The sequence below is a fragment of the Pinus tabuliformis genome, chromosome 8 (assembly GCF_031772625.1).
Source record: "Pinus tabuliformis cultivar Carrire ecotype Pingquan chromosome 8, CPIR1, whole genome shotgun sequence".
Lineage (NCBI taxonomy): Eukaryota > Viridiplantae > Streptophyta > Pinopsida > Pinales > Pinaceae > Pinus > Pinus tabuliformis.
This window is the reverse complement of record NC_142294.1, coordinates 1,515,915,985-1,516,060,163: the sequence shown is the minus strand read 5'-3', so window position 1 is coordinate 1,516,060,163 and position 144,179 is coordinate 1,515,915,985.

Sequence of the window (144,179 nt, the reverse complement as noted above, 5' to 3'; positions counted from 1 at the left end):
GAGTGCTAAAAATAACATTCTTATTTTATAAATTCGAGATGGATTCCTATTTTTAGTCAGTCCCTAGACTAAAACAGGAAGTAAAATTCGAATTTGATATTAACAGTAGTTTGTAAATTAATTAATTAATTCATATTGAGTTAATTAGTTAAGGAAAAATAAACTTGAAGTCTATGTGAGGACATGAAACATTTTATCTATTAATTGAGGAATTTATCCATCAGTTAAAGAGATAAGGAGGAGTTCTAATTTGAGTAGTAATTAGTTGGCTCGGTTAACTAAGTCAAGTCTAGTTAGATTGATTTAAACAATTTGTTTAAATTAATGTGAGTTCAGTTAGTTAATGCTTGCATGCATGTAACTGCTGCACTTCAGATAACTGAATATTCTCTCATAAATAACTCATGCATGTTAGTTCAGAGAAAGACCCAGTTGAGATCATAGGAGGGACAGTGTACTATCAATTGGATTTTCCTATAAAGGAAAATAGTCCAAGCAGAAGGATCAAGGTTCCTTGAGGATTGTGCAGTTTTACAGGGTGTGAGATCAGTGTGAGAGATCAGTGCTACGCTTGGTAACAGGAAGATCACCCAGGAAAAACTGTGCAAGGGAATAGGAAGCCTGGAGGGTAGAGGAGAAGTCTTGATTTCCTGTGAGCATCTAGGAGGATTTCACTGAGAGCTGGCTAGCTCTGAGAGCTAAGGCTTTGTGTAATCATGATTTATTTCCACCTTCATCTGTGAGGATTGTACTAAGAGTTGGCTAGTTGTGTGAGAACTAAGGCTTTGTATAAATCCTATGTATAATAATACAGAGAGTGGGGTTTTAGGCTGAGGCTTTCCCCAGGTTATATCTTCTGTGTTATGTGTGATTGATTCCTTCATATCAGTTATATGTGTTCTTATTGATGTTGCCTATGTTCGATTAAGCTTCCGCTAAATTATTTGTAGAGGTAGATCAAGTGTTTTGCTTTAGTACATTGCATTACCAGGTGATCTACAGTGGGAATTTCTACATGGTATCAGAGCTAGCGGATTTGTAGAAAAATTCTACCCGGTATCAGAGCAAAGGTGATCAAAGGAGAGAATAGTATACTGAGAGGAGATTTCAAAGTTTTGAGTTTTGGGCTGAGTGTGTGAAGATAAGATTTGAAAATTTCTATACAAAATTTTCAGAAAAAAAATAGAAGATTTGAATTCCTTGTGGAAAAATACGCAAATTCAAAAAAAATCGGCTGAATTGGAGTTCGGATGAGGGAGATATCGCTGATTTAAAATCAGCTCTTTTTCTAGAAAATTTCGTGACGGGGGGGGGGATATCAAACGGATTGGTGTGCTATCCAAGAACCTGTATGCACTTGAAGTACAAGATGCATGCAAATCCTTGAGGAGCAAGGCAAAAGTTAGATACTTGGTGGTTCAGAGGGAGAGTAAATTACCTCTCAACATGTAGCGCCAGAAGAAGTCTCAGACAATTGTGGAGGAGCCACGATTGGAGAAGCAACATCAGGAGATTGTGGAGCAGCCACAACAGGGGAAGCTGAGTGGAGATTGAGTAGAGACATTTGCTCATGCAGAGACCTCTAATAGGGGGAAACTTTGAGCCAGGTGGGTAGAGGGATCACATCCAGCCATACCTCCAAGTAGGAGGTGGGGCGATGTGGAGTGATCGTTCCAAGGAGGAGGGGCAGGATCCTTGAAGTACCCAACCTCTTTGATTTGACTTTGCTACAGGACCCCCAATGAGGAGTAGCAGGACTAATTGATTGGGTAGAGACAGATGTGGATGGAGCGGCAGAGAGAGCTACAGTGCAGGAATCCCAAGACAGTGCAGAGCTAGCAGGCTGTAGCAATGCGAGAGGCACAAGTGTGTTGCACTAGTGCAGGATGGCACATAGAGGTGTGCAACAGTGTGAGATGCATGGAGATGTTGCAGTAGCACAGAGGTCAGAGAGGGAGAACTTGTCAACAATAGGTATAGCTTCAGCATCAGAGTATGTTTCTAGCCTAACAGAGAGGTCAGTTGGGAGTTTCTTTTGTTTCGAGAGTTGCTGGAGCAACCACACTTGGTAGAAGTGTTGCATGTAGAACATTCCGAAGGTATAGGATCAAGTTCAAGAGGAAGCCTTTCTTATTGAGAGAGAGTGTTGAAAATGGAAACAAGAAATGTTAAAAATAGAAGTGCTAAAACTAGCACTACTATAAATAGCAGTTTGAGTACCAGCGCTAGATTGGGCAAGAGGGAATGAAAAATGGAAGTGCTAAAAATAACATTCTATTTTTAGCAGTTCAAGATGGATTCCTATTTTTAGTCAGTCCCTAGACTAAAATAGGAAGTAAAATTCGAATTTGATATTAACAGCAGTTTGTAATTAATTAATTAATTCATCTTAAGTTAATTAGTGAAGGAAAAACAAACTTGAAGTCTATGTGAGGACATGCAATAGTTTATCTATTAATTGAGGAATTTATCCATCAGTTAAAGAGATAAGGATGAGTTCTAATTTGAGTAGTAATTAGTTGGCTCAGTTAACTGAGTCAAGTCCAGTTAGATTGATTTAAACAATTTGTTTAAATTAATGTGAGTTCAGTTAGTTAATGCTTGCATGCATGTAACTATTGCACTTTAGATAACTGAATATTCTCTCATAAATGACTCATGCATGTTAGTTCAGAGAAAGACCCAGTTGAGATCAGAGGAGGGACAATGTACTACCAGTTGGATGGATTTTTCCTATAAAGGCAAATCATCCAAGCAAAAGGATCAAGGTTCCTTGAGGATTGTGGAGTTTTACAAGGTGTGAGATCAGTGTGAGAGATTAGTATTACACTTGGTAACAGGAGGATCACCCAGGAAAAATTGCTCAAGGAAATAGGAGGCTTGGAGGGTAGAGGAGAAGGCTTAGGAGAAGTCTTGATTCCTTGTGAGCATCCACGAGGATTGCACTGAGAGCTGGCTAGCTGTGAGAGCTAAGGCTTTTTGTAATCCTGATGTATTTCCACTTTCATCTATGAGGATTGTACTAAGAGCTGGCTAGCTATGTGAGAGCTAAGGCTTTGTATAAATCCTATGTATGATAACACAAAGAGTGGGGTTTTAGGCTAAGGCTTTCCCCATATTATATCTTCTGTGTTATGTGTGATTGATTCCTTCATATCAGTTATATGTGTTCTTATTGATGTTTCTCATGTTTGATTAAGCTTCCTATAAATTGTTTGTAGAAGTAGATCAAGTGTTTTGCTTTAGTACATTGCATTACCAGGTGATCTACACTGGGAATTTCTACATGGTATCGGAGCTAGCTGATTTGTAGAGAAATTCTACAGCTAGAATTAGGCGAACAGGGTGAACCATCATAGGGTCAAGACTTTTCTCATGAGATAGAACATGCACTTCAACAGTTGGATGCGAACATGGAGTAGCAAGAGTTGGAAGAGGATACCAACCTCATGCCTCACCACAAAGAGGCTGACTCACCTACTTCAATGCATTTGAAAGAGGAGCAAGTCTCGAATGACCACGGAGGCACCGAGATCCTTCATGATCAACCGGAAGAAGAGATGCACAACATTGCGTTTGATGAATCACAACATAGAGTTGTGCAGTCTCGCAGAGTGTCTACTTTGGAGAATCAAACATCCCCTGCGCAAGTTGGAGAACAAGTGATCGTGACTAATGTGTGCAAACGTCCAGCTGCCTTGGCTGATGCAACCAGAGTGTATGCCAAAGCCACTAGCTCAAGTGTTCACTTCCTAATAGTTGAGAATGAGTGAATGGCAAAGGAACTATAAGCCACCAAGAAAGGAGGAGACTTGGTGACAATGTCTGCCCGAGCTGAACTGAAGAAGGAAATACTAGATGAAGTATTGTCCCTTCACATAGTTATGCGAGCATTGTACTCCAAGTTTGGTACCGTGCACAAGGCAGTCGTCCATCTCAATGGATGGCAGTAGTGATGTGTTAGAAGAGCACACATTTTGATGAATGTGCATGTTGTTGTTGATGGCATGCAAACATTGACGGTGAAGTACAAGGGAGCCCCACTTCACTTGCCTAAGATGATGAGGGTCAATGTGGCCAAGTTGAAGGCACATGTCCAGAGTCAGATCCAGAATTATGAAGAGCTCCCACAGTTCATCACTAGCATATAGGCCTCTCATGCACAAGTATTCAAGATTATGGATGTTGTGGTGCATGTGCATGTGATCCCATCAATCGAGACTCTCACTCAGGTGAGGACAAAGAAGCATGTCTGACTAGAGCTTGACTCATACTTCGACGAGTTGATGCGCATCGCCACCAGCCCAAACTTGCCTATCAGTGCAGACATCATGCAGAAGTATATTGTTGGTCTAGCCACATTAAAGAAAATGATGCACATGCTTTTAGACAAGTTGGACAGAGGAGCCAGAGTAGTGTATCGGGATGCTTTGGAGGCAAAGGTCAGGTTTCAGATGGATGTCACTGCAGAACACATGGACACTATCAGGGACTACGGAGCTTGGCATCAATATGTTATTATTGATCAGCATGAGGATATTGAGCAGTTGGACTTCTATAGTTGTCTAAGTCAGAGTGATGTATAGTTTGGCTTTCTCAAGCCACTGTGTTCACATGGGTACATGTGAATTATAATGTTGAGTCATGTCAAGTGTAAGTCAAGTGTCAATAGTGGATGTAAGAGTCATAGAGTAGGTGAAGAGTCATGAGGGTAGTTGAAAAGTCACAAAGGGAAATGTCAAGGGCCACCCCACCCTTTGCTATAAATATTCCCTCATAACTCATTGCATAGGCTTTTGGTCAGCTAAGCTTCTGATAAGTCTATCTTGGAGAAAGTTTGGATAGTATTGTAATGCACCTTGGCTTCTCTACTACACGAAGCTAGTTCATCTCTTTGGAGGAGCAGGCGGATGTGGCTGTAACATTCCACTGTTGGGGCTTACACTTATTTATATAATAAGAGCCAACAAATTTTCATGCATATGTTGTTATTATAGTTGGATTGTTCTGGTTTTCTTAGCAATGTATGATGTTTAACTTACATATTTTTGTATGAACTGTTTCGTATGCAATTATATGAATCTTGTTGCAGATGTGCTATTGGTTTAACCATCACTTTGGGTTTCCAGCTGACCTACTTTCTAGCTTGTGATGCATTTTCACTTGTGTGTTCCCTTCCCAACTGAGTACTACTATAGGTTGCCAAGGGGCACACTCATCTCACCCCCTATGTGTTAGAACCTTTCATTCACCTTCCTTGACTCAATGTAGTGGCCACACCCTTGTTATTGATAGAGTTATCTTACTAGCCTTTGTGCGACATCGCGGTCAAGGCATTACCTTATGACCCACTGCTGGGAATCCTACAACAAACAATCTAAGGTCTAATTCGAACTTCTTACCGAGGAGATCCCCTTGACATGTTGGCAAGTTCAGCATTGTGAACATATTATAACTAGGAAGAGTAACCGAAAGGCCACAATAGACACAACTTCAGTACTACGAAATTTGGCTACAAAAAATAAAGCTACTACCTAAATATTATCCGTAGACATGGATAAATTGAGTCAAATGGTGAATTTGTTGCAATAATAGTTGAAAAACTAGAGGCAACAAATGGAAATCAAACAACATATAGAATTTTCATATTCTTTGAGAGCCCAACAAGAACAAAAGGTAGCATGACTAAAGGAGTCTCACATCAATGAGTTGAATGCCTTGGAAGAAATTCATCAAAAAGATATCAACATGAAGATGGATCAAGCCTAGAAGACCCATATTGACCTTCATGTATTAAGAACACAAGCCATTAAATTCAGTAATGATTTTCAAAATGCACAAAACTCTTTTGTGGAGAAATTAAAATAGATCCAATGCTACTTTGTGCAATTATAATATATAGCTCACAAAAGTGAGGGCTTCATTGGTTGCTTCTGTGTCTTCATCTTGGTGTCCTTAGAATGATGGTTGACTTCAGCAAAATGAAAAAGATGAGCTTTTCAATGGACAAAAAAGTTACTAATTTCTTATCTATGGTACAAAATGGTATAATCAAGGGGAAAACACCTATGATAGAGTAGTTTAAGGCTTAGGGGCCTAAAAAGAAGGTATTATTCACGGAGGTTCCCTCACTGGAGGTCTTAAATAGATAGGAAGTTAGCTAAATAGGGGATCCACACAAATTTTAATTTGGGAGGGTGGGGGGTTGTTGGAAACTACAAAACCAACACTTCTACAACTTTTAAATGGATATGATGTCTACTCAAAATGTTACAGGGACTCTTGATTTGTGGCTTATTATAACTCTAGTTTGAATAAACACTACTCAACATATAATGTTATCAAGAGCACACTTACACTGTGATAAGCCATGATTTCAAATGACATAGGTCCTTGTTTATATTTGTACTCATCATCCACATAGCATCCCCAATATATTAACATCCACCCAACAATTATTCCTTCACTCCAAATTCTCCAAGCCATTGAGTTGAATCTTATCATTACATGCCTCAATGAAACTAGCATTCAAGGTGATTAAATTTAACAAAATCCTTCAAATAAATGTGATCAACATAGAAGCCTTTGATTATTTCTAATATTCATGAGGATTTGTTATAACTTGGGAAAAAATTCTAATTCCTTTAATAATGTATACTTTATATGTGTATTAAATATGTAAAATCTCATATCAAAATCATGAAAGAGATCAAATAATAATCATCTAATGTATCATGAATTTTTTTAGGGATCCTTGAGTCACAAGCTTGACCAACTTTACCACAAGTTTATTGAAGCTATGCAATTTTCACTCATGGTGATTAAGGTTAACCAGGTTCTTCCAAGAAATGTGATCAACTTAGAAACCTCTTATTATTGTTGTTATTCACAAGGATTAGTTACAACTCACATAAATTTTTTAACACCTTAGTAATGGAAACCTTATATGTATACTTTTACAAATATGTAAGAATCCTATATGTAAAAAATAAAGGATATCAATAATTAACCATGTGATACTTAGTGAGATTAAATTTATTAATTTTGTTCTAACAATGTGTTGGCGATGTTGGATACTGCCAACATACAAAGCGGTCTCCTTGACGTGAAGTCCCAATTAGACCTCACACCGTTAGGAGTAGGATTCATGTCCAAACTATCGACCTCGCCACCATAACTTAATATTTTCCTTGGATTAAATGAATAACATAAGAGAGTATGCACATAACCTTTGAAATCAGCAAGCAAGTTGACACTGTGAAACACCAATTGCAATGTGTAAAGGGAGGCCTTCACAAGAGGGGAGACAAGAGTGGGTCTCTAGAAGGAAACTAATAGTGTTATCCAAAAAGAGGCACATGAGAGAAGGAAAGTATTTTTTATTGATCTAGCTAAGTAGTTCACATAGACATGATGATCATTAAAGAAAATACAACATACATTTAACAAGATAAGCACCAAATCCAATGAGGTAGTTCAATTTTCTTACTACATATGAACATAACATATACCGCAAACATATAAATAATAATATTACAATATTCATGATACATGAATGAAATTGTGTTGGCTCATTGAGCTTATGATTATTAACTGGAAGATCCAAGTACACAGTTACAATGGTGATACACTAACTCCAATAGTGGAGCATTAAGTCACTTCTTTCTTCTCTAAGGAATGATCCTCTCTCCTATGCCAAGCTAGAGAAGCCAAGGCTAGCTCTCAAAAGTCTAAGACTCCAAAATCCCTTTGATTGAGTTATGTGGTTTCTTTTGTACCAAGACGAATGACCTTTCATATCCCCTATGACTCTTGGACTCCTAAGTGACCTTTGAACTTCGATAAGACTCTTTGGTCCACATGTGAATTTTCATACTCTACTTGTGACTATTGGACTTTCACACTTTTTCATTTTCTTGAAAATATATAATTACATTCCACGTCATGTGGCCAAACCCATTGGCACATATGGCATTGTGATGAAACGTGTACAAGCCATGACTCGGAAATGACGACATGGGACTTCTTGATGATGTGGAAATGCCAAGATTCTCTCCTTGCTACGTTGTCTTGCGTTCTTTGTTGGGTGTGTGTTATATTCTTTCCACACGTCATGGGGTCCGAGGTAGCACACCAAATAATATATATACATATATATGATGCAGACCTAATAATAGTTAGGTGGACCCAAGGATGTGGGCGGACACAAAGATGGTGGGAGGACCTACCCGTGGTTTTACGCATGGTTTTCATGCATGGTTTTTTGGGCACTGTGGTTTTTTCCCATGGTATTTGTAGATCCGTTCAAGGGAACTATGGTTGTGTTCTAATTTAAGGTTAGCGTATTGCAGTTTATGAATTCTTCGACATGTATATATATGTAGTGTAACATTTAAAGGAATACAATGAAAAATAAATATGTTATTCTCGGTTTCGGGATCCAGGGGAAAATATCTATGTATATTTATTTTATGTGCTCGTCATTGTATGTTTTTCTGTTTTAAGAATTTGTTTGCAGGTGATTTTTTTACAGGGTTAAAACCTACATTTCATATCAGAGCGATAGGTCTTAAGTTTGAAACTCACCTGGGTCACACTGGGGGGGACATTGTTGAACATTAGTTTCAATGCTCCATGTGTGTTTCATGACATGGACTAACCACCTCTCCTGGATCCTAACTATGGTGATTGTAGCGGAGAGTAACGCTTTCAAGTTTTGGTCTAATGGAAATTGTGATTCCAACAAGTGGTATCATAGTTGTTTCGGCTTCAATGGGACGCCTTTGCTACTGAGGGATTTTACTCGGGCTTGTGGTAGACCCTGTTACAGTGGGAGATCTATGGGATCAATTCTTGTAGTAAAAGAAGATGATGAACAATGGAAAGATAGATATTGAGAAATTCAATGGACAAATTTTTGAGTTTTGGAAGCTCAATATGGGGTATCTTTTGGTGGATAGAGACTAGTGGATCATTGTAGACCGAGGTATGACACTAACAAGAATGTCAGCAAAAGACTAGGAAAAGTTAGATCAGAAGGCAAAGAGCACAATATGATTGTGTCTCTCAGATTCAGTAGTATTGAATGTATCAGGGGAAGCTACAACAAAGGATTTGTGGGACAAGTTAGGCACCTTGTGTTAATATAAGTCTCCAACGAAAAAAATGTTCCTGCAAAAAAAATTGTATAACTTGAGGATGAAAGATAGAGAATCGGTGACAGAGCATCTAAACACCTTCAATGTTATGGTAAGTCAATTATTATCTATTAATATTAAAACTTCAGATGAGGATAAGTGCATCAATTTATTGTGTTATCTACTAGACTCGTGAGATATTTTGGTTGTTGCAATAGGTAGAAATACAACTCCTTGAAGTTTGATGAAACAATCTCATCCTTATTGTTGGAGGAGATGAAATGGAAAAATATGGAAATCCACAATGGAGATGCCTTGTCTATAAGAGGATGGTCCTAGATTAGAAAAAAATATAATTCCTCAAGTGGGAGATCTGAATATAAAGGAAGATATAAATATCCAAGAAAATATGTAAAGGTATGCTAGAAATGCAGAAAATATGGACACTAAAAAAATGATTGTAGATTGAAAACTCTTGATAAAGTAAAATGATCTTTTGATTCTCCTTCTGCATAAGTGAAAACCACCTCAGATGAAGGTGGGGATGTGTACTTGGCTTCTTCTTCAAGTACTCATGTAGATCATGAGGCATGGTTGATTTACTCAAGTGCATCATTTCACTGCACTCTCGATAGGGATTGGTTCTACGAGTACAAGAAATATGGTGGTGGTGATGCCTTCCTAGCAAATGACAGAAAGGTTAGAAGCATATGACATGGAAAAGTCAAGTTGAAGTTGCAATGTGGAAGGATCAAAACACTTCCTGGTGTTCATCACTTCTTGCATTGGCAAAAAATCTTATTTATGAAGTAATATGGATGATGTAGGTGTAAAAATAGTGTTCGATAAAGGTACCTACAATATGGTTCAAGGAGCACTGGTATTGATGCGAGGAGTTCAAATTGGAACTTTGTACAAGATTTTGGGTAGCATTGTTATTGATGGGTGCAATAATTATGTGGTTCCTGAAGGTGGAGCAAAACCTGTAGTGGTCTATGGAGAAAAGACTATGTTATGGCATCATATACTGGGACACATTGGAGAGAATGGTGTTTAAATACTGCATGGTAATGGTATGGTAAAATTTATGTCTAATTGTTATATGGGTTTCAATTTCTGTGAACATCGTGTATGTGGGAAGAAGAATCGGGTGAGCTTCCCCTCTGGTGTTAAGAGGGCGAAAGGGATATTAGAGCTTGTGCAAATTGATGTGTTTGGAATTGAGTCGATTCCATCACTAGGTGGTCCGGATTTAAACAAGAACACAACAAATTACAGAGATAACCATATACACAAAGATGCAGCGGAAATAATACTTCATTTCATTAGTGGAAAATACTGAAATATGCTTACAACCAGAAATGGAAATAAACCAGCTAGGGCGACGGTAGCTTATCTCTAAGAAGAGATGTGGTGGCTACATGCCTCTAAATTATTCTGAACTGTCTTACAATGAGGCTCGAAGGCCTATTTATTATTGAGAAACAATGGAAAACCTGTAACATTCCAAAACCTAACCCTAGAAGATGAAACGCCAAACTATGGGCCCCGTTTGGGTAAATTGGTACATCAATTTCCCGGGGTCGTAACTTTGGCATATGATCTCCATTTGACGCGTACGATAGCTCGTTAGAAAGATCTATCCGAGAAATACCACTTTGGGAGGCAACATCCATCCAAGGACCCATGTTGCCCCAGATTTCCCAAAAAACATCGTTTAGGGCCTCAAAACGGCTCCGGAATTTCAGGACCCGAAAAACTGCTAAAAATAGTAAATTGTGCTACAATTTAGGAAACTGAAAAAGCTGAAAGAGACAGTTGTGGGGGTCCAAGTGGGATAGGTAGGTGGCCACCAACATCCACCTGGATCATTCCTCCCCCGTTAGGAAGCAATGGTCCCCATTGCATTGAGTTCCTCCTTGAGATGAGGAAGCTTTTGCTGATCTGGGTCTCTGGTGAGCTGTTCTGCAATCTCTGATGTGTCCAGAAATGGTGGGAAACATGGTTGACAGTGTTCCGCATTGAACACTCGGTGCAAGAAAAGGAATGGCGGAATGTTGTGCTTCAAGTCATTTTTTCTCGTAGCCTTGGTACTGGTGTAAGGACCATGTCGAAGTGGTATGAGTTTCTGATGGCTTCTGGTAAGGCGTTCTCTTTGCAGATGTAACCAAACTTTGTCACCCACCTAAAACTTGTCTGGTACCCCTGTGGGTGAGGAGACGTTGTTCCTGTGTTCTGTCATGACCATATTCCTTTGTTGCTGCTGCTGTGTAGAATAAACCTTTGCAGGGGTCATGGATGTAGCAACGATCTTCCCATTACTTTGGGAGTGAACCAGACAGATGAATTTCCTGGTCTGTGATATGAGCTTGCTCCCTTTCTTAGTAGTGATCAAAGATGTGGCGGTAGGTGGGGCTACCTCTGGTATCCTGTACAATGAATTACTCAAAGAAATAATGACAACACGAGGCCTTAACTCATACACAGCATGTCGCCTCCACAAGTATGGCTGGCCTAATAATACATCGCAAACATCCAGAGGTGTAACATCACACAATACCTCCTATGTGAAGGGTTTGATGCTGTAGGGAAGGCAGCACTGCTGGTGAAATTTGAGATCTCGTCCTTCGTGAAGCCACCTAATATTGTATGGCTGCGGGTGTGGTGTAGTCGGTAGGCCCAACTGCTTCACGACCTCTGCTGAGACGAGGTTCTTTTGGATGCCATTTTTGACAATGAATCGCAGTGGCGAACCTTTCACCCACATTTGTGAGTGGAAAAGGCGCTCCCCCTCCTCTGGTTCTTTAGGCTCATTCTTTTGGATCTTGGCGGTGGCAACAGTGGCACTGGGATCCGCATCAATGATCTGCTTCCCTTTGCCATTCCCCTTATCAGGTTCTGGTTCAGGGTCGGAACATGCATTTGATTCGGAAGCCTTCAACTCGGCCACCAGCGACTGCTTGGTCTGGCACTCACTTGTGTTATGAGCAGCACTCTTATGGAACTCACACCACTTTCCTGTGTCCTTCTTCGTCTTTGTGGTGTTGTTCTTTTATTGTGGCTTCGACGGGTTGTCTTGGGTCACACTACCTTGGCTTTGTCCTTTGGGCTTCGGATTTGAAGATCCAAAGTCTCACTTCTTCTGTTTGAACTTTTGCTCGATTTTGACAGCATATCAGTATGCTGTGCCAAGTGAGGAGATGTTCACGAACTCCATCTCTTCCTGGATGTATCTGTGTAGGAAACTGCGGTATTTGATTACTAGATGCAGCTCAGAATCTTTGATACCCAACTGTGTGTGAAGGGTATGAAAAATGTTTGTGAACTCCGGCATATCTTGGTCTCGTCCTTGCCGCAATGTAGTCCATTTGATGTATTTGTCCTCATAGCTTTTGACAGGGTAGTACTGCTCCTTGACGGCATCCCGGAAGTCATTCCAAGTGGGTGCGACTGAAAATAGTGAGCCTGTACTTTCATCCTTCTACTCGCAGTAGGTTTCCCACCAGTCCTTGACGTGGGGGGCTGCTTTGAGAAGAGTGAAAACAATCTTTTCTCGACTCGAAAACTCATGAACAGAAAAATAACCCTCTAGTAGATTTAACCATTTATCTATGGCATCTGCATCTATTTCACCCTCGAATATGGGGATTTCAAAATTAACTTGTACCTTAAAGGGCGTGGCATTTCCAGAGTTGCTGCTGGAAGCCGATGCGTTGCTTTTGGGTAGCCACTGAAGGATCTGGGCAAAGCTGTCCATCATCGCATTCTGTTGTCGCTCGAGGGCTTCTTCGAGCAAGATTTTGATAGGATCTCCTGCTCCCTCGTCTTTCTTCTCATCCGCAATGGGAGTCCGTCGAGATTTGCGAGGCTGGTCTTGCAATGGTTCGACCAGTTCAAGCCCTAACTCCTTATATCCCGACCTCGTTGGGGACATGCAAAGAAAAACAGAGAAAAAGCAAACTGCTCTGATACCACTGATCCAGATTTAAACAGGAACGCAACAAATTATAGAGATAACCATATACACAAAGATGCAGCGGAAATAATACTTCATTTCATTAATGGAAAATACTGAAATATGCTTACAACCAGAAATGGAAATAAACCAGCTAGGGCGATGGTAGCTTATCTCTAAGAAGAGATGTGGTGGCTACATGCCTCTGAACTGTTCTGAACGGTCTTACAAATGAGGCTTGAAGGCCTATTTATTATTGAGAAACAATGGAAAACCCTTAACATTCCAAAACCTAACCCTAGAAGATCAAACGCCAAACTATGGGCCCCGTTTGGGTAAATTGGTACATCAATTTCTCGGGGTCGTAACTTTGGCATACGATCTCTGTTTGATGCGTACGATAGCTCGTTAGAAAGATCTATCCGAGAACTACCACTTTGGGAGGCAACATCGGTCCATGGACGCATGTTGCCCCAGATTTCCCAAAAAACATCGTTTAGAGCCTCAAAACGGCTCCGGAAGTTCAGGACCCGAAAAACTGCTAAAAATAGTAAACTGTGCTACAATTTAGGAAACTGAAAAAGATGAAAGAGACAGTTGTGGGGGTCCAAGTGGGATAGGTGGGTGGCCACCAAAATCCACTTGGATCACTAGGTAACTCATTGTATTATGTCTCCTTTATAGATGAATTATCAATGGATACATGGATATATTTCCTCAAGAATAAATATAAAGTCTTTGACAAGTTTAAATAATTTAAGTTTGTGGTGGAAAATCAAATAGAGAAGAAGATCAAGGTGTTGAGGACAGATAATCATGGAGAGTTCTACAAGAAGGAATTTGAAGATTTATGTGATAAGTGTGGCATAGCATGACAAAATACTACTCCATACATACATCAACAAAATGGATTTGGGAAAAGAATGAATAGGACGTTGATGGAAAAGGCAAGAAGCATGCTCAGTGGCAGTCGATTAGGGAAGGAATTTTGGGCAGAGGCAATGCATACTACATGTTAATTTTTTAATAAATCACCTTCATCAGCTGATGACCCTCATCATTGGGTAACTATATGGACCTTAATCCACATCCTAGATTAGTTAAATCAACTCTTGTCACAATTTATTACATATTTTGATTGTATTTTGTTTAATGAGATGATTCAAAGTGAGATATTATACCTAATGGACTAATGTGCATTAATTGCAGGTTTTTAAGAGAACATCATGGAAATTTTGGCTAATTAAAGGCTGAAACTTGAATGAGAAAAGGAGGAGAGATTGTAGGAGGTAAATCCTTCTCATTTACTTCTCACTCATTCAAATATTCCTCCATCAATCACACTAGCTTGGAGTACAAGCAGCCAAGTCATGGAGATCAAAAGGCAGCTGAGCAAGTGACAGTTAAAGAGCTAGTTTATCTCAAGTTTGGGAGATGAGCCTCCCTAGATTTAAGGAAGTCATTGGAGACTTTAGTTGTATAAATAAAGAGGCCTAGAGCCTCATTATGATTCGAATTTTTGTTGTAAAAACACTATTCATTATCGAGTTCAAGACTTATGGAAGACATTGTTATGTAATTTTCTGATTTGATAATGAGAATGAGAATTTCCTTGATCCAACACTAATTTGACTTAGAGGGATGAAGCTATTGGGTTAGGGCCCAACCCTAGCAGCAAAGGCTGCCCTTTTTGTAGTTGTATGTTTAGTTGATTTCATAGTTGAATTGTGTTTAGAATTATTTTTTTGCAAGTAGTTTTAGATTTGATTAGTTTTCTTCCATTTGTGCTTTACTTTAGCAATAGTTTAGAAGAGATAAAGGAACATAAAAAATCTGTCAGTAGGTGGTTTTGGCCTCACTCCTTCCTTCAGGGATCATGGTTTGAGGAAAGAACTCCTATGCAGCCCCAAAAAGACAAAATTCTACTTTCTCATGGAATTTAGGGTTTTCTGTACTTAGGCCAACATTTGATCAATTTGCAAGAGTAGGATTTAGTTATCATTTCTTCTATCTTCAGTATTACATTAGATCTCATCAATGTTTCATCTCATTCTGCAATTTTTCCTCATGCATGAAGTAGGCAGCTAGCTCATGAAATTATGTTTTCCCTAGTTAATTGAAATCCTTCTTGTTTACATGATTTTTGGGTAAATGTCAATGTTTGATGCAATGCAGGTGTTTCAGAAGTACATAGAGATTTCATGATCAAAAACCTCATTCCAAATTCATCCACCCATGATCATTCCTTTCCTTCACTAAAACCCTCACCAATTTCATCATTTCACAAGAATACTTCTCCAAGATTGTTGAGCAAATCCATCCATCTCACACTCTGGTTTTGAATTCTGAAGTGGTCCTAGGCATTCCCTTTTTCTCATTCCATCCACCAACCACCTTCCCTAATCCTTCCATCACCTTCAACATCCCTTATTTTTCTCTCAAATATATCCTATAGAAAGACAAGGGACCTTGTAGGTTTTAAGGACATCCTATAGAATTCATTAGGACATCCTGTGGGTTTACCTGTATTGGCTTGTTTTGAGGATGAATTGAGGAAAAAGCTTCTAGGAAGCTAGAAAAGGACACCAACTATATCTCAAGCCTTCTGACCACTCAACATCATCCCTAAGCCACCTACCACATCACCAAAAGAGATTAGCTTTCACATAAAAAAGGACAAAAAGAAAAACATATTTATTTTATTCATTTACTTGCACAGTAGTATAATGTTTGTTGTTTTGAATTTGCATGCTTAGGATAGTAGGATTGCATACATGTTAGCTTAGGATTATTTTGAAGCATATCCTCTTAGCCATTAGTTAGAAAATGGTGTGTTTAATCATTTGATTTCATTATTTTTCCTTACCATAGTAGACAAGATTTATCTTAGTGTAGATTTCTCTTTTCCTCATTGGTAATCAAGCTTCTTCTGAATCCATAGAAGTCTAGTTTGAAAAAACTTAGTGGTCTATCGCCATCTTATCAGTGACAAAGAACAGACCTATCACATTTACTTGTGTATACAACACTGTCACCTCCAAGTTTGTACAAACCCCAGGTTGATAAAGTAAATTTGGTAGCCCTAGGAGTTGCATCATTATTGTTGCAATACTAGTGCTCATCACTTTTTGGCGCCATTTCTGAGGAGGTGTCTGAGTAATATGTGATTACTACTTTCTGTCTTAAATTTCTTATCTTCGACATTTTGTTATTAGTTTCATTTCTGCAAAAGTAATTTAGCTTGCTTTCCTTTCCATTCTGCATTCTTTTCTTTCTTTCACATTCTGCAAGTTAGTTTTCATTCAAGCAGTTAGTTTTCATTGATTTCTGCAAAATTAATTTAGATTGCTTTCTTTTCCATTCAACATTCTTTGCTTTTGTTTCCATTCTACAAGTTAGTTTTCATTCAAGAAGTTAGTTTTCATTCAGTCTACAATTTCAATTCTGTAATTATTTTCAAAGCTTGAAAGAAAAACACAAAACAAAACCAAAAACATTTTTTTTCATGCCTCGTAGGAATAGGGATAACTTAGGGAAATTTTTACCAAATACCCCCACTGCTTCAAATAGCCAACCTTCCCTCTTCTTCGGTGGTTGTTAATTGGAGGAACCGTTAGGTGAACAACCAGAGATATTTGAAGAACCTACAGGGGGGGAAGAAGAAGAAGAAGAACTCGTTCCAACTGACCCAGTGGCTGAAAATAGAAATGACAGAGGAAATAGAGAAAGAGTTGAGAGTGTCTTTCCCATCAGAGAAACTAATGGGGATACCAATATTAAGAATATAAGCCCCTCTACCCTTCCTCATTTCCATGGCCTGACCTCAGAATATCTAGACAATTTCTTGTTTGAGTTTGTTGTCATATGCAGAACCTATGATTACACCAATGATGAGAAGAAGTTGAAACTATTCCCATCCACTCTCAAAGATTCATCTTTGCACTGGTTCATGGGTTTACTTGGGGATAGGATCACAACTTGGGCTCAGATGCAGCAAGCCTTCAACAACAAGTATCGAGACTACTACAGGTCTAAAGACACTAAGGAAGAAATTTTTAGGATGACCTTAGGGCATGATGAATCCCTAGAGAATTATGAAGAAAGATTACAACTTAGCTACAAAAAGGCCAAGTGCACACTTGACCCTGAGTCACTGAAGCTAGTCTTGCTTAGAGGGATAAGGGAAGATCTTTTGGATACCCTAAACCTGTTAGCAGGAGGGGACATCTACCAGCTACCCTATGAAGATATCAAGACTGTCTTTAGAAACCATTCTAGGGAAACTAGGAAAAAGGGTAGGGGTAGTATACCAATGTCTAGTCCATCCTCTTCCACTACATCCATCAAGGGTGAAATTGGAAACATCCTGGAAGATTTCAAGAGTGAGATGTTGCAAACCCTTTCCCTACAAATGGACAATATGCACATTAAGAGAAAACAGGAGGAAGTAGAGAGATCCTTATCCATCTTTTACACTAGATGTCCAAGGAGGCACCCAAGGAATGAATGTCCATTGAACTTGATTGAGGTTTAATCAATCTATGAGGAAAACCACTCCATATACAAGTGCCCTTCTCTACCTAGACTAAAAGTTGTGTATCAGGGTGCTGAAGGAGTGACTGAACATCTCTGCTACATAAATCAAAGGAGACCTCATGGACCTCAGCCATACTATCAGGGCATGCAAGGGTCATCCCATGTCTATTACAACCCAAACTAGACCACATCCATTCCCTCTTGGGGATGCCTTGCTCATCCTTCCTGGTCTACACCTCCTCCTCGGTCCTTTGCACCTCAGTATCATTCCCATCCAACCAGCCAATCATTTCAACCATATGCTCTGCCACAGCCTCAGCGGAATGCAACGCCCCAGGGGTGGAGGCCCCCATACAATAATGCTCTAGCTTTATTGGCTTCACCACCTACTCAACCACGGACTTTACACCCTGCTCCACCTAAACAACCCCAGATTCTTGCCCAACCAAATCTGAATTGGAACAACAGACAAGCACAACAAGTATATAGTGGAGAGACATCTTATCCTGCTTATGGTGTGGAGATTCAAGAAATCAACCTAATATCTAGGAGAGTACTCCAAAACAGCCAACATATACCTCCACCTAGGGAGAGTGAGGAAGAAATAAAGGAAAGAATGCCTAAAGTAAATCCACCACCCTTTCCTGAGAGATTAACTCATGCAACCTAGTCTACCCCAAAAGAGACTAAACTTCTGGGAGAATTGAAAAATCTATGTGTCAAAACTCCAGTTCCCTGAGCTATAAAAGATGTACCTATCTAGAACAAGTTGATTAAGGAGAAGTGCTTAAAACATCCATGGAGGTGAAAAAGAGACACCCCTACCATTAATGTCATTGGGCAGCTGTCTGACTTGATGTTGGGCCAGGTAATTTGCCCAAAGTATTTGGACACTGGAAGCCCTGTAGTAGATGTGCACATCAATGGAACCGTTGTCCCACACACTTTGATTGATCTTGGGGCTTTCATTAATGTGATGACCAAGGACACCATGCTCAAGCTCAACCTCCAGGGTTCATTGAGAAAGACCACCACAGTCCTGCAACTTGCAGATCGCTCCACAGTGACCCCTGAGGGGATTGTGGAGGATGTGATGGTCTCCATTGACTCTTGGGAGTACCCTACAGATTTCCTAGTTCTCCAGCCTAAGGCCAAGCTTACTGGTTACCCTTTCATCCTTGGGAGGCATTAGTTGCAGGGCTGGAAATATGACTATAAAAAATGGGAATATGTCCAAGCAGTTAGTCATGTACCCTCCTGCTCAACCATGTCTAGAACATGACTTACCTTTATGGCTGGAAGAGTAGGAAGAATATGAATTTTATTCACACCAACTCTATACCTTAGAAATAACTATGTTAGGAGGACAACCAGATGAAGATGATTTGATGGAACACATACTCCAAAGTCCAACTCCCAGCACATTGTCTTTAGAGGAAGTAGTAAAGGAAACCCAGAACAACCGTCATATTGATCTATTCTTAGCTGATTCAAACCATACCCATGTGAAAACCATAGAATTCGGCCCTGAGCAAACCTTGAAAATCAACCCATCTCTTACTGAACAACAAGAAGAAAAGTTGTGCAACCTGTAAAAGGAAAATTTGGATGCCTTTGCTTGGAGTTACAAGGAAATGAAGCGAGTGCACCCTTCGGTGTGTACTCATCACATTTATATCAAAGAAGGTTGCAAACCAGTTTGACAACCCAAAGGAGAAAAATCCAGCTCTCAAGGATATAGTCAAAGAAGAACTGCAAAAGCTTCTAGATGCAAGATTCATTCACCCTATCTCAGACAGTGAGTGGGTCTATCCTTTGGTGTTGGTTCCAAAGAAAAATGGCAAGTGGAGGATTTATGTCAATTATAGAGAGTTAAAAAAATCAACAAAGAAGGACCATTTCCCTCTACCTTTCATTGAACAAGTGCTATATGGTCTGGCAGGGATTTTTTTTTTCTCTTTCCTATATGGGTTCAACGGGTACAATCAAATCCAGATTAGCCTGGAAGACTAGGATAAAACCACCTTCACTTGTCCTTGGGGTAATTTCGCCTATAGGGTCCTTCCCTTTGGCCTATGTAATTCCCCTACCACTTTCTAGAGAGCAGCCCTGAGTATCTTTGTTGAGCTGGTCCATGATGCAGTAGAGATTTATATGGACGATTTTACACCCTATGGGTGTGATTTCCAAGAGGCTCTATCCAACTTAGGTAAGGTGCTGAAAAAATGCATTGAAATGAACCTATCCCTTAGTCCCAAAAAATGTGAGTTCTTAATGACTACAGGGACTATTCTAGGTCATTTAATATCGCAACAAGGACTACAGGTGGACCCAAACAAAATAGCCATCATCCAAAGGGTCCCACCTCTACAAAAATAGAGAGATGTTAGAATTTTTCTAGGTTTAGCTAGATACTATCAGAGGTTTATAAAAGACTTCAGCAAGTTAGCTTCTCCTTTATTTGGGTTGTTGGCCAAAGACTCTGAATTTGTATGGTCAAAAAGCTGTCAAGAGGCCTTGGACACCCTGAAGGACAAGTTGACCACTGCACCTATTCTCCGAGGCCCAAATTGGGCCCTTCCTTTTCATATACATGTTGATGCCTCACACAAAGCCATAGGAGTAGCTCTAGGCCAGATAGATGACAAATTGCCTTATGCCATTTACTTTATCAGTAAGAATCTGTCAAAGGCCAAACTAAACTACACAGTGACCAAAAAGGAGCTCCTAGAAGTTGTGCATTCATTGAACAAATTTAGGTATTACGTTATAGGTTATCAAACATTTGTACATACTGACCATGCTGCAATTAAATATTTAATGAATAAACCTAATGTGAATGTCGGGATTATTAGATGGTTACTTTTATTACAACAGTTTGATCTAACTATTGTTGATAAGCCTAGAAAGGAAAATGTTGTTGCAGATTTTTTGTCCAGATTAACTTTTCTTGTAGGGGAGGAAGGAATGGTTGATGATCAGTTACTGGATGAACACTTATTCACCATTTTAGTTCTCTCTCCATGGTTTTCCAACATAGAAAACTACTTGATGTTTGCACATTTCCCACCAAATTTGTCCTCCAAAGAGAAAAGAAAGATTGTGAGGAAGAGTGCCCCATTCACTTGGATTAGAGGTAAGCTCTTCAAGCTAGGATCGGATCAAATTCTGAGAAGATGCCTCAGGGATGAGGAATTCTTTGACATCCTTCTGACCTATCATGATGGGCCTTGTGGAGGTCATTTTGCAGCCAAGAGGATAGGAATCAAGGTGTTACAAGCTGGTTATTATTGGCCCACTTCATCAGAATGTGAGAAGGTATACTAGTTAGTGTGACTAGTATCAAAGGATGGGAAAGCCTAATCCAAGGGATGAAATGCCTCTGCAACCTCAAGTGACTTTCGAGCCATTTCACAAGTGGGGCATGGATTTCATTAGACCGGTTGACCCTCCATCCAAGAAAAAGTAGTACATCATTGTGTGCACTGACTATTTGACCAAGTGGTTTGAAACCAAGGCAATCAAGGCAGCAACAGAGGAGAAGGTGGCTGAGTTCTTAAGGTAAAATGTATTTTACAAGTTTGGGTACCCTAGAGAAATAGTCACTAATCAAGGCAACTAGTTTACATCCAACATGAATGAAGACTTGTTAAGCCAACACAAGATCAAGCATAGAACATCCACTCCTTATCACCCACAAGCTAATGGGCAAGTGGAGGTGACCAATAGAGCACTGGAGGGCATTCTAACTAAAGTGGTTAGCAGCAACAAAAAATATTGAGTAGATAGATTAGTTGAGGCAACTTTGGCCTACGCTACCACCTAGAAGACCACCACTGGATTCACCCCCTATGAGTTGGTCTATGAGAAGAAGGCCCCGTTGTCCATTGAATTTGAGTACAATACATTGAGGATGGACGCCCAACTAGATTTATATCTTAGTAGTGCATAAAAAGATAGATTTCTCTAGCTGAATGGGTTATATGAGTTTATAATGTAGTCCCTCCTAGAGGTGAGTCAAATTCAGAGGAAGATCTAGCATGACAAGAACATCAAGTACAAACAATTTTGAGAGGGTGATTGGGCTTTGTTATATGATTCTAGATATAAAGACTTTAAGCACAGGTTAAGGACTATATGGTTAGGGCCTTATGTCATAGAGAAATGTCATGATAATGGTTCAGTGCAAATTAGAACCATTGATGCAGAGGCCATCCCTTTACTTGTTAATGGGCATAGATTGAAGGTTTACAAGAAGCCATTATCAAAGCAAGAGTTCATTGATGGTATCAGAAAAACAATAATGGTGGTGGAGAAAGTATCAACTTATACCTCATCAAGTCACTGAAAAAGAAAAATGGAAAAAAAAAGAAAAAAGGAAAAAGAGAAAAGAGAAAAATAAGGAGACTCAGGTGAAAACCTCCATGAGGCACTTGAGTCCAACTATTGGGTTGAAACCTCTTGAGGTGGCCCAATGGTGTCAAAAAAAAAAAGAGAAATAAAAAGATCTCTGGGCGAAAACCTCTTTTGAGGTGCCCAGGGCAAGCAGCGAGGATGAACACCTCTTGGAGGCAGATTAGTTGCTTTCAAAAAGAAAAAGAAAAAGAAAAAGAAAGGAGAAAAGAAAACTTTGAAAATATTGTTTGCAGGTCAGCAGGAGGAGGATCAGAGCAACAAGAGAATCAAAAGGGACCTATCCAGCTCATGTTTTTATTTCTCCATTCATTTTCCTTCATCATTCCATCATTCCCTCCATTTTTCCACTCATTTACCTCAGTTTGAAAGCATTCTATGTTTTCTACAAGATTCCATGTAAACTTATAGGATTCCCTGAAAACCTACAGGATGATCCTGTAAGAATTACAGTGGCTTGGGAATCCTAAAGGAAGTAACCCTAGAGCAAGGGAATGACCTACCCATGTCAAAAAAATAAATTTCTACTTCACCATCTCATCACCATACCTCTCTCCACCATGATCACCCCTGCATTCATCCAAAAAAAAATGAGTTTCAGTAAAATTCAAATTACAGTTTTCAAAGAAAAAAACATAGAAAAGAGGATGAAGATAGAGAACAAGGGGACAACACCTATAGGCTATTTTCCTCATTCACAAATTCATAGACCCCTTCTTTGTGCATGCCAACCATCCTCATGCTCCAAAAGTGGAAAATGATTAAAACTTTTGAGGGAGAAGCAACGATAGCACGTTCTATAGGAAATCCTGTAGTAGCCTATCCCACAAAACAAAAAATCACAGGTTGCAGTTAGCTTCAAGCATGGAGATCCAGAGGTCAAAGAAGCTCCTCCAGAGCCTAGCAGTGGCATGAAGATCATCAGCATCAACATCCAAGTACCTTCACATCAAAGAAAATCATCAGAGGACAATAAAAAAGGAAAAGGAGAAAAGCACATGCAGCAAACACACAACAAAGATTTCATTCTTCAACAAACATCATCAAGTCGTCAATACCAAAGGTAAGTATCTTTCTTCCACTCTATCATTAGCATAATATGATCAAACATGTAAAAGTTGTGAAAGAGTTGTTTTATAAGAAAAAGGTGGTTAGTTAACTTGGCCACCTTCGTTCAGACAATAAGGAGAAAGTAGTTAGTCCTTACACACGTGGCAATAGTCAAGTCAAGGAAACGAAGAGATGAGGTTGAAATTGGTTAAGCTACGGATGCCCGAAGTGGGAGTTGATTACGAGGTGAGGAGAATGATGATGTGGTAGTGGGACCAATGTTCCAAAAATGGATACTCATACCTCAGCTTCCAGCACACTGAGGTATAGGCATTCACATTCTTGAGGCTACACACTAGAAAACTTTCTCTTGGCCCTCAAGTAGTCTACAAGAAAGGTAGATTTTTTTTTTTTTTCTAGCGCATGACCACCTACAGGATCCTACAGGAAATCCTACAGGATCCTACAAGAGATCCTACAGGATACAGTCTAGCACCAACAATATTGGCAGTGAGCAGTTTTAAAAAGAAAAAAAATAGAGTTTGGCTTCATCAAGCAGTGATAAGGAGGTAGGCCCTATACTTCCCCACATTTTCCAAGTGAAAAGAATATAGAAACGCCTTCTAGTTTATTGAAAAAGATTGCAGTCTAGGGGAATTACATACACAAAATTTTCATTTAAAATTCCTCATTCATTAAATTTTGTGTCAGACGTATACACCCCTCCATCCATCAGAGAAAAATGATAGGGGGATTTAATAAGAAGGAGCCCATCAACATAGTGAGGATTCATTAGCACCCTCCTGTACTAGAGATATTCACAAGGCATAATTGGATGGGTTTATTTGAGAAATTGAGGGGGCATGATGATGAAGTAGCCAGATATTTTTCTCCCTCCATCATTCCAATGACTAGGACCCATGCCACTGTTGTGGTGAAAGGACTCTCTATAGAACTCACCCCTGAAATCATAAGCAGAATTACCACACTTCCTCTAGGAGTGCCTTGGAGAAAGGAGGATAAGGGAAATAGCCAAACTGCAAAGAAGAAATTCCTTTTAGAAGGAGAGGAGGCAATGGAAGATAAAAATGGAGTTAGAAGAGAAAGCCTACCCTATCCTTGGAATGAAATTAGCTACCACCTTATAAAGTATATCTCATGTGAAGGTAGGTACAGTGTGGTATATGGATACCATTTTAGGCTTCTCCAAGAATTGAGGTTTGGAGTAGACACACCTCCTCAAAACAGACTCAGCATACCCTACTTCCTTCTTCAATCAGTGATAGATATGAGCATGAAGGTGCAAGAAGGAAACCATCAACAACTAGCCCATCATGGGTTAATTAGACTTATCATAGAAGATGCCCTCCAAAACCTCAGAATCCCTATCACATGGGAAACTTTCAGAGACATGCAGACAGAGGAAGATATAAAAGCCCTTGAATATGACAAGAGCCCCACTACTAGTGAAAGGGATGAAGAATAAACTAAAAAGGAGGAAGAAGAAATAGAGAGGGATGAAGATGAAATAAATGAGGAAGAAGAGGAAGAAAAAGATAAGGAAAGTTGTGAAGAGATAGAATATGATGCAAAGGAGGAAAATGATGAACAGAGTGATAAACTAGAGGGAGAAGAAGAGGAGAAAGACAAGAGTGAAAAGGAAAATGTAAAAGGGGAGGCAGAAAAAAAGGAGGAATCACTCGGTGTATCTCCAAAAACCACTGAGAAAGAGGCATCAATTGCCCTCACTTCCCTTAGTACGCCTATCAATCAAAAAGGAAGGAGACATAGAAAAAATCCATTATCCTTTAGGACAAAAGAAAGTACAAGAATAAGGCAGGGAAAACCTCAAAATCCCACAAAAGTTCCTATTTTCATTGAAGACTCACCAAAACAGCAAGAGAAGATGGATCCTCTTATGAAAACTCAAGGAGAAGTATCATTAGGACAAGCCTCTCCTAAGTCTCCTATCACTTATGTTAGGAGGCCTGTCACTAGATCTGCATCATCCAAAGGAAAAGACCTCCTATAGGATACACAAAAGGACCTATAGGAAGCAGAGGAAATCCTACAGGAAACTCTGCTAAACCTAAAGGAAACTCAGAAATTGGACAAAGAAGGGAGCGTGCAACAAGAAACAAAGGACGAGGATCTAGAGCTAAGGGAACCTATTCCTCAACCTAATCTTGACTCCTACTACAGGTTTATTGAAGTGGGTAAGGTCATTCCACAAAAATTTTCCATCCCCTTATTCTTTGAGCTTGAGAAAGAAAGGGAAAGAACACATAGATGGATGCAAATTGCCAAATCGAAGGGAGTGGAGAACATAGGTCACATGGAGGAAAAATTTAAAGAGATGGGCAGAGAACTGAGCAGCCTGAGGGACAGAGAGGCAATGATGAAAGCTCAGTTGGAGGCAGAAAATGCATGGTTAAGAGGACAACTACAAGAAAGAGAGAATCAATTGGCATCCATGGCCAGTCTATCCTTAAAGTAAATCTAGTGCAGGATGCCAGCTAAGTCCTATGCATTATACCTTAAGGAACAATGGATGCAGTTCCAAATCAAGACCCTAGCACAGAGAGGCACTATGTTATTCCCGGATTATAGATAGTTCATTAATCTTTTTTATCAAATCACATTGGAGGATAGGGCTAAACTATCTGAGTTCTACCTACATAACTTAGCCTTGACAGATCTGAATGTATGGGACCCTAATTCAAAACTAGGGGACTTACAGTTGATGGCTTTGGCATCATGGATGAACCATGAGGAAGCAAGGGCTACAAAAATAAAGAAAATTATGGAAAGGGAAGAAACAGAACATCTGATGATAAGATTTGAGCAGTCAAATCCAATGGCTGTCATCAACACCCGTAAATTGATTTCAAATCACCATCAACTTGCACCTAGGTACCTTTCTTCCCAAGAGAAAGAAATCACACACTTTGAGGACATGTTCAGATTGTTAGGGGATGACAGCATGCAAGCTTGCCAAAGGAGATGGACTACTTTTCCCTATAGTTTGAAAATCATAGAGTACCATTCTCTTGAAAGAATGAGAGAAGCAATGAACATGACACCCATGTACAAGAAAGCTCTCCAAAGACTCAAAGTCAATTGGATTGGGTTGAGACTCAGTCCACCACTGCTCTTAGGAATGTTGGAAGAAAGGAAGGAAGAAGAAGAAAGAAAGCAGTGGGAAGAGATAGAAAGGAAGGAAAGATTTTATGCACAAGAAGAGGAAACTACAACAGAAGCATGGGATGTCAGGGAGGCCACTAGAGCAATGAAATACATGGATATTGATTGAGTTGCTTAGAGGATGAGCAACACTTTCAGTAGGGGGTGATGATGAGCCTCATCAATGGGTAACTATATGGACCTTAATCCACCTCCTAGCTTAGTTAAATCAACTCTTCTCATAATTTATTACATATTTTGATTGTATTTTGTTTAATGAGATGAGTCAAAGTGAGATATTATGCCTAGTGGACTAATGTGCATTAATTGCAGGTTTTTTAGAGAAAATCATGGAAATTTTGGCTAATTAAAGGCTGAAACTCGAATGAGACAAGGAGGAGAGATTTTAGGAGGTAAATCCTCCTCATTTACTCCTAACTCATTCAAATATTCCTCCATAAATCACACTAGCTTGGAGTACAAGAAGCCAAGTTATGGAGATCAAAAGGTAGTTTATCAAGTGATAGTTAAAGAGCTATTTTATCTCGAGTTTGGGAGCTGAGCCTCCCTAGATTTAAGGACATCATTGGAGACTTCAGTCCTAGAGCCTCATTAGGATTCAAAATTTTGCTGTAAAAACACTAGTCATTATCAAGTTCAAGACTTGTGGAAGACATTATTATGTAAATTTTTTTATTTGATAATGAGAATGAGAATTTCCATGATCCAAAACTAATTTGACTCAGAGGGTTGAATCTCTTGAGTTAGGGCCCAACCCTAGCAACAAAGGTTCCTCTTCTTGTATCTATATTTTTAGTTGATTTTATAGTTGAATTGTCTTTAGAATTATTTCATTGCAAGTAATTGTAGATTTGATTAGTTTGCTTCCATTTGTGATTTACTTCAGCAGTAGCTTAGAAGAGATAAAGGAACATCAAAAGTTTTCAGTAGGTTGTTTTGGCCTCACTCCTTCCTTCAAGGATCATGGTTTGAGGAAAGAACTCCTATGCAGCCCCAAAAAGACAAAATTCTACTTTCTCATGGAATTTAGGGTTTTCTATATTTAGGACAGCATTTGATCAGTTTGCAAGACTAGGATTTAGTTATCATTTCTTCTATCTTCAATATTACATTGGTTCTCATCAATTTTTCATCTCATTCTACAATTTTTCCTCGTGCATGAAGTAGGCAGCTAGCTCATGAAATTCTATTTTCCCTAGTTAATTGAAACCCTTCTTGTTTACATGATTTTTGGGTAAATGTCAATGTTTGATACAGTGCAAGTGTTTTATAAGTAAACGGAGATTTAGTGATCAACAACCTCATTCTAACTTCATCCACCCATGATCATTCCTTTCCTTCACTAAAACCCTCACCAATTTCATCATTTCACAAAAATACTTCTCCAAGCTTGTTGAGCAAATCCATCCATCTCACACTCTGGTTTTGAATTCTGAAGTGGTCCTAGGAATTCCCTTGCCTCATTCCATCCACCAACCACCTTCCCTAAGCCTTCCATCACCTTCAATATCCTTCCTTTTTCTCTCAGTTGTATCCTATAGAAATACAAGGGATCTTGTACGTTTTCAGGACATCCTGTAGAATGCATAAGGACATCCTATAGGTTTACCTGTACTGGCTTGATTTTAGGTTGAATTGAGGAAAAAGCCTCTAGGAAGCTAGAAAAGGACACCAACTATATCCCAAGCCTTCTGACCATTCACCATCATCCCTAAGCCACCTTCCATATCACCAAAAGAGATTAGCTTTCACACTTTCACATAAAAAAGAACAAAAAGAAAAACATATTTATTTTATTCATTTACATGCACAACAGTAGAATGTTTGATGTTTCGAATTTGCATGCGTAGGATAGTAGGATTACATACATGTTAACTTAACATCCTTTTGAAGCATAGCCTCTCAACAGTTAGTTAGAAAATAGTGTGTTTAAGAATTTCATTTCAATCTTTTTCCTTACTATAGTAGACAAGCTTTCTCTTAGTGTAGATTTCTCTTTCCTCATTGGTAATCAAGCTTCTTCTAAATCTATAGAAGTCTAGTTTGAAAAACCTTAGTGATCTATCACCAGCTTAGTAGTGACAAAGATCAGACCCATCACATTTACTTTTGTATACAACATTGTCACCTCCAAGTTTGTACGAACCTCGGGTTGATAAAGAAAAGTTGGTAGCCCCAGGAGTTCCAACATTATTGCTGCAATATTGGTGCTCGTCATTAGAGTTGGAGGATAAGACTCCATATGAGGTATGGACTGGTAATAAACCCTCTCTTTCACATCTGAGGTTGTTTAGTTGTGATGCATATGTACATGTTCCAAAGGAGAAAAGAACCAAGTTTGATAGCAAATCTGAAATGTGCATCTTTATTGGGTATAAGGATGGTTTAAAATTTTATAAGATTTGCAACCCAAAAACAAGGAAGATTGTGTACATCTAAGATGTGGTGTTTAGAGAGGTGAAATTTTTTATTAAACATGAATTCCTACCAAAGGAATGTGAGAAGATATATTTTTAATTGAAGGAGGAAGAATCAGATTCTACAGTAAAACATGTATCAGAAGAGGAAGAGCCACAAACTCTAGTTTTGAGAAGATCGGTTTAAGAGAGAAGGCGACCAAAGAGGTATAGTCCATCTACTTTCTATTCAAATTTTTATTTATATATTACTATGATGATCCTAGAACTGTCAAGGAGGCAGTGGATTCAAAATATGGAAAACTCTAGAAGGAGGCCATGGTTGATGAAATGGCATCTTTGGAGAAAAATGAGGTTTGGGATCTGGTGGAGTTATTGGCTGGTAGGAAACCCATTTGCATCAAATGGGTGTTTAAGAAGAAGATGAATGTAGAATGAAAGATGGAGAAATAAAAATCTAGGTTGGTAGAAAAATGTTATTCCCAGGTGTTGGGAATTGATTTTAGTGCTATTTTTTCTCCTGTTGCCAAGTTAGCTTCTATTATATTACTTTTATTTGTTTTTGCTTCTTTTTATTTTGAGGTAGAACAAATGGATGTGAAGACAACATTTCTTCATGGGGATCTAGAAGAAGAGATCTACATGAAGCAACCAAAATGATTTGTAGTGAAGGGTAAGAAAGAACTTGTATGCAAGTTAAAAATGTCTTTGTATGGGTTAAAGTAGTCACCAAGGATGTGGTATCAAAAATTTCATACATGGCTTCATAAGGAGAAAAGAATGTCATTGTGTGTATTTTAAATTAATTGGTGACCATGTTATTTATTTGGTCTTGCATGTGGGTAATATGTTGTTTATTGGAAATGACAAAGAAATTATCTAGGATTTGAAGAATGAGTTGTCCTATAAATTTGACATGAAGGATATTGGTGCAACAAAGTGTATTTTGGTAATGGAAATTAAATAAGATAAGGAAAAAAGGAATATTTAGTTAAAACAGAGGAACTATGTTGAGATAATATGGAAAAGGTTTAATATGCAAGATAGGAAACCAGTGAGGTTCCTTTCATGTAGGTGTAAATTTATATGCTGAACAATGTCCCAAGAAATAGGAAGAATAAAAGGACACGTCTCGTGTTCCATATGTGAGTGTAGTTGGTAGCTTGGTGTATGCAATGTTCTTTGCCAGACCATACATTGCACATGGAGTGGGAGTATTGACCAGTTTTATGTCAAAACCAGGGAAGGAGCATTGGACAAAAGTGAAGTGGGTTTTCAAGTATTTTTTTGGAATTAGTGATTATGGTTTGTGTTGCCAAGGAAGACAAATATTGGATAAAGTTTTGGACATACATGTCTTTGTTGATGTAGACTGGGTTGGAGAGTTGGATAAGAGAATATCTATAAGTGGGTATGTATTTAACCTATTTGGAGGAGTCATTAGTTGGATGAGAAAGAGACAGTTTATTGTGGAACTTTCAACTATAGAGGTTGAATACATGGCAGCCACTCATACAAGCAAGGAAGCAGTTTGGTTGCAGAGATTGTGCTTAAGTATGTGGTTGGTACAATGAGCTATAATGATATATTATGAAAGCCAAAGTGAAATTTTCTTAGCAAAGGGACCTATTTGTCATTCAAAGACAAAGACATTGCTTTTCAGTATCAATTTGTGAGGGATATGTTTTAAGTTAAAAAGGTGTTGTTGGTAAAGGTGGACACTTTGAAGAGTGTTTCGGATGCATTGACAAAGTCTGTGAGAACTGAGAAGTTTTCTTGGTGTAGAGAAATGATGTATATTGTATCCCTGAACCAATGACTAAGCTATCATGTGACCCCTGGTGTGGAAATAAAATAAAAAGTGGGATAATGTCGGGTGTGCATTATATTCTTTCCATGCATCATGGTGTTTGGGGAAACACCTTGAAAAAAATATTATTTTATGTCGACCCAATAATAGTTGGGTTGATCCAAAGATGGGGGGTGGACCCAAACATGCTAGGTGGAGCTGCCCATGGTTTTGCGCATGTTTTTCATGGATGGTTTTTTGGGAACTGTGCTTTTTTCCCATCATATTTGTAGATTCGGTCAAGGGAACTATGATTGTGTTCTAATCCAGGGTTAGTCGATTGGGCTTTATGAATACTTTGACATGTATACATATGTATTATAAAATTTAAAGGAATATAATGAAAAATCAATTTGGTATTCCTAGTTTTTGGATCTAGGGGAAAATCTGTGTATATTTGTTTTATGTTCTCATCGTCGTATATGTTTCTATTTTAAGAATTTGTTTATAGGTAATTTTTGTACAGGTTTAAAACCTACATTCTTAATGATAGGTATAGTTTGTACTTCATCTCCACCCTCTAAAGGGTCTTGGATCAATGTTGGAACATTCTGAGTCATCGTGAAATGTCACCATGCTATGATAGTTAAGGATCTCTTCATGCCTTTATGATGGTTCTTCTTTGTGCTTTTTCTCTACAAGTGGCTCTTTTTTTCTTCTCCTTGACATATTCCTTGAGCATCACCTTGTCTTGTTGAGGAGGTACACCTTCCAATAAATTTCTCTCATGACTAGGCAATATCAGTTTGAAAGACATCTATCCTACCCTTACTTTTCTCATGTAAGAAGTTGATTGTGATGGGCCTTTTGAGGAGATGAGAGAGAGAGTCTTGACGGGGATAGTGTAGTTGAGCTTAGAAATGGATAGGCAAGGAATAATTACTCAATTAAACTATTCAATGCACCTTAAGGAGGGGCTCTTAAGCATCCAACACAGTGACCAAGTTCAATAGGCAATGTGATGAGCCTGCTGACTGAAACTGCGTAGTGCTCTCAGCTCAAGGGAGAAAGAGACATTGATAGCATAGTTGAGCTTCATAATGACTGTGGGATGGTCTCACTATGGAATAGAAATTTTCACTACACAGTGTAGGAGAGATAAAACAAGTTCTTGTGAAATGGGGGGTCTAGTGGACAAGGGTTTATGGCCTACTGAATGAGACTATGCAATATGTTGTGAAGGAAGGGTAGGCTTATTGTATTGGGTATTTTTCTTCAGCGGTGATCCAAAAGAGATTACACTTTCCACTACAACTGTGAAATGCATTATGGAGGCAAGAATAAAAATTCATTTTGTAATAAGGGTTTCTAGTCAGCAGAGAAGGCAAGACTAGACACTACAACTACAACATTCATAGTGCTTAAGGGGTAGTGTTGTGGGGGAAAGTATCCAACTCGGAATGACCCTAACCCACTCTAAGGGTGACAGTTCCTTAGCAACAGCTGAAAGCAAAGCTATCTAAAGTTTCTTCTTTATGACATGTAAGAGATAGAAGGAAGAGATCCACTTACCGATGTCTTGCGCAAATGGTCGATCCAATCTCCTTCGTTTGCCGCTTGCTCCCAGATCCAAGTCTTTTCACGGGCCCAGCTACACGAGATCCTGCGAATAAGACAAGAAAAGGAAACTACAAGAGGCATGCATTCATAATCGATTCAAGGATTAGCATACATCAAAGACGCAAGTAAGACAATACGCCATTGAAATACATGCGAATAGAAGAACCTCAAATGCTTTATTAATATATGGAAGTAAGGTTCAGGCGGCGATACAACCATGAGAGGTCCAATCCAGCATCACCTTCCCGACGGAGAGAAATCTCTTCTTCACCTCCCTCAAGCAATCACCCAATGCTCACAACTGTAAACCAACAGCAATTCTTTGCACAAAATTCCGCCTCCCAGATCCCATGGGATGAGATCCTTATATAGAGTTTTGGAGTGAAGATAAGTCAGCTTGATGTGTGACTTGTTGTCCTCTTCAACTCCAGTTGTTCTTCAGTTCTTCACTCGGAATTTTTGTCTTCCACTTGGAGTTTTAGAAGCTCTTAACTCATCATTAGGCGAATCTTATCATCAAGTGTCTTTTTAGAAGCTTCCTAGGCACTGGCACTTTGAGAGAAAGATTCCTCCACATGTCCAAGTACGCCCAACGCAGGTAGCCTTTGTTCTACTTGCTATGCAACGCAGGTAGCCTTTGTTGTACCTGCTATGCAGCGCAGATGCCTAGTGGAGCAGCTGCAATGATCCAAAACTGACCTGTTTTTGAGTGTTTTTCAGTGGAGAACTGATTTGCAGTGCTGTGGTTTGCTGACCTTGTTCCTCTAAGGGTAAGAACAACTTGTTTAGGGACTTTGGATCCCTTAGATTATTGACATTTCGTGCTCTATGCTGTAAGGCACAAAAATGTCTATAACAGGTAGGCTCTTATGCTAGCAAAATTAAGGACTGCGGTGGCTTATAGATGGACTAAATTTCCACTGGAAATGTGTAACGTACTCAAGGAGGGTCATTGGAAGAGAATATTGCAAATATGGTTGATGCTAGCAGCAAAAGGTCACTTCACGTTTCCAGGAGGGTTCTCACTGCACTATGAAGGAAGGAGGACCTTTGCATTGTGTAGATTTATTTTGCAAGGGGGTGAAGGAGGTCCTTTTTATCAGCTAGAAGTTCTCCATGCACTATCCAAGGTATAAGTGATCAAATCTCAGTGCAGTGAGTCGATACAAGAAACAAGGGTTAGCTGACTATGATTTGAAGGTTCTTAATGCGTAATCAGAGGAGATGACCTTAAGGAAGAATTAGTGCACAAGTCGAGGAGAAATAGATTTCATGAATGAGGCTCATGGATAGGAAATTCTCATCAACTGTGAGTGGGATAATGAATTCACCAATTTTCACTAGGGAGGAAGACCAAGAAGAGCTCCATAATGGCTAAGTGTGGGACCAATAGGGTAAGAGAAGGAAAAGCATAAAAACGAGACTCAAACATAGATCACACACATCAATTCCATAAATACAATATAGGGGAATGTAAAATACTTGTGATAAGTAATAACACCTTGAAAATACAACAAAGTGACACTTATTTCTATGTGAGATAGTTGAAACATAGCATTGTGACACTAAGAACACAAGTTGTGACACAAGTGTCGATTATGACCAAAAAGTGTGCAAAGTTGTAGGAATGGGTCTAGCACATATTATTATGATATCTAGTACCATATAATCAAGAAGAGTGTGCTAGAACTACCTCTAGTGATGTGCCAAGGTGCGACACATACAAGGGTGAAAATAGTTAAGAGCGACAATTGTGCCAGTAAAAAGAATTGAAAACGACACTTGCAAAAGCTAAAAAAAGTGAAAGTAACATATGCTAGAGCAAAGATAATATAAAAATGACAATTATTAAAGTGAAATCAAGAAAAATTGACAATTGCGAAAGTGAAAGAGACACTTATGAAATAAAAGGTGTGTAAAAGTGATAGTTGAGAAAAATCATTGAAATAGAAGTACAATTGCAACCAACGTGAGAGGGAGAATGTGAAACAATGTTGCACAGTGAGTGTAATTGAATTATAAGGAGAATCAACAATATCAAATGATGTAGGATAGCTATCATTAGATGTACTAATGGGAAAATGATTCATGAAATCAAAGTTGTTAGACCCAAGTGTGAGGATCAGGCTAGAGGCTTAACCTAAAAGATTGTTGATTCTCGACAAGTTCCATTTGTGTCCAATTCCATACTATACTAGTAATATGAAATCTTTTAGAATTAAAATCAATTATTGGCCTTGTAAAAACAGGAAATAAATTAAAAGAACATGCTGACAAAAGGTTAGAAAGATATGTCAAATCAAATCTAGTATCCACATCAACATGGGGGTTTTGACCCGTTGAATGATTCAAGAACTGAATTCTACTCAAAATGGTTGATTGGGATGGGACAAAATTGATCTGATTCACAACATTCATGATAAATATTAGGATTTTATTGTCCACAAAATCACTTAACATATATCAATTTTTCGGCCACTTACGGTCTTTAAAATGACTAGCTTCGTAGCTTTATGTGTCCATGAAAAATATACATTTCAAACCAAAGTTAGATACAAGAGGTCTACATTAATATAGATTAACTACAACAAATTCCTCTATCTCATTGGAAACCCAATCTTGAGAAATAGAAAAATTGTGTCGAAAATTCCCAAAATCCATCAAGTATGAGTTTGCATCCAGTGAAATAATACGAAGGATGTTGGGTGTGGAGCCTGATTATCTTCTTTATTCAGAGGTATCAACGCATTGGATCCTAGTTAATAATGGGGTGGAAACACCACCTATTTTTTTCCTCCACAGGGGGGAACGGTAATTCTAGAACCCCCCCCCGACGAGGGTTCGGGAGCAGCAACCACGAAGCTAAAAATAGATGTAAAATTTCCTTGTAAAATATTGTAATTTCGTAGTCAATCTAAGTCATTCATTAGGTGGATGATCTGATGGTAGAATTTATGTTTAATTTACGTTTTTTTTGCCCTACAAGGCAACCCCTCACTATATATGAGGGAATTGTATTGCGGCTATGAATATGTGTATTCTAAGCGAGAATGAGAGAGGAGATTATGTGAGAGCGAAGAGGAAATTATAGTGAAATTGACGTAGGTTGTATCTCTTCATTTTGATGGATAATATAAAAGTAAGGATTGGTTGTTTATCCATGGATGTAGCCCAAATTGGGTGAAACACGTATATCTGTGTCTCTCTTGTTTTATGCATTTTCTGTGTTTGTGTTTCTGCAATATTTTATGTGTTCCATTTCTTTGTAATATATAATTTTCTAACAAAGGAACTACTTTTGTGAGGAAATCCAAATATGACATGGTTCAAGTATCACATCAGGATTGTGATAAATAAACAAAGCCATCAACAAAATTTTAAGTGCCTCGACTATGTGACAAGTTCCAGAACTTTGAAAAGTTGGATAACTACATTTTGAGAATTGAGTCAGATCACAAATTGTGTGTGGACAACTACTAATTATTAAATTAACAGGATCACTATTACCTAGGTGTAATCCATCTACATCATTGGTTTGTTCATATTTTAAAACCCCAGCAAACAGATTAACCAAGTCATAAGATACTTCTGATTGAAAATCGAGAGATGTATAAATCAGAGAAATATTATGAGTAACTTAAACTAAATAATTTTCTTCATACAAGACTTGAAATGATAAGGAATGAAATGGATACTTGATGACCACATTTCCTTTTTCTTCATCATGGATAACCTCACTATCTTGTGTCAATCCAAAATCCTCCTCATTAGATGATGAACTTGAAGAGTTTGGAGTATCCTCATCATAGGTTAATGTATTGCAAACAATAGGGCACAAAGGATACTGAGCTGAGGAGGAAGTTTCTATAAGAAAATCTTATTTGACCGAACCCTATTTAAGATCTAAATCTTTTGATTCATGATATTCTTGAGAAACAAAAATATTATTTGATGCACTTAGGCATGCATCATCATATACATTATTGGAATCATCATCATAATAGTTATGGTTGCACAAGGCTTTAGATTTATTAGGAAAATTGATCTCATTTGATTTACTGTCGAGATTACTAGGTTGAAAATCGGCTAAGGATGGAGAGACAACATCTTAACATGGAGGGTATTGAAAAAGAGAAGATATATTGAAATAATCTTCACCTTTTTGCTCCTCTGGTAGAGAGATGTGACTACCTTGCACCTAATCCTACTTGGATTAGAAAGAGACTGATCAAGAAGATCAAGGGGCAAGGGATAATGAGAAAGAGATGATAGAGGATAATATTTATCCAAATCAAATGCAAGACTGGATTTATGAGTGTTAATATCATCTTCCAGAATCAAGGTATTAGTCTTCACCCTAGGCTCCATGAACCATTCCAAGATTTTCACCATCAAATCAAGATCACGGAAAGTAGATGAAGGTGGAATAGACAGATCAACAATTTTATTTTCAGATTTCCCAACTCCAACATCATCACAAGGATGCACCAAAATTTTTAATAATAAAGGAAGAGGACAAGGGAAGAAAGGAATAGTAGGTTCCTCCTTTTAACTTAGAGGTGCCTGATGGTTTACAAAAGTTGGGGGAGCACAATCATCTGGGGTTTCAATTCCATAATGCTTGAAAGATATTTGAACCAAATGTTCAAAATTTGTGTTAAAGAGGTACCAATACATATGTTCTCAAGGAAAATCATAACATGGGTGAAGTAGTCTATTAGAAAAATACTCAATTGACTCATCAAGCTTCATTGTTAGTTGACTAATCATTTTAAGGACATCTCAGTAATCATACCAATAAAAGGATTCATGAAGCTTCTTGATGAAGTGTTTGAAAGATTGAATGGAAGTAGGTGTTAAGGTATGAAACTATTGGTTAACTCAACCTTCAAGAGTGAGCAAGAAAAGTGCACAAGAAACATATTCATAATCGATTTCAGAAGATTCACAAAACTTGAAAAATTGAAAGATTTTCTCAGCTATGGATATATCACCCTCACCATCAAACTTCAATTGAGACAAGTTATTCAAAGGTTCCTTGGGGATTAAAAGTATAAAATTGGATTTAATAGGAAAAAACCTCGGGAGTATGATTTGGGGATGAGCCATTTAAGATAAGATATTTATAACAGACTCAATAGGTATAACTCATTGCCCAGAACTCCTTATAGTGCCAAAATGTTGACAATGTTGGATACCACCAACATACAAGGGGGTCTCCCCGATGTGAGGTATCAATCAAACCTCATGCTTCTTGGAGTAGTAGCCCCATCAGGATTATTCGCCCAGTCACCATAAAATAAGGTTTTCCTTGGTTGAAATGAATAAGATAAGAGAGTATGCACATAAGCTTTGAAATCATCAAGCAAGTTGACACTATGAAACACCAATGAAATTTGTAAAATGAGGCCTTCACGAGAAGGGAGACACTGAGTGGGTCTCTAGAAGGAAAGTAATAATACTATCCTAGGAGAGGCACATGGGAGAAGGAAAATATCTTTTAGTTATCTAGAGAAGTAGTTCACATAGACACAATGATAATTAAATAAAATACAACACACATTCAACAAGATAAGCACCAAATCCAATGAAGTAGTTCAATTTCTTTAGTACATATGAACATAACATATACTACAAACATATAAAGAATAGTCATTCAATACTCATGATACTATGCACGAAAGTGTGTTGGCACAATGACATTTTGATTATTAAGTTAAAGATCCAAGTACACAGTTACAATGATGAGACACTAACTCTAGTAGTGGAGCATTAAGTCACTTCTTGCTTCTCCAAGGAATTATCTTCTCTCATATGCCAAGCTAGAGAAGACAAGGCTAGCTATCCAAATTCCAAGACTCCAAAATCCATTTTCTTGAGTTATGAGGTTTCTTTTATAACAAGAGGAATGACCTTTCATACCCCCTGTGACTCTTGAGTTACCCTCATGACTCTTAGACTCCTAAGTGACCTTTTAACTTCTATAAGACTCTTTGGTCCACATGTGAATTTTCATATTCCATGTGTGACTCTTGGAATTCCACACTTATACATTTTGTCATTTTCTTGAAAATACATAATTGCATTTCAAATCATGTGGCAAGACCCATTGGCACATATGACATTGTGATGATGCTTGTATAAGCCATGACTTGGTAAATATGACATGTAACTTCATGATGACGTGGAAATGTCAAGCGTCTCTCATTGTTTCTTTGTCTTTCATTCTTGATGATAGGTCTATTTTTTATTTCATATTCACACTCCAAAGGGTCATAGATCAATGTTAGAACCTTCTGAGTCATCATGAAATGTCATCATTCTGTGATAGTTCAAGATCTCTTCATGCCTCCATGGTGGTTCTTCTTTGTGCTTCTTCTTTGTAGGTGGTTCTTTGTTTCTTCTCCTTAACATCTTCCTTGAGCATCACCTTGCCTTGTTGAGGAGGTACACCTACCAATGAAGTTAACTCATGACTTGGCAAGATCAGTCCTAAAAACATCTATCCTACCCTTACTTTTCTCATGGAAGAAATTGTTCATGATGGGCCTATTCAAGAGATGAGAGAGAGAGCCTTGTTGGGGATAGCGCAGTTGAGCTCAAAAGTGGCCATGAAAAGCATCATTTCTCACTAGAACTACACAATGCACTATAAGTATGGGATCTTCAGGGTCCAGGATAGTGAGTAAGTGCAAGAGGCACTGTGATGAGCCTATTAAATGAAATTGTGCAGTGCTTAGAGCTCAAGGGAGAAATAAACAATGATAATGTAGCAGAGTTTCATAGTGTATGTGGGATGGTCTCACTATGGAATATAACTGCAATTTGCAAAGTGTAAGAGAGATAGGACAAGTTACTTCATGGTGGGGAGGTCTAGTGGATAGGCATTGATGGATTACTGACTTAGACTGTGCAATGCATTGTGAAGGAAGGGAAATATTAGTGTACTATACAATTTTCTTTAGTAGTGATCTGGGAGAGGTTGTAATCTCCACTTGAACTATGACATGCACTAGAGAGGAAAGCAGAAAAATGCATGGCATAGTTAGGGGTTCCAGTCAGTAGAGAAGGCAATACTAGGCACTACAACTGCGATATGCATAGTGCTTAAGGGGTAGGCTCCTATGATAATGAATTTGAGAGCTATTATGGCTCAAAAATGGACTTAATATTAACTAGAAATGTGAAATGCACTTAGGGAGGCTTACTGGAAGAGAATATTGTGCAAATGGCTTAGGCAAACAACAAAAGATCAAGTCACTTTGCGAGGAGGGTTCTCACTGCACTGTGAAGGAAGAAGGACCTTTGCATTATGAAATTTTCTTTTGAAAGGGTATGAATAAGTTCCTTGTTGTTAGATAGAAGTGCTCCATGCACTATCCAAGGTAGAATTTATTAAAGCTTAGTGCAGTGAGTCAATACAAGCAACAAGGGTTTGGTGACTATCATTTGAAGGTTCTCAATCCACAATCATAGGAGATGACCTTAAGGAAGACTCATTGCACGAGTATGGGAGAAATAGATTTCATGAATGAGGCTCATGGATATATAGTGCTCGTCAGTTAGGAGTGGGCTACTGCATTCACAACTTTTCACTAGGCAAGAAGACCAAGAATAGCCCCTTAATGGCTAAGCATGGGACCAGTTGAGTAAGAGAAGGAAAAGAATACGAACGAGACTTAAACATATATCACACACATGAATTTTATAAATACAAGCTAGGGAAATGCACATGACTCATGATCAATAATAACACCTTGAAACGACAACAAAGTGACACCTATTTCTAAGTGAGACAATTAAAATGTTTCATTGTGGCACTCAAAACACAAGCTGTGACACAAGTGTCGACTGTGACCAAAAAGTATGCTAATTTGTAGGAATGTGTCTAGCACATATTATTATGATATGTAGGACCATATAATGTAGAATCTTACCCTAGAACTACCTCTAGTGATGTGAAAAGGTGCGACACATATAGGAATGAAAATAGTTAAGAATGACACTTGCACCAATCAAAAAAAGTGAAAACGACACTTGCAATAGCTAAATAAAGTGAAAGCGACACATGCCAGAGTGAATATAGTATGAAAATTACACTAGTTAAATTGAAATGAAGCAAAAAAAAAATTATGAAATTGAAAGTGACATTTATGAAAGAAAAGGTGTGCAAAAGCAAAAGTCGAGAAAACTCACTGAAATAGATGTACAATTGAAACCAAAGTGAGAGGGAGATTGTCAAACAATGTTGTGCACTAACTGTCCTCATGGACTGTATATTTTCTTTCAACAATGACTTTTTCAACACTTTAATTGAGCATTGCGCCCATTTCTAAAGACTACATAAGCCTTACTCTCAAGAATAGTGCAATCCCTGTATAAGATTGCAAAAGAAAGGTGTGCTTGTGAATTCATAAAAGAATGAGCATGTGTGAGAAAGTGACTTTGCAACTTAGAACATGACAAGAAGACCTAAACACTTATAAAAAAATCTACTGACCATAAAGTGACCATGGAACGATATATTGCAAGATCCTCAGTAGGCTCCAAAATTTAAGTGTAAGGAAAATTTTGGAGGGTGTTGATCACAACCTCAACACTTAGAGACACATTGGTAGAACTTCATATTATCTGTTGATTTTTTACCCTTTAAGTACAAGGTCTCAATATTTTAGGAAGTATTGATTCGTCATGCAGATTACCTTGGTTCTACCATTTGACTTGATTATAGATATAGTCTTCCCTATTCCTTTCTCAGCTTCAAATATAATACAAGACTAGTCATACCTTAATTGTTTCGATAGGGGAGACAAATTGTAAGTATACTGAGATTTTGATAATGAAAGTTGACAATATTCTCAGGTGTTTCTCCACTTCTAGTAATTCTTTTTAATACCCTATAAGAGTTCCCTCAAGGAATCATAGGCATCACTTAATTGTGCTGCCAGCAGGCTTATTCAGTACCTCGACAAAGTTTCTTGCATAACCTCTCTATGCAGGAAACATTTATCTTCTTCACCTCTTTATTTAGTTACTAATAGAATTTGAAAATGAACTTGTTTATTTTGAAGTTAGAAGAGGGATCCCTTCTTATTTTATGAGCAACGGAGGTTTTTCCTTATCTAAGGGATTTGAATGATGACTAAAGTTAATATGTTCATTTTAAGTTTTCTCTTTTCCCTTCTCTACTCGATTGAGTTGATAGGTCAAAACACCATCCAATATAAGGAAAGTCAGGAATGAAGATCCTAATAGAGATACATGTTTTGTAGTTTGACCAAAATATTTATGTCTAAAACAAATCATATTTTCCGTTTAGACATCATTGACTTTCAAAGATATGTAAACCCAAATAGAGAAGAGGTAACATATTAGCCAAGCATTGTTTGTCATCACAATTTCCTTTTCAAGATTTTCCACATTTTAAAGCCAAAATCAACATATTTCATGCAAGATCTTATTAAGAAAAACATAAAATAAAAGACAATACAAAACAAAGAAACAAGGCCAAAAATGACAAAGCAAGTGGAAACTGAACTAAAAATAAACATGCAAGACAAAAGTAATAAAATAAAGGAAATAATAAAGAGACAAAGTACAGGATGATTGCAAAAGGGAAAGTAGAATGAAACTAAACCTACTCCTAACCTAACTAGCTAGAAGGTTATGGATAAGTGTAATGAAATTTCCAATGTAGCCATCATAGTTGTTCCCCACCTGCAAACACAAAGATACAAGAAATTAAAACCAATATAAAACAATGTGCAATAGATAATACAAAAACTTGAATAGCTTTCACAAAATACAGAAGGTCTTTCCTGTTGGCAGAAAGATGTGACATAACAACTAACCTTAACCAAATTTAAACCTTACCTTTTTTATTAGAAGAACAATCAAACAAACTTTGAAAACATCTTGTGAATGTGCCTACATCTGTGTTGTCCTCCTTAGCAAAAATCAAGGAATATCAAAGCTTATTATTAACAATAGGGTTTTTTGAGTAAGATGTTTCCATCCAATCATAGATTCGGTCATGAAATCCTAAACAATCCTCTTTGAAACTTTGAGACTCTCAGGAGAATGAACTTTCAACCAATCTAATTGAATTATAAGAAGAATCGACAAGATAAACTGATGTACGAACATTATCATTAGATGTGCTAATGGGAAATGGATTCATGAAATGAATGTTTTTAGACCCAATGCTAGGATTAGATTGGTGGTGTTAACCTCCTGTTGCAATAGGTGTTCATCTTTCATGATCGACCTTTTTACATGCCAAATATGTCATACTTTGCATGCTGCAATGCTCCATATTTCCAGAAAGAGGTCAAAAAAGAGACCATGAAAGTGTGCCAGTCTAAATGCCACTGTTGTATTCCAAATTTTGATGAGTTAACCATTTTTGAAGAATTTTTTGTTAAAGGGAAGTCCAAACAGCCTAATCTTGGTTTCCCTAGGTTTCAATTTCTCGTTTTAGAATATAGAGAATGAATATCTGTCCAAACAGTTTAATCTTGGCAGATTTGTAGATAGGTAGAGAATCAAAGGAGCCCAACTGCTTAATCTGGGCCCTTGGAAGAAATAAGTGTAGATTTAGATAGGAGGGCAATAAAAAAAAAAAGGATAAGCAGGTTCTGCAAGCCTAAGTGCACCCAAACCAAAAAGGAGAAAAAATGCTAGGTAAGTAGGCTGCGTAGGTAGTTTTAAGGTTGCACAATGTTGATTTGTGATCAATTTTGTGTTTCAAAGTGATATTGTACTTCAGATCACAGGTACAAGGAAGTTTTCATTTGGAGGAGCTCAAGCGAGGCATGGCTAACTCCCCTTTCTTCTCATTCCCCAAATCACTCACTAATTTCCTGAAGAGGTCAAGATCTGCTTGATACCTCTTAGTTTCATCATTTTTTTTCATATCATTTGCCTTGGTAAAGATCTGCTTTACTCAAGGAATGTTCATACTTCCTCTATGAATCATTTTCCCCCCCTTATAGCCTAAGAATTCACATACTTAGCGCTTTCTTATCACTTCATATTAACTGCTAATTTTACTATGTAGCTCCCTATCTGTCTCCCCTTCCCCTACTAAAACTATGTTAATAACTTCCCTATGTACATATTCCCATCCCCTGGCATTTTAGCCCTATAAATATCAGTTTGGGAAATGCCGAGTTCATCTGGGACTCAGCATTAGCCTTCCGCATCCTAACCCTGGGATTAACTTGACATCTGGTTAAGTTAATAACCTTTTTCTCACCCCTTTACCCATAACATTTCATCATTTTTAACCTCTCGCGCTCACAGGTTCGGGCTTAGTTTAAAAATATTTGATTAAATTATGACCCCGACGCTCAAACCATGAAAAACCCACAAAAAACCCACTAAACCAAAGTCTAACCCCCCCCCCCCCCCCCCCCCCCCCCCCCGCGGCATTATACAAATTCGAATATTCGCGCGGGCCCCGTCCCTAACCCTCCGCCGCCTTGTCTGTCCCGTCGGCCGTCAGATCTGGCGCCCCACAGATCAACGGTGGGCGGGCCTTTCCCTACGCCGATATGCCGAGGGTTAGCGCCTGGGAGATGGGTGGTTTTACCGTCGTACTCCCACCACGTGTCGCCCTCTCGGCTGTGGCAGAGCCCCCTCTGCCGAAACCACTTCTGCTCAAAGGCGGTGCGCCCGAAACCAGATACCGCCTTCCCCCCTCCTGCGTCAGTGCCACGTCATGCTGACATCACCATGTCGCGTCGGCCTCCTGCTGCCGTGTCCCTGCCATATCAGTGCTACGTCACCTCCTCCACCATACTGCCACGTCACCCGCCGTACTGCTGACGTCACCCTGTTGACGTCATCCTGCCACATCACCGCCGTACTGGGACCCACCACTGACGTCATTGTCAAAAAGCGCGAAAGGCGCAAATCGCAGCCCAGGAAGCCTGAAATCATAATCTGAGGCAGTTTTTCATGTGTGATTAGCGCCTAGCGCTAATCGCGCATGGCTACGGGAAATAGGCCAAAATGGAAAGCCCTTCATGGCTCGGCCTCCAGCTGACCCGAAAGGCACAAAATGACCAGAATTTCTTCGCACAACATTCAGAAAGGGGCAAACACAGTTTTAAAAGCAAAGGAGGGCCGAACAGTAGACATAAAAGGTCGATGAGACAGTCTAAACCACTCAGAAGACATTAAAAAGGCCAGGTTCAGCGTTAAAGAGTATCAGTTCAGCAACATCAAAGCAGGTGAAAATTAAAAACCTCCATCAAAGTTAGCAAAACAGTTAAGGCCATTTAAAAACTTATCTGGTCGGGATTAGTGCACATTAATGCCACCGAATAGCAGCAGAACCAAGTTAGAGGTGGAGATAAAAGACAAATCACAGTTATTACAGAAAGACTGCACCAAGCCACCCAGGACAGACATGAACTCAGTTTGATACAGCTGCCCTCAGCGCAGCTCAAAGATATTTTCATGCATTTCTTTCTGGATAAGATTAGGTTAAAGTAATCATTTTCATTCAGACCTGTTTAGGTCAGCTGTAATAGATTAATTTTGGATAATTTTCCCTATTTATACCGACCCTCTGTATTGTTTAAAGGGTTGGTTGGTTGATAATCTTCATGAAAGACTCGCACTATATATCAGATATGTTTCTCTTAATCAAAGATTGTTGAAAGCTTGGAGAATGGACTGTTTGATGTGTTGTTAATGGTTTTTGAAGGATGAATTTGGAATTCTTGTGTTGCAATATGAATCAATAAGTGTTCCTCACCTCTGTTATTTCAATTTCGTATATGCTCAAGTTACAAAACGAAGGATTGGTTTATAATTTTCTTAGCTACACTCTATGCTCAGTTTCTGTGGCTTCTTATTGTTTTTCCTCTTGATTTAGGCATAAATATGAATTCTTTTATGGCTAATGTTTGATCTATTTCACATATGAATGACTGTTATCTAGGAATTCTTAGCTGCTCCTAGATAGGGCTCATTTATCTTCCCCCTGCTAACCTGAATGAGAGATTCTTAATTGCCTCTCATTCCTTAGCCTTTCAATCCATCTCTTTACCTTGAATGATTGTTTCATATGCAGCTGTCTTGCTCCATTTTCCTCTCTTGTGACCAAGAAAATGCACCAGCAGTCTTACTCCATGACTCCATGCCCAATGGTTTGAAACTTACCACACTATGTTTTGCCTCTCTACTTGAAAGCATCAATCTTCCCACCAAAATCAAAACAAACCCCTCGAACTCAATAACTAGCCTATAATCATCTTCAACAAAGCTAAATCAGAAAGAGAGAGCGCTTTTTGATTGCAAGTGGGCTAGAACCTGCAGTCCAAAGATTTGTTTGTGGTTACCTTGGTCGTATCCTTTCACGAGCTTAAGGACAACCTGAGTGATAACACAATGGCGACTCGGTTGGGGATCTCCTCAGATAATTTCACGAATCAAGTTAGGAAGCTCGACTAGGGAAATCAAACTAATTTTTTCGATTGCTGTCTATTTCTTGAGACTACAGATGAAGTCTGAATGTCTGCCAGGAAGCCTTTGAAACTATTCTTGCTTTGCATTTACAGGATTAAATAAAAGCTGCTTCAGTCAATCTTCATTCTAGCTTTAAGCTCTAAGCAGTTGTCTCAAAAATTTAATCAATTCCTTCCTAAACTACAAACATTCCCAGGGAAATACCAAAAAAAAATTCAGAAGCTGGCTCCAAAGAGGAAAACTCGTTATACTAGGTCAAATCCCAACCTAGACCCTCCAGCTGTTTTTGACAATCCCAACTTAATCCCAAAGATTCTTAGTAAACACCAAGATTTTGCTGATAATAGTCCTAAATCAGTTCACCCAATCAGTGTTCCAACCCCTATCAAAGTTTTATTTCAGTCAACCCCTACTTCCCCTTGTTCATTGTCCACCTCTCAAAGCACTCCTTCCACACCTCCATTCACTGCACATACTCCCATTACCACTACTGCTGTCCCAGTTGTTCCACTTATCCCTGTTGTTCCAGTCATCCCTATTGTTCCACTTATCCCTGTAAGCATGGCCAATAGATATGCACCCTTGCAACTACCTACTAACCCTGGGGCTATGCCTCAGGATTATCAAACTAAAATCACATATTTTGATGGAACTGGCACTTGCACAACCCTTCAGCATACAAAGAAAATGCAAGACTATTTTGAGAACTACGAGATAGATGATGATAGTGTGAGAATGAAAATTTTCATCCAAAGTCTGATAGGTGATGTCAGGACTTGGTTCAGAGCACTTGCTGCAAATTCCATAACTAATCCAGATGAACTTTATCAATCCTTTATCAACAGATGGGAGAAAAAGAAAGACCCCTTGCACATACTAGCTGAGTACGATACAATAAAAAGAGGCCCTCAAGAGTCCATCTTGGATTATTGTGCAAGATTCAATAATGTTTATAATGCAATACCACAGAACTTAAGGCCTCCACCTGACCTTGCCTTGTATAAATTCCCTGATGGATTCGACCCGGATATGGCTTACCAATTAAAAGAAAGAGCTCCTCAAACCCTTGCAGACATGCAAAATGTTGTTGTTAGCGTAGAGGCTAACCTAATTGCCAAAAGAAACAGAGCTAGAATGGAGAGAAGAACCACCTTTAAGGAGGAACCCTCAGCCTTAGATCAAAAGCTTGATGCTATCATCAGTGGCATGCACAGGCTGGGAGACAGAGTAGAAAGTTTTGAGAGGAAGTCTTCATGGGAAGCACAAAAACCTAATGCCATAAGGAACCCAAATTTCAGGAAAACTCAAAACACAAATGCTAGCAGGTCTAGCCCAGAACATGACGTAAGGCCCCCTTTTCATGAAAATTATGCGGAAGCCTCTACATCTAGTGAACCCCCAGAGGACACTCACATGAACTTGGTGGATTCAAGGGTTGAGCAACAAATTTTCCTAACTCAACAAGACCAAGATGAGCATGACTTTAATCAGTTTCAGACCAAGTCTGGTGAGCCTTTTGATTTTAAACAAGTATATGATACTGCGGTGTATGAGGTCCATAAACAATATAAGCTGAGAACTAGGACCATAGACATTTCTGAACCTAGCAAACCCAAGGATGGCAAACAACCCAACAAGATTAAAGGCAAGGCTGTCATAACAGAACCAGCTGATATGCCTGTCCCAAACCCGCATCAAGTGACTGTAGAGGACATAATAGAAATGCAACCTTCTATTGATCAGCCTTTTCCACCTCCTTCCTTGGAAAAGAACTCGAACAGTGTTCCAAAAAGCCATCCTAAAACTGAAAAACCGCAAGCAGTCACTTCCCATAACACTGATAAACAAGACCAAATTACTGATACTCCAATGGAAAAAGGGAAGCTTGCCTCTCAAAATACTAAAACCCAATCTGAAAAGTCATTTGACTTAGAGGCAGAAATAGGTATACTGAAGATATCCATCTCCTTATCTGAACTTGCCAAACATGATGTGTATAGGCAACAAATTCAAAGATCACTTCAAATTCCGGAGGTTAAGGATGATGTGAATGTTCTTGATGATCAACCTCAACTACTGTTCGGTCCAGAAGTTAATGGAAAATCAACACATGGATCTGTTCTACCTTTTTATGTCAGTTTGCACATACATGACAAAATATTGCACAATGCCATGTTTGACTCAGGTGCCTCACACAACCTTATGCCCAAAGTTGTAATGGAAAAGCTGAACCTTGATGTTACAAGATTCTACAAAGATCTATTCTCCTTTGTCTCAAGTCAAGTCAAGTGTTTAGGCCTCATTAAAGACTTGTGTGTCTCCTTAGTCCAATATCCCAATAAGACAATCCTCATGGATGTGGTGGTTTCTGACATCCCGCCAAAGTACGACATGCTATTGTCAAGATATTGGGGAGTAAAACTCCAAGGGTCCCTCCAATTAGACCTCTCTTATGCCACTATATCTGTCTTTGGGCAACCAAAGAGACTATATAGAGAAACACTGATGAAGTATGTGGTAACTAGTGAGGATAAGCCCCAAAATTTTCCTATTCACTCAATCCATTATGATATGGATTATTTTATTTTATTTAATGATGAAACAAATTCTCTTATTGATGACAAGTCGTTGGCTTTAGAACTGAACACACACACCAATGAAGAACCAGTGTCCCATACTGATGAAACTGTCAAAACAACAGATGCAACCAGCATACAAGAAGAACCTCCCCAAATAAAATTTTCAAATCTGTCCACTACAAAAATGACTGAAACTCTTGATATTAACCACAAGCAAGAAATCACATGGTATCTAGAGTTTGATGGCTCTTTTAACAAGTTAGGAGCAGGGGGAGGTGTCTGGATTCACAATACACATAACAATCATGTAGAAGGTCATGCCTACAGACTAAATTTCAAATGCACCAATAACATGGCAGAGTATGAGGCTCTCCTGTTAGGCCTTAAACTGCTCAAAGCTCTAGGAGCTGCAAAGGTGTATATCCTAGGTGACTCTAATTTAATCATACAACAAATGAAAGGCAACTTTGTTACCAATAACAATAGAATGAGGGCCTATAGGACTGCTGCCACTAATATACTCAATGCATTCACTGAATCCAATCTTGCCAAGATTTCAAGAGAGCATAACATTCATGCACACAGCCTAGCTACTTTTGCTAGTACATGCAAGCTCCCTTTTGAGCCAAATCACCATTTTACTGCTGATATAAAACATAGGCCTGCTATCCCAAATAATGTTAAAGATTGGCAAGTGTTCGAAAATGATGCCCAGATTAACAATTTCCTCACTCTTGAGCATGAGTTTTCAAATATTAACATTGACATGGATGCTATGACGGATGAACAACAGCAAAAGAACGAAAATCAGCAAGCTGTAACTGCTGTAACAACCAAACAAATGTTAAACCCAACTGTCTTTGATAATACAAATATAGAAGAGCTGAAACTGATGCATTTGGAGGAAATAGCCGAAACATAGGCCGAGATTGTTGATCTAAAGGATAACTTTCTCCCTGTCGGCCTCACTCCATTGGAAGACATGTTTGATGCTAATGATATTCCCAAAAAACCAAAAATGCAACCATTGAACGCTGCTATAGAAGAACACAACATTGGGACAACAGAGAAGCCCAAAATGATCAAACTATCTCAATCTTTGCCACCCGATCAGAAGCCCAAATATGTTGATTTGTTCAAAGAATTCCAAGATGTATTTGCTTGGAGTTATGAGGACTTGAAGTCCTATGACACCTCAGTGATTCAACACACCATTCCCCTAATACCAAACCAAAAGCCCTTCAAATAGAAACTGAGGAGAATCAATCCTATGCTTCTCCCTTTGATTGAAAAGGAAGTGAAAAGAATGTTTGAAGCAGGTATCATAGCACCCATCAGATTTTCTGAATGGGTATCCAATCTTGTTCCCACAAGAAAAAGGACAGGTGAGATTAGGCTATGTGTAGACCTAAGAAATTTAAACCAAGTCTCCCTAAAAGACCACTACCCCTTGCCAAAAATGAACCACATCCTACAAAGAGTAGTGGGGTCATCTAGAATCTCTTTGCTAGATGGCTTTTTAGGTTTTAATCAAATACTGGTTCACCCAGATGACCAAGACAAGACAACCTTTACCACACCGTGGGAACATTTAAGTATGTGAAGATTCCTTTCGGACTTAAAAACGCTGGTGCTACCTTTAAAAGGGCAATGGATATTGCATTTTCCAAGGAAATACATGATTTCCTAGTTGTCTACCTTGATGACTTAACCCCTTTCTCTAAATCTGATCAAGAGCACCTAAAACATTTGAGGCAAATATTCATGACATGTAGGAAATATGGCATTTCCTTGAACCCCAATAAATCCCTCTTCAGCCTTGAATAAGGCAAACTCCTTGGCCATATCATATCAAAGGACGGGATTAGAATTGATCCTGAAAGAATCCAAGCCATCCTCCAAATCCCATATCCAAGAAACATAAAAGAGTTACAAGCATTCCTTGGAAAAATCAACTTCCTAAGAAGATTTATTCCAAATCTAGCCGAGCTAATAAGACTGTTAAGTAACATGTTAAAAAAGGATGCCAAGGTAAAATGGTCTCTTGAAACCAAGCAAGCTTTTGAGGGCATAAAATCTGCCTTGACCCAAGCCCCTGTCCTCACAAGTCCACAATTTGACAAAGATCTCATCATATTTTCATTTGCATCGGAGCACTCCATAGCTGCTGTCCTTTTGCAAAAGGATGATCAGGGAGCTGAAAAGCCAATTGCATTTTTAACCGAGCCTTAAGAGATGCCCCTTTGAAGTACCCAATCATGGAGAAGCAGACCTATGCCCTGGTCAAAGCAATCAAAGATTTCCGAGTCTACATTTTATATTCACATGTGATTGCCTATGTCCCAAATGTTGTTGTAAAAGACATATTAACCCAAGAGGGATTAGAGGGAAAAAGAGGCAAATGGATTTCAAACATCCTTGAGTGTGACATAGAAATAAAACCAACCAAGCTCATAAAGGGACAAGGTTTAGCCAAACTGATGTCCGAAACAAACTTTCAAGCCTTAGACATTAACCAATTGGACAATGAACAGGAGCTGGCGACTCCACAGATCAGTGAAACCTTTTTGCAATCCCCATGGTATGCTGATATATGCTTTGTATTGTTAAACCTGTTTGCTCCCCCAGGATTGTCCAGGACCAAGAAAAGATTTTAAAAATGAAGGCTTCAAAGTTTTGTGTCATAGATGGTTCATTATTTTGGAAAAATCATGAAGGCATTTTGCTTAATTGTTTAACCATGAATGAAACTAACAATGTCATGAAAGAATTCCATGCAGGTGACTGTGGAGGACATCTATATTGGAAGTCCACTGCTGATAAAATTTTAAGGGCTGGTTTCTATTGTCCCTCTCTTTTTATAGATGTAAGGAAATTTGCCATTTCATGTCACAAATGCCAAATCTTTGAGGGCAAAAGAAAGCTGTTGCCCCTGCCCCTTAAACCCATCTCAACTGAAAATCCTTTTCAACAATGGGGTCTTGACTTCATTGGAGAAATACATCCCTCTTCCTCAGGGCAGCACAAGTGGATTCTAACAACCACCGACTATTTCACCAAGTGGGTTGAAGCCATCCCATGCAGACAGGCCAATGACTCCATCATTATCCAGTTCCTTGAGTGCAATATCCTTTCTAGATTTGGCTGCCCTGAGAAGATCATTACTGACAACGCCGCTGCTTTTAAATCCAAAAAAATGATCATTTTTTGCCATAAATTTCACATCACCTTGGGGCATTCCACAGCCTATTACCTCCAAGGTAATGGCTTGGCTGAGTCATCTAATAAGAGCCTGATTAATATCATAAAGAAAGTGCTAGAAGAAAACAAGAAGAACTGGCATAGAAAGCTCACAAATGCCCTATGGGCAGACAGACTTTCAACAAAGAAATCCATTGGGATGAGCCCTTATGAGCTAGTATATGGCATGGAGGCCAGATTTCCTTCATCCTTGGGCATCCCTACTATCAAACTATTATAGGAGATTCAGGCTGAACCAAATGACATTCAACGAAGAATCAACCAGACCATTCATCTTCAGCAAACTAGAGACCAAGTTTATGACAGAGCTCAGATTTTGCAAGAGAAGCTCAAAAAGATGTTTGATAAAAGAGCTAAGGCGGAATATTTTTGTGTTGGAAACAAAGTTCTAAGGTGGGATTCACGAAGAGAAGACAAGGGAAAACATGCAAAATTTGATTTTTTATGGAAAGGGCCATTCGTTATTTCTGCTGTTCAGGGAAATAACACATATTTTCTCAAATTTGTAGAGGGCGGCACGGATGAAGAAGGCCATGTAAATGGCTGAATGTTAAAACATTACCATGATCCCTTTTAAGGGATACAATGCAACTCTGTATATATCTCTTTGTACATCGATATTTGTATATATCAGTACTTTGTTTTTATTTTTGTATAAGCAGTCTGAGTGTTAGAGGAGCAGCAACAAAGTTTGTGAGGACACAACCAATGCCAGTATTCCATTTTTAAAGCTCTGTCTCTGCATTAATCTCAACAAAACAACAAGAGTAGCGTTGTCATATCATAGAAATTCATGGTAAAAAGAAACTGTTTGCAGCTTGCAGTCTTCAATCAAACAGTATCAATAACAGAGGAGCATTATTTTAGTTTCACATCAGCAACTATTTCCAGATCAGAGGCTAAGGAAATGCATCAGTTTTGATCCATGTTTTGGATCTATTTCAAAGGAAATGCTCAAGCAACATTGTATATAATATTAAGCATGCAGAAGAAAGAAGGCAGTGCTTCACTTTTCATGACAATTCAGTTGAGTAGAGGGTTGTTTATATTTCCAAGTTTCACACTTTTAGCAGCCAGCATAAAGAAGTTTTTTCAATCCACAGCAACAATAGAAAATCAAGGCAGTCTGACCTGCTGTTCTTGGCTTTTCACAAGGAAAAGCCATCCCCAAGTGGAGCCACTGTTAGCCTCCTGTTGCAACAGGTGTTCATCTTTCATGATCGACCTTTTTACATGCCAAATATGTCATACTTTGCATGCTGCAATGCTCCATATTTCCAGAAAGAGGTAAAAAAAGAGACCATGAAAGTGTGCCAGTCTAAATGCCACTGTTGTATTCCAAATTTTGATGAGTTAACCATTTTTGAAGAATTTTTTGTTAAAGGGAAGTCCAAACAGCCTAATCTTGGTTTCCCTAGGTTTCAATTTCTCGTTTTAGAATATAGAGAATGAATATCTGTCCAAACAGTTTAATCTTGGCAGATTTGTAGATAGGTAGAGAATCAAAGGAGCCCAACTGCTTAATCTGGGCCCTTGGAAGAAATAAGTGTAGATTTAGATAGGAGGGCAGTCAAAAGAAAAAAGGATAAGCAGGGTCTGCAAGCCTAAGTGCACCCAAACCAAAAAGGAGAAAAAATGCTAGGTAAGTAGGCTGGGTAGGTAGTTTTTGAGGTTGCAGAATGTTGATTTGTGATCAATTTTGTGTTTCAAAGTGATATTGTACTTCAGATCATAGGTACAAGGCAGTTTTCATTTGGAGGAGCTCAAGCGAGGCATGGCTAACTCCCCTTTCTTCTCATTCCCCAAATCACTCACTAATTTCCTAAAGAGGTCAAGATCTGTTTGATGCCTCTTAGTTTCATCATTTTTTTTTCATATCATTTGCCTTCGTAAAGGTCTGCTTTACTCAAGGAATGTTCATACTTCCTCTATGAATCATTTTGCCCCCCTTATAGTCTAAGAATTCACATTCTTAGCACTTTCTTATCACTTCATATTAACTGCTAATTTTACTATGTAGCTCCCTATCTGTCTCCCCTTCCCCTACTAAAACTATGTTAATAACTTCCCTATGTACATATTCCCATCCCCTGGCATTTTAGCCCTATAAATATCAGTTTGGGAAATGCCGAGTTCATCTGGGACTCAGAATTAGCCTTACGCGTCCTAACCCTGGGATTAACTTAACATCTGGTTAAGTTAATAACTTATTTCTCACCCCTTTACCCATAACATTTCATCATTTTTAACCTCTCGTGCTCACAAGTTCGGGCTTAGTTTAAAAATATTTGATTAAATTATGACCCCAGCGCTCAAACCATGAAAAACCCACAAAAAACCCACTAAACCAAAGTCTAACCCCCCCTCGCAGCATTATACAAATTCGAATATTCGCGCGGGCCCCGTCCCTAACCCTCCGCCACCTTGTCTGTCCCGTCGGCTGTCAGATCTGGCGCCCCACAGATCAACGGTGGGCGGGCCTTTCCCTATGCCGATATGCTGAGGGTTAGCACCCGGGAGATGGGTGGTTTTACCATCGTACTCCCGCCACACATCGCCCTCGCAGCTGTGGCAGAGCCCCCTCTGCCAAAACCACTTCTGCTCAAAGGCGGTGTGCCCGAAACCAGATACCGCCTTCCCCCCTCCTGCATCAGCGCCACGTCATGCTGACGTCACCATGCCGCGTCGGCCTCCTGCCGCCATGTCCCTGCCACATCAGTGCCACGTCACCTCCTCCACCGTATTGCCACGTCACCCGCCGTACTGCTGACGTCACCCTGTTGACGTCATCCTGCCACATCACCGCCGTACTGGGACCCACTGCTGACGTCATGCTGACGTCATTGTCAAAAAGCATGAAAGGCGCAAATCGCAGCCCAGGAAGCCCGGGATCATAATCTGAGGCATTTTTTCATGTGCGATTAGCGCCTAGCGCTAATTGCGCATGGCTACGGGAAATAGGCCAAAATGGAAAGCCCTTCATGGCTCGGCCTCCAGCACACCCGAAAGGTGCAAAATGACCAGAATTTCTTCGCACAACATTCAGAAAGGGGCAAACACAGTTTTAAAAGCAACGGAGGGCCGAACAGCAGACATAAAAGGTCGATGAGACAGTCTAAACCACTCAGAAGACATTAAAGAGGCCAGGTTCAGCGTCAAAGAGTATCAGTTCAGCAACATCAAAGCAGGGGAAAATTAAAAACCTCCATCAAAGTTATCAAAACAGTTAAGGCCATTTAAAAACTTATCTGGTCGAGATTAGTGCACATTAATGCCACCGAACAACAGCAGAACCAAGTTAGAGGTGGAGATAAAAGACAAATCACAGTTATTACAGAAAGACTGCACCGAGCCACCCAGGACAGACATTAACTCAGTTTGATACAGCTGCCCTCAGCGCAGCTCAAAGATATTTTCATGCATTTATTTTTGGATAAGATTAGGTTAAAGTAATCATTTTCTTTCAGACCTGTTTAGGTTAGCTGTAATAGATTAATTTTGGATAATTTTCCCTATTTATACCGACCCTCTGTATTGTTTAAAGGGTTGGTTGGTTGATAATATTCATGAAAGACTCGCACTATATATCTGATATGTTTCTCTTAATCAAAGATTGCTGAAAGCTTGGAGAATGGACTGTTTGATGTGTTGTTAATGGTTTCTAAAGGATGAATTTGGAATTCTTGTGCTGCAATATGAATCAATAAGTGTTACTCACCTCTGTTATTTCAATTTCGTATATGCTCAACTTACGGAACGAAGGATTGGTTTAGAATTTGCTTAGCTGCACTCTATGCTCAGTTTCTGTGGCTTCTTATTGTTTTTCCTCTTGATTTAGGCATAAATATGAATTCTTTTATGGCTCATGTTTGATCTATTTCACATATGAATGACTGTTATCTAGGAATTCTTAGCTGCTCCTAGATAGGGCTCATTTATCTTCCCCCTGCTAACCTGAATGAGATATTCTTAATTGCCTCTCATTCCTTAGCCTTTCAATCCATCTCTTTACCTTGAATGATTGTTTCATATGCAACTTTCTTGCTCCATTTTCCTCTCTTGTGACCAAGAAAACGCAGCAGCAGTCTTACTCCATGACTCCATGCCCAATGGTTTGAAACTTACCACACTATGTTTTGCCTCTCTACTTGAAAGAATCAATCTTCCCACCAAAATCAAAAAAAATCCCTCGAACTCAATAACTAGCCTAAAATCATCTTCAACAAAGCTAAATCAGAAAGAGAGAGCCCTCTCTGATTGCAGGTGGGCTAGAACCTGCAGTCCAAAGATTGGTTTGTGGTTACCTCGACCGTATCCTTTCACGAGCTTAAGGACAACCTAAGTGATAGCAGCTGGCTTAACCTACAATATTGTTGATACTTTATTAGTTCCCTATGTGTCAAATTCCATACTAAACCAGTGATATAAAATCTTGTGGAATTAAAACAAATTATTGGCCTTGTAAATCCAAGAAACTGATTAAAACAACATTCTTACAAAATGTTAGAAAGATATTTCAAATTAAGTCTAGTATCCACATCAGCATGGCGGTTTTGATCTGCTGAATGATTCGGGAGTTGAAATCTACCAAAAAATATTGATTGGGCTAGAAACAAATTGATTAGCTTCATGAAATTCATGATAAATATTAGGGGATGATTTTCTTGTCCACTGATGAAATTTAAAATGACTAGCTTCATAGCTTTGTTCATCCATGAAAGATATACATTCCAAACCCAAGATAAATATAATAGGTCTACATGAATATGAATTAACTACAACAAATCCCTCTATCTGATCACAAACTTGATCTTGAGAAATAGAAAAATTATGTCGAAAAATCCCAAAATCCACCAAGAACGTGTTTGCATCCAGTGAAATTATACGAAGGAAAATGTTTTTCGAGGAAATACAAATCTAACATGGTTTGGGGATCTCATTAGGATTGCAATAAACTAACATAACCATCAACAAAAGTTGAAATGCCTTGACTCCCTCACAAGTTCTAGAACTTTCAAAAGTTGGATAACCACATTTTGAGAATTGAGTCAAATCACAAATTTTTTGTATAAAAATAGTATATGTTAAATTAATACGATCACTATTATCTAGATGGAAGGCATCTACATCATTATTTTATTCAAATTTTACAACCCAAACAAACAAATTACCCAAGTCATAAGATTATTCTGATTGCAAATTGAGAGATGTATAATTCAGAGAAATATCATAAGTAACCTGAACTGAAGAATTTTATCCATGCAAGACTTGAAATGATAAGGAATGGAATGGATACTTGATGACATCATTTCCATTTTCTTCATCATGGATAACCTCACTACCTTTTTTCAATCCAAAATCCTGCTCATTAGATGATGTACTTGAAGAGCAAGGAGTATCTGTTAGGCCCCTATACTACTAGTGTAACCCCTTATTGTTATTAGTACAACCCCCTTATTATATTTTTGTAGCCATGTAGTCCCCATATTGTTATTATTGTGCCCCATAGAAGCCCACTATTGTTATTATTGTGCCCTTACATTATTATTGTTATGTCGGCTTTGATTATATTATGACCCCTTAGACTCCTATATATAGAAAGGAGGTCTTGTCATTTCTATCATCTAAGAATTGTTCATTTGCGTAATGTAAAGGAGGTTTCCCCCTCGAAGAGGCTGAATTATAAGGTGTTGATCTATCTTTTCTATCTTTTTGTGAGTTGGTTTCATAACATTTGGTATCAGAGTTTTGGATTCTAGGGTTTCGCTGCTCCAAAGAGGTCATCGTGGAATTTGCGCTATAGCTTTTGTTTTGCGATGTTTCAGACACTAAAAAAAAACCCCATTTGGGCTAAAATTCTTATGAACCTCGGGCCTGAATTTCAAAGCTCTTCGCACTATATTTGCGGAGATATGATCTGAAAAATTTGGCCTTTTTGCAGACTCCCGAATTACATTCCAAACAGGTGACCTGGGGAAAATCATCATAACATTTGTTTTGAGCATCAAATTGAAATTTCGTAAGAATTGACAGAAAGAGGACGGACTTTATTTTCTTGTATATATTTTTCAGATCCTAAAGTTAACACAGTGACACGTGGCACTTCATACAAGTTCGCCCTTCTGAAAAGGTATATAATCAGGTCATCTTGAGAGATTGTGAATAACTCTTTCTTGGAGAATCTAAATTTGATCAGATTGGTGGCATTGGAAAGAGGACATAGAGGGCTACCATAGGTCGCAACTTCAGAACTGGAAGAACCGAAATTACATAGTTATAATCGCTTCAAGATTGAGCACTTAAAATCAAGAAAAGGCGATATGAGGAAGTTTGATGGCAAGGATCCGGTAAATTGGATACTTCAGATGGAGCAATATTTTGATCTACATGGTGTACCATTGTTACAAAAGGTATGTATTGCATCTTCATATTTAGAACCGGATCAATTTTTATGGCATAAAGGGCTTTGTTCTCATAAACAACTTGTTACCTAGTCAATTTTTACAGAGGAAATGATAGCACATTATGAGGATACAAAGAGCAACACCTTCTTTAGAGCAACACCACAACAATTGGAAAGAGAAAAAGGGATTTGTTACAAAGTGGAAAGTAAAATTATGGCAACAAGGAAGTCTACCCCTCACAACTATAATAATGGAAGTGTTGTTTCTCCTAGCCTTCCACAACCTACAAGGGTTACACCACAACAATTGGAAGAAAAAAGAAAAAAAGGGCTTTGTTACAATTGTGATAGCAAATGCACTAAAGGTCATAAGTGTGCTGAGAAGAAATTATTTTACATAGAGTATGAAGAGGAGGAAGAAAAGGATCAAGAAACATCAAAAGAAGAGGATATACACCAGGACCCAACCCCAGAGAAAGAAGAAATGAATCCGACCATATCTTGTAAAGCATTGGCAAGAATTACCACTCCTCAAATTCTCAAGATAGAAGGACATATCAAGAAGAAAAAGGTTCAAGAAGTGAAAGATCACATCAAGAAAGAAGAAATGAATCCAACCATATCTTATAATGCATTGGTCGGAATTACCATTCCTCAAACTATCTAGATAGGAGGACATATCAAGAAAAAAATTGTTCAAGAAGTGAAAGATTACATCGAGCATCAAGAAATGAATCCGACCATATCTTGTAAAGCATTGGAAGAAATTACCACTCCTCAAACTTTCAAGATAGAAGGACATATCAAGAAGAAAAGGGTTCAAGCAGTGAAAGATCACATCGAGCATCAACAACAAGTTCTCCAACTTTTAAAGGATAATGCCACTTTGGTGCAAAATTGAATGAAACAACAGGTAGATAAACATCGTAGTGAATTTTTTTTTGATGTAGGTGATTGGGTATTTTTACTGCTACATCTCAAGAAAGCTATTTATGAGAAGGAAATGTTGGCAATACTACTTGCGCTTAAGAAATGGTGACCTTACTGAATGGGAAGACACTTCAAGGTAAAAATGTATCATGATAGTCTTAAGTACTTTTTAGAACAAATATTATCTTTAGAAGAATAGAAAAAATGGGTCACAAACATGTTGGGTTATGACTTTGACATCATCTATATGAAAGGGAAGCAAAATTTTGTTGCAGATGCACTCTCAAGAAAGGATGAGGATGTGGAAGCATTGTTTTATGCTATTTCTATTATCCAACCAGATTGGATAAATGAAGCAAGGGATGAATGGAAGAAGGACAAAGAAGTGTGACCACTCATTCAAAAGTTGCGGAATATCCCAATTCAAACAATATTGCCAGAACTTGAAGAGGAAGGAAAAATCATATTGGAACGTTGAGTAGTCATAGAAATAAGAACCCGATAGCTACAAAATAAATCAATTTCAAAGTATCTCATCAACTGGAAGAAATTACCCGCCAAATATTCCACATGGGAGGACAAGAATTTTATACAGAAGCATCAAGAACTACTCAAGCATTGAGGACAAGACTTTTTGAAGGAGAGGGGCATGTTAAGCCCCTATACTACTAGTGTAACCCCTTATTATATTGTTGTACCCATGTAGTCCCCATATTGTTATTATTGTGCCCCATAGAAGCCCACTATTGTTATTATTGTGCCCTTACATTATTATTGTTATGTCGGCTTTTTATATTATGACCCCTTAGACTCCTATATATAGAAAGGAGGTCTTGTCATTTATATCATCTAAGAATTGTTCATTTGTGTAATGTAAAGGAGGTTGCCCCCTCGAAGAGGCTGAATTCTAAGGCGTTGATCTCTTTTTTTTATCTTTTTGTGAGTTAATTTCATAACAGTATCTTCATCACAAGTTAATGAATCTCAAATAGTACGACACAAGGGATAGTGAGATGAGGATGAAGTTTCGACAAGAAAATATTCTTTGACTGAACCATAATTAAGATCTAAATATTTCGATTCAAAATATTCTTGAGAAACAAAAAGATCAATTGATTCACTTGGGAATTAATCATCATACACATTAATGGAGTTATCATCATCAAAGTGATGGCTCTGAAACCAGTTGTTAGAAAATTATATATTACGGAGCAATGGAACACATAAAATATTGCAGAAATATGAACACAGAAAACGCATAAAACAAGAGAGACACAGATATACATTGTTCACCTAGTTTGGGCTACGTCCAAGGAGAAATAGCCATTCCTTCTTTTATTATATTATCCAGCAAACTGAAGAGATACAACCTATAGCAGATCCACTGTAACACCCTCTTTTCTCTCAATCTCCTCTCTCTTCCTCACTCAGAATACAGATATACATAGACGCAATAAAACTCCCTCACATATAGTGAGGGGTTTCCTTCTAGGGAAAAAAAACCCTAAATTAAACATAACTTCTACCGTCAGACCATCCGCCTAATGAACGGCCTAGATTGACTAGAAATTACTAGACTTTTACAAGGCAATTTTACATCTATTTTTAGCTTCAGGGGCGCTGCCCTCGAACCCCCGCCAGGGGACCGCTGCCCCCCAGATCCCCTAGTCAGGGGGGTTTAGTGCCCCCCCACGTGGAGGGGTGTACAATCTTCCCAGGGTATACATCCGGCTGAAACCTTTGAATATAGAAGATAATCAGGCTCCACACCCAACAATCTCCCACTTGGAGACTGATTATAGCAACTCCACCGCTGCTTCATTTGCTAGAAAATGACTCCACTTTGTACCTGGTTGTTTCTCATCTTATTCATCATACTTGAAGACCAATTGAAACTGAGCAGATTCTCAGTTTCTCCCTGGTTACAACTTTTGTTATCATATCTACAGGATGCTAGCTAGTGTGTATCTTTTCCAGCTTCAACTATCCATCTTCCAATGCTGACCATATCAAATGGTACTTGAGCTATATATGTTTAGTCTTGGAATGAAATGCAGAGTTCTTTGCAAGATGTATGGTACTCTAGCTATCACTATATAACCTGCCCAACTCCTGCTTCTTGCCCAATTCATCCAGAAACCTTTATAACCGAATCATTTCTTTACTAGCCTCTATAGCAGCAACATACTCTGCTTTTGTTGTTGAAAGTGCAACAACACTTTGGATTTTTGAAACCCAACTAACAGTTGTTCCACCTACAATAAATACATCCTGTAGTGCTCCTCCTGTTATCTCTGTCACCTGCCATATCTGTATCAACATATCCCTTTAGAGCAATGCTTGAACAGCTAAAGCATAATGCTTGATTTGTGGTACCTCTCAAATACCTGAGAATCCACTTCACTGCCATCCAATGTTATTTTCCTGGATTGTTCATGTATCTTCTTACAACTCCCACTGCATGTGCAATATCAGGCCTTGTGCAGACCATTGCATAAATTAAGATTCCAACTGTTGATGCATATGGAACTTTAGACATATGAGCCATTTCTTCCTAAGTCTTGGGACATGCCTCCTTACTTAATTTGAAATGGCCAGCCAAAGGTATACCAACTAGTTTTTCATTCTGCATATTAAACCTTTTCAACACCTTTTATATGTACTCACTTTGAGACAATGTTAATTTGTGATTCTTCCTATCTCTAGCTATTCTCATACCAAGGATTTGTTTTGCAACACCCAAATTCTTCCTTGCAAATGAGTTTGCCAGTTTCCTTTTGAGCACATTTATTTCCTGCATGTTAGAACCTGTGACAAGCATGTCATCTACATATAATAACAATATAATATAGCTGCCATCATTTTTCCTTTTGAAATAAACACAATGGTCAGAGGGACATCTAGTATAATCTTGTTCAGACATAAACCTATCAAATTTTATATACCACTGCCTTGGAGCCTGTTTTAAGCCATACAAGCTCTTCTTCAACTTGCACACTAATTTCTCCTCCCTTTTACCTCATATCCTTGTGGCTGCTGCATATATATCTCTTCCTCCAAATCCCCATGGAGAAAGATTGTCTTTACATCTAACTGCTCAAGATGTAAATCTTTAGCAGCTACTGGACTTAGAATAGTTCTGATTGAAGTCATTTTCACAATAGGAGAAAATATCTCATCAAAGTCTATACCCTTTTTCTGTGCAAACCCTTTCACCACAAGTCTAGCTTTATACTTTTTTCTACCTCCAACTTCTTCCTTCAACTTGTAAACCCATTTATTCTACAATGTTGTTTTACCTGCACACAACCTGACTAAGTCCCAAATCTAGTTATGTGCTAAGGATTCCATCTCTTCTTTCATGGCTTGCTCCCACTTCTTCTTGGTTTCTACCTGCACTGCTTCTTCATAACATTCTGGTTCACCATAATCAGTTAACAATACATAATATAATGAAGGAGAGTATCGTTCAGGGGGTCTACTTATCCTGGTAGATCTTCTAACACCACTTTCAGGTGTTTGAGGTGCTTGTTGCTATTGTGGTTGTTGTTCTAGCTATTGATCATTATGATTTTCAAGCACCATCACTTTTCCTATGATATCTTCAAGCACTTTGTATTCTCTGTTTTCTTTTTCCTATTTCTTTTCCTGCATTCGATTCTGTTCATTGAATATTACATCTCTACTCCTAATGATTTTGTGATTTTCATAAACATATAAGTGATAACCAAAATCATTAACACCATATCCAATAAAGGTACGTTTCTTTGATTTTGCCCCAAGCTTTATTCTATTTTCTTTGTTAATGTGGACAAAGGCTTCACAACCAAAAGTCTTTAAAAATGAGTAGTTTACCTTTTTACCTATCCATGCCTCCTCTGGAATACCACCATCCAAGGAACTTGAAGTCCCTTTATTTATTGGATAAACAACAGTGTCTACAGCATCTACCCAAAATTGTAAAGGCAATCCTACATTCAATCTCATACACCTTGCGCGCTCCATGATTGTCCTGTTCATCCTTTCCGACACACCATTTTCTTGTGGTGTTCCTGGAACTGTCTTCTCTTTGTGAATTCCATTCTATGAACAATACCTATCAAACTATTTGCTACAATATTCACCTCCATTATCTGATCTGAGACACTTCAACCTTTTCCCTGTCTCATTTTCAACCAAAGCTTTCCATTTCTTGAAAGTATCAAATACATCAGATTTATTTCGAATACTATAAATCCAGGTTTTTCTAGTTGCATCATCAAGAAAAGTAACATAATAACAAGAACCACCAAGATGATATCTGAGCAGGTCCCCATACATCTGTATGCACAAGCTCTAATTTTTCGCTCTTCTTTTCTTTCCCAACTCTAAGGAATCTGACTCTCTTATGTTTTCCATAAACACAATTTTCACAAAACTTTAAATCAACATGCTTCAAACCTGGCAACAAATTTCTTGAGTCAAGACTCTGCATCCCCTTTTCACTCATGTGCCTGAGCCTATGATGCCACAATGCCATATCTTCTCCTGTATAGGTTAAATCATTAATAGAATTAGAAATACCATTGCATAAATACAATGTACCAACCTTTCCTCCTTTCGATATTACCGAGGATCCTTTAGTGACCTTCCATGTTTTATCCGTGAAAGTACTTACGCAACCTTCACCTCCCAACTACCCTGTTGAAATCAGATTTTTCTTCAGAACTGGAACATGCCTTGCCTCCTTCAATAGCCACCGATTTCCATTTTGTTGTTTTATGAAAATTGTACCCATTCCAACGACTTTACAGGGTTTATCATCACGCAATCGAACCTGTCCAAAATATCCTTGAACATAATCATGAAAATGTTTCCTATCAGGTGTGGCATGGAATGAGGCCCCTGAATCTACCACCCAGGCATCAATAATATTTTCTAATGAAAGAATCAAAGCATCTTACAACACATCACTTGTTACATTCGCTTCATGATTGTTTTCTTGTTGCGCGTCTCCTTCTTTTCCCTTCTGAGACTTGCAATCTTTCTTCAAGTGTCCTTTCTTCCACATTTCTAGCACACTATCCTTGATATGGACTTGGATCTACCTTTTCTTGACTTACTTCGATATCCTGGGCTCTTTCCTCTTTCCATTTTTCTTTCCCTAGTCTCTGTAGTCAAAGCATTACCTGATGTCTCACCAAAGCTTTTCCATCGCATTTCCTCACTAAGGATTGCACCGACAACATCATCAAACTTTAAAGTACTAGATCCAGAGACAGAGTTACTAATGGCCATAACTAAACCATTCCAACTTTCTGGAAATGAGCACAGAAATAACAAAGCCCTAACTTCATCATCAAAATTTACCCCTACAAAACTTCACTGACTTGTAACTGTATTAAAATCATTTAAATGGTTTGCAACAGATCCACCTTCTAAAATCTTCATATTAAATAAACGCTTCACAATAAATACCTTATTTGAGGCCGAGGGTTTTTCATATAGTTTGGCCAATGCCAACATTAAACCATGTGTTGTCGTTTCCTTTGAAATATTAAACGCTACCGACCCGCTAGGCACAGCCGTATTGTTCCAAGTGCCTTTCTATCTAGAATATCCCATTCTGTGTCTGTCATACTCAATGACTTCTTTGTCTTTCCGCTCAATGGTAGGTACATATCTCTCTGATACAGATAATCTTCCATTTGCATCTTCCACAGCTGGTAGTTTTCATTGTTGACTTTTTCGACCGTAAACCTACCATCTTCCGCCATTGCTCCCACTTGAACCAGGAACCCTTCTCTCCTGCGAGTTTATCAGCCAAATAGACCTTCAGCTCTAATACCAGTTGTTAGAAAATTATATATTACAGAGCAATGGAACACATAAAATATTGCAGAAATATAAACACAGAAAACGCATAAAACAAGAGAGACACAAATATACGTGGTTCACCCAGTTTGGGATACGTCCATGGAGAAACATCCAGTCCTTCTTTTATTATATTATCCAGCAAACGGAAGAGATACAACCTACAGTAGATCTGCTGTAACACCCTCTTCGCTCTCAATCTCCTTTCTCTTCTGCACTCAAAACACAGATATACATAGACGCAATACAATTCCCTCATATATAGTGAGGGGTTGCCTTCTAGAGAAAAAAACCCTAAATTAAACATAACTTCTACTGTCAGATCATCCACCTAATAAACGGCCCACATTGACTAGAAATTACTAGAATTTTACAAGGCAATTTTACATCTATTTTTAGCTTCAGGAGCGCTGCCCCCGAACCCCCGCTGGGGGACTGCTAGCCCCCAGACCCCCCAACCAGGGGGGATTAGTCCCCCCCGGACCCCTGCGGGGGGGAAGAGTCGCCCCCACACACCCCCCCCGGTGTGGAGGGGTGTACAATCTTCCTGGGGAATACATCTGGCTGAAACCTTTGAATACAGAAGATAATCAGGCTCCACACCCAACAGTTTTGACAAGAAAATATTCTTTGACTGAACCAGAATTAAGATCTAAATATTTCGATTCAAAATATTCTTGAGAAACAAAAAGATCAGTTGGTTCACTTGGGAATTCATCATCATACACATTAATGGAGTTATCATCATTAGAGTGATGGTTTCCCAAGAATTTAGATTGATTACGAAAATTGATCTCATTTGATTGACTATCAATATTACTAGACTCAAAATCAACCAAGGATGGGGAGACAACATCTTGACATAGAAAGACTTGAAAAAGAGAAAAGAGATAAAAATAATCTTCACATTTATGCTCCTCTACTAGAGAGATGTGACTACCTTGCACCTGATCCAACTTGGGTTAGGAAGAGTCTGATATGATATATCAAGGGGCAAGGGATAATGAGAAAGAGATGATAGAGGATAATAGGTATCCAGATCAGCTTCAAGACTGAAGTTATGAGTGTTAATATCATCTTGCAGAATCAAGGGATTTGTCATCAACCTAGGCTACATGAACCATCCCAAGATTTCCTCCATCATATCAAGATCATGGAAAGTGGATGAAGGTGAATAGTCAGATCAAAAATTTGATTTGCATATTTCCCAACTCCAACCTCATCACAAGGAGGCACCCAAATTGGTACTAAGAGATGAGGAGGACAAGGAACAAATAGAATGGTAGGCTCCTCCTCTGAACTTGGAGGTGTCTGATGGTTCACAAAACTTGGGGGAGCACAATCATCTGGGGGCTCAGTTCCACAGTACTTCAAATATTTTTGAACCAAATGTTCAAACTTTGTTTAAAGAAGTACTAATCCATATCTTCTCCAAGAAACTCATAACAGTGGTGAAGGAATCGATTAACAAAATCCTCAATTGACTCATCAGGTTGCATTCATAGTTGACTAAACCTTTTAAGGACATCTCAGTAATCACACCTATCAATGGCTTGATGAATCTCCTTGATGAAATGTTTTAAATAATGAATGGAAGTAGGTGGTAAGGTATGAAACCATTGGTTAACTCGACCTTCAAGAATGAGGAAGAAAATCACACAAGCAACATCTTCACAATTGATTTCATAAGATTCACAAAAATTGAAAAACTAAAAGATATGCTTGGCAATGGATCTATCATCCTCACCATAAAAATCCAATTGAGACAAGTTATTTAAAGTTTCCTCGAGGCTTAAAAGTATAAAATTGAATTCAATAGAAAAACACCCTGGTAGTAGGATTTGGGGATGAGCGATTTAAGATAAGAGATTCAAAACAGACTTAACCTGTATTGATTGTTGTCTGTCCCTCCTTCTAGAACTAGAATGTTGATGATGTTGGATACCGCCAACATATAACGAGGTATACCTGATGTGAAGTCCCAATTAGACCTCACACCATTTGGAGTAGGAGCCCCATCTAGAGTATTAGCCCATCCACCATAACTCAACATTTGTCTTGGCTGCAATGAATAATATAAGAGAGTATGCACATAACCTTTGAAATTAGAAAGCAAGTTGACACTATGAAACACCAATTTCAAAGTGTAAAAGCATGCCTTCACGAGAGGGGAGACAAGAGTGGGTCTCTAGAAGGAAATTAATAATACTATCCTAAGAGAGGCATACAAGAGCAGTGAAATATTCATTATTTATCTAGCGAAGTAGTTCACATAGACACAATGATCATTAAAGCAAATAAAACACACATACAACAAGATAAGCACCAAATCCAATGAATTAGTTCAATTTCTTCAGTACATATGAACATAACATATACCGCAAACATATAAAAAATTAGTCTAACAATACTCACGATACATGTATGAAAAAGTGAGTTGTCTCAATGAGCTTTTGATTATTAAGTGAAAGATCCAAGTACACAGTTACAATAATGAGAAACTAACTCCAATAGTGGAGAATTAAGTCACTTCTTGCTTCTCAAAGGAATGATATTCTCACCTATGCCAAGCTATAGAAGCCAAGGCTAGCTCTCCAAAGTCTAAGACTTCAAAGTCTCTTTGATTGAGTTATGAGGTTTCTTAAATAACAAGAGGAATGACCTTTCATATCCCATATGATTCTTGAGTTACCTTCATGAGTCTTGGACTCCTAAGTGACCTTTGCAATTCTATAAGTTTATTTGGTCCACACATGACTCTTAGACTTCCACACTTTTACATTTTGTCATTTTCTTGAAAATACATAATTACATTCCATGTCATGTGGAAATACCAATCGACACATATGATATTGTGATGACACTTGTACAAGCCATGAATTGGAAAATATGACATGGAACTTCATGATGATGTGGCAATGCCAAGTTGCTCTCCTTGTTTCTTTGTCTTGCATTCTTGATGATAGATTTGGTTTGTACTAACTCTTAACCCTCCAAAGGGTATTGAATCAATGTTGGAACCTTCTCAGTCACCATGAAATGTCACAATTCTGTGATAGTTCAGGATCTCTTCATGCCTTCATGACAATTTTTATTTGTGATTCTTCTCTGAAAGTGGATCTTTTTTCTTCTCCTTGACATATTCATTGAGCATCACCCTTCCTTTTTTAGGAGGTACACATGCCAATGAATTTCACTCATGACTAGGAAAGATCAGTCATAAAAACATCTATCACACCCTTACTTTGCTCATAGGAGAAGTTGATTGTGATGGGCCTATTCAGGAGCTCCGAGAGAGAGGCTTGTTGGGGATAGCACAATTGAGCTCAGTAGTGGCTAGGAAAGGCATCAATGCTCAGTAAAAATGCATAATGTGATATAAGGAGAGGTTCTTCAGGGTCTAGCACAGTGAGAAAGTGTAAGAGGCAACGTGATGAGCCTACTAAATGAAATTGCACAGTGCTCAAAGCTCAAGGGAGCAGGAGAGGGTGATGATGCAGTTGAGCTTCATAGTGTTTATGGGATGGTGACACTATGGGCTAGAAATACACATTGTGTAGTGTTGGAGAGATAGGGCAAGTTACTGCGTAGTCAGGAGGCCTAGTGGATAGGGGTTGCTGGCTTACTGACTGAGATTGTGCATTGTGTTGTGAAGGAAGGGAAAACTTAGTGTACTGTGCAGTTTTCTTTAGTATTGATCTAGGAGAGGTAAGAAAAACAAGGCATGGCACAGTGAGGTGTTTCAGTTAGTAGAGAAGGCAAGACTAGGCACTACAACTATGACATGTGTAGTGCTTAAGGAGGAAGATCCTATGCTAATGTATTTGAGGGTTGTAATGGCTCAGACATGGACTGAATTTCCACTAGAAATATGCAATGCACTGGGGGATGATTACTGGAAGATAATATTGTGCATATGGTTGAGGCAAGCAACAAATATCAAGTCACTTTTCCAAGAGGGTTCTCACTACAGTATGAAGCAAGGAGGATCTTTGCATTGTGTAATTTTATTTTACAAGGTGATGAAGGAGGTACGTGTTGTTATCTAAAAGTGCTACATGCTCTAGCTAATGTAGAACTGATCAAATCCCAGTGCAGTGAGTCAATACAAGAAACAAGGGTTAGGTGACTATGCTTTGAAGGTTCTCAATGCGCAATCATAGGAGATGATCTTAAGTAAGACTTAGTACACAAGTATGGGAGAAATATATTCATGAACTAGGCTCATGGACAGATATTTTGCATCAATTGGGAATGGGCAAATGCATTCACAACTTTTCAGTAGGAAGGAGGACCAAGAAGAGTTCCATAATGGCTAAGTGTGGGACCAATAGAGTATGAGAGGGAAAAGCATTTGAACAGACTCAAACATAGATCAAACACATGAATTCCATTAATATAATCTAGGGTAATCCACAATACTCATGATCATCAATCACACCTTGAAACAACAACAAATCAACACTTATTTCTAAGTGTGACTGTTGAAACGTAGCATTGTGACACTCATAACACAAAGTTGTGACACAAGTGTCGACTGTGACCAGAAAGTGTGCTAAGCTATAGGAATGTGTCTAGCACATATTCTTGTGATATTATGACAATATAATGCAGAATTTTGCACTAGAAATGCCTCTAGTGATGTGCGAATATGTGACACATACATGAGTGAAAATAGTTAAGAGCGACACTTGTGCCAGTCAGAAAAAGTGAAAAAGACACTTGCAAAAGCTAAAGAAAGTGAAAGAAACACATGACAGAGTGAAGATAATATGAAAATGAAACTTTTTAAAGTGAAAGAAAGGAAAAAAAAAAAATCATGAAAGTGAAAGTGACACTTAGGAATGAAAAGGTGCGCAAAAGCGACAGTTGAGAAAACCCATTGAAATAGAAGTACAATTGCAACCAAAGTGAGAGGGAGATTGTCAAACAATGTTGCGCACTAATTTCCAGCATAGGATGTGCAATGAACTGTCCTCATGGAATGGACAGTTTCTTTCAATACTGATTATGCCAGTACTATAACTGAGCATTACACCAACTCTATTTCTAGAGACTACATAAGCCTTACTCTCAAGAATTACGCAATGTCTATTGAAGCTTGCAAAAGAAAGGTGCACGTGTGAATTCATCAAAAACTGAGCATGTGATAACAATTGAATTTGACACTTAGAACATGAGAAGAAGACATAAACACTTAGAAAAACATTGACTGACCATCAAGTGATGATGGAACGACAAATCGCAAGATCCTCACTAGGCTACAAAATTCAAGTGTAAGAAAATTTTTGGAGGGTATTTATCAAAACGTCAACACTTGGAAATACACTAGTATAACTCCTACTTCTTTGTTTAGGTTTTTCCCTTTAATTTCAAGGTCTCATACTTTCAAAAAGTATTGATTGGTTGTGTGGATTACCATGGATTCCCTGTTGAAAATGGCAACAAGAAATTTCTAAAAATAGAAGTGCTAAAAATAGCAGGTTGGGCATTAGTGCTGGATTGGCCAATAGGGAATGAAAAATGGAAGTGCTAAAAATAGAAGTTCTATTTTTAGTAGTTCAATGTGGATTCCTATTTTAGTTAGTCCCTAGACTAAAAATAGGAAGTAAAATTCGAATTTGATATTAACAACAGTTTGTAAATTAATTAATTAATTCAGTTTGAATTAATTAGTTAAGGAATTATGAAACTAAAGTCTAGGTGAGGACATGCAATAGTTTCTCCTTTGATTGAGGAATTTATCCCTTGATTAAAGGAGATAAGGATGAGTTCTATATTGAGTATGATCATTTGACTTATTTTAACTTAGTCAAGTCCAGTTAGATTAATTTAACAGTTTGTTAAATTAATGAGAGTTCGGTTAGTTAATGATTGCATGCATGTAACTACTATATTTCAGATAACTGAGTATTTATTCATGGATAACTCATGCATGTCAGTTCAGACAGAGACCCAGTTGAGATCAGATGGAGGGACAATGTACTATCAGTTGCTAGGATATTCCTTGTGAATATTCCTTGCATGCAGAAGGAATATTATTCCTTATGCATTGCATAGTTGGACCTAAGGTTATAGCAGGTATGATGTGGCCAATTCACACATGTTATGACATTGGACCCCAATCAAAATTGTGCGAGGAAATAGGAGCTTGGAGGACTTGTGGAGCCTATATATACAGGCCTAGATAGTCCATGAGCTACATCATCAGAGAACAGAGAGAGAAGGATAGCTTTTGCGTTGATTCTTTTTGTATGTTGTTGAGGATTTACACTTGATATATAATACAAAGATGGGGTTTTAGGCTGGTGCTTTCCCAGGTTATATCTTCCGTGTTATGGTTGATTACTTCTCATTCTCAGTTATATCTGTTCATGATTGATGTTTCTCATGTTCAATTAAGCTTCCGCAAAGTTTATGGTAGATGTAGATCTAGTATTATGCTTTAGTACATTTCATGTATCAGTTTGATCTGCAGGTGAAATTTCTACATGATATCAGTGAGCTAGCTGATTTGTAGAGAAAATTCTACATGTTATCGGAGCACAAGTGATCAAGGAAGAATAGTATACAAGAAGGGAGAAGTTGAAGTTTGTGGTTTCTGAATATTGAATTGAGTTATTATCACATCTATTTCACTAATGGTGTTCTATGGTTTGAGACTCAAATATGCCCTTGATGGAAGTTCGAATTATATCCTGGAAGGATCGCATGGAGGCAGTATTAGAAGATAATGGCCTTAAGGACTTCATTGATCAAGAAGTCCCGAAGTTTACTGATGCTACTCAACTGGCGGAATGGAAGAAGTGTGTGGCTAGAGCAAGGAGAATCCTTCTGGAGGGAGTTTGAGATCACATTGCCTCGAGCCTCCATGGGAAGGAGACTTCGTTTTTGATGTGGAAAACATTGAAATATCTTTATTAGAATAGCAATGATCAAAGGAAGCTGGCACTGAAGGACAAACTTCAAAAGATCAAGTGTGAAAAGGATGACACAATCTCTATGTATCTGAACAAGCTCACCTCATGCAGGGATGAGCTTGGAAGTGTAGGGATCATGACAGCTGATGATGACATGGTGATTCTTTCACTCCTCGGTCTTCCTAAGAGCTGGCATAGCTACTAGGACTCAGTTAATGGAAGAGAGGAACTGCCAGATTGGGAATGACTTTGATAAGATTTGATGCAGGAGGAGATAAGAAGAAGCACTAGAGATGGTTCTTCATCCATGGACAATGAGGAAAATTGTGCCTTAGCGAGTAACGCGAAGAAGGGGAAGGAGAAGGTTTCTCTTTCCAAGTCCAGTTCTTCCCATGGTGGGAAGAAGTTTGACAAATCAAAAGTGCGATGCTTTCGTTGTCATGAGGTAGGCCATTTTGTTACAAATTTTCCACTAAGGAAATCCAAGAAGGGATCCGGGGAAGGATCTGAGGGTGAGGCACTTGCTTCACAGTTCGAGTTGGATTTCACACTCTTCGCATGCATGGTTTCATCCATGGTGGGAAGTGGTTGGTTTCTTGACAGTGGAGCTTCTTTCTACATGACCAGTAACAAGAATTTGTTCAGTACTTTGGAGGAGAAAGATCTCCAGATACTCATAGCGATGGGTAATGATGAAAAGTATAGCGTCTCAGGTGTAGGCATGGTTATTTTTCAGAGGGGGCATGGAGCTCGCCTTACCTTGACCGATGTCAAGTATGTACCAAGACTGAAAAGAAACTTGGTGTCGATCATGATGCTAGAAGATAGAGGCTATGATGTAGTCTTCAGTAAGGGAAAGGTTTTCCTTAGACACATCATCACTATACAAGTGAAGCAGATGGGTTCATGAGTCAAGAACCTATATGCTCTTGAGGTTCAAGATGCATGTAAAGCCTTGAGTCGCAAGGAAACTGATGGAGACTTGATGGTTGAGAGGGAGAGCATATTACCTCTCAACATGCAGCACCAGAAGAAGTCTCAAACAATTATGGAGGAGCCATGATTGGTGCAACAACTTCAAGAGATTATGGAGCAGCCAAAACAGGGGAAGCTGAGAGGAAATCGAGTAGAGACATCTACTCATGCAGAGGCCTCTAGCAGGGGGAACTTTGAGCCAGGTGGACAGAGGGATCACATGTAGCCATACCTCCAAGTAGGAGGTGGGGTGATGTGGAGTGATCGTCCCAAGGAGGAGGGTCAGGATCCTTAAGGTACCCAACCTCTATGATTCGACTTTGTACGAGAGACCTAATGAGGAGTAGAAGAACTGACTAATTGGGTAGAGACAGATGCGGATGGAGAAGCAGAGAGAGCTATAGTGCAGGGAATCCCAGGACAGCACAGAGCTATCAAGCTGCAGCAATGCGAGAGGCACAAGTGTGTTGCATAGTGCAGGGTAGCACAGAGAGGTGTGCAACAATGTGAGATGCATGGAGATGTTGTAGTAGTGCATAGGTCAAAGAGGGAGAACTTGTCAGCAGCAGGTAGAGCTTCAGCATCAGAGTATGTTTTTAGCCCAACAGAGAGGTTAGTTGGGAGTTTTTTTTTTGTTCCGAGAGTTGCTGGAGCAACCACACTTGGTAGAAATGTTGCATGCAGAACATTACGAAGGTACAGGATCGGGTTTGAGAGGAAGCCTTTCTTGTTGAGAGGGAGTGTTGAAAATGGAAACAAGAAATTACTAAAAATAGAAGTGCTAAAAATATCACTACTAAAAATAGCAGTTTGGGCATCAGTGCTGGATTGGGCAACAGGGAATGAAAAATGGAAGTGCTAAAAATAGAAGTTCTATTTTTAGTAGTTTAGTGTGAATTCCTATTTTAGTTAGTCCCTGGACTAAAAATAGGAAGTAAAATTCGAATTTGATATTAACAGCAGTTTGTAAATTAATTAATTAATTCAGTTGAGTTAATTAGTTAAGGAATTATGAACTTGAAGTCTAGGTGAGGACATGCGATAGTTTCTCCTTTGATTGAGGAGTTTATCCCTTGATTAAAGGAGATAAGGATGAGTTCTATATTGAGTATGATCAGTTGACTTAGTTTAACTTAGTCAAGTCGAGTTAGATTAATTTAACATCTTGTTAAATTAATGAGAGTTCAGTTAGTTAATGCTTGCATGCATGTAACTACTGTATTTCAGATAACTGAGTATTTACTCATGGTTAACTCATGAATTTCAGTTCAGACAGAGACCTAGTTAAGATCAAATGGAGGGACAATTTACTATCCGTCGCTAGGATATTCATTGTGAATATTCCTTGCATGTAGAAGGAATATTATTCCCTATGGATTGTGTAGTTGGACCTGAGGTTACAGCAGGTATGATGTGGCCAACTCACACATGTTATGACTTTGGAACCCAATCAAAACTGCGCAAGGATATAGGAGCTTGGAGGACTTGTGGAGCCTATATATACAGGCCTATATAGTCCATGAGCTACATCATCAAAGTACAGAGAGAGTAGGAAAGCTTTTGAGTTGATTCTTTTTGTATGTTGTTGAGGATTTCCACTTGATTGATAATACAGAGATGGGGTTTTAGGTTGGTGCTTTCCTAGGTTATATCTTTTGTGTTATGGTTGATTACTTATCATCCTCAGTTATATATGTTCATGCTTGATGTTGCTCATGTTCAATTAAGATTCTGCAAAGTTTATGGTAGATGTAGTTCTAGTATTATGCCTTAGTACATTGCATATATCAATTTGATATGTAGGTGAAATTTCTACATGATATCAGTGAGCTAGCTGATTTGTAGAGAAAATTCTACATTCCCCATTTGACCCGATTATAGATATAATCTCTCTTATTCCTTTCTCATCTTCAAACAAATTACAAGACTAGTCATACCTCAATTGTTTCAATAGGGCATAATGATAGTAAGTATATTGAGCTTTTCATAATAAAAGTTAAGAATATTCCCCAGTGTTGCTCCGCTGCCAGCAAGATTTTTCACTACCCCAATGGAGTCACCTTAAAAAATCACAAACATTGCTTCACTGCCAATAGGCTAGTTCAGTACCCCAACGAAGTTTCTTGCTTCACCTCTCTGTGCAGGAAAGATTTTTATTCTTCACCTCTTTATTTAGTCACTAATAGAATGTGAAAAGGCATTTATTTATTTTGAAGATGGAAGAGCGATCCTGTCTTATTTTACGATCAAGAGAGATTGTTCCTAGTATAAAGGATTTAAACAATGACTGAAGTTGATATGCTCATTTTAATTTTTCTCCTTTCCCTTTTCTACTTGGTTGAGTCGATAGGTGAAAACATGATTCAAAATAAGGTAGAGTCAGGAATGAATACCCTAATAGAGTTACGGGCTTTGTAGTTTGAAAAAAATATTTCCATCTAGAACTAATAATATTTTACGTTCATACATCATTGAATTTAAAAGGTATGTAAACCCAAATAGAGAAGAGGTAACAAATTAGCCAAGCATTATTCATCATCACAATTTCGTTTTCAATCTTTACCACATTTTCGTTTGAGCCAAAAGGAGCATCTTTCATGCAATGTCTTATTAAGGAAAACATAAAAGAAAAGATAAGACAAAACAAGGAAGCAAGACCAAAAAGGACAAAGCAAATGGAAACTGAACTAAAAAGAAACATGCAAGACAAAAGTAAGAAACCAAAGGAAAGACTAAAGAGAGAATTTCCAGGATGAGTGCAAAAGGGAAACTAGAATGCAACTAAACCTATTACTAACCTAACAAGTTATAAGGTCAAGGCTAAGTGTAATGAAAATTCCAGTGTAGCCATTATAGTTGTTCCCCGCCTCCAAACACAAAGATATGAGCAGTTAAAATCGATATAAAACAATGTGTAATAGATAAGACAAGAACTTGAATAGATTTCACAAAATATTGAAGGTCTTGTGTGTGGGCAAAATATGTGTCATAACAAATAACCTTAACCAACTTGTAACCTCACCTTTTTTATTGGAAGAACAATCAAACAAACATTGAAAACTTCTTGTGAATGTCCCTGCATCTATGTTTTCCTCCTTAGCAAACATCAAGGAAGATCAAAGCTTATTATCAACAATAGGATTTTCTAAGTAAAATGTTTCCAACCAATCATAGATTCGGTCATGAAATCCTAGATAATCATGTTTGAAACCCTAAGACTCTCAAGAGAATGAACTTTCAATCATTGTAATTGAATTATAGGGAGAATCAACAAGATCAATTCACGTAGGACAACTATCATTAGATGTACTAATGGGAAAATTATTCATGAAATGACATTTGTTAGACCCAAAGCTACGATCCGAATGGTAGCCTAACCTACAAGATTGTTGATTCTCAATCAATTCCCTTTGTGTCCAGTTTCGTAGTAGACCAGTAATATGAAAGCTTGCAGAATTAAAAGCAATTTTTGGCCTTGTAAATTTAGGAAACGAATTAAAACAACATGCTAACAGAAGGTTAGAAAGATATGCCAAATCAAGTCTAGTATCCACATCAGCATGGGGGTTTTGATCCGTTGAATGATTCAAGAATTGAATATTTCCCAAAAGGGTTGATTGGGATAGAATACAATTGATTAGTGTCATGACATTCACATTAATGATTAGGATTTGATTGTCAATAAAATCACTTAACATATATGAATTTCTCATCCATTGATGATCTTTAAAATGACCATCTTTGTGCATCCATGAAAGATATACATTCCAAACCCAATTTAGATACAAGAGGTATACATGAAGATGAATTGACAATGATAGAGTCCTCTATATTATTAGAAACCCGATCTTGAGAAATAGAAAAATCATGTCGAAAAAATCCCAAAATCCATTGAGAACGAGTTCACATCTAGTGAAATAATACAAAGGAAAGGTTTTTGTGAGGAAATCCAAATCTTACATGGCTCCGGGATCTCATCAAGATTTCTAGAACTTGACATAACCATCAAAAAAATTTGAAGTGCATCGACCCTCTGACAAGTTCCAAAACTTTTAAAAGTCGAGAGATGTATAAATAAGAGAAATCTCATTATTAATCTAAACTAAAGAATTTTCTTCACACACGGCTTGAAATGATAAGGAATGGAATGGATACTTGGTGATCTCATTTCCCTTTTCTTCATCCTGGATGACCTCACTACCTTGTTTCAATGCAAATTCCTTCTCATTATATTATGAACTTGAAGAACATGGAGTATCTTCATCACAAGTTAATGCATTGCAAACAATAGGGCTCAAGGGATAGTGACCTAAGGAGGAAGTATTCTTTGACCAAACCAAATTTAAGACCTAAATTTTTTGATTCAATATCTTCTTGCGAAACCAAAATATTAGTTGGTGCACTTGGGAATTCATCATTATATAAATTTATGAGTAATCATCATCAGAGTGATGGTTTCCCAAGACTTTAAATTGATTACACAAATTGATCTCATTTGATTGACTTCCAAGGCTACTAGATCAAAAATTAGCCAAGGATGGAGAGACAACATATTGACATATAGGGTTTTGAAAAGGAGAAGAGATATTGAAATAATCTTCACCTTTCTGCTTGTCTACTTGAGATATGTGACTACCTTGCAACTCATCCTACTTGGATTAGGAAGATTAATCAAGCAGATCAAGGGGCAAGGGACCATGATAAAGAGATGATAGAGGATAATAGGTAAACAAATAAGGTTCAAGATTTAAGTTATGAGTGTTAATATCATCTTTCATAATCAAGGGATTATTCTTCACCCTAGGCTCCATGAACCATTCCAAACTATCCTCCATCAAATCAAGATCATGGAAAGAAGATGAAGGTGGAATAGACAGATCAACAATATGATTTGAAGATTTCCCAACTGCAACATCATCACGAAGCACCCAAATTGGTACTTAGAAAGGAGGAGGAAAAGGAACAAAAGGAATAATAGGTTCGTCCTTTGAACTTAGAGGTGTCTGATGGTTTGCAAAAGTTGGGGGAGCACAATCATCTGAGGGTTTAGTTCCACAATGCTTCAAAGAGAATTTAACCAGATGTTCAAACTTTGTTTTAAAGAAGTAGAAATATGTATCCTCTCTAGGAAACTCATAACATAGGTGAAGGAATCTATTATAAAATCCTCGATTGCCTCATCAGGCTTTGTTCTTAGTTGACTAATACCTTCAAGGAAATATCAGTAGTCATACCTATCAAAAGCTTGTTGAAGCTCCTTGATGAAGTGTTTGATGAATGGAAGCATGTGGTAGGACCAAAAAGTGTGCTAAGCTATAGGAATGTGTCTAACACATATTCTTATGATATCAAAGACCATCTAATGCAGAATAATGCACTATAACTACCTCTAGTGATGTGCGAAGGTGCAACACATACAATAATGAAAACAGTTAAGATCGACACTTATCTTAGTCAAAAAAAGTGAAAATGATACTTACAAAATCTAAATAAAGTGAAAGGAGCACATACCGGAGCGAAGGTAACATGAAAATGACACTTTTTAAAATGAAAGCAAGCAAAAAAGATAGTCACAAAATTGAAATCAACACTTATGAAAGAAAAGGTGCACAAAAGCGATAATTGAGAAAACTCACTGAAAGAGAAGTACAATTGCAACAAAAGTGAGAGGGAGATTGTCAAACAATGTTGTGCACTAACTACCAACATAGGATGTGAAGTGCATTGTTCTCATGGACTACGTAGTTTATTTCAATAGTGACTGCATGTGCACTATATCTGAGCATTGCGTCAACTCTATTTCTTGAGACTGTGCAAGCCTTACTCTCAAGAATTGCATAATGTTTGTCTAAGCTTGCAAAATAAAGGTGCGCTTATGAATTCATCAAATAATGAGCATGTGTGAGCAAGTAAATTTGACACTTAGAACATTAGAACAAGACCTAAACACTTAGAAAAACATCAACCGACGATGAAGTGACCATGGAATGAGAGATCGTGTGATCCTTAGTAGGCTCCAAAATTCAAGTGCTAGCAAGATTTTGGAGGGTATTGATTGCAGAGTCAACACAATGATAAGAACAAATCACCCTTATGTTACTTTAATATACGTTCCATTTATTGTTGTTCATTCTTTTAAATAAGAAAAAATTGAATAGTTAAGCTAATCCTTATGTGATATTGTTATATTTTTTTTTGGTTGACTGTATCTATGTTATTTTTTCGTTGTATTTTATAATAAAACAAAAAACAACTATATTTAATATTTTCCAAATTATTTTTACAATCCCCATCCACTTCTGCTTAGTTATATTCGTGTTCGTAATGACATGCCACACAGGGTTATAATACTTCAATGTAATATAAAGCATAAGCCTAACCAAATTTACCTTAAATGAATAAAAAATATTTAATTTTAACTTTAATTTTAATTATTACCTCAAATTATTATCTCATTTGAGATCTCAAGTCACATTTTAAATTTCTTTTATAATGCATATCTCTCAAAAACACTTTATTGAAAACGAGAGATAAAAGATAACTTCAAACACCAAAAACATATATATCAATAATAAATTAATTAATTATTAAAATTACTTTACGAAAGATAAAAGATAACATCAAACAACAAAAACATATATGACCACAATTAATTAATTTTATATATATGACATTAAAACAACAAAACCCTCAAAGATATAACCTCGGATGATCATTTTTTACATCCAAAACCAGAGATAAAAGATAACATCAAACACCAAAAACATATATTACAACAATTAATTAATTAATTAATTGTATTATATGACAATTAAACCTTCAAAGATATAACCTAGGATGATCATTTTCTACATCCAAAGCCTAAAGCCAAGTTAGTCATTTAATAACTCAAAAACTTTTAAAAGGTGATAAAAGAAGACAATTGGAAAAGTATTTAAACTATATATTAAATTATATTATATTAATTTAAATATTAAATAAATAAAAAAATAGGTGTAGTTTTATATTTTTTTATTGTTTATAAAAATAAGTAATTTTTCAAAATAGAATAAATAATTTATTAAAAAAAATTATAATATAATTACAGTTATAGATATTCAATTTAAAGTTAAGTTTTATTTAACTATATAAATATTCAATTTAAATTTAGTTTCTATTTAAATTAGTTTAAATATATCTTAATTTTGGATTTACCAAGTGTGGAGAGGGATTAAATCTTTTCACTCTAAAATAGATTTTCACCTCAATAAATTTGATTCCTCAACACTTGCTCAATTTAGAATTAAGGTAGATCTAGGCTAGTGTGTGTGTATTGACAAAATCATGGGTTGTCACCAACAATAAATTAACTATTTTACCTCAATTTTATTTTATTTTTTATTTTTCTAATTTTATTTTGTTTTTATTTTTATGTAATTTGACCAACTCAAAATGTTTACATCACAAGATAGAACATTACAACAATTCTTCCAAGCTGGACTAAAGAGAAACACTCAACCCAAAAAAATGAATTTTCTAATAATAAAATATTTTAAATGAATTAATTTATAATGAATAAATTTTATATTTTTTAAAATATATATATTTTTTAATTTACTTAATTTTAATATTTAGTAAGCTAGTATTTAGTGAATTGATTATTTCTTAAATAAACTTCAAAATAAAATAAAATTCAACAAAAAAATTATTATATTTAAAAAATAAATAAGTAAAAATGTATAATTTTTATTAATTCATAATTATTCCACATCATAATTCATCTTGATAGACCTAAAATCTCATAGAAATTATTTACATTAATTTGATGGGAGGTTTGGGCAGAGGTGTCGGAGGAGGGGGAGGTGTAGGTGGATGAGTGGGAGTTAGAGGAGTATTTGGCAAAGGTAGTGGAGTGGGTGGAGGGTTGAACAATGGTGTGGGTGGAGGTGGTGGAGAGGGTGGAGGGCTTGGCAGTGATACAAGAGTTGGTGGGGGATTTGCTGGAAGCTCGTGGTGAAGGAGGAATAAGGGGCAGACTGTGATGAATAATTGTTGTCTCATATAAAAATAAATCTTAAACAACATTTGTTTGTTTCATAAATAAAGTTACTGATTTCAAGGAAGAATAAAAAACATTGGTTTACAATATGAACAAATAGATGACTCTCCTCTACATATTATAAGATGATAATATTCAAGGTGGAAGACAAGGTGGAAGAGGAGGTGGAAGAGATGGAGGAAGAGGAAGAGGAGAGAATATAAATCTAGAACCCTTTGGATTTTCAATCCTCGATGAATATATAATTGTAACAATGAAAAATATCACACCCTTTATCCTTCTAAATTGTCATAAGTTAAGGAATGAAGATCCTGAGACATTTCCCTTTGAATTTGAAGTCTTATGTAGATCATATCATTATCTACATGATACCCAAAAGCTGAAATTATTCCCTGCAACCCTTAAAGATGCAATTGTAAAATGGTTTATGGATTTAGGAATAAACTCCATAAGAACATGCGAACAAATGAAAACTACATTCTTAGAGAAATATAAGGATTATTGTATGCCCCATAAAATTAAAGATTAAGTCTTCAAAATGACATAAAAAGAAGATCAAAATCTTGAAGATTTCGTCGAAAGATTTGCTTACAATGTAAAAAGGGAAAAAATGAATAATCTAGATGAGGAAACTTTGAAAGCTCTCTTATTGAAATAAATTAGAGATGAGTGGATTGATCTTCTCAATCTAATTGGTAAGGGAGACATTTCTCAATTGTCCCTATGAGAAATTTGTGAGTTGTGCATACAATTTCAAGAGGAAAAGCAAGAACTGGGAAAAATCCAAGAGATCCTCTTTTATCAAGGATTAATAAATCTGCAGCTGGGACAGTAAGCAAAGAAGAATTAGGAAATTTGCTTGATAATTTTAAAATAGATAGTTTATGGAGTCTTAGTGAAAAAATTGATGCCCTTAAAATACAAAACAAGAAAGAAGTTGAAAATGTTGCATTATACATTTTTTGCCCTAAGTGCAGAAAGAAACAAGCTTTGAGAGAATATCCTCTTGAATTAAAAAGTGCATAAACTTGTGTTATTTGTACAGAAAATCATGATAAAAAAAATGTACCTCAATACCATGTATTAAAGTTTTTTTATCAAGAAGATAGAGTACCAATCAAGTAGATCCTCTATGTTTTATTTCTAAAAGACCTTGGCAGAATTCACAGCCAAATACAGCTCAAGGTTTTAATACTCAAACATTTGCACAATCTTTGCAAAGTAATTGGACTACCCCAATGCCTTGAAAACCTTGGCCACAACCTTGGTCACAAGGATGGAAAAATCCATATGGAAAATTCCCTCAATATCCTCAACTTCCACAATTTCAACAATCATATCCTACTTTTCGTCCACAATATTGTCCTCGGCCTATTCAACAAAGTCAACCTCACAATGTGAATCCACAAATTTCATTATCATTTCCTCAAAAACCAAATCAATTTCCTCCCCAACCACTTCCAAATCCAAATAATAATAAAAATTCACAACCTGTTTACAATATGGCAGGACAAAATTTCCAAACTTACATGATAACTCCATTAGATCTAAATAATGTTCAACTTAGATATGGTAGAATATTAGAAAAGAAGTCCCCTTCAGTTTTTATTCAAGAAAGTGAAAAAGAAAAGATCCCCGCGGAAGAAAATTCTCTTAATGAAAAAGAAGAAACTCAAAAACAAGTTACTCCAACACATTCAAATAACTCAACTCCTATTATGGAACAACCTTCAGTATCTGTTTCAAAACCACCTTTCCCTGAAAGATTAAAAATTGATGAAGGGTAGAAAAGAAAAATTATTGCTTGATTACGACATGTTAGATGAACTGAAGAATGTTTTCATAAAGATTCCTTTGCTTCAAGCTATTAAGGAAATACCTTTTTTCGCAAAAACAGTTAGGGGCTTGAGCATAAAAATACCTAGAAGAAAGAGAAAAGAAATCAAAAGAATCCAACTTGTTGGAAAATTTACAAATATCATGATGGGTAAAACAACAATTCGAAAATATCTTGATCTAGGAATTCCCATTGTGAAAACACACATCAATGGTGTAGAGATCCCAAATACATTGATTGATCTAGGAGCAGCTATAAATATCGTGAGTAAACAAGCTATGAATCAATTAAAACTTTCTAATCTTCAATATACACCTACATTATTACAATTGGAAGATAGGTCTGTAATCAAACCTAATGGTGTATTAGAAGACATATATGTATCCTTAGATTCTTGGGAATACCTTTTTGATTTTATGATTTTAACACCCAAGAATAACTTAGGAGGACATCCATTGATTCTAGGAAGACCATGGCTAGCTACAACCGATGCTTTCATAAGTTGTAGATCTAGTGATATGTTCATTTCTGATGGGAGTACAACAAAGAAATTCACACTATATCCACCAGAAAAAACAACAGTAGAGGTTGAAAATGAAAAATGGATAGATGATGACTTTGATATAAGACCAATCTTTGCTACTTCACAAATAGATGAAGAAGATCAAATTTTAAATTTAATGGAAAATAATGAATCTTCATCATATTGTGAATCTAGTCAAAGTTTTCAAGAGAAATGAAATATTGAATATTTATCATCTCATCAACTATCCTTGCACTCTATGGAAAAAATTGGAAATTATACAATTGAAATATTTCTAGGAAAAACTTTGAATATCAACAATAATTTGGAAGAATTTCAAAAGAAAGAATTAATCAAGATGTTACAAGAACATTCATCTGCTTATGCATGGGAATATACTGACATGAAGGGAATTGATCCTAATACTTGTAAACATCATATCTACATTGAAGAAAATGTCAAACCAATTCGACAACCTCAAAGAAGAATGAATCCAAATCTAAGGGAGATTGTTAAGGAAGAACTACAAAAACTGTTGAATGTCAATTTCATCTATCCAATATCAGATAGTCAATGGATTTCACCCTTAGTAATTGTTCCTAAAAAGAATGGAAAATGGAGAGTGTGTATTGACTATAGGGAATTGAATAAATCCACTTTAAAATATCACTTTCCACTTCCTTTCATAGATCAATTTTTAGAAACATTGGTAGGAAAGAAATATTTTTCATTTTTAGATGGTTTTAATGGGTATAACCAAACGAAGTAGCCCCAGAAGACCAAGATAAAACTAGCTTTACCTACCCATGGGGAACTTATGCATACTAAGTACTTCCTTTTAGATTATGCAATGCTCCTGCAACATTCCAAAGAGAAGTATCAGGCATTTTTCGAATCTAATTTAGGATTGTGTGGAAGTATATATGGACAATTTTACAGTTTATGGAAATTGTTTTGAAGAAACTCTTAAAATTTTGGAAAAAGTTCTCGTTAGATGTAAAGAGGAAAATCTCTCATTAAGCCATGAAAAATGTTTTATGATATCTACTGAGGGAATTGTTTTAGGACACCATATTTCAGGAAATGGAATTAGAGTGGACACATCTAAAGTAAAAGTTATTTCTAAATTATCAATTCCAACTTGTTAACAAGATGTTAGAATTTTTCTTGATTTCACTAGTTATTATAGAATATTTATAGAAAACTTTACAAAAAATGAATCTCCACTTTTCAAACTACTCACAAAAGACTGTGAATTCAATTGGAATCTGTTTGCCAAAAGGCCTTTGAGTCATTAAAAGAGAAAATATCTAAAGCACCCATTCTTGGAGGACCAAATTCGAAATTACCTTTTCACATTTCGACGAATGCTTTAGACACAACTTTAGGAATTGTACTCTGAAAAAAAGACTTAACTCCATATGCCATTTATTACACCAATAAAAATTTGACTCCTGCAGAGTTAAATTATACTGTAATAGAGCATGAGGTTTTAGTCATTGGTCATGCCATCAATAAATTTAGGCATTATATTACTTGTTATGAAACATATGTACATATTAATCATTCTGCAATTATACACTTAATGAATAAATAAATCACTAATGGAAGAATCACTAGATGGTTTTTGTTGTTGCAAGAGTTTAACATTACTATTTTGGATCGACCTGGAAAACAAAATACATTTGCTGACTTTTTATCAAGGATTCAAAATGATAACAATGACATGCATGTAGAAGATAATTTTCCTGATGAATATCTTTTCTTAATATCTACTAAATATCCATAGTTTGTAGATATTTCTAACTATTTGTCTACAGGAAAATTACCATCATACTTGTCTCATCAAGAAAAAAGGAAGGTAGTTCTAATTAGTGCATCTTATTCATGGATAAATGAAGAATTGTATAAAACATGTCTAGATCTGATCATCCGAATGTGTGTTAGAGAAGATGAAGTGCCAGAGATATTGAAGGCTTGTCATGATGAACAATGTGGAGGACACTTCGCTGACAAAATAACTTCTTACAAAGTCCTTCTCTTAGGATACTATTGGCCTTCCCTTTTAAGGATGCCAGAGAGTATGTTAAGAGATGTGAGAGTTGTCAAAGGATGGGGAATCATGTTCCTTTTGATGAGATGCCTCTACAACCTTGGGTACTTACTGAGACTTTTGAAAAATGGGCTCTGGATTTTATTGGTCCAATCAATCCACCTTTGAGGCAAAAAAGGTACATTCTTGTTTGCACTAATTATGTTACAAAACGGATAGAAGCTAAGGCACTTTTGTCTGCTACTGAAAATATTGTAGTTTCATTTCTTTTTTAGGATATCTTTACTCATTTTGGTGTTCTAAGAGAAATTGTAACAGATCAAGGTTCTCAATTCACATCCAAGTTGGTACAAAAGATAATGGAGGAATACAAAATCAAACATCAAAAGTCTACTCCATATCATCCTCAAGCAAATGGATAGGTGGAGTCCACCAATAAAGTGATTGAAGCAATTATCACCAAAATTGTGCATTTTCATAGAAAAGATTGAGCAAAAAATATTTTAGAAGCTTTATGGGCATACCGTACCACATGGAGAAATACTACAGGACATACTCCTTATGAGCTTGTCTATGGAAAACAAGTCATGTTTCCTATTGAGTTTCAAGTCAAAACTTTCAAGACAACAATCAAATTGGGTCTTGATCTTTTAGAGGCACATAAAAAAATGGAGAAACTACATGAACTTGATGAGATAAGACAAGATGAAATCCAAAGAACTAATCTATTTCAACAACAAAGATCCAAAAGGCATGACAAATATATCAAAGAGAGAAAAGTCCAGCGAAGGGATTGGGCATTACTGTTTGATTCAAAGTTCAAAGATTTCCAAGGAAAATTTCAAACTCATTGGATTGGGCCTTATGAGATTGAAACAATATTTGACAATGGTGCAATTAGGATCATAACTATTGATGAATAAAGGATCATTTTTCTTGTGAATGGTCATCGACTAAGAATCTATCACAATCCATTGACCAAGGAATCATTTATCAAATATTTTCAAGATAATATTGATTAAAGTTGGTGAAGAAGGATTTTCCTTCTTCCCCAATTTGATCTCCAAAAGTCTTTTTATTTCTTAAAATAAAAATAAAATAATAATAATAATAATAAATGTATAAACTTGAAAACCGACAATGGTTGGCATGTTTATAGAGAAAATATAAGGTGAAAATCAATTGTTGACACCTTAAATTTTCTTCACATTTATTCTAAACCCATTTTATTTATATCCTGCTCTTTTATTTTCAAAAAATAAAAAAGCTACAAAATTATTAAGTTTCTGCAGCTCTAACAGATTTCTGCAACCAATTTGACAGAAATTTATGATGGTATAATTGAAAGAGTGATTGACTCCCTCCACTGCAATGCACTTGAAGACAATAAAAAGGACAACAATGAAAGGTTATAATGATCCAAGTTGATATTGGTGATCACCCACCTATTCCACTTAGGCCCCCACCATTGCCTCTTTCAGTTTTTTCAGTTTCCTTAATTGTACCACAATTTACTATTTTTAGCATTTTTTCGAGTCCTGGACTTCTGGAGCCGTTTTGAGGCCCTAAATGATGTTTTTTTCACAAAATGCCTCTAGTGATTCCAAATCAAATAATGGTTTTAGTTGTATTCCTCGAAGAGATCTTTCCAATGAGGTAACATACATGTTAAACAGAGATAATATGACCAAGTTACAACCCCGGGAAGTTGGCTGCCCAACTAACCCCAACGAGGATCATAAACTCTTGGTGTTACATCTCCTCAGGTTAGGGTTTTGATTGTTTAGGATTTTCTCTTATTATTCAATAATAAAAAGGCCCTTGAGCCTCATTGTAACTCAATTCAAAGGCATGTAGCTGCCACATCTCTTCTCAGAGATAAGCTACCATCACCCGAGCTAGTCTTATTTAGATTTTGTTTGTAAGCATATTTAAGTATTTGATATTAATGAAATGAAGTGTTCTTCCTATTGCATCTCTTTATTTATAGTTATATTTGTAATTTTTTGTATTCCTATTTAAATATGGATCAGTGGGATCAGTGGTATTAGAGCAGTCTGCTCTTTCTCTGTTTTTCTTTGCATGTCCCCAACGAGGTCGAGATATAAGTAGTTAGGGCTCGATCTGGTTGAACCTTTGCAATATCATCCTTGCAAACCCTGATGGCCACCCATGGGGAAAGAAAGAAAGATGAGGGAGCAGGATATCCAATCAAAATATTGCTCGAGGAGGCCCTCAAGAAACAAAGGAATGCAATGATGGATAGCTTTGCCTAGATCCTTCAATGGTTTCCCACTGGCGATGTATCCACATCTGACAGGCATTCTATAGGCTCCACACCTTTTAAGGTACAAGTAAACTTTGACATTCCCATATTTCAGGCCCAAATAGATGCAAATGTTGTAGATAAGTGGTTAAATCTGCTAGAAGGATACTTCTATGTTCATGATTTTTCCAGCCAGAAAATATTACTTTTTCTCTTCTCAAAGTCGCCCCCCATGTCAAGGACTGGTGGGAAACCTACTATGAGTAGAAGAATGAAATTATGACATCACTGTTTTCAGCTGCTGCCACTTGGAATTCATTCTGGGATGCCATCAAGGAGAATTACTACCCTATTGGGAGCTATGAGGACAAATACATAAAGTGGACCACGCTGTGGCAGGGAAGGGACCAAGATGTGCCAGAGTTTACCAATGTTTTTCATACCCTTCGCACAAATTTGGGTATCAAGGATTCTAAGAAACATTTGGTACTCAAGTAACGTGGCTACCTACATAGATACATCTAGGATGAGATGGAGTTCCTAGACATCTCCTCGCTCGGCACGACGTACCAATATGCCATCAATATTGTGCAGAGGTTTAAACAGAAGAAGCGAGACTTCGATCCGAGAATCTGAAGAAAGGGAAAAGTACCCCCAAACTACAAAACAAAGGACAAAGCCAACGCGGGATGGCTTGGTATAGTGCACCAAAGCCATAAGAAAAGGACAACACTGCGAAACCGAAGAAGGACATAGAAAAGTGATGTGAGTTCAATAAGAGCTCACTCACAACACAAGTGAGTGTCGAGCCAAGCAGTCACTAGTGGATGAGCTGAAGGCTTCAGAATCAGATGCATGTTCTAACTCTGAGTCGGAACCCAACAAGGGGACTGACAAAGGGAAGCATATTATCGATGCGTAGCCCAACACCAACATTTCCACCATGAAGATCCAAAAGGAGGAACCCAAAGATCTAGAGGAGGAGGAGCATCTCTTCCACTCCGAGATGTGGGTGAAGGGTTCCCCGCTACAGTTCATTCTCAACAGCGGGAGCCAAAAGAACCTCATTGTGGTATAGGTCATGAAGCGACTGGGCTTACTAACCATAGAACACCCACAACCATAGACCATCATGTGGCTTCACCAAGGACGAGATCTTTGCGTAAGCCAATAGTGTCGCCTTCCATACAACATCAAGCCCTTCATGGATGAGGTATTATGTGAAATTTCTCCCCTTGATGTTTGTGATGTTTTATTAGACCAACCATACTTGTGGAAGCAACATGTTGTGTATGAGTCAAGGCCTCCCACTGTTATTGTTACCTTGGGAAATAAGTTGTACAGGATGCCAAAGGTAGCACCGCCTACTACCATCTCTCTGGTTACTACAAAACAATGCAGTAAGCTCATTTCCAAAACTGGAAATTATTTTTCCTAATGATACACCCTCACGCAAAGAAGAAGACGATGGCCACCACCTCCAGATAGGGCCCCTCCTCATGACAACAACAGATGGACAAGGTCGTGGAGGAGTAGGAGGAAATATTCACCTCCCCCGCAAGGGTGCCTCTGTATGGTCAGATTAAGCCCTCCATCAATCTAACCCTAGGTGTGTCATTACACAATGGACCAATCTATCAGCGCTCTATTCTGGAGAACGATGAAATAAAGTAGCAGATTCAGGAGATACTATAGAAAGGTCAAATCCACCTGAGTTCATCACCCTATGGGAGCCCGATCGTGTTGGTAAAGAAGAAGGACATGACTTAGAGACTCTATATTGACTATTGGGCATTGAACAAGATCACTGTCTAGAATAGGTACTCAATCCCATGGATTGATGACCTTCTCGACCAACTCAAGGGGGGGAATATTTCAGAAATATCGACTTGAAGTCCATATATCACCAGGTACCAATCAAACCCTCTGATTTGTGGAAGACTACCTTTAAAGCCAAGGAGGGCCTTTTCGAATGGTTAGTTATGCATTTCGGGTTGACGAACTCTCCTACAACCTCATGAGGCTGATGTATGACATCTTATGGCCATTCACTAACTCATTTTTATTGGTATACTTGGATGACATCCTGATCTTCAGCCAGAGTTCGGAAGAGCACCTCCACCACATCCGACATGTTCTCCAAACACTGCGGCAACAAAAGTTGGGTGCCAATTTGGAGAAATGGGCTTTTGACATGACCCAGGTTCAGGATCTGGGATACATTATTGATGAATGGGGAGTGCATGTGGATCTAGCCAAGATCCAAGTCATTTGGGATTGGCCAACCCCAACCACTCTGATAGAGCTCTGTAGCTTTCTAGGTCTTGCCAATTTCTACTGCAAGTTCATGTTGGGGTTCTCTCATATCACTTGGCCCTTGAGTCAAGTCACCAAGGGAGGAGCAAAAGGAAAATTATTTTGGTATAAATATTAACAGAAGGCATTTGTAGAGTTAAAACATCGCCTCTTCTATGTACCAGTGCTCACACTACCAAACTTGCAACAACCATTTGAGATCTAGACAGGTGCCTCTGACTATGTTATTGGGGCAGTCCTCACTCAATAGGGGCATCCAATGGAAGCATTAAATTTTTGGGAAGGAAATGATCATCAACACAAATCATCAACCCCTACAGATCATACAGATGCAAGGGAAGTTGCATAATGATCTCCATCAGAAGTGGTCCACATACCTGCAAGTGTTGCATTTGAATACGAGGTACAAGAAGGGCAGCACCAATGATGTTGAAAACTACGTCAGCCGACCATTGATCATGGCATTAACCACTGTGCTCAACTCTTGGGCATGAGACTTCTGGTTGGCCACTTCTCTATAAAAGTGACCCAAAATTCGGCTACACATACCATATGCTCTTGGAGGGTCACCAAGTTTCATATTTTCACCTCCAGGATGCTCTATTATGCCACCTAGGAAACCTTTGTGTTCCTTCAAGCAAGCATGCCAAGATGATGTGGGAAGCGCACTACAATCGCTTCATTGGGCATTTCGAGGTTGCGAAAATGGTGGTAGTACTGCAGAAATATTTCAATTAGCTGAATCTTCAATAGGATGTTGGGAAGTATATCAGCTCCTACACTGCCTGCACCATTGCCAAACAAATCATCAAGAAGCAAGGCCTCTACACTCTGCTGCCTACCCCTAGTCGACCTTAGGAATCCATCTCCATGGATTACTTGTTGGGCCTTCCTTATACTAAGCATGGAAATGACTATGTTTTTGTGGTCATCGATAGATTCTCAAAGATGGCCATTATGATGGCCTGCAAGAAGAATATCACAGTAGAAGCCACTGCTAAACTCTTATTTAAATGAGTGTGGGTGCACTTTGGGATCCCATAGTCTATCATATCAAATTGGGACAACAGGTCCCTTAGTACATTTTGGTCAAATCTCTGTTCAATGTTGGGCACCAAGCTCACTAAGTCCACAACTTTCCATCCCCAAACTGATGGTCAGATAAAGGTCATCAATAGGATGATCATACACATTTTGTGCATGCACAACTCAAAACATTCATGCACATGGGATGAGAGCCTCCCCTATGTCCAACATAGCTATAAATAGGCTCTCCATAGTTCGACAAGCCATGACCCTTTTCAGGTGGGCTTGGGATTCCAACCACTATGTCCCATTTATGTGGCCATACCATTTGTAGCAATAGGTAGTTTCGTCTCATGTCTAGTCTAAAGCTGACAAGGAAAATAAATTCATTGAGCACATTCAAAAATTTTCCAATAGGTCATGACATATTGGACAAATAAAATGCTAAGTACAAGCAATGGCATGATCAGCATCGAGTGCCACACAAGTTCTAGGTGCGCGACAAAGTTTTGCTACATTTGCAGAAGGAACGCCTCGTTGAGCCCCACTGCAAGATTCACTAGCTTCGATATGGGCCATACACCATCACCAAGGCTGTGGGAGATAATTATTTTGAGCTTAGCATTCCCCTATTCCTTGGCATGCACGCAGTGTTCAATGTGGATCACCTTCGGCCATATTTTCCACCATTACTAGACACATCTGACATTGCAAAACAGATCACACCAACAGAGTTAAATCCAAACTGCATGGAACAAGTTGCAAATAATCGTATCATGGACATGCAAATCAAGAAAAATTGCTAGCAAAATATCAAGTTGTATCGAGTTTTCAAAGCCAGCCAACTCCTGCACCAAAACAAATGGCTCACCAGGGACCAAGTTCAATAGAAGTTTCCTCATCTCATGGAGGAACTCAACAAAATGGAGACCATTGCTTCCTAAGGGGGGAGGAATGATCTAGGTGGATGTTGGTGGCCACCTACCTATTCCACTTGGGCCCCACCACTGCCTCTTTCAATTTTTTCAGTTTCCTTAATTGTAGCACAATTTACTATTTTTAGCCGTTTTTCGAGTCCTGGACTTCTGGAGCCATTTTGAGGCCATAAAAGACATTTTTTTTTTTGGGAAAAATTATTCGAAATATTTCAATAAAATTCATGATTTTAGTTTTATTCCTCATATATATTTTTCCAACGAGGTATCATACGCGTCAAACAGAGATAATATGACCAAGTTGCGGCCCCGTGAAGTTGGTTGCCCAACTAACCCCAATGAGGGCCATAAACTCTTGGTGATACATCTCCTCGGGTTAGGGTTTTGGTTGTTTATGCTTTTCTCTTATTGTTCAATAATAAAAAGTCCCTTGAGCCTCATTGTAACTCAGTTCACAGGCATGTAGCTGCCACATATCTTCTTAGAGATAAGCTACCATCACCCAAGCTAGTCTTATTTACATTTTGTTTGTAAGCATATTTCAGAATTAGATATTAACGAAATGAAGTGTCATTTCTGTTGCATCTCTGTATTTATGGTTATATCATTAATTTTTGTGTTCATGTTTAAATCCATATCAGTGGGATCATAGAAATAAATAATTCAAAGGTATGCAACTCTTTAATTTGATAATAGGGATCAAAAACATTAAATGTATGAATTATATAGACATCATACTACCAAATTCAAAATCATTATTACTATGAGTTGAAGTATCATGTCAAATCGGATCTAATCCTCGATTGACTCCTCATCATTGTACCTATGCTCCAACCCACATCCCGATTTTATTGATCTGATCACCCAAATCATGCTCATCCATGCTATCAACAGTTAGATTATGTCGCACTTCTTCATACTCTTACGATTTACACTCCCATCATTCACACTCTCATCCTCATCACTCTAAAACCCTTTGAAACCCTCATACCCTGTCAAATAAACAACCTTTAGACAAAGCTTCTCAGTCATGGGAGTTATAGTCATAATAGAATCAGCAGGAAGTAAATTTTTAGAAGGATATCCACAAATAAGAGAATTATTGCAGAAAGTGCAATGGCTGGAGTTTGTGGAGAAATTTGATGGTTTCCACAAAGAATTAACCAAATCCTTCGTCAGAGCATTTTATGCGATGGAAGTCGAGATAGGGGACATAAAATTTACAGTGACAGAATCCTTTGTTGGCAAAGCTACTGGATTGCCTTGAATTGGAGAAAAATGGTTTAAAATCAGAGGTATTGAGAGGGAGGACTAGAAGGTTTTTCTAAAGAACCTTAACATGGACACCGCCATTTTCAAGAAGGGAATTCCGAGCACAACATTAAAAAATTTGTTACTTGCGAAGGGAGGTTTGGATGCATGTTTTTCTATCATATTTGACTTCTGATGAATTTATTGAGGATAATGAAATAAATCTTCCATATTTTTTACTTAATAGTCTAAGAAAGATGTCAGGGAATGTTCAAAGGAAAATTTAGTTTATAGAGAACACCATGTATCACCATCGTCTTGTTAAAATCCTTGTTGAATTTCATCTTAAAAATATGGGTGATAATTGGGAAATATTTTTAGTGAGACATAATTTTAAGGAAGATAACCAAGAACAATCGAGTAGCAGTGTTGGGATGGGGTCCCTTGGGTTAGTTTCGGGTTACATAACCCAAATTTTGGTACAGTTTTGTAAAATATGTAAAGTCTCCACGATTTGTGGATGCGGAGCACGTAGTTGAATAAAATTCAAAGGGGCTTAGCCCCTTATTTTAAGTAAAGTTTTGAGTCGGTTTTGAGATTCACCCATGTTCTGCGAACCATGGAATTGTATGAAAAAGTCTATAAATATTTGATTCATAGTGAAAGGAAGGGGAACTAGATGGAAGAAAGATAGAGGATTGGGTTGATTGAAGAGTCTTGGGTAGGAGCTAAGGTAGGAAGACTCTGCTTCCTGTGCTTAGATAAGGAAAGAAAGGCTCCGCAGCTGAGTGCACAGAGGCCTAGGTAGAGTCCGTAGTTGAGTGCGTAGACCCCTGTAGTTGTGTGCGCGAGGAAGTTTGAGTCTATAATCCGTAAATTGAGATCAATAAAGACAATTTTCCGAAGAATCCTTGAGTATTTCTATTCATATATGTTTATGTTATATGTTGTTGATAAATAACCTGTTTTATATAATATTGATTAAATGCAATGTGATTATCTTGAATCAATCTTAATAATGCACGAATGAATGTTTAAACATTTTCGCAAAGACTATTGTGATTTCTCTTATGCTTACTGATGAATTAAGTAGATTTAACACCAATTTTGGATTTCTTTATGATATGCGTAAGTAGGTAGATCAAATGCTGAAGGTCCACAAGGAATGGTCGTGGACCTTTGTGAAGGTCTGAAGGTTGTTTAACAGAGTTATAGTAACGAGCCTTAGGAATCTGTTGATCTGCGCAGAGACAGATCTAAGGTGTTGGAAGACATCACACTAGTCTTTGGATGCAGAAACTTGGTTCTTACATCCCCCAGACTACTTTGAGTGAGACTGCAGCCTGCACTACGTGGGTTGTTGCCAAAAGGGCTAGTAGTGTAGGGTTTTGTTGGTTGGTGCAACTAACTCCGAACCTGGGTCAGGACCCCCTAAACCAACAAGTGGCAAAGCCAAGAGAGGGATAAAAATAAAAGTTGAAGAACCAGTGGAACAAGAACAGCCGAAGAACACCTGAAATAGATCCTCTATAACAGGATATTTATGATTATATTGAGTCCCTAGAGAAAAGAGTTGTGGCAAAAACATCAACTTAAAATTAAGAAGAAGTCCAGTTTAGTAAACCATAACAAACTCCAGTAATAAATGTTTTAAAACAAGAAATTTTCGAGCTTGAGATACTAAACAGGTACATTCAAAAGGAGAATCAAACCCTAAAGGTGTAGAGTGAAATCCAAATAGATAAGAGTGACAATATCCTTTTACACCTAATTATGTGGTATAAGAAAAATAAGAAGCTGAAGTAGAGAAACAGAGCTCTACAAAGACAAGTCATCAACCTGAAGTACAAGATTCTCATGAAAAAGCCAAAGATGGTAATGGTTGGAAATAAAGGGAAAAAATGAGGTTGCATGTGCTTGCAGAGGTCTCAAAATAATTGTAGTAATTAAACAGGAGACATCAATTTTGTGTTTTGCATGAGGACATGCAAAGACCTCAACATTGGGGAATTTAGAGTCTCATGACTGTTTTGTTTTTGACACCATTTCCATCCATTTTTCCTCTTTCTATCATTGCTATCAACTCAAATAAACAGTAAACAATAGATTTTGACATGGTAAGGCACTCAGATGTCTTATTTTTCATATTTATTAATGTGCCTTATTATTAAGTTAAAAGATTGTAATAGCTACAGAATTATCATGATTTTGCAATTGTTTCATGATTCCGCAACTATCTCCATGGTTTTTCAGATTCCAGTATGCCATCCAAGCAAAGAAGCACATGGGCAGATGGGGATTGATCTCCTCATGGAGCTCCTCCTATTCGCCCGAGCCAAATCATCAAGGAAATTTCCCAATGGCGCAGTCAAATAAGCAGATCAATACATGGATAAATAGAGCAGCGAGAGTTCAAATAGACCACGACTCTCTGATTTGCTTTCCAAATAGCAAATCGTCAAGAAATGTTATTTCTCCATTATAAGATAAGAATTTAGATTAGGATTGTTTTAATTTTTTAAGGCATAAAAGTATGAATTTGTTGTTCACAAATTCTATATATATATAACTCTATAAACAAAAAGCCAAGACGCATATGTAATCTTTGATTGATAGTTTGAAGTTTCATAACTCTATTCTTTTTAATTGAAGAAGTATTCCTGTCAATCTCATACGCAGTTAGTTGTTGAATTAAAGTCTTAAAACTATTGTTTTGTGGAGGGCCCCTACAGACAGTCGAGGTTCTTTATTTTACTTTTAACTCGATTCATTTTGTTTTCGTTATTTCTAGAATTGCATTATCGCAGTTTCAATTTATTTGTAATTATTTGTTTACATTCTTTCATTTGTTGTGTCACAATTTCAAATCATTTGTGTGCTTTCTAAAATAGAACTATGTACATAATCCTCTTATTTTCATAGCAAATATGTTTGATTAGATCACATTCCTTTTGTTTTTGTTTTATTATTTCAAGTAGAATTGTTAATTACATTGTGTGTAGATTTTAACATAGATTTATTTATAAATTTATTCTTGAATAGAAGTGATTCTTTTTAGAGTAGAAGTAATTGTCTTTCTAGAACATAAGTAGTTTATTCATAGATTCTAGAATAACTTTCTTTTTAGTTCTTTTCAAAAACACAATTTATCTTAAAGGCATTTTCATAGAATTTACAAAGTAGTTTTGCTTTTCCATCACCTTGCATAATAATTATTTTGAAACTAACAATAGTCAGTTAAATAGGATCATGATAGCTTGTCTTACTTTCCTTTTCAAGAATTGATTGTAGGAATTTAATTATAAATCTTAAATTTCATTAGAAACATAGGAATAAAGAAAATCGTTAGAACAAACACAATCATCATCTTAATAAACTCAAAAATGCTTCTAGCATATATAGTGCATTTGCACTTCACAAGTTTACTAACTGTGGTCAATACTTTATGTAAGAAATTTAAGAACATTAAATTGACAAAACAATTGTTGTAGCTTATCCCTATTCTAGAATGGAAGTGGGAGGTAATTGCTATGGATTTCATTACAGGATTCCCCGAAACATCTAAGCAGCATGATGCAATCATGGTAGCAATGGATAAACTTAGCAAGGTGGCTCATTTTGTGGTATTCAAATCCATCGATTCTGCTAGTGATATAACACAAATCTTCATAAAGGAGATTGTGAGGCTACATGGTATTTCCAAAAAGATTGTGTCAAATAGAGATGCTAGATTCACTTCTAGGTTTTGGAAGGAGTTGTTTGCAGGATTAGAAATAGAATTAGCATTTAGTATAGCCTATCATGCACAAATAGATGGGAAGACAGAGAGGCTCAATTAGATCCTTTAGGACATGTTAAGGACATATGTGATGCATCATCCCAAGAAATGGGAAGAATATCTTCCACTTGTGGAATTTTCATACAACAATGGAAACCAAGATTCCATAAAGATGAACCCCTTTGAAGAATTGTATGGTAGTTGTAATACTCCTATTAGTTGGAGTGATATAGTTAACAGAGTTCATGTAGGACCTGATATGGTTAAGGATATGGGAAAAAAAATCCAAATCATAAATCAAAATTTTAAAGTGGCACGGGATAAACAGAAAAGTTATGCCGATAAGCATAGGGTACACAAAGAGTTCCAAGTGGGGGAACATGTTTACCTAAGAATTAAACCCAAGAAAAGTTCCCTAAGTATGGGGACATGTGTTAGGTTGGCACCACGGTATTGCGGTCCATTTGAAATTCTTGAAAGGATTGGACCAGTATCATATAGGCTGGCTTTGCCTCCATCAATTAGAGTTCATGATGTTTTCCATGTTTCTTTACTTAAAAGGTATGTATAGGATTCTAATCATGTGATTGATTGGTCTGTCATACAAGTGGATCTAGAGGAACTAGAGCCAATGTGTATTCTAGACCGGAGGAGTCTCATGCTCCATAATTGAGCCATAGAGCAAGTCAAGGTGTAGTGTAAGCACTTTGTGCTAGAGGAGGCCACAAGGGAGATGGTTGATGCCATGAAATTTAATTATCCTTTCTTGTTTGATGGTTAAAGCAAGTGTGTATAACTGTAAATATTGTATATATTTGTGTGTATAAGGCTCCATGAAACAATATGTTTATTATTTTCATCCGGGCATTATATATGTGTAAATGAACACAAAGAGCATCATCCCCTCAAGGAGGAGGGAACTGTGACATCCCACCAAAATTTCTCGCATGAACCACATTGTAAATATGTTTCAAATATTATGAAATGTTTGAAATTAAAATAAAAGGGGACTTAGTCAAAGGGACATGGATTCCAAAGTTGGGGGAGGAGGATTTCTGTTTGAGATGTCATGGTTTCTTATGCAAAGAAGAAACCTGAATTTGCAGGACAACCGTTGTAATTTGACAAGTGCATGAAGTTAATGGACTACTTCTTGAAATTAAATGGGTTGAGGAAAAGTACTTAGGTCCATGATTGCTTGAAAAAACACAAGAAGCAAAGAGGACAAAAATTATGAAATTGTGAAAGGCTCCAAACAACAAGGACGTAGCAGTAAATAACGTTAAAATAAATATAGTTCAGGACTAAGCAAAAGAAAAGGAGGATCCATTTGAAGGGGGGATTTGAAGGGGAGAGGAGAGAGATAATTCAGGGAGAGCATTGGAAGGGGACATTCAAACGACAGAGAGCACTCAAACAGTAGAAGGAATTTAAACAGAGAGGAGGCACACAACATTCGAAGAGGAGAGACCAATTCAAACTCCTCACAACAAGGGAACAAAGACCTGTTTGGAGGAAGACTGAGAAGGGGACTTGAATCAAGCCTCCAATAGAATGTTTCAACAAGAAGTGCTAAACATAAGATAAAGGGAATGATTCTTTGTCCCTGGAGGTTGTGGGTTTAGTTTCTAGTCTCTGGAGCCCTGTAACAGTTTTGGATCCTTGGGCGCTATGGGTTGAGGTAGGATGCCTAGATCCTTGTAACATCTTGGGTCCCTAGAGGTTGTGAGTTGAGATAAAGGTCTCTAGAGCCCTATAATAGCTTGGGACCCTAGAGGTTATGGGTTGGGATGGAATCTCTAGAGCCCTATGATAGCATGGGTCCCCTGGAGGCTATGGGTTGAGTGAGCATACTATGGAACCTTGTAACAACTTGGGAAGAGGCCATCCTGAATAAGAAGCAGAGGAAGACTTGATAAAATTTTTTGGATATTTACCCATTGGTGTAGTGGATTTTGGACTCCCTAGAAGGGGGTGAATCACTGTGTGTTCACTTGGGGGTGAGGTAGGGGACCTCTCGACTCCCTATGTTGGAAAAGGAAGAAGCATTCAGCTAGTGGGATTGAGGAAGGAGGTCCTCTAGAGTCCCTATTTCAGTTGGAAGTTGGTGTGTACTCCCAATAGCAAGCATTCCCCCCTCATACTTTGAAATCTGGCTTGGGGGTGACAACCACAAGGGAAAGTGGTTGTAGTTGTCTAAGGTTGGGTGGAGAGTCCTTGTCCCATACTTAGTTGTCTTGCAAACTTAAAGATAATGTAATAGCCCTAGTAAAAAACACATGTAGTAAATTCAATAAAGGAAAAAATAAGACCATGGTCATGGGACATGTATTCCAAGCTAAATGTTGGGACATAACGACTTAGCAAGGCAGCCTCCCTAACATCATCCGTGAATCTCGGACACCCCAACAATGGGCTAGGAGAGAAAACTTGGTTGCCCCCTTGGGACCCCACAACCCAAAGCAGCAGAGAACAAATAGAATTTGCTATGAAAGCCAGCTAACGGGGGTATCCTGTGTATGGGAACATAGTAATGAAAAAGATAATAGCCGAAATAGGATTCGTCTGCCCTTGATCTGAGCTCACTAGCTATCGCGATCTATCGTAGAGAAAGAAAGCCGACAAGCAGAAGCAATAAGATCAATAGAGAAAGTGGGGTTGGCTCGGCTTGTTGTATTGATAGCATATTGTTGGCTTAGTTTTTGTTGTGGTTCAAGTCCTGCTTGCCTTAACTACATGAGGCGAAAGTCAAACATCATTGATATGGTCGGAGATGGAGTGAGAGAAGGATTGGCAGGTCGAATGAGTTGCTTTTAATTCTCATTTATTCGAGGCTATCCAGCTACAAGAGAACCAAGAATAGAGAGCTCTCCCCTTTTTCCACCCGACTCTTTGGTCCTAAGAATGATTGCCCTTCTCTAACCCTTCCTGTCCAACTGGAACGGACAGCTAATGTGTTCTCCACTGTGGGTATATGGTCAGTTTGTGACCCTAGATGTCTTTGGCACCCTTGGGGTGATCTCGTAATTCCTACGGGGTGGAGATGATGGACAAAATGGCCGCCACAATACTAGACACTGCAGAAGTTGCGAGCCGAGCGAGCAGGGGAAGGAAGGGAATGAACCAAGAAACACCTTTGACTGACTTCAAGGGGCGACCTGCTATCCCTCTTTTTTCCCCCCATCCCTTGTGTGGTGGGTGTGTATATTTTCTTTTAGATTTAAATCTAAAGAGTACCACCCCCCCCAGGGATTTTAATCATAGTCTGGGTGTTCATTTGGTTTATTATGGCCAAGAAAATTGGAAAAGGAAATGGAAAAGGATTTGAAAAGGCAAGAGGTATTAATTGGCATTTTGTTTATGAAAATACTGGAAAATAGGAGAAAAGGAAGGTGAAATTTCATAGGTTTAATGTGAGGAGGAAAATGAAGGAAAAATAGAGTAAAATGAAGAAATTAGATGTGTCAATGATAAAAAGGATTATGACAATTAGTTGGTAGCTTTTTTTCAGTTTTAGCTTGGAGCTCTCTCCCTCTATTCTCTTTATCATACTCTTGCAGACTTAGATTTTTCTTGAAGCACTCTAGCATTGGATCAAGGAAAGAAAAGGAAGGAAAAATAAGGCAAGGGGAAGCAAAGATCAAGGGATGAAGAGAAAGATCAAGCAGCTATGGTGTGATTACTTGCAGGTATTGATTTTCATGTGTGATTTCCTTGCTAGATTTGGCATGCATGGTACATGCATGTGTGTTTTGATTCTCTTTCCATCATTTCCATGTGTCTTACTAGGTGTGACAGTGGATTTTAGCCTTTCCTTTCCATTTCCAGATAGACATGGTGTGATGGGGTTTGCTTATATTTGGTTGAGTTGGATTGCCAAACAGTATCGAAGCTAAGTGGGGTGATCTCAAGAAAAATCACAAGGCCTAGGAATTCCTTGACCGGTAATGTCAAGGTACATGGTAAATCCTTATTGTGAACCTCCTCATTATGCTTAGGAATCCCTTGACCAGTAATGGCGGGATACACGGTAAATCCTATAGGATGAAGCCTCATTATTCCTAGGAATCCCTTGACCGATAATGGTTAGATACACGATAAAGCCTAGAGGTGTATGCTCTCATGAAGCCTAGGAATCCCTTGAACAGTTATGTTGGGATACATGGTAAAGCCTAAAGAGTGGAGACAGATAAATTCCTCATTTTTTAGGTGGATATGTCTCGAAGCATCCATGCTTGTTATGGCCTAGTGATCCCTTGACCAGTATATGGCAGGATTGCGGTAAAGTCTGTATGGTATGTTTATTGTCTGGGCCTAGGAATCCCTTGGTGCATTGTATTAAAGCTTGAGGAAGCCCTAGTTGGTTTTGTTTTACGTCCCACATTCATGCTTGGAATATGGCATGGGGTTGATTGGCTAAAAGAAGAAGTGGTTCAGCCCAATCTATGGTTGGGTCGCACATGGAAGTCCCTAACCTGGTTGCATTTTGCATATGTTAATAAGAGCTCTTTCCTCTTGTGTATTATGTGTAAATTTTCTTTCTATTATATGATCTTAATGGTTTTTCTATCATTTCTATTCTATTGGTTATATGTTGGTTATAACCATGGCTTTATGGCAGATCTTAGTCATGGCTCTCATCATGTTTTGTTTAATAAATGAAATGTTAATGAATGCATGACTTAATTGATGACATTATAGCTATTATGAGATGACACTAGACCTCCTTGATTATTCTCATATAAGTATGAAGTCCCTATGCTCAGATGTGTTTATATGACCAGTAGATTACATGTTTATGATGTGTTTGACATAATGTTTATCATGGCTGGGATTGGTTAGGCCAATTACTTTATCAAGTTTTGAGTTAGAGGCTTTGTTTTGGTGTCATTTATTGTTTTGGAAAGTCTCATCAAATTTTGAGCAATGACATGGAGTCTAGCCTTGAAATGATGGCACAAATTTCACTGTCTCAAGCACAAAACTAGCTAAAAATGACTGCAGTTGCACCCTTGCAGTGGTCATGAATGTGACTGGAGGGCTATAGTCACAAGGATGTAGGCTTTTGAACATGACTGGGAGTCCAGATCAATCAAAAGGAAAGTTAAATCAGGGTTTGGTCACCTAGAAGGGTGGTTTATCCCTTGGGGTTCCTGTAGCACTTGAGAAAGGTCAGTAAGGTTTTTCTTTGTCAATTCCACTTCCTTAAGGTGATCTAGGGGGTTGAATCATATCATAGTAACTCTTCGTCACATATTTACCCGAATGGACTAGTAAACTTGGGTAAGTGTGGGATGAGGGTGTTATATATAAGTATTTGTGTATGTTTACATACCCTTTAATGAATCATGTTGCATTGTTGTTAATAATCATTTTGGATTTAGGGACTTCATTTGTGTTGTTAATGCTTGCATATGTGGTGCATCTCATGGGGATATTCCACTGATATATGTGTTGATTATATATGTGTTTTGTGCTTGGATCTGGAACAAAATGTGAGTGATAACTTGTTGATGGAAAACACCGTGTATCTGATGCATAAAGAGGTGCCATAAACCACATAATAATAATAATGTCTATGCTACAGAGCTAATTTGAACCTGATTCTGAATTAAATTCTTAAATAATACATTAATAAAATTAAAATAACTCCATGATATGATATAGGCCATGGCCAAAGCCATGAGAGCTTGAAATGAACCTTGAAAAGTAGTGGGTTCTAAGACCCTTTTATTAATATACATTTTACATGGAAGACCCTCTACTAGGCAGAGTCGGTATTTGTTTGCATGTTATGCATTTACTTACAAGTTGTTGTGTCGGTAAGCAAGCGATGAATAAGTTTCAAGGGGAGCTTCCCTGGGGCTACTCTTTCCCATCAACTTTCTATTAATGGCTTGCATCCTTGCATTTTAGGTAGGAAGGATATTTGTAACTGCCATCTTCACATTGTCGGTGAGGTGTCATAAGCTTCAGTATAGTGTCAAGGAGCTGCTTACAAAGTCAGCATGGATTCTGGAACCGATGTCGTGTGGTAGGAAAATTAAGTACTTCTTGAAATCTCATGCCAATGCTATGGTAGGTAATAGATGAATGAGCACATATGCCTCCATGCGAGGAATTCCCTACCTGATGGCAGGGTAGGCCCACGGACTGGAAATCCATCAATGAAGCTATCAGCAAATCTTAGGAGGGGTAACATCCTGGAATGCCTTAGATTGACATTGGCATAGTATCAAAATCTTGATGCAGGTATGGGGGTATACCAGACCTCTGAGGTAGAGCCGCGATCGAGAAGACTAATTCAAGGAAGCATGTTCTGTGGTAGAGCTTGTCTTTGGGGGGATTGCAAAGATCCTTATCTAAGAAATTGCATGAGTCAGAAATTAAGTCCGATGACCGAGTCATGGTGGAGATGAAAAGAAAGGATTCATTATAGTGCCAATGAGCAAAGCCTTAGTTTTATATAAAAGATATGGGTAACCTTATCCTTTGCATATCATAACCCTAGGCATGAACGATTCCTATTAGTGGATCCATATTTTCCCTCCACGCAATTAGATGGAAGAATGATGATGTGGCTAGAAAATTCCCAGGGAGGGTTGGCTCCCATGAGTTAATTTAATTAATCGTCAGGAATGTTGTCCCTTGATAGACCCAAGATAGTCAATAGATAGATCCTTTAACAACAAACTGATTTTGGAGAACCATCATCCAGGTCAGACCCCAGAATCCTGTAGCTAATTGTGAATCGGGAATTAGATTAGAGCATCGGGATTCGAGATCTAGGAAAGGAAAATCTCGGAAGGTCAGAAGTCTCGACAGTCTCGAACCCCTGAACCCCATAACTAAATATGAATTGAATTTAATTGGAGAGCTGAGGTATGATATTGAGGACTTCCATGGGGACTTGGTGGAAATACACTATTGTCTAGAGGTGACATCAGCGTGACATGTCAGTAGACACGTGGCAAGTATTTTTTTGGCTTTCAGGTACCCAAAAACCCATATGTGAGTGACACATGTACCTTTCATAGGTCGACACATGGTAGGGATGATGTCAACATGACATCACCTTGGCAGTGGAGATTCTAAAACCTTGGAATCTCGTAACCAATTATTAATTGAATTATTTTGGAGTAGTGGGCACCAAGGAATGTAAAGAGATGATGAGAGAAGCGATCCCATCTTTCAAACCTATTAATTGATAGCGCGCAGGTCCCGAGTGGTTTTTGGCAACCACCCTTGACACCACAAATGGTGTTTTCATGAAACTAGGGAGAGTTCCCCCACAATAGATCTGAGTCGTTGATTAAAGTGATGATAAATTTTATCAAATTTCCTCCTGGGACAACCTCGCCCATTAAAGTTCAGCGAGTGGTGTGATGTCGGGTATTGATATATGTGTTGGGAGTTTCTATGAACTATCAATCTTGTTCGACAATTATGAGCACATGGGACCACCTCATTTTTAATTTTCTTCTAAGTCATGTGTCATTACCTCTTTTGTTTATACCTACTGCTTGTCCGTCATTAATCTGTTGTGCTACCTTTAGTGAACTATCGATTTCAACTTATCGATAGATTGAATAAGATCGCATGGACAATTTACTTCAAGTTAAAATATCTATCTATCTATATATATATATATATATATATATATATATATATATATATATATATATATATATATATATAAGTCACAAATCGAATTAGAGTGGTTTGGTACCCCATTCCTTAAATGTTAAAGTAGGGATTGGGTTTGTTCCATAGAACACCATGGGAAAGAGGTTTTCGAAGGTCAAAGAAGTCTAAACCTCAAGGTGGAGATGGATCTGAAATGGATGTTGGAAATGGAGATCAAGTGCAGCTGTCGAGGAATTGTCAGAAACCAAAAAAGTGTCATTGAATTCCAATCCATACAAGGCATTGTCTAAACATTCTATATTTTGGAGATTTTGGTCAAAATATGGTGAATTATTTTGGCGTAATCTTCATTTTTGATGTTTAAAATGGATTTTTAACTACAGATATGGATTCAACACCCTAAGAAAACCATGGGGCACTCATATTGTAAAGAGTTACAACTCAAATTTTTCATTCCATGAAACCCCTGTCAAATTCTAAGTAAATTATATAAGAAAATATGTCAGAAAACCCTCCAAAACATAAAACAAATAGATTGCAGATTCATATAATAAAAATATTAAACCTTTTCTGTATTTGTCTAATGTATTTTAATTAAAACAAAATTGCAAGGTACACGAGTATAAATTCATCTTAAGTAGGGATATAGCATGCCTTGAGAGGGATCAAATCTCTTCGGATGTAAACCTCTTTTAGAGTGAAAATTTTGAAAAAAATTCCACTCTAAAAGAGATTTGAAAGTGAAGAGATTGTATCCCTCTCAAGGCATTCTAGATCTATGCTTAAGATGGACTTATACTAGTCTTTGTTAGAAACCTTGAGCACTACTAAGATGGGGGGCATGAATCAATAGTGTCCCTTATGATATATTTTTACCAATTTTCTCTTTTCTTTTCACAAACATTGATTAATGCATAAATTAACCAGAAACACATTAATATATCAACACATAAGCATGTAAATCATATGAGAAACATGCATAAGAAATAAGCAACATATGACCATCAAAGCCCAATAACACAAATGATCAAAACATGAGACACAAGATGTAAGGTGGAAACCACAAGGGTAAAAACCACCCTCAATAGATAGTCTTCATCGTCGTTTCTTTTATTATGTGAAATACTTTTACATATGAGTCATTGGCCACTACTAGTGTGCAAGCCACCACTTGCTAATCATGTGAGCCACTACTCGCTCCAGACAACAACATGTATGAACGTTGCATGCCACCACCTGCGAGAAGCCACCACTCCCTCGACTTTGTAGGCCACCACCTGCAGGGAGCCACCACTCCCTCGACTTTGCAGGCCACCACCTATTGAAATACACCACTCCCAATAAGTCTTGCCTAGCCACCACTATACTATCCATCCACCACTGGATGGAACCCACCACTCCCAAGTTCTCAGGCCACCACCTGAAGGATGTTGCTACATCCTGAATACATAAGCCACCACTTATTCACTGAAGTCACTAACCCTAAAAACATCTCATGGATCTCATTTAATTTATTTTCAAACTATGGTCCATGTACACAAAACAACAAAATAGTGAGCCTCGTTTCATCTGATTTTCACACTAGACTCACAACATACCATAAAATCATCCACTACATACAAACACCTAGAAGAAAATCTCTCAACAACAACCAATTTTTTCATAATACAATCATCAATATATGTATGAATCTGCAATCACAAAAAACCTCCTGCATACATACACTAAAAAACTCCATCAGCAACACATATATTTGAACATGATGACTATGGAGCGATAAAAAGGTGTCTTATGAACTCCTAATTACCTCACATTAATTATCAACCCAGGGACGACTTTTTATTTCAAGAGTGTACTCTGTCTGAGGCGGCTATTTTCTTAAGAGTAATGTTTTGCAGTATAGTGCTTAAAACCCACAAGTAAATGAATGCTTGAAACAAAATCTAATTGGAATAGCAAGAAACTAAATCATTCATTCAAACAACCATCAATCGAGGATATAGTAGCAATAACTCATTCCTCTAGAAATTGATGAAGGAAAAGGAATTAGAGTATGGATCATGGATCTGGGAGCATAATAGCGTCTGTTGTGTCTCACGACAGCCTTGATCCTCCTCCCACACTAAAACAGTAAATGCAAGCAAATGGAATGGAAATTAGAGCATGGACCAAAGATCTGGGAGCTAAGCAGCGGCTTGCTGACTCACTACAACTTTAGACCTTCTCTCACACCAAAGCAATAAAGGCAAGTAAATCAATCAGAAGAAAGTAAAACGAAACGGCGAAATGGAAATGGGACAGCACTAAATGATACAGCAGTAAAACGGAACAGCAATAATCAAATGGAACAACGGCAATCAAATGGAACAGCAATCCTTAATGAATTACGAAACAACAACTATCACCCGTATGTACATGATTTACATTAATATAGCAATCTGAAAGTATTGAATGATGCAGCTATGTTTCTAAACAGAATGATGCTACCCTCGAATCCCACAAATATTCATACCAGCACTCTGTTACAGAAATGGCTGAATAATGATACAATTCGACCCCGTGTGAATTCATTTACATAGTGCAGAGTTCTTACATGGAGAAATCGTTCATTTATTGATCATAACAGAATAATAGCGTATCATATAAAGAATGTATAAGATTTCTATGTCATAAAGATAAACAGTCCACACACAAATCACCGTATAATGATACAAAGGCAAGTGTCCTCTGGAGCCGGGCCCTTAGCTGCCGATGGTACACCGCCTTAGATTACTCCAGACGCAGAGACGGAATGAACACCAAGTCTTTTATATTAATTGCATCCACAAAAGTATAACAAAGTCAGGTCTCAATGAGACTCAGCGATCAAAGTTTATTCCGAAAGTGTAGAATTACAAAAACAATCCCCCCCTCCTCTGATCTTTGGTTTCATTTAAATAGAGAAAGATCAGAGCATAGATAATTACAACATGATAAATTTGGGTTGATTCTAACCAGATGATCAACAAGAAAATATATTCCCTCTCATCTCTTCAACAAAAGCAAGACGAATTTGGGTTTACAGCTGAGATTTGGAGGGCGGCCGCAACTGCAAATCTGAGAAAATTGTGCTCAAAGAACCCTGCGTTTCTCCCTGTACAAGCCAAATTTGGGCAAACTGTTCTTCATGAAGATAATTGGGCCCATTCTGGACAAAACCCATGTTCCGGATTTTCCAAATTCGTCTTCATTTTCTCAGAATCTCAACCGCAAAACTGTCACTCCTTAAACCAGCGAATTTTTGAGTTGGCAGATTTAAAAATCAAATCTTCAATCTGGAAGTTACTTTGGAGGCTAAAAATGGTGAATAGTGTTATAACCAACTTATTAGAACTATCATTGGTAAAATAATGCATAATCATCAATTTATTAGAAATAAAGGAGAATAAATAATATTTATTCATGAGAGCATAAATAATTAATAAAATGGATTTAAATGATAAATTAAATAAATGGCATGATGAAGAATGGTAGAAATGGGTGAAATAAATGTTCACAAGTGACAATAATAATGGTATACAACTCTACACACCCCCACACTCAATATATTGCATGTCCTCATGCAATGAAAACTGAATATATTGCATGTCCTCATGCAACCCAAAGACAAAAGCCATGTGTTAACCAAGCAATAAAAATTTGAGAATAAATGAATGCTTCCTTAATTAATGAATATTCAATTTTAGTAATCTTGATGAAGGCATAACAATCTTTATATTGACATTCAACTATATGTATGAAGTTGCAACAAAATATGACATAGATAACAACAAAATTCATTAACCATTTTCCCCAAAAACTACAAACCAGATTTTGTTGAAATGTTGCAAGTAGATTTGTAATATATGAAGGCTTCTATGATCCAAAAATCAGATCGTTTTGATGCATGGATCATGAGATATAAACAAAATGGCTGTAGGTGAGAGTGCATGATTTCCGAAATTTTATGAACCAATATTTCTTGAAATTGTCTAGGTATGTGTATTTCAATAGTATGTCTGTGTTTCCTAGAGATCACAAGAATTGAGTTCATAGTTTTTAAAAATATTAGGGAAATCAATTTCTACACTGAAATTGTATGCCTTAAAGGAGAGAAAATAGAAAACATCCATCATGCGTAGCAATTCCTCCCCCTCTCTGAAAAATTAGCATGTCCTCATGCTATGCTAGAAAACAAATAGAGGTGGTTGCTACCAGCTGTTGAATTCTATGCTTGGTGTAAAACAACATGGAATAAGGGAGGTGTTGAGAGTGAATAAGAATAGCAATGGATGATAAAGAATATAAATGGCGTGGTGATAAGAAAAAAATGAAGGAACACTCCCCCATACTTGGAAATGATATGCTGCTGAAAAAGGGAAAGTGGTAAAGATGTGGAATGAAGGATGACAAATAATACTCAAAATGGATTTTCAGTAGATTCTCCTAAATTTATAATAAATTAGAAAACTATGCAATTTTACCTCAAGTTTTACCTCCAAAAAAATGTGGAATGACATATAAATACTGGCAGTTGTTGAAGCTGATGTAGGCAGAGTTGGTGCTGAAAGTGATGCAAAAGGTGGAATCCAGGTAAGCACATAATGTCTGAAGAGTTGTTCATGTTCGCAAGTTGCTCGAGCCGCGTCTGTTAGTTGCAATAGTGTGGTCATGCTGTGAATAGAATTTTTCCCATACTTGTTGTTCTCCTGTAAACAAAGCACTATTTTGCATACAATGTGCTTGAATCCATAGTGTTAGCTTTGAATATCAACAGATAAGATGCATGAAAAATTGCAATTAGAAAAACTCAAATCAACAAGGTATGGCAAAGTGCAGTAATCATATCGCATGCAATCCCATAATGCATACATTCCCCCCTCCAATTGGAAAATGGGTTCCATAACCATAAAGCATATGAAAGGGGTGGTGCTGACAGCAAGGCAATGGAATGAACAATATATCAGTAAGGGAGGCAGAGTACACTTATCAATGATAGGACGGTGAAAGTTATGGTTATATTGAGAGCAAAATGTGTAAAGATAGTTATGAATAAGAGATAGGACGCTTTAGAGTGATGATAGTTTATGCAAAACGAAAAAGGACAACAATATGCTAAAAAGATGCTTTGCTGACGGTATTCTAGCTGAAAATGATATGATTGATCATAAAACAATTTCTCATGCATAAAGGTTCAAACAGGGAAAAAGTTAAGGAAATAACTTCTCTGATAAAAAGAAAATAAGAAAAAAGGTATTATAATAATAATTGACGAAAAGATATAACTTCAATACCATAAGCAGAGCCGCTGCTGCCAGCAGGCGTCTATAGCCTCGGCAGGGTTGCTTTTTAACCCATATGAGCCAGGATCCTCAATTTATAAATGGAGAGTTTTAGTGTTGTTCTACAGAAGAGATCAGTGTGCTGGCGTGGTAACCAGATAACCACACTGCCATTCACTAGGAGGTAGCAAAAGTGATCAGGCCGGCTCGTGATGAGACCTCCTGTTCCAAGGATAATTTGGTTATCCAATGGATCATAACCCTGGTGTGGTGGCCATAATGGGAATGTCACTTTGTTACAGCCTTATGAACATGGTAGGCTGGCTCGTAATGAGACCCCCTATCCTCCATCTGCGAACAAAATTTTGTTATTATTACACATTTTTATGATAAAAAGAGGGAGGCTCAGTACTCCTTAAGAGCAGGGATGGCGGAAGAAGTTGAAGATGTCAATAGAAAAAAAATATACCCATAATCTCATTTATTACAGACAAAGAAGATTATAACCAGGGATGATGGAACCAGCATGGTATTAAGATGATCAATCAATATCATGTTCAACAGAAAACAATGCAGTAAAGTAGTATATAAATAATTGTGTCTCTTTTGAAAAAAATCTATCATCAAGGAGCTGTCCTGTTAAAGATCATAACGTGAATGATATTAACTTGCTTCAATAGAATCCATAATTCTTGTCCTCATAAAAGTAGTGTACTTCATGCCATGAAAGAGAATTAGGAGAATGTGGTTGAGCTAACTATGAATAATCCCACAAGAGAAAGGAAAGGGTTGCCCTCAAAAATATTCCCAAAGTGTTGCTCTTTTGAATGAACAGCAAAAACACTCACAAAACGGTGTTTCGTGTAAGGAACATCAAAGAAAATGCACACCAAAAAAACAAAAATACATACAAAAAACGTGAAAATGCAAATGTCGTTCGAAAAATCACAAATGCTGTTTCTTCTGAGAAAGGAACAACAGAGACACTCAAATGTTGTTCATTTTCGCAAAGGATGAGCAAAAACACACAAGTGTTGTTCCTTTTCGCAAAGGAACAGCAAAAACATGCACGTGCTGTTCCTTTTCGCAAAGGAACAGCAAAAAAAACGCAAGTGCTGTTCCTTTTTGAAAAGGAACAGCAAAATCACACAAATGCTGTTCCATTTCGAAAAGGAACAGCAAAAACACACAAATGCTGTTCCATTTCGAAAAGGAACAGCAAAAACACACAAATGTTGTTCCATTTCGAAAAGGAACGGCAAAAACACACAAATGTTGTTCAATTTCGAAATGGAACAGCAAAAACACACAAATGCTGTTCCATTTCGAAAAGGAACAGTAAAAACACACAAATGCTGTTCCATTTCGAAAAGGAACAGCAAAAACACACAAATGCTGTTCCATTTCGAAAAGGAACAGCAAAAACACGCAAGTGCTGTTCCATTTCGAAAAGGAACAGCAAAAACACGCAAGTGCTGTTCCATTTCGAAAAGGAACGACAAAAACACACAAATGCTGTTCCATTTCGAAAAGGAACAGCAAAAACACACAAATGCTGTTCCATTTCGAAAAGGAACAGCAAAAACACACAAATGCTGTTCCATTTCGAAAAGGAACAGCAAAAACACACAAATGCTGTTCCATTTCGAAAAGGAACAGCAAAAACACGCAAGTGCTGTTCCATTTCGAAAAGGAACAGCAAAATCACACAAATGCTATTCCGTTTCGAAAAGGAACAGCAAAAACACACAAATGTTGTTCCATTTCGAAAAGGAACAGCAAAAACACGCAAGTGCTGTTCCATTTCGAAAAGGAACAGCAAAATCACACAAATGCTGTTCCATTTCGAAAGGAACAACAAAAATAGCAAAAACACGCAAAGAATGAATTAGCTGTTCACTGCATTGATGCTGAGGATGAGTTGCACTTTGAATGAAGCAACACCTGAAACACAAAATATAAAAGAAATTAGAAAAAAACAACATTTTATTTAAAAACAATATGTAAATTAAATTGAGTTGCAACAGCTATGATGTTATGTCAAAAAAATGATCTATTCGAAAAATGTTTTGGCAGCAAAGACATGACATGAATCTTCAAATGGAAATCAATTCTTCATTTGTTCTATTATGAATCCGTTGGGTAATGATTTGGATACAATTCCTTTGTTTTATAAAAATTTCTTTGAAAAATCACTCGTCCATAAATTGACCTTCTTTATTTTCCTAGGACCTGCAAAAAACGAGTGTCTACCTGCAATAAAACATTCAATCATGGAGAAAGAGAGGTGACCGGGCTCCCCTAATCCAAGAATTATGCAAAAAACAACAAGTAGTTACTCTGTTATAACAAATCCATAGAGAAAATAACAAAGTAAAATTTATTTGTTACCTGCGGGAGAGCAGTGGTCGACCATACTAACCAGCAGTGTTTTAATCACAGCTTCTTTGTTTTTCATCCAAATTGAGTGATTCCAAAGCCAAATGAGAGCTAAATCAAAGGTTTATCTCCAATAGAAACAGGTTTTGAAAATTCAATCATATGATATGTCAAATTTGTTTAGAACAACCTGCATAATAGAGTCATTTTCGATTACCCGGCTTAGACCAACAGTTGATATTTCAAGCATAACTTTTTCGTTTGATGTCGGATTCAAATGATTCAAATTGGAAATGAAAATAGATTCATTTATTGATCTCCAATAGAAACAGGTTTTGAAGACAAGAAGAATTGATAGGTCAAATACTTTAAGGAACAGCTGGAAAGACATAGTTTTAAGGGTGCTGATTTACGATAGACAGTCAGTATTTTGATCATAACTTCCCCATACGATATCGAAAATGAGTGATTCCAATTGCATTGTAAACTAGATTCATAGGGGAACCTACCATAGAAACAGGTTTTAAAAATTCATTCATTTAGGCCTCCAAAAACTGACTGTCCCAACTCTGTTCCTGAGTTGCCCGCTAGACATCCGGTCAATGTTTTGGCTCTAACTTTTTCGTTTCAAATCCAAATTGAGTGATTCAAATTGGATTGGAAAATAGACATCAAGGGCTACTTAGGATTGAAACAGGTTTTAAAAATATTCATTTTTGGTCCCTCAAAACATGACTGTCCCTACTGTTTTTCCAGAAAGTTCATCAATCCCGCAAGCCAAAAAAAATGAAATTCAAGCATTTTTTCAAATTGGTGATAAAAATGAAAATGAGTGTTTGTAGAACTTATTATTTCCATTATGATTCATCTACATACACAAATTATAAAAAAATTATCACCGATGTTGATTTGCATAGCATGTTGCAACAAAAACCCTAGTTTTTTACAAAAAATAAAAAAATGTGTTTGTTTTATTTCGTTATTTATTTTATTTTCTCCACTATCCTACTCTTCTTTGAGAATTGATTATGTTTATGTATAAGAGTATTCCCAGTGGAACCATGTTAGAAATAAGGCCTCATGTATGCACATACCCAAATTCGAAAAATGCATGTTGATAAAAATTAGGGTATGAGAAGCCAACTTCCCTTCAAAAAATGGTATCAAAAATTGTTGAAGCATGGAGTGATGTTGCAAACAAATGATGGAGTGAAACCAATCTTCAATGTATCCTTTATTTTCTTGATTTCGCATAGCCATCATATCATGAAGTTCTTGAGCTTTTAAAATAGCTTGTTGATGCATAGTAAAAGAAACCTCATTTTTTCCATAGCTTCTACAATTTTTGAATTTAAAACATTTTGAATCTCATTATAAATTTTCTTTGATAGCGCATGTGAGATAGAATGGGTGGGAAGGGTGGGTAAATTTGCCATCTCAACATTTTAAGCATGTTGTACTGGTTTATTATGGTGAGGGTGTGGAATTAGTTGAGCAGGAAAATGTGTAAAGAATGGAGCATTGTGATGATGTGGTTGGTTGGGTTGAGTGGATAAATTTGATATGCAAGTAGGATGTTGCAAAAGAGCCAGTGGAGAATATGGAGAATGTGCTTGTGCTACAAGATGAGGGAGAGTAGTCATGCAACCATAAGGTGAACCGTGCCAAACTTGTAGAGAAAATTGCTGGTGGTTATATTGAGATTGACATGGCTGCCCTAACACATTAGTATTCCATGATGGATTATGCAAGTAAGAGAATGGAGAAGAAGTGTTTTGAACCATACCTGTAGGCCATGATTTCCATGGTTTTGACCTTGTTGTAGCTTCCTCACCTCTTTGATATGATACTTCCATCGTAGATAAGGAAGAGTGAGTATCTATGAGATGCTTCTTTCGGTCATGAGAACAAAACACTTCATCAAATTCTTCATTTTTATGAACCTGCAAAACATCCAATTTTTTATTTAGAGCGCTAATAAAATCAACTTTAAAATGTTCAAATAACACATTGATTTCAGCTCTTATGTCTCCTGTTCTTGTAGCAGATTTGGAAAACAAAGAAAAAACATCTCTAGGATTCTTACCAGCCTTGGAGATTCCTCTTGAATACCTTATGCACAACTCACAAACATCATCATATGATAACTGAAAAACATCACCTTTTCCTATCAGATTTAAAAGTTCTAAAAATTCATCTTTGATTCCTTTAAGAAGGAGTGTTTTTAAGATCTCTTTTTCCAAATGCTTATGCTTAGATTTTTGAAGGTTATAATGAAATCGATCTACATAGTCCTCCAAACTTTCATTTTCCCCTTGTATCATATAGAAAATATCTTCATTGGCTTTGCAATACTCTTGGTACTTTTTCAAGAATATGTTCTTCATGTCCTCCCATGATTGGATGCAATTCCCACCAAGGCTCATGAACCATCGGAGAGCTGCTCCTTTTAGAGTAAGAGGAAACACTTTCAATCTTTGATCATTTGTACAATAATCATATCCTCTACAAAGTATTTCTAACTCAAATAAAAATATATGTGGATCTTCATTTGCTAAACCATGAAAATTTGGTAAAGATGGGGGAATTATGTGCATTTGTGTCACTCCTCCTAGATCTTTGATAGGAAATTCAAAAGTAGAAACGTGAGCCATTTCTTACCATAATATAAGATGTTCTTCATGTGTTTCTTCAAGGCTCCTTCTTCAAATGTTCCTGTCAATCGGTCAGTGAAATGGGTGGTGCTTACATCACCACTTGCGTGAGATCATGTGATTCATTTTTTTTTTTTAATTTCTATTTTTCCTAATAATTCACACAAAAATTCAAACATCTATTTCTACTCTAGGTTCTTTAACAGTCCTGCTGGAAAGCGGACGGGGGAGCAGGGCTTTTACATGCTCCGTACGCAGGTTCTTACCTTCCGTTTTTAAGATCCAACTCTTCCCTAGCAGGCAGTCATCAAATTCACACTACTCTTTAGAAATGGCTACACTCTCCCCGGCAACGGCGCCAAAATGTGGAGCGATAAAAAGGTGTCTTATGAACTCCTAATTACCTCACATTAATTATCAACCCAGGGACAACTTTTTATTTCAAGAGTGTACTCTGTCTGAGGTGGCTATTTTCTTAAGAGTAATGTTTTGCAGTATAGTGCTTAAAACCCACAAGTAAATGAATGCTTGAAACAAAATCTAATTGGAATAGCAAGAAACTAAATCATTCATTCAAACAACCATGAATCGAGGATATAGTAGCAATAACTCATTCCTCTAGAAATTGATGAAGGAAAAGGAATTAGAGTATGGATCATGGATCTGGGAGCATAATAGCGTCTGCTGTGTCTCACGACAGCCTTGATCCTCCTCCCACACTAAAACAGTAAATGCAAGCAAATGGAATGGAAATTAGAGCATGGACCAAAGATCTGGGAGCTAAGCAGCGGCTTGCTGACTCACTACAGCTTTAGACCTTCTCTCACACCAAAGCAATAAAGGCAAGTAAATCAATCAGTAGAGAGTAAAACGGAACGGTGAAATGGAAATGGGACAGCAATAAATGATACAGCAGTAAAATGGAACAACAATAATCAAATGGAACAACGGCAATCAAATGGAACAGCAATCCTTAATGAATTACGAAACAACAACTATCACCCGTATGTACATGATTTACATTAATATAGCAATCTGAAAGTATTGAATGATGCAGCTATGTTTCTAAACAGAATGATGCTACCCTCGAATCCCACAAATATTCATACCAGCACTCTGTTACAGAAATGGCTGAATAATGATACAATTCGACCCCGTGTGAATTCATTTACATAGTGCAGAGTTCTTACATGGAGAAATCGTTCATTCATTGATCATAACAGAATAATAGCGTATCATATAAAGAATGTATAAGATTGCTATGTCATAAAGATAAACAGTCCACACACAAATCACCGTATAATGATACAAAGGCAAGTGTCCTCCGGAGCCGGGCCCTTAGCTGCCGATGGTGCACCGCCTTAGATTACTCCAGACGCAGAGATGGAATGAACACCAAGTCTTTTATATTAATTGCATCCACAAAAGTATAACAAAGTCAGGTCTCAATGAGACTCAGCGATCAAAGTTTATTCCGAAAGTGTAGAATTACAAAAACAATCCCCCCCCTCCTCTGATCTTTGGTTTCATTTAAATAGAGAAAGATCAGAGCATAGATAATTACAACATGATAAATTTGGGTTGATTCTAACCAGATCATCAACAAGAAAATATATTCCCTCTCATCTCTTCAACAAAAGCAAGACGAATTTGGGTTTACAGCTGAGATTTGGAGGGCGGCCGCAACTGCAAATCTGAGAAAATCGTGCTCAAAGAACTTTGCGTTTCTCCCTGTACAAGCCGAATTTGGGCAAACTGTTCTTTGAGAAGATAAGTGGGCCCGTTCTGGACAAAACCCATGTTCCGGATTTTCCAAATTCGTCTTCATTTGCTCAGAATATCAACCGCAACACTGTCACTCCTTAAACCAGCGAATTTCTGAGTTGGCAGATTTAAAAATCAAATCTTCAATCTGGAAGTTACTTTGGAGGCTAAAAATGGTGAATAGTGTTATAACCAACTTATTAGAACTATCATTGGTAAAATAATGCATAATCATCAATTTATTAGAAATAAAGGAGAATAAATAATATTTATTCATGAGAGCATAAATAATTAATAAAATGGATTTAAATGATAAATTATAATAAATGGCATGATGAAGAATGGTAGAAATGGGTGAAATAAACGTTCACAAGTGACAATAATAATGGTATATTAATGACTCTACAATGACTTAGCTCTAAACAATAATTTGCAACACACAAATAAGTTATGGCTCTCACCCACACAAACATATCAACAAATCAATCCCTCGCTGCAAAATACAACATTATATGGATCTACAAAATCATTCAACAATCCTCTTGCATACACACTTTTAAAAACATCTCCTGCATCTACATCTCCAAAAACAACTCTGAATGCACAAATTCAACCATATAAAAATTCTCAAATAGAAATATGATCTTCCTAGCTATAAACCCTTGCATACACCATGTTAGCAATACAAGTGTCTTGTGTAATATATGTTAACATTCAATATCAACGATACCATCAATATCCTCCATCAATGCCTTCATAAGCCTACATCAAACAATTGTTGAAGCATGCACACAAAGTTTTGCAGTAAACTAATCTCCTTCAACAATCTGCCACAACTATTTCTCTCCTCTCATCATTAGCTCTCCATAAAATATAGTAACTTTCTCATGTAAAAGAACCAACCTCTCCATCACAAATATTCCTCCTATAAATATATATATATATAATGATTGAACAATAATTGCACTCAGATATGGAGAGCCAAATACTCATGTCCATACTCCGACATTTTTGTTCCTTGACTAGATCTAGCCACTAACTTCACTTAATGATAAATATTCTTCACTTTAACCACCTTATAGAAGTTATTTAACCTTTTTCTGACCTTTTAATAAAAAATCCTAAACAAAAACATCATAAAAACTCATAAAAATACTCGAGGTGTGAACATAATCTAGAGAAAATCACCTACAGACATAGTCACTAGGATGACTACTAGCTCTCAAAGACTGTAGTCGCTTCCTTTCCATTGGCCTCTCAGGGACTAAGTGCCTACAATTTCTTTGTGCAAGTTTAACTTCCAAGCCCCGTAACTTAATTTAGGCAAAACTTTCTCCTCTTGGTCCAAAACTTTAACACTCATTTCCTCATCCTCTACAACAAATTTGCAACCTAATGCAACTCCTCCGGACATTTTCAAACCTACAAAAACACCTCTATATCATCAAGGACATCATCATATGGACCAAATACCTCTACATCAAGTGAAGGACATGGAGGCCTTGTTGGCCAAACACCTTTGCATGGATCACCACCTCTGCATCTGAACAAGATCACTGCATCAAACCAATGAAAAATCATCACAAATCATGAGAGTTGCATGCATAAGGTTGACATCAATGATAGGATAGACGGTAATAAGATGATGTTGACATCAATTCCAACACTACAATGCAACATGCTACCCCTTTGGCATTGATTTAAACCTCAACCTGATATTCACAACTTTGAGTTTGATGCCCATACACTCCAAATTCTATCCCCCTTTGACATCAATGGAAAAGGGAAATGCCAAGACTGAAGGACAATGCCAACCTATGTGCAGGGCTGACAGAAGTACTCCCCCAGAAATACTCAATTCCATGCTAACCACAAGTTGAGCATACCCCCCCTGAACATGTAATAGGGTTGCTACCATCATCTTCATATTGTTGTCCATCATTGTTAGTTATTGAAAATTCCTCCTTGAAGCAAGAAAGAGTCCACCAACCAGACTAAACACCATACACCTTATGCCCAAGTGATGCGTCATGAAAGGATAGGCATATTAAATGAGATATAAGGCTCAATCAATAATAATACATGGTTGTACCAATGACTCCATAGGCCCACACATGGTTGAGCCAACTCAAGGCTCTCCTTAACTCATGCTTGACACAAAGGCTAATGACCCTATAGACCAAAATATGAATGCAACATTGTTATAGAGATGATCTTGCTTGCATAAGAGAATACATAGTTGATATAGGTTGTTTAATACAATGCATGGAAAATACCTCTCTCTGTCTCTCATACTCATCCAAAACTATGATTTCATACCAAAATTTCTACATGGCTAAAAATATACATCCACACATATGCATGCCTAACATCATCACTACTCAATAAGACATGACCCAACAAAGAATACAAAACTACAACAAGTACATGGCGGAATCATGTTGCTATACATACCATGCATGATGCTACAAGACACTATAACTCTCACGCCAATGCATGATCAAATCTATGGAGACACAAACAAAGAAAATGATGATCATGATTAGTTACATACAAAGTTTGATTCACTGCTTCCCCTCATGATGACAAAAGGATAAATCTGCTATAAGACAAATGAGTGAAAGTGTGAGTGAAGGAATAGCTCCCCTTGAGGTCACTATACCTCCAATAATCATGTTGATCTTGTGGACCTGAATGTGAAAGTAAGCTCACAATCAAACATGTTGTTGATTCTACAAATTGAACACATTTCCATCATGTTTCCATATTGTTGCTCATCATGATATTTCATGTTTCTATACTCTATCATGCACTCCCCTTGAGGATATGCACCTCTCCTAAATTTTTCAGACTTATATGAATATGCATGAGGTAACCATGGACTGCAGAGGAAGCTTCTCTCTCTACTTCATGGGATGTTTATCTTTCTTCCTCCACACAGTGTTTGACTGCTTCTTTTCTGCCTTCTCTACTTTCTTGTTAGGTCCTCTCTGAATTTGTTGCTCTTGCCATATTTTCCTTGAAGAACTAGGAAGCATGTAGTCTCTTTCCATATGGACAAATTTGTGGCATGTATATCCAAGATATGAAGCAAGAGGATCAAATCCATTGTTTCTCATGTTATATCTATATCTCACATGCAATGTGCCTCTCCTCCATGGGCTAGATCTGCGATCAATTTCCTTATGGACAAACATGTTGCATGAGTAAAACTAACCATAAAAGGCACAATTATACTTGATGGCCAATCTCCTCATTTGATCATACCGCTACAAGATCTACTAACTAGATATGTACACTTGGCTCTTGTAGTTGGCTGCAACATGTGCAAACATGTGATAGTTGTAACACTTTACCTCATACATCAAAGGAACAAAGTGTTGGGTTATGTTATATTCTTTCCATGACTAGTACACATAGTTAACGGGGGGCTTGGGGGGGGGGAATTATTTTTTTTTGACCCTATATTAGGTTGGGTGGACCTACCTATGGTTTTGTGCATGGTTTTCACACATGGTTTTGGACGCAATGGTTTTCGGTCCATGGTATTGGATGTTGCAACATGTATAAATATGTATTGTAACATTGAAAGGAACATAATGAAAAATCAATCTAGTAGTCCCGGATTTGGGATCCATGGAAAAATCTCTGTGTATATATGTTTTATGTGTTATGCTCTCGCATTGTTTATTTTCTATCTTTAAGAATTCGTATGCAAGTAATTTATGTATGTGGTTAAAACCTACATTTGGTATTAGAGTTGTTTTTGTTTCAAGGGGATGCCTTTGTTTCTAAGGGGTTTCGCTCGGGCCTGTGGTAGACCCTGTTTAGTAGGAGATCTGCAAGATCAATTCTAGTGGTGAAAGAAGATGGTGAGCAGTGGAAAGATAGAGACCGAGAAATTTAATGGTCAGGGTTTTGAGCTGTGGAAACTCAAGATGGAGGATCTATTGGTGGATAAAGATCAATGGATTATGGTAGATCCGGGTACTAAACCAACGGGAGTGTTTGATGAAGAATGGAAGAATTTGGATCAGAAGTCAAAGAGCACAATACAATTGTGTCTCAGATTTAGTATTGTTGAATGTATTAGGGGAAGCTACAACTAAGGCATTGTGGGACAAGTTAGGGACTTTGTACCAATCTAAGTCTTTGGTGAATAAATTGTTCATATAGAAAAAAACTGTATAACTTAAGGATGAAAGATGGAGACTCAGTGACAGAGCATCTGAACTCATTTAATACTGTGGTAAGTCAGTTATTATCTGTTGATATTAAAATTTCAGATGAAGAAAAGTGCACCAGTTTGTTGTGTTCTCTACCAGATTTGTGGGATAGTCTGGTTATTACAATAGGTAGCAATGCCACTGCCTTGCAGTTTGATGAAATAGTCTCATCCTTGCTAACGGAGGACATGAGATGGAAAAATATCGAGATCTAGAATGGTGATGCCTTGTCTGTACAAGGACGGTCCCAAAACAGAAACAAAAATAAGTCATCGAGTGGGATATATAAATCTAGAGGGAGATCTAAATCTCTAGGAAAACCTATAAAGGTGGTTTGCTGGAAATGCGAAAAGGAAGGGCACTACAAAAGGGACTGTAAATCTAAATCTCCTGACAAAGGAAAGGGATCTGATGATGCTCCTTTTACAGAAGTGAAAACCACCCCAGATGAAGGTGGGGATGTGTACTTGGCTTCTTCAAGTACGCATGTAGATCATGAGGCATGGTTGATTAACTCAGGTGCATCCTTTCACTTCACTCCCCATAGAGAGTGGTTCTACAAGTATGAGAAATACGATGGTGGTGATGTCTTCTTAAGGGATGCTAGGAAGGCTAGAATCATTGGTCGCGGAAAAGTAAAGTTGAAGTTGCAAGGTGGAAGGGTTAGAACACTTCCAGGTGTTCTACATATTCATGTGTTGGCCAGAGATATGATTTTTGTAAGCAAGCTGGATGATGCAGGTGTAAAAATGGTGTTCGAGAAGGATACCTGCAAGATGGTTTGGGAAGCACTGGTATTGATGCGAGGAGTTTGGATTGGAACTCTGTACAAGCTGCAAGGTAGCACTATTGTTGATGGGTGCAATAGTTTTGTGGTTCCTGAAAGTGGAGCAGAAAATCTAGTGGTCTCTGGAGAGAAGACCATGTTGTGGCATCAAAGGCTTGGACATATTGGAGAGAAAGGCCTTTGAATACTTCATGGTAAAGGCATGGTATAAGGTATGAGTAATAGCTCTCTGATTTTGATTTCTGTGAAAATTGTGTATATGGGAAGTAGAATCGGGTGAGTTTCCCCTCTGGTGGTAAGAGGGCAAAACAAATATTCGAGCTTGAGCACAGTGATGTGTTTGGACCTGTAAAGGTTCCATCACTGGGTAAGTCTGTGTATTATGTATCATTTATAGATGAATTCTCAAAGGAATACTTGGATATATTTCCTTAAGAAGAAATCTGAAGTCTTTGACAGGTTTAAAGAATTTAAGGCTCTGGTGAAAAACCAGACAGAGAAGAAGATAAATGTGTTGAGGTCAGATAACAGTGGAGATTTTTGCAGCAAGGAATTTGAAGAATTCTGTAAGAAGTGTGGTATAGCATGACAGAAGACTACTCCATACACACCTGACCAAAATGGAGTTGCAGAAATAATGAACAAGACATTGATGGAAAGGGCAAGAAGCATTCTCAGTGGTGCCAGGTTAGGACATGAATTCTAGGCAGAGGCGGTGGAGACAACATGTTACCTGGTCAACAGATCACCTTCATCATCATTAGAGGATAAGACTCCACAAGAGGTATGGACTGGTAAGAAACCCTCTCTTTCACATCTGAGGATATTTGGATGCAATGCATATGTACATGTTCCAAAGGAGGAAAGAACAAAGTTGGATAGTAAATCTGAAAAGTGCATCTTTATTATGTATAAGGATGGTTTAAAGGGTTATAAGCTTTGGAACCCAGTAATAAGGAAGGTTGTGTACAGCTGAAATGTGGTGTTCAAAGAGGTGAAAGATGTTATTAAACATGAAGTCCCGTCAAAGTAACCTGAGAAGAGAGAGTTTGAGCTAAAGGAGGAAGAATCAGACTCTACAGCAGAGGAGGAATCAGAATATGAAGAGCCACAAACTCCAGGTATGAGAAGATTAGTTCAAGAAAGAAGGCAGCCAGAATGGTATAGTCCATCTACTTTCTGTTCAAATTTTTCTTTATTTATTACTGATGATGATCCCAGAACTATGAACGAATCAGTAGATTCAGAGGATGGAAAACTCTGGAAAGAGGCCATGGATGATGAAATGACATCTTTGCACAAAAATGAGGCATGGGATCTGGTGGAGTTGCCGATCGAAAGGAAACCCAATGGCATCAAATGGGTGTTTAAGAAGAAGACAAATGCAGAAGGAAAGGTGGAGAATTACAAAGCTTGGTTGGTAGCAAAAGGTTATTTCTAGGTGTCAGGAATTGATTTTGGTGATGTTTTTCTCCTGTTACCAAGGTAGCTTCTATTAGATTCCTTTTGTTTGTTGCTACGACTTTTGATTTTGAGGTAGAACAAATGGATGTGAAGACAACATTTCTTCACGGGGATCTCGAAGAGGAAATCTACATGAAGAAACCTGAAAGCTTTGCAATGAAGGATAAGAAAGAACTGGTATGCAAGTTAAAGAAGTCTATGTATGGGTTAAAACAGTCACCTAGGATGTGGTATTAGAAATTTTATACATTTATATGGGGACTTCACTTCACTAGAAGTAAAGCAGATCACTGTGTGTATTTTGAATTAATTTGTGACCATGTTATTTATCTGGTGTTGTATGTGGATGATATTTTGCTAGTTGGAAATAACAAAGAAATTATCCAGGATTTGAAGAACCAATTGTCCTCCAAATTCGACATGAAAGATCTTGGTGCTGCAAACTATATTTTGGGCATGGAAATTAAAAGAGATCGGGCAAAGAGGAAGCTCTGGTTAAACCAGAGGAAGTATGTCGAGACAATATTGCTGAGGTTTAATATGCAGGATAGTAAACTAGTGAAGGTTCCTATTCCTGTAGGTGTAAAGTTATTTGTTAAACAGTGTCCCAAGACACAAGAAGAGGAAGAGGACATTACCCGTGTTCCATATGCAAGTGCAATCAGTATCCTAATGTACATGATGGTCTGTACTAGACAAGACATTTCTCATGCAGTGGGAGTATTGAGCAGGTTTATGTCAAAACCAAGGAAGGAGCACTGGACAACAGTGAAGTGGGTTTTCAGGTATTTGCATGGCACTAGTGATTATGGTTTGTGCTACCAAGGAAGACCAGGATTGGATAGAGTGTTGGATATTCGTGGCTTTGTTGATGCAGACTGGGCTAGAGATCTGGATCAGAGAAGATCTACAAGTGGGTATGTGTTTAACCTATTTGGAGGTGCAGTCAGTTGGATGAGTAAGAAACAATTTGTAGTGGCACTATCAACTACAGAGGCAGAATACATGGCAGCCACTCATGCAAGCAAGGAAGAAGTTTGGTTGCAGAGATTTTGTTCAAGTATGGGGTTAGTACAGGGAGCTATAAGGATAGGTTGTGACAGCCAAGGTGTAATTTTCTTGGCAAAGAACCCTGCTTATCATTCAAAGACAAAGAACATTGATGTTCAATATCACTTTGTGAGGAATATAATAGAAGACAAAAAGGTGTTGCTGGTAAAGGTGGACACTTTCAAGAACACTGCAGATACATTGACAAAATCTATGAGCTCTAAGAAGTTCTCTTGGTGTAGAGAAACAATGGGAATTTCAGGGTTGGATAAATGACTAAGATCTCTTGTGGACCCCTGTGGAAAGAAAACAACAAGTGGGAGAACGTTGGGTTGTGTTATATTCTTTCCATGACTAGCCCACGTAGTTAACCAGGAGGTTAGAGGGGGGGCAAAGCCCCCTCTTCGTTGCACTGATTGCACGGCAGGGGGGTCACGGGGGGGGCGACATCCCCCCTGTCTAGGGGGTTTGAGGGGGGCAGGTAGCCCCCCTCTATGGAGTCCAAGACAGCGCCGCGAGCAAAAAAAAAAATTGGACCCTATATTAGGTTGGGCGGACCTACCTATGGTTTTGTGCATGGTTTTCGCACATGGTTTTGGATGCGATGGTTTTTGGTCCATGGTATTGGATGTATAAATATGTATTGTAACATTGAAAGGAACATAATGAAAAGTCAAGTTGGTAGTCCTGATTTTGGGATCCAGGGGAAAATCTCTGTATATATCTGTTTTATGTGTTATTCTCTCGCATCTTTTATTTTCCATGTTTTAGAATTCGTATGCAGGTAATTTCTAAACAGGATTAAAACCTACACAAGGGGACTTTGATTCCTTTTTAATTTGACACATTTGTCATATTCCTCTATTGGAGAAAAACATCTTCTGAGTGTAGGTTCTCCTTGAGGTCTTCCTCTCTCCTGTTATTGGATCTACTATTTATTTCCTTTATTACTGCTACTCTTGTTGTTGCTTTTGTTTGCTACATGCCTTTTTTATTATTCATTGTTGTTCTTGCCTACATGCGAGATGGTATCTACCTTTTCAAAAGAAAAACCAGATATATCCAATGGTGATATTTGGTTTTCAAAAAAGGTGTCCACGGCTATGGTGCTCTTCTCCTTCTTCAACTACTTCCTCACAAAGATCACTTCAACTTCTAATTTCTTACATTGATCTTCCTTTTCTATGTATTTTTTTCTCATTCCTTCTTTAACTCTTTCTGATTCTGCCAACTGAGTCCTCAAGATGATAATCTCTTCCTTGATCTTCGCCTCCTTATCATCACAAATCTGCAAAAGTTTTTCTTTATCCTTGCATGCAACTATTACTATACCAACCTCAATAGGTAATTTTTCGATAACCACTAAATTTTACGCATATTCTGCTTGAAGAAGCATTAGTTTATCACAACCATTATCGTGATTGTCTAAATTAGCAAGACTAACATTAGCTCAGTTAGAAAACATAGCTTAAAATTAATTCACATGTAGTTATACCTTCAATTTTGTTGCATGGAAGCACATTAGGTTTTGTTGAAGCTTGATTTTCTGATATGTCAGCTGCACCATTCAAATTAGGGGTACATATCTCTTTTACTGGGGTTCTTTCCTTTAAGAAACCTTCTTCTTTTTCTTCTTCTTACTCTTCTTTTCAGCCTCTCCATTGTTTCTTCTATCACCTCCAAATAACACTTGCAGTCTATCCCAAATCTCCTTAGCATATTTTAGATCTCTAACTTCTCCAAGTCTACATTATGGACATTCTAAAAAAAAATGCCTCTTGCTTGAGCATTTTGTTGCATTACTTTAAATGAAGGTGTATCCTTGCCACATAATTCAAAAAAGAATCTCGAAATTTTAGATCCACAAGATAATAATTTGGCTTTCACTCTTTCATGCCATACCTTAAAATTTATGTTGGAAACTAGATCAGTACTAAGAGGCGGGGGGTGTTAATCAATAGTGAGAGAACATATAAAATTTTCTCCAAATTAATATTATTTTTAATCATGCACAAACTAAATCACATAAACATAGATTAGAGCATCAAATATATACATGTAACAATAAAAGCAATCAACACAATGGACACAAGTATGTCTAGTGGAAAACCCTTCTCTGGGAAAAAACCACCCCGTTGTTGTTGCGCTGCTCAATTATTTTATTAATATGCTAAAAAACATTTACATGTATTAGCTTACACACATAAGCTGGAAGCCTTGGCCTCCTTCACAGTATGTTGGCTCTTTCAAACTGGAATTTCTTTCTCTCTCAGATCTAAAAACTACCATCTGTTGAAGGCCACCACAATCTATGATCCTCGCCCAAATTCCATTGGACTATCCAACTCATATTGGATGAAGAAATATCTTCCTTCTACAGAATCTACCAAGTCATTGTATACTCATAAGCCTTTGTGCCTTCACTTTCTCCATGTGAACCTCCTTTCACAATATTTCAGATTGGAGTCCTAATTCGCTCAATATGAAAATCACAGCAACACCATCATTCTGAATCCAAAGCTAAAACAAAAAGTGAAGAATAAAATAGGAGAACACAATCTCCAAATGCTCCACTAGCTCCACACAAAATCACCAATCACTTCTTCAATCCACACTACAACACCTCACTCACTGCACAAATGTGATGGTTAAAACATACTTCATCTCACTATTACTATGACTACAAACTACTTTAGAAATTCAGCAATACAATTCTCACACAACTTGCGTACTCTTCTCCAAGCTCACACTCACTCCATACAACAAAACAATCAACATATACTACCAATGAGATTCCTCCAATATATGGATGAACTCAAGTGCTCAACTCAATAATTACATAGAACTACTGGGCTTCACAACTTCGCTCATATGCTTGATTTGATCTGGATTCAGCTCATTATCTCGATCAAGCCACTAACTCCACTTGCCTTTTTATATCTTCAACTTTAATTAGTTTCTGGAGGCCCCATGAACTTTTCTGACAATAAATCAAAAATTTCTGAACAAGAATGTTGCCACAATACAAACATAGTTGAGCAGAATGAGTAATCTAGAGAAAAACTCATGAAAAACCTCGGTCGCCTACACAACACTGAGTAAATTTGACTGGTTGCATGCATAGGCATGTCTCCCAATGACTGGAGCTTTTCATTCGCACTGATGACCTATCACCCATGTGAATGGGGCAAAGGATGAATTAAAACTAAATCAAATCATCTCAAATCAATGCCAAACTTCAGGTACACGTTCATCATCTTCTAAACACACCTCCAACCCTCTCTAAAAAGTTTGCAACTGATGATATAGGCCAAGAACAAGCACCAACAACCTGTCTAATACCTCCAACGCTTATAGAAAAATCTCTAACTCTTTTTGAAACAACATCATGTCATACAACTTCCTCCAACAGTGATAGAGGTACCTCCAACACAAGTAGCCACATCTCAACACATGTAGTAGCAATCCAATGTCTCTCCAAGACATAAAGAGACATATGCAACACCTAGACCAGCAGTTCAACCACATGTAGTAGTAGCATCTCCAATCAACAAAACATTCCAACATCAATAAAATCACACGTGTGGAATCCATATCTACTCAACCTCTAAATCACCTGCACTAGGTCTAGTCATAAGTATGTTGACATCAATGCCAACTAACAAGACCATCAAGTGGAACACTGCAACAACCAAACACTCATCACACATCATGAGGACTAATTAGTGTCATGTATACATAAGCATATGATGAGTATCACCATGACCCTATTGACATCAATGCCAACACTAAAATTGCAACAAACTCCCCTTTTCCATTGATGTCAACCTTAATACAACCATGAGGTTGATCTCTATAACTCTCCAAAACTGAAGTTGCAACTCTGAAACTACCTCTATCCAAATTCTCTCCCCCTTTGACATCAATGGTAAAGGGCTATACCAATACTGAAGGCAATGCCAATAATGTGATGGATAAGAGAAGTACTCCCCCTGTCATGCTCACCACCATAATAATGCATCCCAAAGAAGTATCTCTTGGGAGATAAGCATGAAAATAAGGAAATTGGCTGCCATCATGTCTCAAGCCAATGAAATGCAAACTCTAAAAATTGAACGTGTTCCCCCTAAGCATGTAATGAAGCTAGAATCATACATTATGCCTTCTACAATAAGCCTCCTTTCCAAGTGCAAGAGACTACTCCTCATGAACCATGACTCTAACTGACTTTGAGCAATGATATACAATGAAGTACAATACAATACAATGCTTCATGGAGAAAATACATGGTTGTGACAAGTACATAGGACTAACATATGACTTCTCTACACCTATCACCAACCATGAATCTATGGAACCAAGTTTACATCATGCACCCAATATAGTGGGGCTACAAAGTGAAACATGACTTGGACTCCCATTGACCCATACATAGCTAATGACAAAACATCATGGGTCTCTCCATGAGAAATAAACCTAAAATATTATACAATGATAGTACATGGATTTTACATTTGCACACAATGGTTCTCTCTTCTATACATTCCCAAAACATAAATAACATGAGTACATGGCATCAATAAGAATCAACATATTCTCCATATGGTGGCATCAATACAATGCAATACATGGCATGTGCATCAAAACATAAGACCTCCATGAGAAATAACAAAATCTCTCAATGTGTAGCAGCAACAATAGGAGCACTATCCAAACCAAATGCTAGTTCATGGACACTCAACATCTTAGCCATCACCATCCCAACAATGAATATCTTGCAGCAAGATCATAAAATCATCTAACAACCACCATGGCCCACATGTACATCAATAATAAAATCAATTGATAGCAGCATCATAGCAATATGTCATGGAATCAGCATTTCCATCCTCAATATCAATGTACTAACCATCAATGACACAACAATAGGTAGCATATAGTATCATCAACACAAATCCCAAGCATCAAATGAATTGGAAGAAGCTACAACACTTATAGCATATGAACCAATACATGTAATCTCTCCAACAACATCAACTTGAGGCCAATATGAAAATGTCCAAGAAACACTAAGCAACAACAAATATATATCCTCATCATCATGAGGCTCATCAACCATAACACCAACTCAAGTGATCAACAAGACATCAACAAGCAGGAACAAAAATAGCATAAGATCTAGCATTATAGCACTATTTGCAGTACTAAACTCATAATCTCCTCATCATAGGAAAAAACATATCATCAATGAGGCACAAGCAACAAATCAGTGAGCAACAAACCATCAATATGCATTAGCGGTAACATAAGATCCAGCAATGAATTATTGTGAGCAACACATGATTTCATCCTCTCCATAAATGCACAATATCTCATCCATCAGCATGCATTGAAATATCATGAGAAACAACAATACAAACAACACATCCAACAACACATGAGCGGCAATATGATACATCTAAAACAAAAAATATGAGCAATAAAGTGCATACTCTAGATGAACTATCTCCAACATATCATCTGATTTTCCATGGCAGCTACAAAACACATGACATAAATATAATATAGTAGTATATTCATCATCAATATACTAACTATGTCATGAAAAACATATTATTTTGCAGCTATATGGAAACAACATCAACAACTCCATTCTTGTAACACACTCATGATAAATAAGCACAATAAAGTTCCTCCAAAGTGAGCATGCTTCCAACAATCTCCAAGTCCATTTGGAAGCACAAATGCTCCCCTTGAATGTGTGATCCTCCATCACACCTAGACAATGAATATAAGAATATTACATGGCTTCCATATCATCATTAACATCAACAAAAACCAAACATATAGCTGCTCCAAAACTATCAAAAGATGTACATGGCTAGTCAACTAAAATAAATTGCAATAGAAACAATTCTGAAAAAGAAAGTGCACTTCAAACCTCATCAACTTCCCTTGAATACATGCATCTCTTCATTAACACTTTCTGATATGGTTGCATAATTAATGATTTGCATGAAACTCATAATGCAACCATATGCTCCCCTTGAGACCAAGCAGGCCTCAGTTTTTGGTAGAAGTTCCTTATTTTTCTTTTCTCCTCCAAACTTTCATCTGTTGATCCTTCTTCTTCTTGTGTCGACGACCTTGCATATTCTCCTCTTTCTGATTGGATCTCCTGAAACATATGGGAAGCTTTAAATCCTTGGCCTTATGGCCAAAATTGTCACACACAAAACATATGATGTGACCAAGGAATAGAGGAATATGCTAATCTATTCTATTGGTATAATTTCCATTCCTTACATGAGCGATGCAATCAATAGCCCTATGGCCAAAATCATTGCATGAGAAACAGTAACCATAAAAAGCATTATTATACCTGATGGATGGAGATTTCATTTGCATGCATGCTTGATGTTTCTTCTCCTTTGGCTGCTTATTTTGATGAGAGATATTAATCTCTCCATTTCTGCAAATTGCTACTATGTGTCCACAAACTCCACAATTATAACACTTCCCTATTCTATTCTTCTTCTTTGGCCTCCTCTTATTTTTCTGCTTCATGCATGGATGGTGATTTTTCTATTGATTCTTCATTTTCTTTCTACCACTAGTTGCTCCAATAAATATTGATTTGATTGTAGATGCTTGTGCACTAGTTTTGAGCCTCTCTAATTCTTCTCTGATATATTTTTCTTCAACCTTTAATTTATGGAACTCATCCTCGAACTCATTGTATTGCTTCCTCATTTTAATTTCATTCTTCATTCCTTTTTCTAGCTGAGTTTTCAAATCTGAAATTTCTTCTTTGAATGCACACTCATTTTCATTAAATATTTGCAACAACATTTGTTGATTCTTATTTTCAGCCATGAGCCTTTGAATCTCTGCTTCTAGTGCCTTCACCTTGAATTTCTCATCATTTTTACAATTGATCTCTTCTTTTTTTTCTTCAATATTGATGCTCGATATATCACTACAATCACTAGTTCCTCCATCTTCTTGTCACGAGGATTGATTTGTTACTTCAATAAAAGTAGAACCCTTTGCATTTTTCTCTATTTCAGAAAAATGCAATTTTCCTCAAAGTTACAAGTTATACAACTTATCCAAGATTTATTTGGAAATCTCACAATGCTTCACATTAATGCTATCAAATTTTGAAACACTATTCAAAATAATATTTTTAGCCAAATCATTAGATTCATCTTTAATTCCAAACTCAACTCATATCAAAATATCTTCATCAACGGATAAAAAATATGAATCCAAATTCACTCTCCAAGTTGAAAATTTACCTTTGTGAAGCACTAGAACTCCTTGCTAGTCCATTTCATAAAATTTGAAAAACTTCTACCAATTACTCCAAGATCCACTCTCCAGCAATCAAGTTGCACTTGAAAGCCCTACTCTGATACCAATTGTTGGAAACTATATCACTATTGAAAGTGGGGGGGTGAATCAATAGTGAGAGCACATATAAACTTTTCTCCAAAATAATATTCTTTTTAACTATGCACAAGCTGAAGCACATAAACATAGATCAGAGCATAAAATATAGACATGCAACCATAAAATCAATCAACACAATGGACACAAGTATGTTTGGTGGAAAACCCTTCTCCAGGAAAAAAAAACACCCTGCTATTGTTGCATTGCTCAATTGTTTTATTAATATGCTAAACAAATTTACAAGGATTAGCTTACACCCATAAGCTGGAAGAATCGAATTCCTTCACAATATGTTGTCCCTTTCATACAGGAAATTGTTTCTCTCTCGGATCTATGGACTACCATCTACTGAAGGCCACCGCGATCAACGATCCTCGCCCAACTGCCATTGGACTATCCAAATCCTATTGGATGGAGAAATTTCTTCCTTTTACTGAATCCACCAAGTCATTCTATACTATGAATACTTTGTGCCTTCACTTCCTCCATGTAAGCTTCGGTTCATAATATTTCAGACTGGACTCCCAATTCACTCAACATGAACATCATAGCAACACCATCATTCTAAATCCAAAGCTACAACAAAACTAAAGAATAAAATAGGAGAACACAATCTCTAAATACTCCACTAATTGTCACAATATCACTAATCACTTCTCCAATCCACACTTCAACACCTCACTCATTGCATAAATGTGATGGTTGAAACATACTTCATCTCACTGCTACTATGACTACAAACTACTTCAGAAATTTTGCAATAAAATCCTCACACAACTTGCATACTCTTCTCCAAGCTCTCACTCACTCCATACAAAAAAACAATCAACACATAATACTAATGGGATTCCTCCAATAAATGGATGAACTCAAGTGCTCAACTCAATAATTGCATAGAACTACTAGGCTTCACAACTCCGTTCATATGCTTGATTTGATCTGGATTCATCTCATTGACTCGATCAATCCACTAACTCCATTTTCCTTTTGATATCTTCAACTTTAATTATACTATGGAGGTTCCACGAACTTTTTCGACCGTAAATCGAAAAGTTCTGAACAAGAATATCACCACCATACAAAATTAGCTGAGAAGTGTGAAGAATCTAGATAAAAACTCATGAAAAACCTTGGTCGCCTACACAACACTAAGTAAATTTGATTGATCGCATGCATAGGCTTGTATCCCAACGACTAGAGCTTTTCAATCACATTGATGACCCATCATATATGTGACTGTAGCTTTTCAGTCACACTGATGACCCATCATCCATTCGACTAGAGCTTTTTAGTCACATTGATGACCCATCATCCATGCGACTGGGGAAAAGGATGAAGAAAACTCAATCAAATCATCTTAGATCACTACCAAACTTCAAGGGCACCTTCATCATCTTCTAAACACACCTCCAAGCCTATGTAGAAAGTCTGGAACTGATGATATAGACCAAGAACTCATGCAACTAATCAATGACAAGAAGTCCCTAGTTTGCCAGCCTCATCACCAAGATCAACAACTCCAGCTCCTTAAGCAGCAACCATAGCCTGTCTAATACCTCCAACAACTATAACAACATCTCTAACTCATATAGTAGCAACAACATGGCATGCAATTGCCTCCAACACTAATAGATTCACCTCAAACATAAGCTACCACGTCTCAACACATGTAGCAACAATCCAATGTCTATCCAAGACATAAAGAGACACATGCAACACCTAGAGCAACATTCCAACCACCTGCAACAGCAGCATCTCCAATCAACACAACATTCCAACCTCAATCCATTCACACATGTGGAATACATCTCTACTCAACCTCCAAATCACCTGCAATAGGTCTACTCATAAGTATGTTGACATCAATGCCAACTAACAAGACCATCAAGTTGAATACTGTAACAACTAAATACTCATCACATATCATGAGGAATAATCTATTGGGTTGTGTTATATTCTTTCCATGACTAGCCCACGTAGTTAATCAAGGGGTTAGAAGGGGGACAGAGCCCCCCCCCCCCTCCATTGCGAAGATTGCGTAGTTGTGAGGGGGGGGTCAGAGGGGGTTTGAGGGGTGTAGGTAACCCCACTCTATGGGGTCCAAGGCAGCGCCCCAGAAAATTTTGGTTTTGGAACCTATGTTAGGTTGGGCGGACCCACCTATGGTTTTGTGCATGATTTTCACACATGTTTTTGGACGCGATGGTTTTCGGTCCATGGTATTGGATGCTTTGGCATGTATAAATAATTATAACATTGAAAGGAACATAATGAAAAATCAAGTTGGTAGTCCCGATTTTGGGATCCAAGGGAAAATATCTATGTATATGTGTTTTATGTGTTATGCTCTCGCATTGTTTATTTTATGTGTTTTAGAATTCGTATGCAAGTAATTTCTGTACGGGGTTAAAACCTACATTTGGTATCATCAGGTAGAAAAGCATATGATGATTAGCACCATGACCCTGTTGACATCAATGCCAACACTACAATTCCAACCATGTGAAACAGTGAGGACATATGCTCCTAGAGGATTCATCCTAAAAAAATTCCAATACAAAATCTGCTTGAATCTACTCTCTAGCAATTAAGCTGCAACCAAGAGCCCTGCTTTGATACCACTTGTTAGAAACCTTGAGCACTACTAGGGGGTGGGGGTAGGGTGAATTTGTAGTGTCTCTTATGATATATTTTTACCAATTTTATATTTTCTTTTCATGAATACCAATTCATGCACAAATTAACTAGATGAAAATTAGTAGATCAACACATAAGCATGTAAATCATATGAGCAATATGCATAAGAAATAATAAACATATGGCCATGTAAGCGCAACAACACAAATCATCAACACATGAGACACAAGATGTAAGGTGGAAACCCCAAGGGTAAAAACCACCATCAGTAGATAGTGTTTTTCATCATCTCTCCTATTATGTAAAATTCTTTTACATATGATTCACTAGCCACTACTAGTGTGCAAGCCACCACTTGCTAATCATGCAAGCCGCTACTTTCTCCAAACAAAAACCTATATGAACTTTGCATGCCACCAACTACAATAAGCCATCACTCCCTCGACTTTTCATGCCACCAACTACTGAAATCCACCACTCCCAATAAGTCTCGCCCAACCACCACTAGACTATCTAGCCACCACTAGATTATCCATCCACCATTAGATGGAATCCACCACTCCCAAGTTCTCAGGCCACCATCTGAAGGATGTCGCTACACCCTGAATATGCAAGCTACCACTTTGTCACTGAAGGCCCCAACCCTCAACACATCTCATGGACCTCATTTCATATATTTTCAAACTATGGCCCATATACAAAATACAACAAAATAGTGTGCCTCGTTTCATCTGATTTTCACACTAGACTCACAACGTATAATAATCTCATCCATTGAATACAAAGACCTGCAATAAAATATCTTAACAATAACCAATCTGGTCGTAATAAAATCATCAACATATGTATGAATCTTCAGTCACAACAAACCTCCTACATACATACACTAAACATAACTCTATCAATAACACATATATTATGTAGAAATTCCTTGTAGATTCAAACTTCTAATTGTAATTTGCTAAAACAATAGACTTGAGTCTACTCCAACAATTGCAGAAATAATAAATGATTGTGAAATCACGAATAATACAAGAGAAATAATTTAATCAACACATTACACAATGATTTCCTTGGTAAATCCACAGCTAAAAACCCCGCTATATGGATATTTCATTAGTAAGAAAACATAAGAAGATTACAATGCTTTACTTATGCCCGAGCAACCTTTGCATTATCTCTATCTGTCTCACTGCTCTATAAGCTAGTCCTAGTCAATACTTAACCAAATACAAGCCTTCCCAAGTCCCTATTCCCTTGCATTATTCAATTAGGAATTAGCCCCTATTAATTAGGGAAATCCTCAATTGGAATTTTGCAATACATAATAGGCCTTCCTTTAACTACATGCACCACATATACAATTTGGATGATTATACAAATGATAGTACACTTCCCTTGAACTCCAATCTCAACTGGGTAACTCTCATATCACACATGCATGAGTCATTTATGGCTAATTTATGAGTAATCTGGTTGATCACTGAGTGTGGTTGAAGTTCCACATCTACAACTTGACCTTCCACTAGTTCCTCCAATAGTTGGAACTAGTTAAACTGACTTTAACTCAGATAAACTGAATTAATTAATTAAAACTCAAAATAAACTCAACCGAGGCTCCTAAAATGTAGGAACCACTCTACGTGACTCAAATTACACCCTCAACTCGAATTAACTAAACCAACTAAGTCAAAATAATTTAGTTAACTAATGCAAGTTGTCATGAGATGTGGAATTACAATTTTCTTTTAATTTAATTCAAGGAAAATAAATTAGAATATTTCTTGGTGCCATTTTCAACACTCCCTCTCAGCAAGAAAGGGACTATTAGATACCTTGATCCTGCCTCTATGGAAATCAAATTTTCCTCTTGACAATGCCTTAGTCAAGATGTCTGCATCTTGTTCCTCTATAGGAATGTACTCTAGCATCATGATTCACCTTTGCACACAATCTATGATATGGTGGTATCATATGTAGATATGATTGGACCTATCATGAAAAATTGGATTCAATAAGAGTTTGATACAACTCTGGTTGTCATATTAAGTCACTGCAGGATCCTTCTGCTGACCAAATAACATAACATGGATCTTTCTCATCCATCTAACCTCACAAGTTGCTTGACTAGAAGCCATGTACTCTGCTTCTTGTTGTACCATGAAATTATTGCTGACCTAATACTGAAGATTCCTCCTAATGTTCTCTTCCTATCTGATGGACTCCTTGACCAATCTGCTTCTATAAAGCCTTGCAGCTTCAATCCCTCTGTCCATTTGTACAAAAGACCAAACTGAGTTGTTCCTTTGATATATCTCAACACATGTTTAGCTTCCCTTAAATAGATTTTAGTTTTCTTAACCATTGCATGACTAAACTGGTTAACTACATAACACATGTTCAGTCGTGTGTTCACTAAGCACATAAGTGAACCCACAATTTGCTTGTAAATGGTAGTTTCTACCACTTCGCCTAAAGTAGCATCTTTCTTCCTCCAATTACCTTCTAGAGGAATCTCCATGGGTTTGTTTCTCCCCATGTGAAACTTCTTCAGTATCTCGTTGGCATACTTTCCTAGAGAGACAAACAGTTCCTCATCTCCTTGCTAAATTTCCAAACCAAGGAAATAATGCATGAGCTCCATGTCTATCATCTCGAATTATGTCGCTAAATATTATTTGCAAGATTGTATCAACTTCCCATCACCTTTATCCAGGTGGATATTGGTGGCCAACCTCCTATCCCACTTGGACCTCAACACTATCTCTTTCAGTTTCCTTAATTGTATCACAGTTTAATATTTTTCACAGTTTTTCGAATCCTGAACTTCCGTAGCTGTTTTGAGGCCCTAAACGACGTTTTTAGGGAAAATGAAGAGACCGAAAAATGCCCAAATGAGGCCTCCAATTTATTTTCAACCTACTCTTTGCGATATTGGAGACAAGGTATTAAAATAGCCAAGCGAAGATCATATGCCAAAGTTACGACCCTAGGAAATTGATGTACCAATTTACCCAAATAGGGCCCACAGTTTTGGCACTTCATCTCATAGGGTTAGGTTTTTGGATGTTTAGGGTTTTCCATAGTTTCTCGATAATAAATAGGCCTTGGAGACTCATTGTAACACAGTTCATAGGCATGTAGCCACCACATCTCTTCTTAGATATAAGTTACCATCGCCCAAGCTAGTCTTATTTCCATTTTGTTTGTAAGCATATTTCAGTATTTGATATTAATGAAATGAAGTGTTATTTCTATTGCATCTTTGTATTTATGGTTATATCTATAATTTGTTGTGTTCTTGTTTAAATTTGGATCAGTGGTATCAGAGCGATCTTCTCTTTCTCTATTTTTCTTTGCATGTCCCCAATGAGGATGGGATATAAGTAGTTAGGGCTTGAACTGGTCGAACATTTGCAAGATTATCCTCACAAATCCCGATGGCCTCCCATGGGCGAAGAAAAGAAAGATGAGGAGGCAGGAGATCCTTTCAAAATCTTGCTTGAAGGAGCCCTCGAGCTACACAGGAACGCGATGATGGAAAACTTTGCCCAGATCCTTCAGCGACTACCCAAGGGAAACACATCTACTCTGGAAGCACCACACCCCTTAAGTTACAAGTTAGCTTTAATATTCCCATATTTGAGGGTCAGTAGATGCGGATGCTATAGGTAAATGGTTAAATCTCTTAGAAGGATATTTTTCTATTCATGATTTTTCCAGCTAGGAAAAGGTTATTTTTTCTCTTCTCAAAGCCACTCCCCATGTCAAGGACTGGTGGGAAACCTACTGTGAGCAAAAGGATGAAAGTATGCTCTCACTATTTTTGTTCGCATGCACTTGGGATTTGTTTTGGGATTCCATCAAGGAATAATACTACCCGATCGGGAGCTATGAGGATAAATACATAAAGTGGACCACACTGCGATAGGGAATGGACCAAGACGTTCCGAAGTTTACCAATGTTTTTCATACCCTTCGCAGGAAGTTGGGTATCAAGGATTCTAAGAAAAATTTGGTACTCAAGTACCACAACTACCTACATAGGTACATCCAGGATGCGATGGAGTTCCTGGACATCTCCTCGCTTGTCATGGTGTACTAATATGCTCCCAAGATCAAGAAGAGGCTTAAACAAAAAAAGTGAGACTTTGGATCTGCGAATCCGAAGCAAGGGAAAGGTTCCCCCAAACCATAAAGAAAAGGTCAAGGCCAAGGCGAGGTGACCCAAGAGAACTTGCCAAAGTTGTAAGAAAAGAACAACACCACAAAGACAAAGAAGGACAATGGAAAGTGGTGTGAGTTCCATAAGAGCTCCACTCACAACGCAAGTGAGTTTCGGGCCAAGCAGTCACTGGTGGTTGAGCTGAAGGCTTCTGAGTTTGATGCATGTTCCGATTTTGAGATAGAACCTGACAAGGGGAATGAAAAGGGAAAGCATATCATTGACGTGGAGTCTAGTTCCATTGTAGCCACCACCAAGATCTAGAAGATTGAGCCTGAAGATCCAGAAGAGGGGGAGAACCTATTTGACTCACAGATGTGGGTGAAGGGTTCTCCACTGCAGTTCATTGTTGACAACGAGAGCCAAAAGAACCTCATTTCAGCAGAGGTCATGAAGTGATTGGGCCTATTGACTATATCACATTCATAGTCGTATACCATCGGGTGGCTTCACCAAGGATGAGATCTCTGCGTCAGTGAGCAGTGTCGCCTTCCATCTTGCATCAAGCTCTTCATGGATGAGGTACTCTATGACGTCACTTCTCTTGAATTTTATGATGTATTATTAGGAAAACCATACTTATTGATCAGGCACTCTGTATTTAGCTCAAAAATAAAGTTCTCAGAATGGCTTGAAACCTAAAAAACCACGCTCGTCTTGGAAAAACGATCCTAACGCAACTCATTTCGTCGAAAACTGAGTTCGTATGATAATGTTATTGTGTTCTAATCACTTTACTAAATAGGCAAAATTTGCAAAAAAAATGCCCAGCCACTACATAGTCAGTTGTCCATACTGCTGATGTGGTAAGTGACTAGGCATGGTCAAATATGGTCAACATCGTATCACAGATGGACAAGTGGCATTGTTTCATTGGGTTTTAGGTGGCGTGTTGGCACGTTTCTATTGGTTCGTTTTGGGCCAATGAAAGAATGCCACGTGGGACCTCCAAAAGGATTTGACAGTCTTGGAAGTGGAATTTTTTTTTATGGTGGAGGTCAGGGTTGAACCCGCAACCTCCGACATACCATCCACAAGTTCTAACCACCTCCGCTACACCGTGTTTCTTACCATGTATGTTCGCCGCTTGTATTTAAAGTTTGGTGAAGTTTGAATGGGCAGTTAGGGGAGGGCCATCCCGCAGGCCAACCCTCCCCCATGTGAACGCAATTGAGCTTAACCACATAAAGTTTATGTTACCGCGATGGACATTCCAGTACACCAACTCTGCGACAGTTAGTGGTCTCGACATGTGAACGTGATTTGTAACACCAAACAGTTAGGCGGCGGGCTCCAAAACCCACGAGGTAACCACAACATATGAACGTGCTCTACCATTGACGGTCATGGTTAGTGCTATCTCCGGCAGATAAGCTCAAAACAGTTAACGTTTTATAGGGCATGTGACCAATACACTGAAACCATCGGGGTTTTGGTTATTAAAAACGCGGGATTAACAATAATCCAGAATTATATTTAATTAAGAGAATTTTCACTGATAGTTAAGTCGAGTTTAAAATGGTGGAGGTTTTGGTGGAGCCCCCGATTTCGTGCCTTCCTCCACAATTTTCACACTAATTGGAGTCATTCCAGATTTAGCGAAACTTTTCTAGGAAAAGACTGTCTCAATCATAGAGAAGGCAATTTTCAACCAAATTGAGCTCAGAAAGAGGTGTTCCTGGATAGTTTGGACATTATGAACACATTGTTGCAAGTATCAAGAGCCATAGATCTTTTTAAAACATCATTTTTCCATATTGATATAATACAGAGGCCCAAGCCATGGAAGCTAGACCAAGGAGATGTAGCCTAGGAGGGGTGAACTCCTTCATCAAAACACTGCATTAAAGTGTCCCTTCGATGGTTTGTTGTACTTTGAATGTCTGTTGTTCAGTATTTGTTTTTGGAAGTTATTTTTCTCATGAATGTCATTTTAAACTTAAGGAAATTTACCTAATTACATACACAAACATCTAATGAAGCCTCAGTAAAATAAGCAAGAAGCAAGCACATGTTTAGAAATATGTAATTGATATTAGCACAGCATAAACTAACAATAAAAAATAGATCACTTATGGAAGTGACATGTTGTATATGAGTCTAGACCTTGCTCTGTCATTATTTCTTTGAGTACTAAGTTATACAGCGTACCTGAGGTAGCCTCACCTACTGCCATCTCTTTGATCTCTGTTAAGAAATGTAGTAAAGTAATCTCCTAGATTGGGATTTTTTTTTCTTTTTGATTCTCTCTCAAAGTAAGGGGAAGGTCATAGCCACATCCATGGCCCCGAGCTCCTCCAAGTAGTAGAAGCAGTTGGATACGGTCGTGGAAGAATACAGGGACATATTATCCTCACTCACAGGGGTACCCTTGCATTGTGAGGTCAAGCATTCAATCGATCTAACTCTCGGAGCACCTCTACCCAAAGAACCGATATGTCATCACTCCATTCTAGAAAATGAAAAGATATAGCGGCAAATCTGGGAGTTGCTACAGAAAGGGCACATCCAACCAAGTTCCTCATCCTGTGGGATCCCGATTATACTTGTACAGAAGAAGGAAGGGACCTGGAGGCTTTGCACTCATTATCAGGCACTAAACAAAATCACTGTCAGGAACAGGTACCAATCCCACAAATTAATGACTTGATGGACCAACTCAAGGGAGACAAGTATTTCAGCAAGATCGATATGAAGTCTGGTTATCACCAGGTTCCAATAGAGCCCACAGATGTATGGAAGACCGCCTTTAAATCCAAGGAATGCCTTTTTGAATGGTTGGTTATGCCCTTCAGGTTGACAAATGCCCATGCTACTTTTATGAGCTTAATGGATGACATCTTGCAGTTCTTCACTAACTCGCTCGTGGTGGTTTATCTGGACAACATCCTCATCTTCAACAAGAGTTGGGAAGAACGCTTGCAACACATTCAGCAGGTCCTTCAAACCCTTTGGCAGTACAAATTGTGTGCCAACTTTGAGAAATGCACCTTTGGCATGAGTCAGGTCCAATACTTGGGTTACATCATAGATAAGTGTGGCATGCATGTTGACCTGAACAAGATCCAAGTCATTTAGGGTTCTCTAGCCCCTACCACTCTAACAGAGCTTTGCAACTTTTTGGGCCTTGGAAATTTCTATCGGAGTTTCGTGTTAGGATTCTCCCATATCACTTACCATTTTAGTCAGATTACTAAGGGCAAAGCGAAAGCAAAGTTTTCCTAGTCTGATTCCTACCAAAAGGCATTTGTTGAGTTTAAGCACCACCTCTTCTCTGCAACGGTACTTACACTTCCTGACCTACAATAGCCATTTGAAATCAAGATAGACGGCCTCAAACTATGCTATTGGTGCATTCCTCACCCAACACAGGCATCCAGTGGCCTATCACAGTGAGAAAATTTGTGATACAATTCAGAAGTACCCCACCTACGATAAAGAGATGTATTCCATCATGCAGGCTTGCCAACAATGGAAGCACTACATTCTGGGGAAGGAGACGGTCATCCACACTGATCACCAACCTCTTCAATTTATGTAGACACAAGGGAAGTTGTAGAACAATCGCCATCATAAGTGGTCTACATATCTACAACAATTCCACTTGAACATTAAATACAAAAAGGGTAGCACCAATCATGTTGCATATTGCCTCAGTCGGCCCCCAGTTGTAGCACTGACTAATGTTCTCAACTCTTGTGGTCACGATACCTCTAGATGGCAAAAACTATAGAAAAATGATCCAAATTTCACCTCGACATACCAGATGCTAGTAGTTGGCAAGAAAGTTCTTGATTTCCACCTCCATGACACATTATTATGCTACCTGCACCACCTTTCTATTCCTTCAACCGAGCGTGCCAAGATGATCTGCGAGGCACACTACATTTGGGTCGTGGGACACTCTGGTGTGGAGAAAAATGTGGTTTTACCACAAAAGTACTTTTATTGGCCCAAACTTTGACTAGATGTTGGGAAATATATCAGATCCTGCACCGCCTATGTCATCGCCAAGCCAACCATCAAGAAACAAGGCCTGTACACTCCTCTTCCTACTCCTAGCCAGCCATGGGAATCCATCTCCATGGACTATATTTCTGGCCTCCCTTCTACCAAGCATGGTAATGACTGTGTATTTGTGGTCATAGATAGATTTTCTAAGATGGCTATATTGGCAGCCTACAAGAAGAGTATCACAACAGAGGACATTGCAAACCCTTCTTTGAACGAGTATGGGTACATTTTGGGGATCCCGCAAACCATTATATTAGATCGGGATAGCAAGTTCCTAAGAACATTCTGGTTAAGCCTCTAGACACTATTGGACACCAAGCTCACCAAATGGATTGCCTTCCATCCCCAGACTGATGGCCAGATGGAGGTCGTCAATAGGATGATAGTGAACATACTCTACATGTACAACTCTAATCATCCTCGAACCTGGGATGAGAGTCTTCCATATGTGCAGAAAATTTATAATAGAGCTCTCCATTGCTCGACTAGTCGCACTCCCTTTCAAGTGGGTCTAGGATTTCATCCATTGTGTCTTATTGATGTTTTCATGCCTCATGCGACTACGCAGACATAATCCACACATGTACTGTTTAAGGATGATAAAATGACTGGATTTATTGAAAGCATCCAGCACATCTGCCAGCAGGTTCACGAAATCCTAGAGAATTCAAATTCCAAGTACAAGCAGTGACATGATCAACATCAGGTGCCACACAAGTTTCAGGTGGGCGACAAATTATGGATGCATTTGCAGAAAGAACGCCTTACCGAAGCCCATTAGAATCTCAAGCCACTCTGATATGGTCCTTACACCATTACGAAGGTTGTGGGAGATAATGCTTTCGAGTTGAGCATTCCCCCATTTCTTTGCTTGTACCCAGTGTTCAATGTGGACTACCTTCGACCACTTCCCATAATTGTCGGACACATCAGGCATTGCAGAACAACTCACACCAAAAGAGTTAAACCCAGACTACATGGAACAAGTCACAACTGATTGGATTATGGACACATAGGTCAAGAACACTTTCAAGGAAAAGATCCAACTATATTGGGTTGTCAAATTTGGCCAACTCCTACACAAAGGCAAGTGGCTCACTAGGGACCAAGTTCAACATAATTTCCCCATCTCATGGAGGCACTCAATGCAATAGGGACCATTGCTTCCTAAGGGGGGGGGATTGATCCAGGTGGATATTGGTGGCCACCCTCCTATTCCACTTGGACCCCCAACACCGTCTCTTTCAGTTTTTCTGTTTCCCTAATTGTAGCACAGTTTACTATCTTTTAGCTTTTTCTTAGGCTCTGAACTTCCAGAGCCATTTTGAGGCCCTAAACGACGTTTTTAGGGAAAACAGAGAGATTGGAAAAGTCCCAAATGAAGGTAATGGTTTCTTTCTAGCCTACTCTTCAAGATATTTGAAACGAGGTATTATGATAGCCAAATGAAGATCGTATGACAAAGTTACGACCCTAGGAAATTGATGTACCAATTTACCCAAATGAGGCCCATAGTTTTGGAACTTCCTCTCCTAAGGTTAGGTTTTTGGATATTTAGGGTTTTCCATTGTTTCTCAATAATAAATATCCCTTGGAACCTCATTTTAACACAGTTCATAGGCATGTAGATGCCACGTCTCTTCTCAAAGATAAGCTACCATCACCTGAGGTAGTCTTATTTACATTCTATTTGTAAGCATATTTCAATATTTGATATTAATGAAATGAAGTGTTATTTCTACTACATCTTTGTATTTATGGTTATATCTGTAATTTGTTGTGTTCCTATTTAAATTCATATCACACCTGTTAGAATTAAATCACCTACATATAATATTATAATCAATAATTTACCTTCAACCACAATATGGTAAAGGTTTGTGTCTGCTTCACTATTGCTGAAGCCCAACCAGGTGAAATAGTTGTCAATCCTAGTATACCAAGGACGGGGTGCTTGTTTCAATCCATACAACACTCGCTTGATTTAGCACACATGCGACTCTCTGTCAAAGGTCTCAAATCCTTCAGGCTTT